The sequence below is a fragment of the Cyclopterus lumpus genome, chromosome 19 (genome assembly GCF_009769545.1).
Source record: "Cyclopterus lumpus isolate fCycLum1 chromosome 19, fCycLum1.pri, whole genome shotgun sequence".
Classification (NCBI taxonomy): Eukaryota; Metazoa; Chordata; class Actinopteri; order Perciformes; family Cyclopteridae; genus Cyclopterus; species Cyclopterus lumpus.
Genome location: NC_046984.1, coordinates 8,369,054 through 8,490,949, shown reverse-complemented (window position 1 = coordinate 8,490,949; position 121,896 = coordinate 8,369,054). Strand labels below are relative to the sequence as shown.

At 42.4% G+C, this 121,896-nt stretch overlaps 8 protein-coding genes across 11 annotated transcripts; 2 read left to right on the top strand and 6 right to left on the bottom strand.

Moving 5' to 3' along the window:
* Positions 1-3,876: 3,876 nt before the first annotated feature.
* metrn (meteorin, glial cell differentiation regulator) lies at positions 3,877-9,277 on the top strand. The gene is made up of 4 exons (XM_034558895.1): positions 3,877-4,185; positions 4,943-5,376; positions 6,809-6,868; positions 7,494-9,277. Exons 1-4 carry the CDS (start codon positions 4,079-4,081, stop codon positions 7,805-7,807), a joined length of 915 nt encoding a protein of 304 aa, XP_034414786.1. The 5' UTR covers positions 3,877-4,078; the 3' UTR covers positions 7,808-9,277.
* A 9,895-nt stretch (positions 9,278-19,172) lies between these two features.
* On the bottom strand, positions 19,173-24,347 carry ccdc78 (coiled-coil domain containing 78). The gene is given in 16 exon segments (XM_034559244.1): positions 19,173-19,235; positions 19,237-19,259; positions 19,759-19,814; positions 19,896-19,996; positions 20,139-20,205; positions 20,298-20,341; positions 21,030-21,204; positions 21,553-21,749; positions 21,839-21,964; positions 22,104-22,182; positions 22,449-22,537; positions 22,627-22,677; positions 23,184-23,540; positions 23,765-23,851; positions 23,930-24,061; positions 24,276-24,347. Coding segments are annotated over 16 exon segments (1,719 nt in total).
* Positions 24,348-25,054: 707 nt separating this feature from the next.
* Positions 25,055-47,027, bottom strand: ift140 (intraflagellar transport 140 homolog (Chlamydomonas)). The gene is given in 39 exon segments (XM_034559405.1): positions 25,055-26,136; positions 26,259-26,400; positions 26,514-26,680; positions 26,932-27,054; positions 27,056-27,133; positions 27,135-27,146; positions 27,340-27,543; positions 27,646-27,689; positions 27,692-27,733; positions 27,736-27,781; positions 27,783-27,827; positions 27,996-28,124; positions 28,319-28,462; positions 28,647-28,779; positions 28,902-28,997; positions 29,100-29,125; positions 29,128-29,244; positions 29,246-29,293; positions 29,780-29,920; positions 29,923-29,955; positions 33,270-33,273; positions 41,122-41,360; positions 41,942-42,073; positions 42,243-42,378; positions 42,486-42,607; positions 42,757-42,874; positions 42,982-43,109; positions 43,304-43,395; positions 43,542-43,614; positions 44,040-44,243; positions 44,401-44,543; positions 44,759-44,865; positions 44,941-45,032; positions 45,110-45,285; positions 45,577-45,707; positions 45,844-45,965; positions 46,206-46,427; positions 46,570-46,730; positions 46,919-47,027. Coding segments are annotated over 39 exon segments (4,365 nt in total). The 5' UTR covers positions 46,932-47,027; the 3' UTR covers positions 25,055-25,956.
* A 1,110-nt stretch (positions 47,028-48,137) lies between these two features.
* telo2 (TEL2, telomere maintenance 2, homolog (S. cerevisiae)) lies at positions 48,138-55,271 on the bottom strand. Of its 3 annotated transcripts, none has more exons than XM_034558475.1 (22): positions 55,086-55,271; positions 54,888-54,960; positions 54,279-54,650; positions 53,918-54,195; positions 53,739-53,807; positions 53,035-53,182; positions 52,823-52,925; positions 52,676-52,744; positions 52,439-52,580; positions 52,137-52,273; positions 51,967-52,052; positions 51,316-51,414; positions 51,158-51,246; positions 50,977-51,068; positions 50,671-50,787; positions 50,466-50,537; positions 50,184-50,354; positions 50,002-50,093; positions 49,802-49,901; positions 49,488-49,552; positions 49,132-49,247; positions 48,138-48,500 (listed from the first exon to the last, which is right to left on the bottom strand). In XM_034558475.1, the coding sequence occupies exons 3-22, from the start codon at positions 54,617-54,619 to the stop codon at positions 48,379-48,381; spliced, it is 2,508 nt and encodes an 835-aa protein (XP_034414366.1). In that variant the 5' UTR covers positions 54,620-54,650; positions 54,888-54,960; positions 55,086-55,271; the 3' UTR covers positions 48,138-48,378. The 3 variants fall into 3 exon arrangements, with proteins under 3 accessions (XP_034414366.1, XP_034414367.1, XP_034414365.1); XM_034558476.1 differs by having other exon boundaries at positions 54,937-54,960; XM_034558474.1 differs by lacking the exon at positions 54,888-54,960.
* A 4,091-nt stretch (positions 55,272-59,362) lies between these two features.
* On the bottom strand, positions 59,363-84,893 carry rab11fip3 (RAB11 family interacting protein 3 (class II)). The gene is made up of 13 exons (XM_034558426.1): positions 81,890-84,893; positions 76,058-76,151; positions 71,659-71,735; positions 68,802-68,974; positions 65,358-65,558; positions 62,227-62,262; positions 62,026-62,119; positions 61,614-61,858; positions 61,061-61,142; positions 60,808-60,945; positions 60,476-60,631; positions 60,230-60,370; positions 59,363-60,085 (listed from the first exon to the last, which is right to left on the bottom strand). Exons 1-13 carry the CDS (start codon positions 83,540-83,542, stop codon positions 59,972-59,974), a joined length of 3,204 nt encoding a protein of 1,067 aa, XP_034414317.1. The 5' UTR covers positions 83,543-84,893; the 3' UTR covers positions 59,363-59,971.
* Positions 84,894-85,562: 669 nt separating this feature from the next.
* decr2 (2,4-dienoyl CoA reductase 2, peroxisomal) lies at positions 85,563-89,976 on the bottom strand. 2 transcript variants are annotated; one of them, XM_034558649.1, is made up of 10 exons: positions 89,783-89,976; positions 89,412-89,513; positions 89,251-89,319; positions 88,316-88,367; positions 88,077-88,212; positions 87,549-87,673; positions 87,157-87,250; positions 86,975-87,079; positions 86,163-86,351; positions 85,563-85,920 (listed from the first exon to the last, which is right to left on the bottom strand). In XM_034558649.1, exons 2-10 carry the CDS (start codon positions 89,510-89,512, stop codon positions 85,886-85,888), a joined length of 906 nt encoding a protein of 301 aa, XP_034414540.1. In that variant the 5' UTR covers position 89,513; positions 89,783-89,976; the 3' UTR covers positions 85,563-85,885. The 2 variants fall into 2 exon arrangements, with proteins under 2 accessions (XP_034414540.1, XP_034414541.1); XM_034558650.1 differs by having other exon boundaries at positions 85,571-85,920; positions 86,099-86,351; positions 89,783-89,966.
* Positions 89,977-91,666: 1,690 nt separating this feature from the next.
* LOC117748560 (retinol dehydrogenase 13-like) lies at positions 91,667-95,439 on the bottom strand. The gene is made up of 7 exons (XM_034558437.1): positions 95,263-95,439; positions 93,726-93,844; positions 93,451-93,606; positions 93,244-93,348; positions 92,871-93,083; positions 92,638-92,739; positions 91,667-92,096 (listed from the first exon to the last, which is right to left on the bottom strand). The coding sequence occupies exons 1-7, from the start codon at positions 95,325-95,327 to the stop codon at positions 91,774-91,776; spliced, it is 1,083 nt and encodes a 360-aa protein (XP_034414328.1). The 5' UTR covers positions 95,328-95,439; the 3' UTR covers positions 91,667-91,773.
* A 2,841-nt stretch (positions 95,440-98,280) lies between these two features.
* si:ch211-183d21.3 (serine/threonine-protein kinase SBK1) lies at positions 98,281-107,265 on the top strand. Its single transcript, XM_034559064.1, has 4 exons — positions 98,281-98,363; positions 104,847-105,088; positions 105,746-105,948; positions 106,441-107,265. The coding sequence occupies exons 1-4, from the start codon at positions 98,326-98,328 to the stop codon at positions 107,263-107,265; spliced, it is 1,308 nt and encodes a 435-aa protein (XP_034414955.1). The 5' UTR covers positions 98,281-98,325.
* The last annotated feature ends 14,631 nt before the right edge of the window (positions 107,266-121,896 follow it).

Here is a 121,896-nt window from a genome sequence, read left to right as displayed (position 1 = left end):
TAAATATCAGCACAAGTTTTTCCGAGCTCCTCCTCGCATCGGTTCCTCTCACTGCCTCTGACCGCCATTCGACTCGCAGACCAGGACTCCCTTACCTGCAAAGAGAGGTGGGAAAACGTCAACTCCACCGATCTCACCGACTCATCACAACACAGAACTCCATTGATAAAATAGCCTCTTTCCAACAACTAAATATGTCACTATTTAATCTCACTAACAGCTAAATTAGAAAAAGGATTTGGATTTGCTGTACAAAATATGCATATTTTATCATTTTACAAAAGCATTTCAGGTTACAGCTGCCCTTTATTTTGTAAATAATATGAAAAGGGAATAACAGTCGTCACAGGGACAAAATCTGCATACTTTTTACAACATGTTGTGCACAGAAAGAATCCAAGTATGTAGGTTTCAGCTTGATAATAAATACACTCATCCAGCAAGTGTATGTTTAAATATGTGACTCTGGCAGAATATTTTGGACATTACGGTTCTCCTCATTTAACCCAAACCACAATTTAAAATATAACTGCATATGATACCCTGATTCCTCACTTAAACATTATTTCCCATGACAAACCTTTCACCAGGCACAACACGAGACACGGCACATGTTCTGCCTCTCTGAACGTAGGCTGATTGTCAGAGTATCCTGACAAGGTCTTAGATCTCATTACCAGCAGATATATGACTCTGTGCAGGAAAACAAACAGCAGCGATGTCAGTTCAAGCGGATTAGCACCGAGGTGCCATGGGAAGCTGCTGAAAAGTCTGGGAACGAGGACATCTCAACTTCTCAACTCAGATCAGGTCGTCGTATTGGTGATTCAGCTCCGGCGTTGACAGCATGCCGCTGCTGCACCACACTTTGGGAACAGTAGACCCTCCTCTCTGGTGCGGCACATGTCATATAAAGATGTGTCGTCTCTTTTTATGACAATAGACCAACACTGTGGGAGGCGTTGATCCTGCTCGAGGGTTTGGTTTCTAGACGTCAGCCATGTTGAACTTTTGTTGTGTTACGGAGACAAAAGTGTGAAATTCAAAAGAGGGAACCAAGTAAAAATTCTAATTATCACAATAATTCTACTAGTTTGCGAAAAGCTATTCCTTGGGGTTTCTTATGCAACTTATAATCTGTACATTTCTGACTCCTAACACTGAATCAAACACATCATGAATCCTCTTCAAAACCCCCCAAAAAAGCACATTCAATATTTCTGGATTGCTCTTTCACACACATTATCCTGTGTATAGAATACATAGCCATTTTTAAAAGAGCCTCTATGTCTGAGACAGTGGGAACAGACAGCGAGACTAAAGTTACACACAATGTCATGGTCCCGTAAATGCCAGTGACACCACACTGTCACCAAATCCTCCCCGTGCTTGCAGGCACACACAGATAAGAGGAATACTGTATACCAGGTAAATAGACACAGCACTAACAGGTGCATGCAAACTCTCGTATGCGTACAGCACCGCTGTTTGAAGACGCTCTCATTTGCAGGCCAGTGAGAACACAGTGGACACGGAGAGCGAAAACTCTGCGAGAATCTGGTTCACTGGTTCTAGTATGAGGACCAGCAGAATGTGATTAATTAGAGTGAAAGGTGGCATTGTTCTGGATCCAGAATGGAGACAGCCAGGTCTGATGGTTCACACGCACTCAGATGGCCTCGAGATAGATACTCGTGACAGGGCCAGGTCGAGCTGTTTCCCCCTGTTTGTGCGCCATCATCTTCTAATCCAACTCTCTGCTAGAGGAAGTGCATTATGGTACTTTGAGATGAAGATGTTACATGCATTGCTTTCCTCTGTGTGTATGCGCTACTGCATGTTTGAATAAAAATGTTCACGTACTTTTTGGTCTAATTCTCCATCCCATACACCGTAATATCTGGTGATGAAAACTCTCAGTAACTAGGGATTACATCCCACATTGTAATCAAACAGTTGATAACCACATCAAATGAGTATGTTTGAACTGTAAGATCCTTATGTGCCTATGAGAGCGTTATTCACACGCGCCACATGAAAGCGTTGAGTATAATCCCGGCTGGATAAGACAGTAGTTCAGGTCACACCAGGGTCACGAAGCGTGTGTGTGCTATTGTTTTAAGGACACGTGTAGGAATGCATGCATGTTTGACAAAGTGTGTAAATCTGACCGTCTGCGTTTGAATACACTGTGCACACGTGGATGCTAAGACGTTTGTGACGTCCATAACTAAGTTTAGGCACTAATGCATTCATTTTTCTTTGACTGCCCCCCCCCCCCCCCCTCCCCCCCTCCCCCCCTCCCCCCTGTCGCTCTGCACTTTAAACTCTGCTGATTTGAAATGCCCTGCAGAACACAAAGCTCCGTCCTGCTGCAGACAATAAAGCAGCTGGATTTCTGCACATGCGCTATTGTGTTGGTCTGAGGCCTTGTCATAACTCCATCAGAGGGACCTAGACTTTCATCACGCACACACACACACACACACACACACACACACACACACACACACACACATGCAATAACACACACACGTGCATAGAAAGTCACTGGCTCGGGGAGATGGATGGCAGTGTTAACACAAAAGAATATTTGATTTGGTTATAAATACCGCAACATGAAAGAAAAGCCCAGCGGGATAAAAGGCAGAGGGCACGACAACCAGCGGAGGCAAAACCTTCATCATCATCACCATCATAGATGGTGTGTCTGAAAATCAGGTTAGCGTTTCTGAGCTGTGACCAGTGCTCTCGGCCTCCTCCTTTGCATTTGATTTCCATCTCACGAGGGTAATATATTTTCAAACATTTCAGAAGTCTTTGAAATGACCAGTGTCGTTGGAATGAAGCACTTCACGGATCAAATCCATGAAAAGCTTTATTATAAGTTCAGTGAATTTAGGATGTCTAAAAAGTAAGCAATTCATTATTTATTATAAGGATTACAACAAGGACTTTCTTTGTGTTCATCTAAGTCTAATGACCCTGACTTGATGTGGATGCATGAAAACTAAGATTTCTATGCATCATAAAGCCTTTTATGGTGTATTCCATGACATGACACAAATCTGCAGAGGAACAGAAAGCTTCTCCGAGCTCACCTGAAACATTAGTCTAATCCATGTGTACGATGTTTTCACATCATATAAGTTTGTATGCCAATTGTGGTCCAATATGCAACACAACTGTGATATGGAAACTCAAAGCCTTCAGTGGACATGCACTGAAAATGGACTTAACAGAAGTAGGAGACTTCTTGTGTCCAGTAGTTAAACTTTTGTATTTTGAATTTAGTTCATTAAACTTATATAAATAAAAATATATATCGGGCAGAAATGATTATTCAACACGGAGTAGTTTTATTTAAAAAATATATTTATTCACAAAACATATCTGGAGGGGATCTATAACTAATAATGATGATAATTATAATCTTAATAACCATATAACATTAATAATATCGATAGAGTCCTTTTTTCAAGTTGCAAAGCGTTTCACATGAGGCAACAAATCAACAAATTATAAAATAGTTAAATATTATAATGAAACGGATCAAACCAAGTGATGTGAAATAAAAACAAATTGAATAAAAACCGAAAAAACGCAACGTTTTTGTTAATTCACTCATGTTAGGTAATTAGTATTTTCTATGCAGACTTGCCAAACACAATAGTGAATTGAAACTTGGTTTACCCATGCATACTGTTACTTATTCTGCAGGTCAGACGTCCCTCCCACCCCCACCCCCCCCTAACCCCGCCCCTGTGTGAGTGGTTTAAAGTTTCACTGCTCGGACTCTGATTGGTCCGCGAAGTTTTTCCGAGGGGGAATAACTCCAAAGCTCTGCGTCCCCCTGACTGTCAGCATCCCGGAGAATTGAGAGGAGAGAGTAGAAAGTTTAGCAGTATTCTCTTATCTTACACATCAGGGTAAGAGGATACTAAACTATGGAGGTTATCAGAGACAGAGTCAGATTTGTTTTATAGAGGGTTTTATTCGCATAGGTTTAGGCTTTTTGGAACTATCTTTTTCTAACGTTTTCTCTCTTTTTAAAAATTTGCATCACCCACTGTTGAAAATGGCTTGTTTCTTGGTTTGGATTAACGCAATTTGGATTGTACTTTTTGCCATGTTTGACGCGGCTTGTTCAAGCTATTCTGAAGACCAGTGCAGCTGGAGAGGCAGGCAAGTGTTTTTTATATATATATATATATATATATATATATATATATATATATATATATATATATATATATATATATATATATATATATATATATATATATATGAATGTGTGCACTTTCTGCATTTGGTTGAATTCAAAGAAATGGTTCAGAAATGCCGCTCCGAGATGCTACAGGTGTCTCTCCGGTAAAGGACCATGTTTGACATGTTGAGACTTGCCATCGGGACGCAGTGAGATGGTTCTAATGCTCTGCGCCTCCGGGCTGTCTGCAGGAGGCATGGGGGGTCCAGACAGACAGGAGACTGGAGGATTAATTCTGAAACTTGGGAGAGAGAAAACAACATGTGATGCATGCAGTTGTTGAATAGTAGTTACATTGAAGCTGTATTGTTAAAAGACCTGCAGAGGACTTTGAGTTCTTACAGTGTGGCCCTTAAAATGCCATGACTGGCCCCTGTTACCACAGGCTGTCAGTAGGTGGTGCCTTCTCTTGAGTAGTAGCCTCTGTCTTGATTTGCAAACGTTCTACCTAATTATTATCCTCTTTTTTAAGTCATCTTCTATTTCTAAGCATTTGTTTTAAATGCGCTTGGTTTGAGTTGCCTGTTTGCATGGCTCACATGTAAACCAGCTCAGTCCATCCTGCAGTTAGTTGTGCAGGAATGTGTCCACCGATGATGCTGAAGTTAGGGACTCTTGCCTGTGAAAATAATAAGTGAACCTTTATATAACCTTGTTTTTTTCCCCTTCTTACAGTGGTTTATCCCAGCAGCAGGGCAGCGTGGAGCAGATCTCCCTCCACTGCTCTGAGGGCACACTGGACTGGCTGTATCCCAAAGGGGCCCTGCGCCTCACCCTGTCACCCCGCCTGCCCTCTGTGGCGGTGGGACCCGGCGGCAGCAGCTCGGGCCTCATCACGGCCTGCGTCAAGCCTTCTGAGCACTTCCACGGAGCCCAGCTCTACCTGGAGCGAGACGGCGTCCTCGAGCTCCTGATAGGGGACCGTCTGGAGTCCTCTCCCCCACCGAGGGTTCGCTGCTTCAGTCGCCTGCCTGGCGAAAAGGTGGCTCTCTTCCTTCAAGCGACACCTCATCAGGACATCAGCAGGAGGATCGCCTCCTTTCGATACGAGCTGAGAGGGGACTGGACCGCTCGCCTGTCACTCGACTCCAACCCCATCAGCAGTGAAGGTGAGTCAGTGAGGCATGAGTCAGCCATGTTGGTTTGAGTGCGGCTACTTGAGGTCAAATGAGGAGCCGCTATTAAATGTGTTGGCTTTAATGTGTCATTCCTAGTTCATGAATTAGGGAACAAAGGGAGTAAAGAAGAACTTTTGGTGTTATTTCTCAGCATGAGAAACAAATCTCTTAAAAAACCACCAAACTGTGGTCAAAGTTATTTTCCTTCCTTCCAGAAAGGTTTGGTGGGATGCAATGTTTCAACCCAGTAATGATATTCCACTCTATAAAACCCTCCCCTTAGATGATTCATAATGCATTACAGGTCTCTGTGGGCTGGTTGGGCTTTCCACAGCCCATGCAGAGTGCAGCGAGGGAGGAAGTGGCCAAACTTTCCCCAGAGGCGTGCTGGTTTGGAGTAGGAGAAGGGGAGCCGTGGAGTGGGGAGGAGGGGGACAAAAGCACAGTATGTGGGGCTTTCTCCAGAGTCCAGAGCCCTTTGAATGGGTGCCGCATGAGTATTCTGGGATTACTGCCGTCGCCTAGGCGACAGGGAGGCCTCTGCCCAGCTGAGATGCTCCTCTCTTTTGTTGAGCTGCCTCTCTGTAGGGAGACTTGTCTGTAGGAGTATACTCCCCCCTCAACATCTCTCTCCCTCCCACACACACAGACACACACACACACACACACTGATTAGGCGAAGGGGGTTTGCTGTGGACTAGAGAGGAAGGAATCTCATTTATCAAGTGGTTTTCACTAAGGAGGAGAATGTGTGGGGTGGGCAAGGGGCCTCTGAAGAACCACAAGGAGAACTTTAAAAAATGCCAGGACTTTTCTTTCTCTCTACCCAAAGTTCATTCCATGCAGACAGACAGAGCTTGGCTGGTTTGGTTTGATTTTTTTTTTGTGGCCATCTCCAAATCCTGTTACAAATTTGAGTAAGGTGCACCACTTTTCTTTTTTTCTTTTCAGTTTTCAAGAAAAGTTGTTGCAGAAAGCAAAGTATTTTGTGGAAAGTGTGAATCTGCTCCAATAAAAAAATCTTTGAAGTCCACCCCCACTTCTTCTCCTTGGCCCCCGTCTAGCAGGCTTTGATGAGGTGTGACTGTAGACACCCTGAAAGGATTTAAGGGGGGAAGTTTCATCTGGCCTTTAAATCGTCTGCGGTAGAAGAGCCTTGTACCTTAAAGCTCCACTGGTCCTCTTCTGCCAACTGTAAAAGTAGCAGCTGTTAAAACCTAGTGGTTGGTCTCTCCTCGGTCGCTCGTCTTTGCAAAGAGTTTTAGGTCTGGATTCACATCTCACATTCCTGTGCATGTGAACTGGAAATAGAGTCTTTGATTTCCAGAATCTGAGTATATGTATTAGCAGTCTTCTAGCAGTTTACAGTGCTATGTGAGGTCACCAACTGACTCCCTCTTTCCTCCACTTGTTGTCTCTCCAGAGGCCTGCAGACCCTGCAACAACACTGAGATTCTGATGGCTGTTTGCACCAGTGACTTTGGTAAGTTACCTGATCCAACAAGTTGCTAATAATATTTTTTTTTTAAACAGAAAACCCAGGAATGAAATCTTATTGTCACTCAGAAATCCACCCCTCTAATACAGCCCAGATTAACAAATTAAACCAGACCCCAAAAATAGTCCTGGCAGCAAAGCCATAAGGCATAAGGATTTCTTGTCAGGATCTATAAATGTGTCAAATCGGTTCAAAGGCAGAGCGCTGCGGTGCCTCCAAATTCTCTCCTCTCAAAAGTGCAAAGGTTAGAGGTGAAACAGCAGCTCTCTGCAACCCCCAACACGCACACACAAACCCCTACTGGAGGCACTGTAATGGACTAATCCTGACATCACCCCCCAAGAGAAGGAGCAGTGGACTAATCTGCGGGCCTCTGATTGAGCTGTAATGGCACCGAGGAGAAGTTCAGCTGGCAACAAAAGTCAGAGGGATTAGTGAGCAGGCGTGGGCCTTCATACGGCTTTTAACATCAGTTGGCGGTCAACAAAGAATCCCCCAACTCGCTACAATAGGACAACGTGCAACATCACAAAAATACAGCGAAACACGTTCTATGTTGACAAAAACACATTTTGAAGATATTAACCTGAATGTCCTGTTTTTCCCACAGTTGTGCGAGGTAACATCCGATCAGTGGTGGAAGACGATAACCTAAGAGCAGCGGTGATCAAGGTCAGCGCCACCCGGGTGTTTCGTCAGAAGTACGCCCTGTTTACTGGCAACAGTCGCCTGAGCAGACGGGGGGAGGTCAGGACTCTGCTGCAGTGTGGCGTCAAGCCGGGGCCCGGCAGCTTTCTCTTCACTGGTCGGGTCCACTTTGGGGAGGCCTGGTTGGGCTGCGCGCCCCGCTACAAGGACTTCCAGCAGGCTTACACTATAGCCAAAGCAGCCCAGCAGATACCCTGTGAACTGCCCGTTGACTGAGTTAGAAAACTCGGCAGCAGCTCGTCTACTACCACTCAGAGGGGAGGCCGCACTCAGCCCTGTTCCATGTTTTGGAAGAAGCCATGGTGTCCCAACTGGTGGCCGATGCAGCCATGGCGCCACCAACGACTTCCCAAAGGCCTGAGGAGTGAAATGGACTTTTCCCAACACCATTTCAGTGCAATATGCAGTCACCGGGTCCGAAAGAACCTGGTGAAGTTGTGACATGAGGGACATGGTTTAAATGAAGAAAATAAGCATTTGGCATTAGACAGTTTTGACACTCAGGGATGCCATTATGCAGGTTCAGAGAAAATCTATTGAAAAGCTTTCCTTTCGGGATAAATTAAGTCAAGTCATTAATTGTGGCCTATTAAGAGTCCCTGCTTTGAAACTCAGGAACAGTTCTCTAGAAAGCTTACTGCCTTGGTATCCCAGTGAGGAAAGAACTAAGGCACCTATTTGTTCAGTGAATGTCAGCTCATGGGAAAGTATTTTTTTGCTGGCTACCCCTGTACTGAGCTCATCCTCAGTGTTACTATTATTAAAGAGATTATTAACAAAAAGTCCTTACAAAATGAAATGTAAAAAAAAAAATTATATATATTTGCACTGATAACGGAAAGGGAATGATCTGGAAAGTGTGATGCTGCAAGCACTGGAAACCAAATAAAAAGCAACTATATGTAGCATAGCGGAGCAATTAAGAATTATAATATATGTACAGATAACGTGAGCACGTACAGTAGTGACACAACGCCGAGGCTCCCTGAGCAGCTCAAACTAGTGCTGAGAGCACTTTCATATGCGAGCCAACTCTGAGATTTTGCTTCTGTTCGGAGACGCAGGTTTTCAGGAGGCCTGTATTACAGTTCATTTGAGTAGCCATGCAATATTTCTGCAAAACGGAACTAATTGGACTGCATTTTATTTAACAAAAATAATTATCCGAAAATATGTTGGAGTGGAATTGCAGCAGTGTTGCCAAAGTGGTTATAAATTGTATTGCTTCCAAGTCACTCTCTGCTCTCTGCTGATGTCGTCACATATTATCACACAAGATATTCAACTGTGTATCATCACTAAAACTGTCAACAACAGTCATTTATAACATCAGTCCAGTGCTGTTATGAGATATAACAAGGGGGATATGGATAACACTGGACAATGGCTCGCTCAAGAGAAACACAAATATATACATTCAGTGTTAAAATGATTCATATTTAATGTGCACTATATCAACAAGGGGAGGTGTTCATACCAAGTATAAGTATATCTTAAATGTATACGCTGACATTTTTGCCATTTATTTTGTATGTACATTTATGTTAATAACAATGGGAATGTAAATATGTTGATAAGAAATTCTAGAAACCACAGCATAAAAAGAAGTCTGTATAAAAAAAGCATTGTATTGTGGATTATATTTGTGTTTGTCTGTGTTATTAAAATATACTGTGAGAAAACACTCATGCATTGAAGTCTTTCTGTAAGTCTTTCTCATATATATTCACTTTGAACTCATTCTTTGGGCCTTTCATGCTCCACAAACATTATGCAGCTGGATCATTAATTTGTCAGTACTCTAACCCTTTCACCTAACACATCAATACAGTTTAACCTACACCATAGTATTTGGCTCCAAAGGTTTCTAGCATGGCAAATCTTTCTCAGACATAAGTCACTTCAAGTATCCATGAATCAGAACTCTGAAAGCTCAGAACAAACAGCAAGCCTGAGAGAGTGAGAGGCCCAAAAGGCGGAGAGATTTAAGGAGTGTTCGGGACACTGAGGGCGTTTGGACGGGGAAGGAGGTAGAAAACAGCGTTTGGAATTCTGTTGTCCTCGGTCTCCCGTTTTCAGGATTCAGGAAGCAATAAATTGCCATTAAAGGGAGCGGCGTGGCAGACTCGGCTGAGCTGAGGTGCCACACAGTCGCTCGCTTCATCCTGACCGCATGTGTGCGAGGACACAATAAAACCACATCTCCGTTCCACTTCACTGAAGACATGTGCCTTCAGCTTGGAGCAATAGTTTGTTTCCTACCTCAACTTGGATTTGATCTACAGCATCGCAGACCACCGCTGTTACACATGTTCTGCTCTCACGGGCGAGGAGCTGCATGGTAGATAATACAGAAACGCCCATATTGCTGATCCTCTGATACATTCACCACCTGTTTCTCCTCAAAATGTCTGCATCAACATGTACATGCACACACCTCAGTAAAATCTCAGAATCACTGCACGCAGTAAATCCGCTTAGCAAAAGAGAAGCTTGGGAATTTACACGGTGTCTAGGTTATATGGGAAAAGAATTCACAAAAGCTCGACATGCCTTCCATGTCTGGTGAACTATCTCCCATAGAAACCCGAACACTGGTTTGCCACCGCATCAGTAGTTCATGTGAGGGAACCTCCAACCTCTCCAACTATTTACTGCCTCAGTGCTCCTTTAAAACATCCCAGTGCTGGGGGCCCCGGCAAACACACACACACACACACACACACACACACACACACACACACACACACACACACACACACACACACACACACTCACACACACACGCACACACACACACACCTCCACCCCCCTCCCCTCCAGTACATCTGAGGTTAGTGCTGCAGGGCTGATAAGCCAAAACAAAGAGCACTCAAATTATACTCCAACCACCAATACATCATATGACGTTTTGACAAAGCTCAACTTCCTGCATTGTTATCACTTCTTTGTGACCCCAGTTTGAACCCCCAAAACTGTCATTATAATGTCATTGTGGCCACAATGACACAGTGGCACAGTTTTGTTTTGCTATTTTAATTACCACTGTTTGTATGCACAGTGCACAATACAAATACATCTTGGGAACAGAAAAATACAGAAGTTCTTCCTCAAAACCCTGAAATGTATTTCTGCAGTATTTACGTCTCACATCTCCATTATTATATTGCACACCATTGATGATTGCACACACCCCTTTAGTGTTTATTTTTGTTTGTGGGCTGCAGAGACACAATGCACCTTCCTCCCCCGTCCACCCCACTCTTCTCTTTATTCTGTCCAGATGTGTTGTTGAGATGTGTTGTTGAGCTATGGACATGGCAAAGCGGGAAGCACTCAAGAAAGGGGAATCCAAAGCAATGGGAGTGAGAGTGGCAGGGTGTGGACTTCCGTGAGCCCCTGGGGGAGTTTGAGGGAAGTGGCCGGAGACAAAGCTCCAGAGATGAGAGCACAGACAGGGGCAAAGTGCTCCTGGACACTCCCTCGTAGTCCAGCACCAAAAACACCCCACCCAGCACACAAGTCCTGTTTGCAGCAGAAACTATATACAAAGGGTCCACGAATGAGAACTGCAAACAGACCTGCCAATACTGTGATATTGGACGACGTGCGTTTTGTATTTGCAATATGTTCAGGTGTTTGATGCGTTTTTCCACAATATTGAATATCTTAACCCTGGAAACAGCATTAGGTATCACCAGTTATTCCATAGTTATAGTGGAATTAAGTATTTTCAAATTTCACTGCTGTTTATAAGGTCAAGAATCTCGTGAAAGGGTGTTTCGTTCTCCTCAGTTATTTTAGCTTAAACAGATACAATTGACACAGTTTCTGTCTGCAGAATTACAATTTTCACTAAGGAACAACAGTCAATTTGCTTCTGTTTTCTATACAAAAAATGTATATCCTCTGACATTGTTAAAGTAATCTCATCTTCATTCCTGTCCTGTAGCCTGATCTCTCTCACTACATAACCTCCGTAACATTGCAAAAATCAGGCACATCCTGTCTCAAAGCAATGCAGAAAAATGTGTTCATGCATTTGTTACTTCTAGACTAGATTACTGCAATTCCTTATGATCAGACTGCTTTCATAAGTCTCTTAAATCTCTCCAGTTAATCCAGAATGCTGCAGCTTGTGTACTAACAAAAACAAAAAAAAGAAATCACATTACTCCTGTATTAGCTGCTCTGCACTGGCTCCCTGTAAAATCAAGAATCACATTTTTTAATTATTCTCCTCACCTACAAAGCCTTGATTGGTGATGCACCATCATATCTTAAGGAGCTTGTAGTACCATATTGCCCGACTAGAGAATGCGGGGCTACTCGTGGTTCCTATAGAGTCATAGGATGGGAGCCAGAGCCTTCAGTTATCAAGCTCCTCTTTTATGGAACCAGCTTCCACTTTCAGTCTGGGAGGCAGACACAGTCACCTCATTTAAGAATAGACTTAAGACTTTCCTCTTTGATAGCGCCTATAGTTATGCTGCTATAGGCCTCGACTGCCGGGGTTCTTCCTCCTCTTCTCCCTCTTCTTCTGTATATATTCATGACTAACTTTGCTTCTTCCCCAGAGTCTGTGTGCTTTCTCGCCTCGGTTTCCATGGCTCGTGGTTATACCATGGACCCTGGTCGTGCCTGACACCCACTGCTACTATCATTATTATAACTCAAATTTCTATGACTGATATTATTATTGCTTTTATTGTCATTATTAGTCTTTGATATCCACTGCTGCTGTTATTAGTTGTCATTTTTTTCCAGCTTACTATTCTCATATGAATCATTTACATCATATGCATTGAATGTGTTGTAACGCTGTTGTGTTGTTCTGTACACATGATGTCTATTGCTTTCTGTCCATCCTGGGAGAGGGATCCCTCCTCTGTTTCTCTCCCTCCAGGTCACTTACTTTTTTTTTTCTTCACTAGGGGAGTTTTGTTGTTCCAATGTCAGGGTCCTGGGGCCGAGGATGTTGTATGTGTACAGATTATAAAGCCTTCTGAGGCACATTTGTGATTTGTGATTTTGTCCTGTACAAAATTAATTTCATTTAATTAAATAACAAAGCTTCTCACACTTGTCCTTCACCTGGATCTCTCTCTAATGTCTTTTCATGACTTCATCGTCTAATCTTTCCCACAGCTTGTCCACAGCTGCTGTTTTGGATTCAAAACAGGGGATGTCACACACATGAAGTACATCTTCCACATAAACTAAATTAGTAAGTAGTGATGAATAAACAGCTGTGGATTTCATTAGGCATTACTTTCCACACGAACAAATAACGTTGCCATCCTGGTAATCCAACCCATAGCAACCCAACATTAGGCCGAGTTGTCTTTCCACCTGTGACTCAGTGGCTGTGCGTCCTCAGCACCAGCTGAAAATGAGCCTGAAGTCCATGACCACACTTTGGCATCACAGATTCCCAGCTGATAATTTCCTGTTCCCATGACACCCTCGCACAGCTGGGAGGGATGATTCCCAAATGGAAACTGTGACTATTCCCGTCTGAGAACACGCTAACTTGCTAAAACCACGTCTTGTCATCAGGCCAGCAAGGCTGCGACTGCTGCCCCAAAACAAAGAGTTTAATGGCAGAACTCTTCACGTGCAACCATTTCTATAAGTCACAGACTCATATTAGTCTTTCTGCAATGAGCAATTAGCAAAAGTGATGAGTAGCCTCTAGTCACAGAGCCGGGGGAGGACAGCAGAGAATAACGTGGCCGGCTTTAAAGTTGAGTGGGCAGTTTGGCTGGGTTGAGAGGTCAAGGCAGAATAGAGAACAAGTGTAGAGTAGTGCAAGAGCATGTTTATCTGGCCATGTTATCCCTCTGAAGTACTGAAGGGAGGAGAGCGGAGAGCCCCCTTTGTTCCTCGAGAGCCTGCAGATGGCTGTAATCCCTTCCAAAAAATGCTCACTGAAAATCAATCATGACAGGGTGGACATGGTGTATGAGTGTGGAGGCGGGCGACACTTTTCTCAGGGAGGGGGTCCCGCAAAGAGAGTTGGGCCCAACAAGCGTCTTTGGCGCTTTCCCGCCAAAAAAAAGTATTGTAAGGAAAGTCTGAGGGGATGAATTGCGACCCCCTCCAATGAAGGCCCGCTTGCTACCCCTCCGTTTGAGCTGAATACAGCTGCCGTCACCTCACCGTATCTTGGTGCTGACATCGCCTGCAGGGGGTACAACCACAAAAACCTCTAAACACTGACATCATACTCGAATAAGGCTACTTAGAGACATTTACTGAGGCAGGATTAGGGGAAACATGCTCACACAGGAGAACATAGATGGATAGACAGATAGATGTGAACCACTGTAGTTCAACATGTTGGCTGATTTGTCCATTGGCTGAACACAAAAGTACAGCCACTGAATGTCATTAGTTTCGTAGGTATTTTGGGTTAAATTAAAGTACTAGACAAATATAAATTTTGATCTGATTATGGCTAGATTTTTCCATCCAATAGCTGTAAAAACAAGTCATTAAAAAGCAAAAATATGAACCCCATGATGATTCTATCAGAAAAGTCACCCAAGTCCATAGGATTCACCCCCAGGGGACTATAAATATCAGTACAAAATGTCATCCATCCAATACTTGTTGAGACATTTCAGTCTGCACCAAAGGGGTTGGAGTGACATATACAGTATTTCACCAACACCTGTTCTACAATGTGATCCTTTCCCGAGGGCAACATAGATTCGCCTACTTTTCCTCCTGAGCTGAAATCCTCATCTATAAACTATATTTTGTCTCACTTTCTCATGCTACCGACGTCAGCCATCTAGATACCCGAGACTGAAAGTCTGCTCACTGCAAGGAAGCACACCTGTTTTTGGAAGGGCTCTCCAACCCTGCCAATTAACCACAAGGATTATGGTTTTCCGACAAAACCTGTCTGATTGTCTACACAGAGCGGAGAAACCTCCACGGCAGATCAGTTCAGTTCTTCTCCTCCTACCTGCCAACCACCTCTGTGTTTCTCAAATCCTGCTAGACCGCCTCCCTTTTTGCACTCATTTGTTGGTTATCTTGCTCCACAGAGAAGTAATCTTGGGTTACCGACTCAGGGATATATTCCACTGTGCCTATTGTTCAAATTGTTTATGGAAAGAGGTAGGCAGGAACGAAACTGCCACTCACATTGGTTTTGTTATGTTACTAGTATCTCCTTCCATTTTTCTTCTGCAAAACACGGCTTCAAGGCAAGATTTGTCAACAGACACGTCTGTGTTGTGAAATATGTGATTATATTGCATAGCGCTCACTTTATGGCACTTGTGCAGATGATAATTTGTTTATATTAAAGAAAAAATAAATCACGTGATGAAGATATTGTGTTATATGATCAACTGGAACATATTACTGGAATGTATATTAGATTTCTATTTCTTTCCGGTTTCTCTCAAGCCTCTAACCTCTACATAAATGAATGATTTCCTACATTTCCCAGAATTCAGCTGAATCGCCAGAGAAAAGCAGTGATGCTATTGCTTATCATCAAAGATAAGGAAATGGGCAGATGCGAAAGATACCCAACTAACTCATCAATAATGATCCAAATCCTTTCCCCAACATGTGTTAAACATTGTATTTGATGTATTTCAGGCAGCTGTTGATGGAAACATTTTCATTTAGCTCAAAGAAAGTAACTACTTCAAAACTGCTCTGGAAATGTCGTAAAGCCGACCACCCCCTAAATAAAAAATTCCAATGTTATTTCTACGGCCGAGTGCATATTCATGAGCACGAGTTACTCTCTCTCAAAGCCCAAAACCAAAAAAGTAAGTAGCAAACTTAAAAGTCTGGATCTGCTCCATTTACAAAGAATGGGAGTAATTTTATAGACCAACAGAATGTTTGTTTTCTTTTTTATTCCCAAATGAGTTTTCTCAGTAGTGGAACAGAAAATGTATACACTTATATACATTCCCTTGTCATCTGGAACAGCTTTCCCAATAATTAATACTTGATGACATCAATCATTTGAGGTTCAGCGCTAGCTTTTTTAATTGGGAAACAGTTTACTAATATTTTTGGACCACCTTTGACCATCAGATCAACGTGTATGAATTTAGAAAATGAGCATAGTTACCGTTTCAAATAATATCATGCTCTCTGTGTTCGGTGATTACAGAATAGGACACTTGGAAGCTACTCTCAGAGCAGTTATTGTTTTTCTTCTTTAAGAGGGTCAGTTCACCACACTTACAAAATCATCTTGCAGATAGTTTTGGTTTAAACCTGCAATAACTGATTTTTTGGCTACTTGTGAGCTGTAACCACTTTTGCATTTTGGGTGAACTGAACTTTAACCAGCGTGAGTGTGTTTAAAGTTGCTTTTTCCTTTTAACATTCTTGAAAAAGAACCTTGAAGAAACACACGACTCCGACCGTACAACACGCCGGTGCAGTGCCACGGCTGCTGAGAGCACTTGATCTTGTCGGATGGAGTGAAAAGAAAAAGAAACACAGAGACTTGTGAAGCCATTTATGCACCAGACGTGCTGACAGTCAGGCGGCATGTTTATATTCCAACAAAGTGCACTCACACATTGTGCATCAGCCCAGCCGCTGTGGGCTGTCTGATGTGTCAGAAGCTCCTGAGCCTTTCTCTCCCTTCGCTCTACGCTCATTCCAAGGGAACATGTGCGCTGGAATTCTCCCCCAATTAAGACAGGGATTAGCCAGGTCCGCTGTGGGAACCAGCAGAGTGTGGGAAAACAGAGGGTCTGTCCCTCTCTCCTTCCCTCACTGACACTCAGCCTCATTCTCACTCGCTCTCGCTCATCAAGCTGCCTCCCTCCCCTGTCTTTCTCACCCTTACTGTAATTCTTCCTCCTCCATTTTCTCACCCTATATCCCGTCTTTCCTAAACTTTCTCATTGAATACCTTCCAATTTGTCATTTTACAGCTCCCCTCTGTTTAAGCCCAACTTCCACAAATATGTGTTCCTATTGTTTCCATTCTCATCTTTATAATCATATTATTTTTTCATTACATTTTTTATCCTCTTTCTTAGCCACCCAGAATCTCCATAGCTTTCAGTCCTGATTCTTCAAGGTTTTCTGAAGTGCCGGGTTCTTCTGTGCTTCCCTCTCCTGCCCCTTCCCTCCTCCTCCCTCCTCCCTCCTCACTCCTCCCTCCTCCCTCCTAATGCCTCTCTAGCCTTCATACTGAAAGCTTGTCTGGGAGAGAGCTGGGGACTCTTGCATGAATAGTCTGAGACTGTCAGACTGAAAGAGGGGGTCGAAAAGACAGCTCATCAGAAGAAGAAGAAAAAGACAGGTGTATTAGAAGACATCAATGACATAGTTTATGTTGGCATTTCTTTTGCATTTGCTCATTAATATCAACATAAAAATCGTAGTGAACTAATCCTATTATTGGTAAAGTGCATGTACAATCGGCAGCAACCTGAAAAACAATCATAAATCTCATCAGTATCATGGGAGAATTCAGGAAACAATCCATACTGTTTGAATGAGCATGAACTAAAACATCCATGGGAACATCCTGGTTGGAGTTCATGCTCAACTTTGCACCGCCACTACATTTCTTTCTCATGATCTTGCAACGCTCTCCCACTACCTCAACATTCCTCCTACTCATTGTCACCTTTTCTTCCTCATTCCCACTCTGCCTCTACTTTCCTTGCGTTCCCATAAATCCTTTCCCCGTGCACTCCTCCACACAAGGCTTGTCCGTTCCAATTATGGCCGGGCCGTCCAGCCCCCCGGCTCACACACACTGCACACACAGCCCGCTCTCATTAAGCCTGTATCAATTAGGCATTAACCTCCTAAAACAAAGGGCCTCTTGACGAGCGGCCCATCGCAGGCCATGTGAGGTACTTCCTCTGCATTGCTCCACCCTGCTTCCCATCCGCAGAACCGCACATTCATCCAACCTCTTTCCCACTGTGCTGCGCACAAAACAAAATCTGGGCCCAAAGTGTCTTCAACAAAACAGAAGAGAGAAAGTGAATAATTAAACATCAAACACTTGATTCGGTCAGGGTCTTCGACTAAACCAGAATGCTAATGTTATATGTATTTCTGTATAAAAAAAACTCAACAAGCTAACTAAACAAAAGTATCGTTGTCGGTGGTCTCATGTGGTTCTGAAAATGTACAAATATCATGCATGATTTTTTATATTTTACTGGACTATGTTATCAGACAAGACTAACACTGTATTGTGCAGATTAAGGTTTTACATTCCTAAATGAAAAACATCAAACTTAAGTTTGAAAAAGTCACATAGCTATTTTATTTCACATTACAAAAAGAGTCCTCCATTTTTGGTAAAGCTGAATTACAGGCATAGCAATTAGACAATTACAGTTTTAGCCGTGTCTTTCTTGTTTTTTGCCAATAAAAAATTCTGAAACTGTTCAGCAGCATATCAGTGGTTGAGATGTTACGCTGGATAATCTGTGGACACACACACAGACTCTCAAGGCCAAAACAATACCAGCTCTGCTGTTGGTAAATGCAGTTGTTTTGGGTTTCCACAAAACCAATTTAATCTGATCTAATCGTTTATCCCTTATTGTATCATAATAGTGGCCACACACAGTGGTTGATAAAAAGTTGTTCACCGTCTAAAAATTAAATTTTTTCCCAAATGCTCCAGGCTGGGAAGACAATGTGGCACTTTGCCTCGGGGGCCAGCTGTGGTGCACCAGACTTCCTACTCTACTCAATGCTTTTACAACGTCACAGTTTCCACTATTTATCTACTACTTTTCTCGATTTTTGTTTACTCAGTGTAAACTTTATTTATACACAGTTGCAGAAGCTCCTGCAGGCACATCATCTCTCTGCGTTTGTTGGTGAAGCAGCAAAGAACAACCTGGTTTCGATTTTCCCACAGATCTGCCGGTAAGACGAGTGGTCCCCCAGCACCCAGTACTTTGGCACAGTGACTATGTTGGCACTGACCCAAGCTGAACACCCCCCACCCCCTTTCCCAGGGCCCTGGGAGTGTAATACATTACTAACAAAATCCCACTTCCCATTCCTCTCAAACTTTCACACCCATGCTCCCTCCCTCCCATGGCTGGCAAGCCCCCTGAAAGGGGATTGGGGTGACATGCGTATGACTTTTTTCTGTCTCCTCAACTTTTCACATCATTCCCCTGACTATTGCAGCTTCACGTTTCAAAAAAAAATCTTGTTTCAACATTAAACTCAACGTACTTTTTAATCAAAACCTTTCCAGTTTTTTTTCTCCAAAAAGAATTAGTTATGCCAGCTCTGGCACTATGGCAGGAAACCCGGCTACCAAAACACACCAGAAAAAAATGCAGACCCTTTCACTGTTAGAGGGATTTAAAGGGAATAAATAACTATTCATACCAACACTAAGGTTATAAATATGAACCCTCATTCTTGAAAAAAGCCTGCCTTGTTTGCACTAGAGTTCCCAGCACGGCATTGAGGGAAAGTATTCACGGGTGCGTATGTGTCTGGGTAACATGTAATGACATTATTCTCACCAGGGTGACCCCTCATTGTCACCACGCTTTCTTCTCTCGAGCTCGTGAAATTGACATAAGCTTTACAAACATTCCAGGCATTTTTTTCTCAAGGCCGGATTTCTTTGGGGGCCTTTCATTGAGAAAGCCACCAGTATGAGCAGCACCACCTAGTGATGGTGTAAATGCACACCATACATATGTTCTCTGGTCAAAACATGTTTCTAATTAGTATCCCCTTTAAAAGAAATTTGAAATGAAACTAGCTTTCAATCCCTGGGTTGTGTTTGATTTCACTGAAATAAATGTTTAAAACTACATTTTCATGTTTCGTTGTCAGAATTTTAAGTACGAGGTTTAACTTAAAAATGCTGCAATTTGATATTAACTTGCAATGTATTACATTACATTACATTACATGTCATTTAGCAGACGCTTTTATCCAAAGCGACTTACAATCATGTTACATTCATACACTGTAGACACAGCTACAGAGAACAATTCAGGGTTAAGTGTCTTGCTCAAGGACACATCGACTAGGGCGGGGATTGAACCACCGACCCCCTGATTGAAAGACGGACCTGCTAACCACTGACCAACAGTCGCCCAATGTATGACTGGAGTTCAGAATTCGTGGACATTTTTCTTAATGGAGTGAAGAATGTGCACTTTGTGAGCGCCCGGCCTCCTCTCTCTGAAAGAGACGCGTGATCTTCTCTTGATACCTGCAGCGAGGAGTGAAGCTCAACGTCACGCTATTTAGAAAGTGGACAACGTAGGATTTACAAATCCAGTGACTTCCTCACCTGCCCAGGTGGTTGTCAACAAAGTCCTGCAACTCCCACACCTGCGCCTCTGCAACTGTTGCCCTGGTGAGGAGAAGGGCGCGCTCCTTCTCAAAGACCACCTTTTTTGAAGAAACGAAATTAAATCATCTTCATCGAAGAAAATTGTTTACTTGTTTTTGAGTGAGGTTATACCATTTTTATGTTTTTTTAGGGATGTAAGTTGATAATCCAAAGTTGAAGTAACAAGAGAGTTTTGTTTACCAGTGTTGAGTCTGTGATCTCCCTCAGCTGTTTCTTCATGTCTGACCAGGATTCCTTGCATGCCGGCCTGATAAAGATACATTTTTTCATAACCTTTTATGACACAATTCCACAGCTGACCCCATTAGTCATTTGGTGAAATGCATAAATGACACTCACTCCTGACGGCTTAAATTCTTCATGGACATTTTGATGACAGCCCCCTGCAACGTAAAAATGTCCGGGTGAAGGCCTTGAATCACTATAAATACAGAAATGTATGTAAAATAATGAGGGAATATTTAGGAAGATTTGAAGTGTATAAACACAATCTGAGCAGCAATATGTTGCTCCTAAAAAGTGAACAACTGTTGTGTTTATTATGCATATGTGAAGGTCAAGCTTTCATTCAATCAAATAGCTCAGTAATTAACACGATATGTCTTGTTTAAAAAGGTCAAAACAACTTCTGGCTTTACGGGAAGTCACGCACTTCAGATATTTGTTGACCAGGTGCCGATACTTCGAGTCACTGCTCTTCGATGCAAATTAGCAGATTTCCACAAAAGACCAATATTTTCTTTGAAAACACATTTAAATAGATATTTACTGCTGACACTGCTGCAACAGTCCTCATGATAACCACAGAGGTATGATTGAATAGCAACTCATCCATCAGCTCTGCTACATGATCTGCAGTCCACCTCTGCAGCAGTAAAGCTTTTTGTTGTCACAGGACACAGTCTTTGATGTCATTTTGTCCAGATCCCCACCACCAAACAAATGGTGTTTGACTTCATAAGAGAAGAATGGACACAAAGAAGAATCCCCACAGATCAAATACAGGCATACGCCAGACAAAACAAAAGCAGAACAGCTCACTTCAAAGCAGCCATCTTTCTTTTGTGCAACCTGCTTCCTGGCCGCCTGCAGCTGACACTCCAGCCTCGCTTTGTCCTGGCGAAGGTGATGGAGCTCCTTCTCAGGTTCATCTCTGAGCTCAGTGGGCTCCAGGCTGAAGCTGGATTCGGGGGGTCCGGGGTCAAGGCCGCACTCCATTTGGGCTAAGATCTGGTCCCTCTGAACCCTAAAGATCACAGTGGATCAAAGTGGCCGTTTCCTCATTATGGATTAGCTTGGAATTTGCCTCCTGATGTGTTTTTTTTGGGATTCAATCATTTTCTTCTTTACTTTTTTTCATATAAAAAGGAAAAAAGAATCTTCCTCAGGCCCCTAAATTAGATAATTAGACAAATGAAAATCACTCGCTTGTTCACAACTGTCATGAGGGGTCCCGAGTTCACACGGCTTTGTATAAAGGATAGCAAGTTTCAGCAGCATGTTTTTTTTGAATAAGTGTAAACATGGAAATCAGGACATAAAAAGACCACATATCCATGTCTACACATACAGCAACGCACACAGGAAGTCTCACCTGTATGCAATAAGAAGAGCTTCATGGGTCTTGGTGAGCTTCTGAAGTCTCTTCTTATATGAGCGAGCAGCGTAGGCGAGCTGTTGCTCCCTGACCCTGTAGGAGGAACGGACATCCTGGAGCATGCTGTCCACGTGTGCCCTCGTCTCAGAAGCCTCCGAACAGCTTTCACCTTCTCCAAGTCCATCAATGTACTCCTAAACCAAAGACAAGCAGATGGATGTTGTGTTTAGACATTGTGCCGCGTTACTCTGTAGACGCGGCTTGCGTGAGCGCTGCAACTTACGGCTAAGTCCCGTAAATAGCACACCAGCCTTGCACGGTATTCCTCATTCAGCTCTTTGACTTGAAGCTGCAGCTTTGAGTTCTCTTCTTCTACCTCCTTCACTTGGCTCTGAGAGCACATCAGGGCCTAGGATATAAATAAAGACCGGTGGGATTTAACACATTTTCACCAAAGGAACATTAATTCAGAGGTTGCAAAACAGTGATGACATCTACAATCATTGAAGGATGTTCTGTAAATCAGTATGGGATCTGTTAATGCTCACCGCACTCTGCTCAGATAGTTCCTGCTGGCGGTTATGGATGGCTCTCTTGTTCTCTTGATGCTCTTCAGCCATTGCCACCCTGATAACCAAACACAGGCTCAGCAACAGGAGACTATAGCGACCAAAATCCACAGAGAACCACATCACAGGATCGATGCAAAGAGACCACATCACACAGCCAATAAAGCCACGGTTTAGAACTGAAATCAAAGAAGGCACCAAAGAGCAGATGTGGATGAACACTGGGCCGTATACTTCCTGAGATGAGTTTGTCTGTTTGATAATGATGTTTCATCACAATCAAGCTTGTGCATGAGTTAATGGCAAACACTCGCCGGCCCTCACACTTTCTCCTCCAGTTTTCTCTGCTGCTCCTCGTAGCTGCTCTTCATTTTCTCCAGCATGTCTTTGATCTCATCTTGGTTTCCAAGTAGCTTTGTGAGAGCATATGAACCAATGGTAAGTTTACTGATGCCCATGAAACATGTGTGTTGGGCACTGCTCCAAAGACTAAAATACTTACAGTTTTTTCCATAGTTTTTTGCTCTTTGTCCAACGCTGCCAGATCCTCAAGCTGTATACACAATGTTACGCAATTGGAATAACAATTTAACATAACAATTTAACATAACATATTAAAAATTAAAAACAGAAACAGTGACAAGTATACTATTTAAAATTGAAGATTTAGTTAAACCCAAAATGAAAATATCAAAAGAAACGTGTTTTATAAATATGGTCTTTTCTTGCCTTCAAAAAACCAGCAATTATATAGGAGATTTGTGTCTTGCTTATCGAACAGTACAGTAAAACATGATAAAAAAAAACAATGCTTACGTTGGAGCCGAAAAACATTTTTATTTTTGGGATAACTGAGATGGGCCGAAAAATTAATTGTGTTTGGTTTTCCAAAAAACAGATTAGTTTCAATAATGCCACATTTTGATTTTGCTGTGGGCAACTCCAACAAAAGCCCTAAAAAAATCCAGAAACTATATATAAACTGATTTGAACCTAAACTCAAAAGTCCCTTTGGCCCGTTCCTATTCGCTTTTCCTCTGCGTGTTGAAGACGAATCACCTTGACTCTGTTGCGTGACATGCGGCCGATCAAGACCCGCACCCTGTCCAGCTCCCCGTGCAGGTCCTGGGTGCTTGTCTTCACACTCTGCTGCTGCTCCTCCAGCCGCCTTCGGAGGGCGTCCTGGGCCTGGGCCAGTGTCAGCAGCTCAGTGCTCAGCTTCTCACTCTGGGCCAGCTCCTCCTCGTGGGCCTCGGCCAGAGCTAGGTAGTTCTTCTTCAGTGCGGCGTGCTCCTCCGTCAGGTCTTGGCCGCTCTTTTCTCCCATTTTCAGAAGAGCCTCAGCAGACTGGAGTTCCCTGAATAAGCGGTCTCGTTTCATCTCGAGCTGTGTTAGAACACTGGCTTGGTTCAATATCTAAGAAGAGGGAATAGAAAAGAAAAGTGCAGACCGCCTCAGTGAGTCAGGGTCACACTGTACGCATGTATGGAGTTAACCCGTAAAACTCTATTTGAACCCAGAGAAAACGCTGCCCCAAAACCCTTTTAGGCCTATTACATCTTCTCATCCTAAAGCTTCACTGATGAAACAAAAGATACATTCCACCCACTTTGTTTCCCCCACTATCACTTAAAGCAAACCTTGTTTTTCAGCTCAAACGTCTCTTCTTCAAACTGCTCTCTCATCTTGTTGGTCTGGATTTTCTCCTCCACAAGCTCCTTAGATAGCTGAAAGTTCAGACGGATGATTGACAGATACATTGAACGTGAAGTTCATATGTGCTTCACATAGCTCATGGACTCTACCTTGAGCTTCCCCTCTTCACTCTGGACCAGCCGGCAGGACAGATCTGTGTTGGAGCCGGCCAGGTGGCCCAGTCTGCTCTCCAGGTAGCCCACTTTGGTGGAAAGGCGTTCATTTTGTTCACGCAGCTGCAACTGCAGTGAGGTGAACACACACCTTTCTACGATGACATGACAAGGGCATATTATCCGCTTTCAGCATCTCTCATTGGCCCCATTGTAGCGCTGAGTTTGTGGCCTTTGTTCATCTCCACCATTAAGCAAGCTTACTTTAGAAACTAAGGTCACAGAGCCCAATCTAGCCTTTTCTTTCCGGAGTGATATAAAGACTGAGCAGTCATTTACTCACATTTTCTTCGGCCGGAGCTTGAAGTTGCTCCTGAAGGTCATTTGAAGTTTTGTGGTGGTCCTGTGTGTCCATCTATATTCACTGTCAACCGTTGCTTTAAGTAACAGACGCACTGTATCCACCAACAATGTTGCCATGGCTCCTCAACACAGAAAAAAAAGAAAACGCGTCGACAGTTTTTTTTGCATACTTTATTTTAATCAATAGCACCAAAACTGCCAGTCGAAATGTCAAGAGAGAAAAAATGCTTCTCCCCTGTTGTATCACAAACAAATTAAACTGTATGGGAACTTCTCACAGCTACATTAACTTATTGCTTGTATGATTTTGCCGTTTACTGTTTCAGCCTGAAAAACATGAAGCCAGCCAGTTTGAGCCATGACCACTTTTGGCTTCAGAGGCCAGGTGTTGGTAAATGTCATTGATAGCAGCGCCATCTTGTGGCTACAGTTGAAAAACGACAGGTTGATTGTCCAATATGTCACTCACACATCACTGCGTCAATTTAATGAGATGTTTCAATAAAGGGCATTCATTGTCTGACCTCGCAGTGACAGGCATAAATGCTAGGAGAACCAGGAGAGCCTTTTCAACTTGGCACTTTAGGAAAAGCACAGGTGAGAATAATAAAAGAGCCATCATTAGTGTTATTATTATTAACACCTGTGCTTTTGACAAGTCAGAATGTGACAATCTGCATGGTCGGTTACAGTTCAATACAAACGTATGAATATGAATACCACCACTGATATAAAACCTTTTTAGGCCATAGAGTGCAATTTAATTAGAAAAATGTTTTATTATAGTACCTTTTGAATATATAGGAACAATTGTAACTTCAAACATATTAATTCACACGTGTGACGTAAACTCTCACAAGTTATCAAAAATAGCTGATAAACGCTTTACAAAGCTCTGCATTTTGACACTGAGGGGATACTTGATACATTAATTGAATACAACATACATTTCTCTAAATGCATTGTAACCACATAGTCCAATCTATGACACACAGCACATTTCAGAGCCAAACTTAGAAACTAAATTCAGCCCAAAGGCGATAATCTGTTTTCATCAACTCTGCAGCAGTAACATTAATCCAGGATCCAGATCACACAGGTTAAGGATTACTTGTGTTAAAAAATGTTTTAAATAGTGTGAAGATTCAGTGGAATTTCGTTGCGTGCATCTGAATTCACTGCCTCTGCATTTAATGGGAAGATTGTTCAAATCTATGTGAACATGACCATTGATATATCAAAAGCTCTACAATTAAAGCCTCCAGTGTTGATTCCTTCACTTCGTCCTCAGTCACACTGGAAACTTTGATGTATTGCAGGTCAAATATAGTTCTTTGAGGTAGGAGACGTCATCTTGTGTCAACTGTCTGAATGAGTGTGGAAGATTTTTGAAATAACCTCATGAGGTCTGGGTGTAGCGTTCTCTCCCCGCATCTCTTCTCTCGTTGCTCCGCGGCACTCGTCCGCGGCGCAACGACGATGAACACACCAGTTACTGCTAATGGGTTTTTGGTAAGTCTGACGCCAACTGCACAGTCGTTCCCGGTCTGAGAAAGTGCAGACGCTGGTTTGAAAATATGAATTCTTCATCCATATAAAGAATCAAAATATATATGAAAATATATTATATTGTTTTACAAAAAACTAATCCTCAGTGAGACTTAGGATACAGTTAAGTCCTCCTCCACTTCATCCTCCTCCTTCACATTGCGCCTGCTGTCACCACGATCCATGGACACACCCATTTCTTTTTGCAGTGACTGAAGGCTGGCCTGGCTAACATAGTACCTGACGTTCTGGATGGCAGAAGCTTCTGGAGGCTCCTCCAGCTTACGGTAGGCCTGGAGAAGAAAGATGGGAAGGAGAGCCGTAAATATGGAGACATCAACTTACAATCAATATGATTTGACATTTAAAACTATCTCTGACAGAATGCAGATATAAGAGCAAAAATGACAGTCACCACTTGGAAGTTGCCTTGCTGACAGTGGTGCTCCACCAGAAAACCAAATGCATCTCCAATCCTGACAGCAGGGTCCAACTCCGGCTCCTCCAGCAAGGATTCACATAACCGCACCGCCTCACCAGGATCCTCCGTGTACAAGCTGCAGACAAAAGCTCACAGTCAGACAATCAACAATACCTCACACAAGAAAATGAAAACAAAGGGTTGCTCTTGAAGAGACAAAAGAGAACCGATATGTCGTTATATTCTTACCGGCGGGCGTGGACAAACATCTTGATCAGCGTTACTCTATGCTGCAGGTCAGCTAGCTTTACTTCCTGTTGTCCAGTGGAAGTGTCCTTTGCTTTGGAGAGGCACTTGAACGCCTCAGTCAAAGCATCTAGAGCTTTTTCATAGTTCTGGTAATCATCAATCTCCACCTTAACAATGGTAAACATTGTTATTTGAAAATAATGTATTTTGTCTAGATTATTCTCTATTAAAGTTGCAACTATTGTAAGTTACATATCACCAGAAGTTTTAACATTAATTAAAATAACATGTATCCTACAGGTGTGATTTTAGACCACAGCTCTAATTTAAAAGATTTATTCCAAAATGCATATAGTCAATTTATAACCAGACCCATAAGTACCAATAATAGAAATCATTGCATCCTTTAATTAGTTACCTGTGCACAGGCTTCATAGAAGCCAGCCAGCAGGTCTGGTGCCCGGCCTTTAGTGTAGAAACCAATGATTGTCTTCAAGATCTCTGGATTTTTGCGCCAGTCCAGAGACTGGAGGTAGTTGGCGGGCCATGATGAAAAGCTCCTTCTGACGACAAACACTGGCGAAGAAGACTATCTTCTCTGTGTCGCCAGACTTGAGGAGTTGCCCTCATGGCCTGTTTAAAAAAAATAATACATTAAATCATTAAGGTTTAACATCGCATATTAACTGGCATGTGCATGTATTTGGGGTCTGTATTGCTGATGCCACGTGACATCATGGCCAGATGGAGATTGTCCTCTCACACAGATACCAGTAAGATGGTCTAAGCTTGCAGAGGATGTTTACTACACACACCACAGTCTTACCTTCAGCTTGTTGCCCGCCTGTGTGTATTTCTTAGTGGCCAGGTGGTAATTGCCCTGACGCATGCAGCAGTCCGCTATCCTCTCCAGCAGCTCCTTTCGGGCATCTTCAGACAAGTCTTTTGAATCAGTTACAATCATTCTCTCTGCCAGCTCCTCTGTGATGGTCAAGCTCTGGGTCACACACAACTCCAGGGCTTCGTGGTACTTTGTTCACGTACATACACAAATGAAAGAGGGATACATATAGTATGTGCTCTAAGAACTGAAATGTCCACGTATGGGTGATGATGTGCCAAAAACAGTCACCTTCTTGGCTGCTACCAGTAACTCCACTGCCTTTTCATACTGGAGTGAGTGATGAAGAAGTCGGAGCAGCGTGCCAGCAAGGCTGGTCAGAGTGCTCGTTCAGATCCTCAGCGATCAATTGAAGTGCAGAGAACTGGCTGGGTGGCGAAGGCCAACTCCAGAGCTTTGGAGACGTAACCAGCCTGCAGCGGAGAAATCAGCAGAAAATAAATAACGGCTGTAATAAATAGTTGACCCTGTTTTTTTTCCACCCATCAACATTTTTCTGTTGAAATATATGTCACAGTACTGCCCCCTTGTGGACTGATCTAGAATGCATCATTCAGAAAAAGCAGGTGTTTGTGAGGGACCTTGTGATAGAGTGCGACAGCTCGGTCCATGTGGGTGCCTTTCTCCTCGTAGTAGCAGGCAGCCTCCATCATGTCCTCTGCGTTACTAAGCAGAGCCAGGTTCATCAGCTGGTCATCCAGACCGGTCTCCTGTTAGCACACGATACACACATGTCAACAACTCACGAGAGTAAGACTAAAGCAACAACAATGAAAGAATACAAACAGAAAATATAGAATGTGGAGCATTTCCGCCACTGAATTTCATGATAAATGAAAGTCTGGATTCATCCATGACTGTATTTTGGGACTTCTAATTAAGAACGGGCAGAGCAGTGCTTTACCTTACAAAGTCGTATGGCGTTGTTGTAGGCCTGGGCTCGTGTGTAGAAGTGGACGGCCTGTTTGATGTCATCATGGCCCTCATAGTGTCTAGCCAAGTGGTATGACGCTGCTCTGTCACCTGTGTCATTGGCTATCTCTGATGCCTGGTACAGCAAATAAATACATTCTCACATTTATGGACAGCTCACTATATCAGTATTAATATTAACAAAGCTCCTATTTTATATTATATAATAAGCTGTGCAACACCCAAAATTACTTAAATGTCGTTCTTTCCAACAAATTACGATAAATGTTACATGACACCCGTAATACAAACCGAGTCACCTTCTGAATGTTCCCCATGTAGCAGTGGACTCGAACCAGAGAGAGGTAATCTTGAGCACTTTCATAGAAACACAGCGCTGAATCCATGTCTGACTGGCTCTCCAGGTACTGGGCCCACCACTTATAGATGTTCCTAGATAGATAAGATGATGACGATGATGATAAAATGTAACTTAGTATCTGCGTACTGTAAGAAAATGGTGTACGCTCTTCAGGTGATAAAGTATTTACCGCCAAGAGAAGCTCTGGACTTACTTGTCTTTCATTTTGTTAACGTAGATCTCTAAAGATGGCGTGTCATCCTGGAGCATTCTGGGCACTTCCACCCTGTGTGTGTCTGATTTCTCATAACTGTAACAACAAGGCTTACAATCACACTTTTAATAACTTAACTACTCAAATGAAAAACTAGTGTATCATTGACATGAAACAACAACGGATGTTCTGTCTTACTATGCGAGGGCCAGTGTCTTGTCGCCCCATAGGACTCCAGGTATTTGGCATAATTGTAATAGGTGGTGCGCAGATGGATGCGATCGTGGTTCTCTGCTGTTTCCAAAGCTTGCTGCCATTGGCTAGACGCCTGGTAGAAATAGTTTCAGCAGGTCATAGCGTTGACAGCACTTGATACAACTTTCTGCATCTTCCTATTGGAGGACAGGAAAAGATGATGGAAAGATAAATGCCTTTGGTTCGGAAAGTCCCGTGTTCTTTGTGTGGCGCACTGCTTCGACCTAAAAAGAGGACATCATATTTGGACCCAAAGGATGTGGCATTATGTTAGACTACAGCTTTGGGGATTTTTCTACAAAAAGAAAAAATATCCTTTGGATGGACTTTCTATTTGTATTACCTTACATTTTCACTATTGCATTGTCTATCTTGCCCCTTCTTGTATGTATTTATGTATGTTGTAAAAATTAAAGAGTGGACAGAAGGATTGGCTGAATAAAAGAAAGAGTAGTACATTACTAAATATACATTTTATTTCTTTATACAACCTATTTTCAATTTCAAAAGCTGTAAAATTAAAGAATAAATTAAATCTGCCTTGTCTTTGGGGTACATGTGGCAGAGCCGATCTATCAGCCTGATGTCTCGTTGGTCATTTACACTCGACTTGAGTATCTTACCAGCATTCCGAGCTGAATTGCCAACATCGCCACTTGGGCTTCTGGCTCGGGCTCAATCTCCGCCTCCTTCAGTGCTTTTGCTGCCCTCGCATTTCCCATATTCCCAAGGCACACGCGTGCCACATCCAGCTGGCGGGTTTTTCACCACACATCCGTGCCATGTTTTCCCAAACCGCCTTTAACTACAGAGACAAGAGAAATGGCTTGGTTGCAAGGGTAATGTGTTCTCACTGCATTGGTATTGTATTATTCATGTGTGAAAACAGTTACAGTTTATAATTGAAGTTATAAACCCTGAGTATGCATGTATATCTCGTGACAAAGCTGTCCAAAATATGTATATACCCTTTGTTCTCACTGGCCAGACCTCTAGTACTGTAGTATTATTTCAACTTATATCAGGATCACAAGAAATGTCCACACAAACACTTCTAAAAGCATAGATAAACAAGAATGTGTGCAGGACTTCAACACAAAGCAAGAGGCATGCTTTTCTACTTCTGTATTTCCTTGTTTTTCCTTTTGTCTTGCTGACGTAAATCAGCCCCTCTACCCCCTTTGCTTTTGCTTCTATTCCAGAATTGAGATTCCACAGCCATCTGGTCTCTATTTGCGTCCACCTCCCTCCTCCTCGCTTTAGCTGATACAGATGTGGGCTGTATATTAAAGTTAGGCAACAGGAAATACCCCAAATCTTTAGGGGCCCTGCTATAAGCGGGGAAACGGAGGGAATGGAGTGTCACTGTTAGACAAAATCTTTCTCTATATGGTCAAATGAAATATGAGATACTTGGACTAATAGAGCTGGCTGCACACAGGGCGGCCAAGATCTAGAGAGACAGAAAAGGAAGACAAGAGAAGGAACAGGGTCCACATTTGGCCCCTCTTCCCATCCTCTTTCCCTCTCAGGAAACACATCCTGTTGCTGGCTGACTGCGCCGGCCAATATGTTTGTTGCACACGAGAGAGAGAACGCCCCCTGGGCTCCAGACAAAAGAATACACAACAGTGACGTCTAAGAGGGGGTCTTTTGGACATTCTCTCACACAAACACACTGATACACACACACACACACACACACACACACACACATTAAAAGTGATCATGAAGGAGGGAACTGTCTGTTTAAAGCTCGGTACAGTGGCAAAGTGATTGTCTTGGATTATGACGAACAGAAACTCCCCCACATCTCAACTCCTCAAGCATTTGCAGAGAATCAGTGAGCGAGGGGAGAGAGGGAAAGACAGCAAGAAGCAGAAGGAGAAGGGTTGAAGGACTTCTGGTTCCAGTGAGGCAGTGTGGGATTTTCTAGTTGAGAGACAGTCTTGGTTAAGCCACAGTAAAGCCACTGGCGAGTCAGCTCCGAGCAACAGTTAGAATATTATCTTTTTTGCATTTGTACTCTTCTGAAGGCATTGTGAAGTGCTGAAGGACAGAAATCGACTGCCTACACAGAGTATCCAGCTGCACGCGCAGAAGTCAGACCGGTGCAATAAGCAACACACTGTAGAAGGAAAAGGAGACGATAACATAGGAAGGGGAAAAAAGAGAGAAAATCAAGCAAGGAGCAAGATCTAAGAGTCAAGCTGCAGCCAGCCGGAGCCAGTGGAATGGACCAAGGTGCCAGTTGGATTAATCCCAGCGTTCCCGCAGTACTGTCTGAGGAGGGCTGAGGATCTGCTGCAACAACAACCAAGTCCTGAATGAGGATGAATGGAGATGTTCTTTAGCTAAGCCTCAAGACAACACTCTTGCCAATCCCACCTCTGTGTGAGCTGGGACAACACTCGCTAACAGCTGGAGGAGGAGGAGGAGGTGGTGGTGGTGGTGGTGGTGGTGGTGGTGTGGCGGAGGAGGTGGAGAGGAGCCAGGGGGCCTCAGGGCACTGCTCGTGCTACTGCCCCAGAGGAGAGGCAAGGAAGCGGGCAGGACACTGCCGAGGATCAGGGGTCGTTGGGTGGAACACGAGGGAGGGGGAGAGGTGGCGGTCGTCCGGCCGCCGCATGGCCGTGGCAGAGGCTAGTGGCGGCAGCGGTGGCAGTAGCCCTGCTGTCCCTGGTCCTTAATAATGTTGCAGCCTTCACCCCCAGCTGGGTCCTGCAGGCCTTTGGAGGACGGACGCAAGAGGAGTGTGGGACTATGGAGGATGTGTCCCACGAGTGGGGAAAGGGGCCGTGATGATCTCCAGGCCGGGAGAAGGGGGCAGGGGACACAGAGGCAGTGCGAAGGCCTGGGATGGGGGCTCTGATTATGCCGGCTACCAAGAATCCCGCAGCACGGTCAGACGTAAGTTTTGACAGTACTTTTTTAATTAAAGTGCACATATAACAATGTTATGTATGCCTGCTTTCTCAAAAAAGAAAGATATAGCAAACTTCAAAGTGTCCCATCTCTTTTCTCATCAGAGCCTAGAAGTAACAGTTCTTCTGCAGTTCTTCAATAACTCTCTGGCCGGTGTCAGATCATAGTCGAAATAGATTTTCAGGAGTTTCTGATCAGCCAGAGATGATTAACTATATGTCAAAACCAAATCACTCAACTCACTGGATTAACAATTATAGTCAACTATAAAAAATAAACAATTCAAGCACTTTGCTTTCGGTCAATGGCAGTCTGATGTATTAGTGTAAACACTGGCACGTGGCAGCCAGCCAATCATGTATAGTATGTTATTCATTTTAAAGCCAATTGCATCTTTTTGATGGGTAATCATGTTGCTGACATGTATAAACGCTATCTTGAAGAGATTTCAGGCTGAGCCAGTGTTGTGTGCTGCTTTACTAAATTAAACTCCATGAGAATTTTCCATTCAAGAAACATTTTGGGAAACAGTGACAGTCCAGTGGCCAACTTGAATCATTGCAACGTCACCATGCTACAGACGTATACTGTATTACAACATAAAGATCAAGACCTCTGATTTAGACCAAACCTAACTTTGTCATGCATGTACAATTAATACAGTTAGATCACAGAGCAGGAAAAATGACACTGCTTTTTTTTTCCTTCTGGTCCCTCAAGTGCAATTTGACATGATGCGGGCATGTAACCTGATGGCTACGGTGGCCTTGACTGCCGGTCAGCTGATCTTCCTTCTAGGCCTGATGGAGCTTGCCCTTCATCACACAGGAGTCCCAGTGGTGGGAGGAGGCCATTGCTGCACTCTTCCAGCTAGCCAGTGAGTACCAGCATTTCTACAACCGTGTCTGTTTTGCATCAGCAGGAACAACAAGCCTCAGAAAAGCATGCCTGATGTCAATTCTAAGTCTTCTTCTGTCTAACAAACTATTCACGTAACGTAACAAAGAAAGAGAGAAATCAAGATGCTGCAGGGCAAGGTTCAATTGCTTTCTGGTAGAGTGCCAAAGAGAGGGATAAAAGCACAGGAGGAGCTAGACTGGCTGACTAGAGATCAGGCTCTAGGGCCAAATACTCATTGTTAAAGCGTTCAGATGAAAGCAAAACGGCCCCCACACCTCTTGCCTCGACTTTACTCAGTACAAAATAAACCTGGATTTTTGGGAATGTTTACTTAAGTCCAAATTCATGATCCAAAGTAGATGATATGGGGAAAAAGAAGTATAAATGAACTAAATAAAACAACTGACCAGCCAAACAAAGTGAGATAATAGATAGGTGGGAAAACTAGGAAACCAGAAAACAGAAAGGGGGGGTATCCTCAGGATTAATTAGCATGCAAAATAACTTTAATGCAGTTATGGCAATAAACCCCCTCCTCCACACCCAGTACCCATCCATCATCCCACTGTGCCACATCAACATCTGGTTGGTATGGCCTGTACCAGTGCCCCTGGTGAGGAAGTGTGTTGTGTGCAGTGGTCGCTCAGCCTGTTGGTATCTTTATGGCAGAGCGGCATGAAGGGGGTCTGGGTCTAAATTTAGTCCTAGTCCCAGAGTCCATGGGCCAGAGCTGCAGTGAGCCAGGGAGCGACTGTCGGGCGCCAGGATATCCCTGCTCAGGACGAGGAAATGTCTGTGACTACCTGTTATGCAAACCCCAGAGCTGAAGAAGGAAAACGAGGGGAGGGGGAACGGACGGGAAAGACAGTTTCAACAGGGACTGTGTGTTTGTGTGTGTTCTGGCAGGAGGGATTGTGTGCATGCAGGTCTGTGTGTGTGGTGCGATTGTGTGTTTATAGTGTGTTTTGTTAGAGAAATGTCCTGTGGTACACACAACAGCAGGGTGGGAATGGCCTCTGTCAAGATAAGCTGGCCTGGCTTTTATGTCTGTGTTTACAAAATGTCCTCGAGCAGCGGCAAATAAAGAATCTCCTCATTATCGTTAAGCGTCTTCGGCACTCATGGCAGCAGGGAGGAGGGCTTTTATCTGAAGACCTTGGCAAGAGGATTGAGACCCACCCAGCATTACACTATTAGACAAGACCACCGGCCAAATCTCAGGGACCAGTGATCTCACCAAAGCTTGATTAACAAAGACAATGGCAAAATAAACCAATCATTTTCACATTTTTAGCTGTTGTGATAATATGACATGTGATTCCCTGTGAGACTCTCTGCAAACGTTGGCGTTAGTAACAATAGGGACAAAGTCTATAAAGCAATACACAGCGCACACCTATTTCCCTGACATCTAAAAATAGTAATGCTCTCTGGAAAAACTGCATGTTCCAATTTTACTGTTACCATATATGGCCAACAAGGCTGCTGAGTCAAATGATGACATGTATTTTGGCAAATGGGATGCGTCAGACCAAAATCAGAATATTCAAGAGTATAACTGAGTTTACCAGATGAAAATGACATAAGGCAATATGTGGACAATGGAAGTGGAATGAGGGGAAATGAGTCTTATATTTTTTTGTTTCTGTGCTTGTCATTATGGTTTCTCTATATATTTAACTTTGATATCATTTGGGAGTTTTGATCAATTAAAACCTTTTCTACCCAAGGGCCTTTTACAAGCTTTTTTCAGGACTTTCAACCATGTCAGTCTTCATCAGCAGATGGCACAGATTTGTCTCAGGTCAAGACTGACCTACCAAGGGGAAGATTAATTTGAGTATAATTCTGAAATGATTAGTGAATTATTCAATTAAGTCAATCGACAAAATGATAATTTAACTATTTGGATAACCGATGAGGCTACAGTCACACTACTGGCTCCGAGGGTAAACCAAAGCATTGGACAATTACATGTTACCATGGTGATTATGCTCGATGAGTTATCACACATCCTAAATGCCGCTATCAAATTGCATGACAATTAATCCCATAGATTCCAAGACACATCTCCCAAAAAAAGATCAACCCCATGGTGGTGCTCGATGAAAAGTCGATCACAAAAGTCATCGCAATTAATTCTTTGGACACCACGGATAACCGTACCACATGTCATGGAAATCTATCCCACAGTTATATTGGATATTATTTGTGGTGGACACAACAAACATCTCTAGAGACGACACAAGCATAATTCATATCACACAGATGCTGTTTTATTCGTCTTAACATAAACTGAATATTTTGGGGGTTGTTCGGACAAAAGAAATATGACCTTAGACTTTAGGAAATTAAATAGACAAATATGTTACTATTTAAACAATGACTCGATTGATAGAGAAAATAATTGTCCGCTACATCAATAATTAGTTAAGAAAGTTAATATAGTCGATCCTTTGCAAAATATCCAAGTAAAGGACAGTTTCTTTTTTACCGTTTAGTCAATTAAGTAATTAATACTGCATTCCTACTTTAGACCCCCCCGAAGTCAGTGAATGGGCTTCAGCTCTGTATGAATGGAGATATTTTTACCAATCACTCTCTTTCTAAGGAATGTTTTCGTTTTCAGACGTGCCAAAGTTCTCAGCTATTGCAAGCATACTGTGGAATAACAATATCCAGTCCCATTCAGCGGTTTTGGCAGGCTGAAAGCCCATATTGTTCATTTCACTCTGGAATGTATTTTCTGAATGGACACAGCTCTAACATGTCAAAGGTCATGGCAGCAGGTCAAGTCCCTCTGAGACGCACATTATCATTTCTTTTGATTTTAAGGAATTGCAACTGTGGGGCACATTTTAGATATTTTTCAATCTGGAGTCAAACCTTTCCCAGAAACGTGTGGGTCAAGAGATTTGTGATTATAAAGGAGTGATAAAGGTTTGAGCAAGACCTCCATGCAGGCTAATGCCTTTAATAAAGTATGTGCCTTTAGGAATAAACCAAGACACGGTTATCTGGATGGAAAGCAAACCAGATAAATGTAATTTAACTTAAGATAAGACTTTCTCTGTGACAGATAGACAAATGTCCAGAAAATATATCAACCTCGAAGCTTAGGGTGTGGCGAGGAGGGAAGGAAGGAAGGATGGAAAGAGGAAGAAGGGGAAGGAAGTCTGAAAGATAAGTCTCTGCCAAAAAAATAGGTTCACACAGCGCACTAGGGCTGGCACCTGGACAGGAGATTATTCATTTACTTGGAAAAGGAGCCAAACGGGTTGAACATGGACTGATTGAGCAAACAGTCGCATTCTTATGTGTACACGCGGTGCTCGACGAGCAATGATACACAGACACAATTATCCATATCCTCACTTAAAACAATGACAGCCACTGTAGACGGAGAGAAATAAATACAAATGATCTCCCCTCCCCCTTGTGCCGCTGATTCTTTCAGGAAAACTGACTGATTTATATCCTAAAGCACCAACATCCATATTTCCACTGATTATTTTTGGTGCCTATATTTATTACAATGTGGACGGTGCATGTTTTCAGACAGGCATTATTGTTGAACTATTGGATCTTGGCTCCGGACCATACCTGGATGCAGTAAATAAGGGATTGACTGAGGGATATTTGAACAGCATTGATTGTTATGGGCTTTCATACACACTTCTAAAGAAGGAGAAGAGGTGTGTGCAGTGAATAACTTTCCACTTTCCACAGATAACGCAGATAACACAAAGTAAAGATCAGAGAAACGGCATGGAATTGAAGGCTGTGGCTTTTTGCCTTTGCATGCAAAGTTCTTCACTGCGTGACTCAAAGACATCAGGAGATAAAACATCTCAAAGGCTTTTCCGCACATATATTCATGCTCTGATATTTTGAAACCATTGAGAACTTTTGATCTCGAGATCTCAGAAGTTCTTCCTACGAGGAAACAGATTTCCACATTCAAAGGCCCCACACAGAGCCCCCGCTGAACTGTACAAGGCTACAGGAATGCAGGTCGACATTCGAGCATGTGGAGGTTCAAAAAGACACGTTGGGGCCACCATCCACACACTGTAGTCAAATAAAAGAAAGCATTCATTTTCTCCTTGATCATTTTCTTTTCTGTGGCCAAACTGCATTTTCCTGACTGAAGCCTTTTCTCTCGATGCTCCTGTACAGGTTTCGTGCTGGTGATTGGACTTGTGACCTTCTACAGGATCGGGCCCTACACACACCTGTCCTACTCCTGCTACTTAGACATAGCTGCTTGCCTGCTGGCCACGATGGCTGCGGCCATGCTCATCTGGAACATTTTACATCGCCGCGATGACTGCCTTGCACCTCGAGTTATAATCATCAGCCGCTCACTGGCCTCCCCTTTCCATCCACGCCTAGACAACGACTACGTGGAGTCGCCTTGTTGACTACATAATCCAAGCAAATGGGAAGTAATAGACTACAATGACGAGACTGTGCTCTCCACTTCTCCTGTTTTACTCAGCTAGGAGCCTCCGGTGTGACCCTCAAGAAAAGAGGGCATTCCTGTGGCTTGCCCTCTTGTACTGCAATTGTAAAACTCTATATTTCACAACTTTTCCCACCATAAGCAATGATATCAGAATAGTAGTATAAAAAAGTAACAAATTGATGTATAAAATCAACCCTAACCTACCAAACATATTCGAAACTGTATAATGATTTGTGTATTCATGCTTGGGTGAGCACATTTGTGGCTAAATATGAAATTTGGACGAGGAATGTCTTAAATGAAACAAACTGCTTATGAAAAGATCAAGCTGGAACTTGACCTGTTTTCCTATATGTGCACTTATTAAATGGCCTCCTGCATAATTATGAATTGGAAATTATGAAAGCTGTTGAAAATGTAATACCAGAATACCTCATATTTGTTTTCATCATTTTAAAGCGTATTAGTGTAATACACATTATTATTATTAACGACATGTGTTGCAAGTAAGTAAGTAAAATAACAAGATTAACGCAAAAGAGCCTGTCAAACATTTTGAGTGGGCGTACCCAAATCAGTGGCAATATTTAATTTGAAAACAGCCAATGAGTGGTGCTATTTTGTTTTTGGATACTTAGTATTTTATTTAGGTATTTTTACAGTTTGACAATAAATACATCCTTTGAAAGTCAGGAAGGATAAAGGAAATCAAACATGCATCTGGCCAAGAAAATTAAATATAAAGAAAATGAGTGGTGCTATTTTGATTAAATAAACAAGAACCTACGGAAATGAGGGAATACACTTACTCTCTCTGAATGCATCATTATCACATTCATATTCTTACGATTGAAGAATGGAAGATATAAAAACACAAGTTAACTGCCAATTAATGTATGGAAGTGATTTGGATTTTTTTTTTGTGGACTGCATTTTTAAATGAAATACAGATTTCAAAATGCAATTGTTACGATGCCTTCCATACAAAACCCTGCTCGCTTGTGGTACATACTGTATACTAAAATTAATATAATATATTGGTATAAAGGATAATGCAATCATTCGTAGTAGTATTATTGTGACCATATCATACTTCTGCAAAGACCTTCAGGCTAACAGTGGTTCAAACATAGGAGCACATTAAACTAATAATATAACATATAAATGTAATACATTTATTGCTCAACATTCATACAGTGGTGGTGGTTGTTCTTGTTGCTGCTGTTTCAGTGTCCAACACCACACCCGACAAATGGACAACACAGAACGTCATTCATTTGAAAATGTTAAATGACATAGAACATATAATTGTTTAACTTTTAGGAACATAATTGTATCTGTGATATTCTTAACTCAAGGTTCACGTACTAACTTTCTTTCTGGAGCTTTTGACCATATATTATGGCATTATTCAGCAACTAGTGTTATCATGTGACCCGAGTACAGTCCTATGTACAGAACTTATGTCAGATGATAACAAGTGGTGTATATATATATATATTCGCTCTAAGAGGACCATGAGATATGAATGAAAGGTCAATAAAAGGCTACAGTAGTAAGTGAGCTAGGTCAAGAATGAACCTCCCTCAAGATTAGTTCATTTTGAACTGTCATATCATCTATAGCACAGTATAGTACAAGACACAGTGCTGCACATATTGTATATTGCTGTAGGTGTTGTGTGTTATTGCTATTGCACACTAATACACTCTTATCTAGTCTCTTATCAGTGAGTGCGCTGGTAGAATCATTTTAAATTACAATACCATCATTCTCAAACCTGACGGGTGGAAGATGATAAAAACTGCTCCTACTATGAAGATAAATATAGACATCTACATTTTGTACAATTCCAATTCTAGTGTTTGCTTCATGTAACGGAAATACCTTCTCAGAAGAATGACTGAATGGTTTTATGCAGTGAGTTACATTTCCTATGACAAATGGCAGAAACTGAGAGCATGAGGGTCACATGTACCTCAGCCAATTATGATGATCTATCATCTATCAGTCTCCGCTTCACCCCTGAACACTTCCTTGGGTGTTTTTGTTCCCGATGGAAAGGGGGAGTTTTGCTTTTAAATAGCTAATGCAGTGGCAAAAAGACAGTATGAGCAGGCTTGCATTCGTGTCGCAGATAACCCTGTAGCATGTCACCTGAAGTCAAGGACAACATGAATGAGAGGAAGTAGCCCAGTCTGGACAGAATAAAGACATTACAACCTATCTGACATGCTGCTTTGGGAGGCAGGATGAATGTCATGCTGAGAGTGAATTATTACTTTTATATTTGATTCACAAATGGATGAGGCTGAGTAAAGCCCCATGTATGAGAGGAAATAAGCCGGACTCCTGGATCGCGAGCCAGTCTCTGACTCAAGTCAATTCAGAAATCTGCACCATCGAGACAAGTACCAGAAGGTCCAGGTTTAGGCTGCAGGAAATGCATATTCCTGTGGCTGGAGATATGCGGGAATCGAACACAATGCTGACCTTTTTTTTCCTTTCTTTTTTTTTTTTAAAGAAGCAGCAGTAAAAATAGCCATCAATGAGGAACTTAGTAAAGCTGTCATCGTGCCTATTAAACTCTCTGGAATATCCGGCCAGTGTGATATGCTATTTTCCCATTTGTTTGTTTTTACGTTATTTGTGTTATATTTGTGTGTGCCAAAGCAACACTACAGCAGCATTCAGAGAGAGTGCCCTGAATCACGTATTCTGCTAAAGATAATATCAAATCTGTTCTGAAATCACATACGTTTCCCCAACACACACAGGAACAGACACGCACATCCTTCTAGTGACCTGATTCAATGTTTGCTAGAATGGAAAGGGCACTCCTTTTGGACCAAGCTGGCAATGGGGACCTAATGTGTGTGTGTGTGGGTCTGTATGTGTGTGTGTGTGTGTGTGTGTGTGTGTGTGTGTTTAGAAAAGTACATCCCCTCTGAACACACCCGCACAGTAACAGAAACAGTCGCATAGCCTATATACACATTTCAAGAGTTCCTTCCCCTAAGCACAGACACAGAACAAGTCCTTAATCATGTCCTGTGTTTAAAATATAATTCCATGTTCTTACATCATCAAATAAAAGTTATTCTCTGGTGGATGTGATTTGATTATAGCATCCCGATATGATACACTGCCGGGTTTAGTTTGATAAAATGTGGAATTCTGCATATACGGTATTTAAAATGTGCACACTTCTCCAAAGACAAATACTGTGGTATTTCTTTTCACACACCTAACGAGTGCCTGCTTTGTTTGTATGACATAGGGATAAGACAACGCTTTAAAGAAAATAACTAAATAGATAACCTAGATCACTTGTGAGACTTAGAGGAAGTATATCAAAATGAAGGTTACAAAACTGTTGTGGTAGTTTTTCCTCCGTGTTGACTTCTACAGTCAAAGGTGTTGAATGACATGAGGGGTTTGGAAAAGCCAACAATGATACATTCTCAATGTAAGTCTAAAGCGATTCCTTATTTAGCAAACTATTGTAGCGCATTCTGAGAAGAGTCAAGGTTATGGCAACAATGCTACTTCTGTGGCCTTTGCTGAAGCCTTTGAACTAAAGCCCCGGTGGAAAGGGCTACTGGGAGAAGTTATTACAGCCATCGTACAAAAGCATGCCATCCTGCACGTCTCCTCTCTTTGATGCCTTACCTCTTGATGAGCTTGATAGATTTGAAGGCTTCGTCCATATTGCCGATGGTCAGGTAAAAGCTGAAGTTGAGCATGGCGTCGCGAGTTGCCTTCTCACAGTTCTCCAGGCCCACAAAGTCTCTGAGAGCTCGCCTGGACACCATATGGGGGAACTGGGCAGCAGAACCGCTTGATGGCTGGTTCTGCTGTGGAGGTGCTGGTGTTGGGGCTGAAATCACTGCTGGATCGCTCTCACCAGGCTGAGGAAGGGTACGCACCAGGCGGGAAGACATGGTGTTAAGATTTGGTAAACATGCAGTTCAAAGACAGTAAATAAATGTAGCACATTGTGAGGTGGGATTATGATTAGTAATACAACATTCAATGGGGAAACCAAACCACAACAAAGCATCACAGAACAAATCTACTCATCAAGACATGGTGGATGGGAACTGGACACAGCATAGTGACATCTAGAGTTTTCAGGGATGCACTTGTGCTGCTGATCTTGGAGAGCCAGAACTTAAATGTTGGCATAAATGCAGCACAAAGCATATACAACCACAGTTGATGGGAGTCAAGTATACGTAAGCTTTCTGTAAGGGACAGACACTTACTTCTGGTCGAAAGACACCCCCTCTCCGAAATAATAGCTTGGGGTGTGTAAGACCAAACACACAGTGTGAGTTTGACATTAGAATAGTGATGGTGCAAACAAAAACACAGGGACTATGTTGAAGAATACTGAAGATTTGAAACAACAACTTTCCAGATACCGCATGAGAACCCAATCCAATGAAGAGGCAACGCACGAGCAGAGCAGAGTGTTCTCGTTCCTCACCTTGCAGCTGAAATAATAGTAGGGCACGTCCAGAGCGAGGAGCGCCTGCAGGCCTGAAGGTTTAGGGTAGCAGTCCTGTAGGAGGAGCCCATGCTCCTGCGTACAGAAGAGTGTCACTACCAACACGTCAGTCTGAGCAGAAGGAAGGCAAGACAGTGTCAAAAAAACTTTTAATTGACTGTGCATTTATTAAAATCGTCATCAATCATCTAAGAATTGCACAAACATAAGCCTTTTGGCATATATTGTTTTGCTCCGAGAGCTGCACAGGACTACCTCAATGTTAAGGAGCAGTCTTTACCGTATCCAAGAAACTAGTTGATGAGGATTCAGAACTGATCGGCACAGTCTCACAAACAAAAAGACGAGGTTCACTCTCATCCCAGAAGTGAGATACAGGGCAGCGACCAGGGAGCTCTGTCCCCTGAAACTGCTGCCTGGAACACAGCACATGTACGGTCATGTACGGTGTTTGTTAGACAACCAGGAGGAGAAAACTCTACACGGGAAGAATCCAAATACAGTCAAAAGCAACATCAGCTACCTTTCACTTTCCTCTGACTGTGAGATACCGCTGGACGGTCTGCCAACAAAGAAGTCAAAGTGTGCCACAGTGTCCATCTCAACGTCATAAAAGTACACTTTGTGATCTGGGCGCCCATTAACCTAAGAGGAAGAGTTATAAACAGTTCAGTTCAGGGAAATATTCACGTGAAACGGTCACATTTTAAGATCCTGAAATATTGAATAAAAGTATTGGCTCTCAAAAGAACATATAAAAAGGAAAAGATGACTGCTGTTTGTTTGCCATTCACCTGAGTGATTAGGATGCTGACTTGGCTGCCGTTGGCGTTACACTGACTGACTTCAGGGCTCCCCAGATTAGCAATCTGGTCAGCCAGGTTCTTCGCACTGCAGTGAGCTTTGGCATCTCTATAAAAGACAGACAGTAAGACTGGCATTGTTGGACAAAAAAGTAGTCGGATAATAGTAATCTTTTAAACTGAAGTGATACCAACACCCTTATTAACATTCTATACCTTCGTGAGAGGTCAAATACTCTGATGTGTGCTGTGTCTGTGCCGATCACCAGGTAAGACTGACACACACTAAGTAGTACAGGATTGCCCTCTGCCTTGGAAAAGGTCAGCAGTTGCTTCACGGTGCCCTAAAGAAGAGAGGAAAAAAGATGATTAAATAATTAAACTATTTATAGTGATAAACACCACTTGCCCGTGTGTTAGACTCATTTAAAATAAGTTCAAATTCAGGAGTAAAACAACAACATTTATAAAATGTTCAAGCATTTGTCCCATCTCTGTGTTTAGTGAATATTGTATAGTAGGTTTTGGGACAACAGACCTGTGGCGTACGAATCTGAACCCTGTTAGGTTCCACCGTGTAGAGGTTCTCACCATGTACGGCTACGACATGGGAGTCACAAGGAAACGATCCTGGGCAACCAGAAAGTTTAGAAAAATGAAGGAGAAATGCAGAAGTTTACAAATTGTGGATGAAGTACACACTAATCAGTGCAGTTTCTAACAAGTCCCGTCTTTAAAATGTTGTTTGGTCTGTTCAGTAGGCTTCAGTCTTGTACCTGTATTGCGAAGAGTTGTCCCTGAGAGCTCATACACAGTGACCTGCTTGCCACTCCAGACTGTCACTGAATCCTGTTGGTATGACAACACACATCCAGTTAAAATGATTTATATTACAAATCTGTACTTGTCTTCATGAGAAAAAAGGCGATCATTGTCTTTTTTTAAAGGTTCCAATGTGTTGCATCTAGCGGTGACGTTACAGATTGTGAAACTTTAAACTAGGGTGGCCAATGCAAAAACACAAAAGGCCCTAACTGGAGCCAGTGGTTGGTTTATCCGTTTCTAGGCTAATGTAAAAATAGCTATGTAAAGATTACCCGCTCTGTATGTAGATATATATGTCTCGTTCGAAATGTAACAAAAAAACAACTATTTTTATTTTCAGGTGAGTATGCGCTAAAGAAAACATACATGTATTATAATATGATATTCCATTTTTGCCAATAGATCCCAAGAAATGCTACACACTGGTCCCTTTAGCTACAGAGACTTACCTTAGTAACACAAACTCCTTTGATATGCATGTCAGACTGCAGAGCAAGGTGCACTCCTGTGGTGAACAGAGTGACACTGAGCTGGGTTGGGGTGAGCTGCACTGCTGCCACCTGCTGGCTGAAATGGGCTGACATCACATGCTCACACAGAATCCGCACTGTGTTCGAATTGTTGGCCGCCAGCAGATTCAGGCTCGAGCCCCACTGAAAGGGAAGGTCTGAGTGAACTTTTCCAGCGGAATATTATATATATATATATATATACAGTATTGACAATAATGACATTTCATCTTTATTTCAAATAACTTATTTGTATGCGCTGATAGCACATTTAGTAAAAACATGCTAGTCCAGACAGTACCTGTAGCTGAATGACATTTCCCTCTATTTCTGTGGGTGTCTGTAGCTTCCACTGGGCCTTGGTATCACCTCTGTTGCCGTCTGGCTGCACCACCATCTTCCACATTGCTATGCGGCCATGGCTGGTACCAGCTGCCAAGATTGCTGGGGTGGCCAACAACATAATACAAAAACAATGAGTATTGTATGAGTTGTAATGTGTATTGAAGTAATCGTGGGGATTGATTATGTGTTATCAGTCAACTCAAGTTTTGTGAGGACATAAAACATTGTGAAACTATCATATCCACAGGAATGTGAAGAAAACAAACAGCACTGTATATAGCGTTAGCACAAAGGGATGAAATTTTATCTTTTACCTTTTGCTGCACAATATGCAACACAGTTGATCACCTCTCCTCTCTCAAAGCCCAGAGTCTCGTTGAGGGGCAACACATAGTTATCGTCTCCGTCCAGGTCCCACAGCCTAAGAAATTACAGATATTCAAGTTCAAAGTTGGAATGTAACGTATGAGTGCAGAAACAATATGTGTACACTGACCTGATAACCTGTTCTCCGGTTGCTGTGATAAGGAGGCCGTTCTCTGTCCAGACAATGTCTACATTCTGCCCAGTCTTGCTGCTCAACTTCACCTATCATGAAAAAACATGTTCACAAAAGAAACTGATCTGAAGGAAAAAATGTTTAATCTTTGATCATTTTTTTATACCTTCATAAATTCCTGGGCTCCTCCCTCTGGTCCAAGAGTGTACTGTGACAACATCAGGGTCTCTGTGACCACAGCAAGTACCTCTCTTTTCTCAAGATAGAGCAGTTTCTTGATGGCGCCCTCCACACTGAGAAGTGTGCTGGTCTTACACTGCTCATCCACACTGTGGACCTTACCTATAAACAAGGTAAAGATGTAAAAAGTAAGATTGCCTCAAAGCATTATCGTATTTTACATTAATCTGATGGGATTTTAGTTCAATACCAATAAAGATCTCAAAGATAATATGAGCTGTCTCGTAGAAAGATAATTGGTGAAAATAATTGATCACCAATAGAGATTGTAAAAGTCATGAGCAACACAACATGGCTTTGAGTAAACATATTCACTGTGGTACAATAATACTTTACGACATCAATATACTTAAAATGCTGCACACAACAAAGAAAACAAAAACAAACTCTCACCATCTGCAGTGCTGACGTAGAATGCAAGTCCCTCCTGTGGGCCCATCTTGAGAGGTGCTCCCTTCCAGCTGAACATGTCCAGAGCACTCTCATCTCCACTAACTGAAGCCCGGGCTAGCATTGCCACATCGCTGTAACATGAGTTAGGTTCTACTATTATTATGCAGCATTCAGACCAAGAGGGCCTAGTGATATCACAACATTTTCAATATTATCTCACTGGCAAAAAGTATAACTAACTCTGAGCATTGCATCCTGTTTACTTACTCCCCAGGCGAGGCCGGTCTGAAGATGCAGCAAGTTAGAGGTTTGTTGTACTCATGCTTCACAAGATGGTTTCCTTGAAGTCTCCCTCTAGCATCCATCTTCCAGACTGCTAGTGCTCCAGTCTGTCATTAAATAATTACACCATATTTATGTGGTTCTATAGGAACAAATGTAAAAATGTTTTCAGATTGCATTTGGCACGCTAATTATGCCATTGGTAATCCAACCGTGGTCACAGTATTCTCAAAAGAATGCACTTTATCATGTATGGAAATCCAGCCCAGAAGGTCATGAGTGCATCAGTATGTTGATATGACATGTACAGTATATATGTCTGTGTACAGTCACTGCATTACACTCACCTGATCGCCAGTTACTAAGCGGCTGCCAGAGCTACTCCACTCCAGCAGTGTGATGCAGGCTGCATGTGTGCTGGGAAGGACTGTTTGATCTCCAGAGGGGTGTGTAAGCAGCACTACCTCTCCATTCTCCCAGCCGAGTGCCAACACAGGCTTTATGGGATGCCAGCGCAGCACTGTGGGCTGGTGAGGTTGTTCTAAATGGCAGCTATGCACATACTCTCCCTGCATACGGACAGGGATAAAGTATACAAACGTTGTCAGGTATGCTGTAATTGAGAATATTCACAGACAGTGAATATTAGTGGATACAACAGAGTGTTTTTTCTTTCTGTGTCAGTGATCACCAGGAAAGTCCAGTGTTTACCTGCTGCAGGTAGAGGTCTACATTGCCAGTGGTGGGGCTGCTTGAGGCCACAGCCAGTACAGGAAGAGCTGAGTGCCAGGTCAACTGAGAGGGCACATTGCTGCTTTCAGGGGCCTCAATACGGTGGTCAAAATACACCGCCATGTCCCCACTGCTCCTGTCTGAATAAGAAAGAAAAAAACAGGGGGTTGGAGCTGGGTGGAACCTTCAATATGGTTCGTCAGGTTGTATTGTATTGGACTTGTTTTTATTTGTTGTGCAGCGTAATGTCCAGTTACATCGCTGTCTGGCTATTTCGTGAATAAAATACTCTAACTTAACTTAATCACTAGTTCAGTCTTGAACGTACCCTTAAATAGCATCCATTAATTTCACTGTATATGTTACGTCAGCGGTCACGTTAGTTGACTTAGCTAGCATTAGTTAGATCACTAATGAGTACATATACACAACCTACACTTCATTCACCAAAACAGATTACTTACAGATTACTATCAGCTACAATTCACGTTAGTGCTATCATGCGACTCATGATTAAGTTAGTTAGCTATAGCTGCTAACAGGAGCTAAGCTAGGTAAGCTAGCCAAAGTTAGCATTCATTGCTAGCTCTCGCTGCTGTAGAAGTGTCCCGGTCCGTTACATTATCTTAAGACCAACCTCAATGTCGCCTTCTTCAGGTAACTCTCAGTTTGTTTGTTTGTATCTCGAAAGAACTTAAACCATCGACCTTTACTTCTGCTGTTGTTGTGTAGCCTCCAGTGTGAGTGAAAAGCGTCTCCCCCAGTTGCCCCTGACAACCCTGAAGCCGGGACAGGAGGAGGAGTTCCGGAAGACAACGAACAAACCCGAGTGTCAGTTTCACCAAAACCATCTCATCAGCTGATGTTATCCCCAGTTTCTTGACAGATCATTTAAATGGATTTGAATAAATAAATGAAATGAAACTCACAGTGTTTAATCTAAAAGCATGTTCAGGGGAACTATTGATATTCAGAGTAGTAATTTGTTGTATTCAACTTGATAACAGGCAAATTGATAACACACAGATGGCTGGGTTTGATGTAATGTCTTTCCTTGTTGGTATTAAGATGTAGCTGTAGTTTTGTAGTGAACAACCTAACCTTATATATTACCTAATAGTATGTCCTGACCTACTCTCAGCCTTATTCACTTAAATACAAATAAACAGGGAGGGATAGCATAAAGAAATACATTTTTAAAATATGTATTGAGGGGCAAATCAATGGAGATCTTCCTTCTAAATATGCCACAGTAATTAAGTCAAGGTCATTACAAATACATCTATTAACTTTATATTTCAAAACGTTCCATTGTTTGTGAGCATAGAGATGAACACGTTTAATTTATGTATATATATATTGTGAATCCGTTTATGCACGTGAATATTCACAGGATGTCCTTTGCAAGCAAACAAACACACAGATGTGCCAGAACAGGAAATAGTTTGAAAAGGATATCCTTACAAAAAAAATGGCATTCCATTCTACAGTCCATCAATATTGTATTCGGTTCATACATGATACACAATATGTCCAACAATACAGTGTTGAAATGTTTGTGTGTGCATGATTTATTTATTTGTAGAAAAACATTCACAAACATGTGCAAAGACGCGTCTCCTTTTCCGCTGGTGGAGACTGTGTGTTCCAGGATATGAAAATATCCAGAACATCACTTCCATCGACCTCAAACCTCCTGGTTCTTTGAGGACAAGATGGAGGTAAGGCGAGGACCGACCCACACCGGAGACACGTTCAGTATTTCATCGTTCATTGTTGATGCTTGGATCATGACTCCATGCTCAGTGCTTGTTGACCTTGTAGCTGTTTCTTGAGGCTCTTATCCAGCAGTACCAAACTCTGTATAGCCAGATTTCGGCAATCTGCATCAGGGTCTTCTTCAGCCACATCTGTGGACATTAACAACACAAACAATGACTATAAGCAGCTTTAGCAGTGGTGACACGAACGTCTCCATCTCTCAGTAGAATTACAAAAGCAAAAGCAATCCAATGCACATAATTCTGGCCTTTTCCTTTTCTTTGCACCTTTTCTTTGAAAAGGTGTCCTCTGTCATTCCACTCACTGCAATGTGAAACTACTTTGATCCTCAGAGGGACAAAGAAACATCCATCTGTTGCTGAGCCCGTCACGTCATGCCCATAGTACAGGACATCCTTGTTACTCATCTACTTCCCATAAATGCTCAGTCCAGCTGTGCATGTGTGTGTGGACTGTGTGTGTTTGTGTGTCACTAACGGGACATCCCTGACAGAATTACATTATGCAGGTGCAGCCTCGGACCTTACTGCATTTACGAGAATCGTGTGTTTTTCGGGTTAATCTATTATTAGTAACACATAAACAATTTATTGCTTAAATAATGTGTACGTTCTAAATAAAATATATTCTGTATGTGTGAAAAGGTGACCCGGTAATAATAGAACTGGAACAAATGCTTTGCCTGACTTTGACCTCTTGAGGATAGATTGGAAGAAGAAGAGGAACCTTTATTTTCATCGGCAACATTTTTTCTTTTACCTGCTAGCCAAGTTCTGGTCTCAAACAGCTGATCACTGAGGTCCACCAGCAGGTTTTCACTGGGCATGCTCAGAAACACAGAGCAAACCGCGAAGAGGACGCCTCGTCTCACCATCCTTTCACAGACAGAATTTATGTTACAGCTCGGACAGAAATAAGATCACAAATTATTCTGTTTGCCCCGACCTTCCAGTCTCGAGTTATTTTTGTCTGACTGTTTTAATTCTCCAATATCCATAGAAAAAATTACATGTTGCTCAGATAAGGCTACAGCTATGCAGTTACCTGATTAATGTTGAGCCTGGTTAGTGTTTCATCAATTAACTGTATAAAAAACAGATACGCAACATACTTACTGGTCAACATGATAGCGCACCGCCCACACAAAGTCCAGTAAAGCACAACCCATCTGTGCAGCTATCTACAACAAAAAGAGTCATAGGAATCTCATCTTGTGTTCCAATATAAATTTGCTTAATGTGACATTGTGATGATTTGTCCCACAGCATCCAACTATTCTACCCGCCATGAGTCCCATCATTGATTTTGTCTTTTATAATACAAGATATGTATTGAATGACCGCATCAAGGTGACACAGTGACAATTTTAGTAAAATTATATTAATAAAAAAACTCTACATTGTGATCATGGACAGATGGAGAAGATTACCGGTGCATTGACTGCTAGATGCATGAAGAGGCCCAAGGTGTGGATCAACCTGCCCAGTACGAGATGGTCACCACCCAACAGGTCAAAAGTCACTTGAGGCCTAGCAGAAAGGTATCACATTCCAGTTTGAAAATGTTCAATTGTACACAAAAAACTAGGAATGTTGAGCTCTGAAAGCTGTAAAGAGGAGCATTACTTACTTGTCATAATTGCTGAGCAGAGGAAAAAAGAAGTGTCCAGCAACAGGGGCGTAACGGTTCGGGGTGGCCTGAGCTGGAGGTTGTGTGGCACCCTATGCACAAAAGAAATGTTGGTAGAGATAAGAAGAAGACCTTCACTCAAATATTAAGAGAGGAAGAAGAAGAAAATCGTGGGTAACCACCTTCCTGAGGCGTTTTGTCTTGCTTTGAATCCGCTTCTCTACGACTTCTCGCCACTCAACGGGGTTGTCACCAGGATACGGAGTCAAATCAGTGCCGGCAGCAATACCCACAGATGGGTTTCTCTTTCCAATGATCGGCTTATAGAGCTCCTGCGCTGCTAGAGTAAGGACCTAAAAAAGCAAAACAAGAGCAGCCTCATGATTACACTAAAAGAGTTAAAATCCATCACTGAGTATATTTAGTGAAGCCGCTATGAAAAGTGGAGAAGCTGTTGTCTTCACCTCCAAGATATCGAGTCGCTGGCGAAGACTGTAGTTCAAGGAGTAAAACTCTGTGGTCAAAAACTGAGTCACCTATCATGGAAAGAAAGAGAGACAATTTACTGAGATACCAAATGCTTAAAAATGTCAATAAAGCGGTATGGTTATGAAGATACATTTTGATTTGAAAAGGTAAACCATGTAGAAACTAAGGGGATGATCATACAGAGATACAGTCTGTGACAATGAGCGCCACCATGGTCGCCTGTCTGAGACTCGGGAAGCCCTTTATGCTGTATTTATCCTCCATGTGAAGTATCACTTTGGTCAGCTGGACACTGACCTGAACAAACAAACAAACAAACAAACAAACAAACATGAACTGTAGTGTGAAAAGTGATCTGTAAGTAAAAAATATAAAAATTACACCCTCTGTCACTGAATTGGTTTTATGATAAATGGACCAGAACATTTTGTAATTAGAAGTGTAATTTTAGAAATAAATAAATCTGAAGCACTGGACATTTCATACCTCTCGGGTTGCAAAGACGTTCTTCCTCACCAAACCCTCAGCGACTCTCAAACTGAGCTCCACACGCAGCGGGTCCTCAGAGGAAATTAAGGCTGGTCGGGTCATTAGATAAAAAATATTAGAGCTGGAGATTGCGGCACAGAATTTAAATAGAAAGTGATCGGTAACCGGGTAGCCATACTTTCCAAGCAGTCTCGTAGGTAGCGGGGTGGGGATGCTTTACTTATTTCCTGATCGCCAGACATATCATACGGAGTGAGCTCATCGTCGCTGCACAAGTGAAAGACTTGGAGTTAACAAAACACTTTGCACAAATAGAGAAGAGCTAATAATACGTACCTGTCCAGGTCAGAGTCTGGAGCAGTTCTTGACTTATTTTGAGATGATGCATTCTGAATGGATGGAGTTGTTTCACTGGTCTCTTGAGGAGAGTCGACTCTGTAGACAACAGACCTTATCTTTAATACAAATATATATTGTGATTAAGTTTTATGGAACTCGGCCGACTGTTCAAACATAGTCGCTAAGTCATTTGAATATTGGCTGCCAAGATCATATACAGTGTGTCCTTGGGTTCGTTTTCTCCATTGCTCTGTTAAAACGCTATAAAACAAGCAGCTCATAGTTCCTATTATTCTTTTAATTTACCATAAAATATAAGTTACAAAAATCAAGCCAAAAATATATTTTTAGCTGTGCATATTGCCCACAAACTATGGAAATAGGGATAATAATGCTCTGTACGTCATAACAGTTCATGACTGTTCCTTAGAATTCAAAGATACTATCAGTTTAAAAAAAATATTAAAACAATACTTTTTGAATATTAAAACAATACTTCTAGAATCCTAAACGTAAGCACGTAAGTGTAACAAACAATGGGGAGCATGAATGAGAGTGGACTTTTTGTTTTCATCCGCTCATAGATATGTCAAACAGGCCAACCTCACAAATCTTGACATAAGCGTTAGCGAGATGTAGAGAACTCACCCGTTCACGTCCTCAGCCTCGGGTTCATCGCCAGTCATGGGAGTCATCAGAGAAAGCAGCTCCTGAGTTTCCTCGTCCTGATCGTACTACGACACAACACAATACAAACTCAGACACAGGCCAATGAGGCTCACTAGCGTTGCATCTTGCGATCAGCACACGGACTGTACCTCAAACTTGAGCTTGGTTTTATTGAGATCCATACGAGAGCTCAAGCACTCTCCCACCACCATGCCCATCCGCCTGATGCGCACCACACTGCTGTCTAGATGGCTCTGCATGCCGCCCAGCATACACTGAAGTAACTCTGAGAGCGGAGGCACAACAGAGAGAGGAGCGCGACAAGCTACTGTATTATCCCTGAATATGAGCATATGATATATAGAGTGTGTGATACAAAGGATGTGGTCACTTCTATTTGGGCTGTTGGCTTCCCAGAGTGAATTGAGGCGTCAAACACTGTTATTTGTACCTGAGCGTAGCTCCTGCAGCTCGGAGTCTTTCAGCAGACTAACACTCAGCAGTAAGGCCTTGCTGACATACAGCTGCTGCTCGAGAGGTGTGTGCTTCACTGCACTGGGGTTAGCCCAGGTCTGGGACACAGACTGTAACACCTGACAAAACACACACACACACGTCAAAATCAAAATCATCTATATATATATATAATGTGATATCATGTAGCTGCTGAACATCCAAATGCACTCACCTGGATGAGCAGTGGCCTTCGCTCCGTGTCTGCTGCAAGGTAACCCAGGACAATTCTCAAGACTTGAGTCTGGGGAAAAAAGAACACATGCTTCATACATTTAGCAGATTATATGATTTACTGTCAGGCTGCAAGGTATTTTCTTACCTCATACTTGTACTGCAGTAACAGCAGCTTATGAGTGATGACAAACTGGGCCTTTTTATTTGTCAACACTAAATTCCCAATGATCCTGCCCAAGGCATCGGATCTGGAAAAGAGGCGAGACGCTGGTGTCATGAAAGGCAGATAGAAAACCGATGGCTAGAGGCCATATGAACAGCGAGCAGTTTAAATAGTTGTTTCCGTCTCCGCCTTACCCGCTGACGGCCTGCACCAGCCCAGTGAGCACACTCTCCATCCATCGCTGTGGAACGTTCTGCAGCAGCTTCCAGCAAACTCTCTGCCACACCATGTCTGAGAGCGTGCACACAGACAGCCGCGGAGCCATCACTGCCAGCACCAAACCTGTAGATAGAAAATAAAAATGTTAGAGGAGGATCAACGTTATTGTGCCACTCAGGGTCCATTCATGTTCTATGGAGATGAAAGTGAAAGGTGAATTAAACTTAATGGATGACAGTTGTGTCTATCACACCTAGTCAAGATTGTTGAGAGCAATTCAAAGCTTCTCATTTCTTTAACTTTATTTGATATTTGACTATACCTGCTGTGAGTAATGATCGCAATGCTTATTTATCCCATTAACCAATTCAAGTAAAACCATAAAGCTCAAGGTGACATCTACTACAAACCAAAGATATTAAATATAATAATACAATAATAATATAAAACAAGACAAAAGCAAAAACATTTGAGAATCATTAACCTGTAACTGTTTAAAACGTTTGCTCGATAAATAACTCAAACAGTTAAGTTATCAAAATGGTTGGCAATTAATTTCTAATCAATGAATTGTATAAGAAAAGGTATGCTTTAATAATTGGACTTGTTGGTAAAATGTTTTCTAGAGTTAGAAAACTAAGAGTTCGATAACTGTTTGGTAAGTTTCCACTAGACTCACCACTATGGCCCTGGATACAGACTTTTCCAAGTGTCTGAGCCACAAAGGTCAAAGAGCAGTCTGTACCATCTGTTAAATATACAAATCAGACAAATAGACGGGATGAGAAATTATCTTTTTGATATCACAACAGTAAATATTTCACAATAATTTGACATTATTAAAAGATGTTTCCTCGCCTTTGAGTGCTTGACAGGTCCGCTCCAGGGCAGTGAGCATCTCTGTGGCCAGTCGTGGGTAGTACTGCTGAGGAAGAAAAAGAGGCTTGTTTTTCAGATGTAACCTGTTGGCGGTGACGTCCGGCAGCGCCACAATACGTCCTAGCAGTGTCTCTCGGAGCTGGGGGGAATCAGAGGGACCCGTCTCCAGACAGTAGGACCACAGCAGGTCAGCGAGTCGACCACTTAGAAGGAACTTCTCAGTGATGCTGACAAAGTGGTCCAGATGTGTGCTGGCTCTGCGATAGGAAGATAATAACAGAGTAATTATAGAATAGACGACGATGAACTCGCCCCACATCCTCTATCCAACACCACCCACCTTAGCTCTCCTATTCCTTCCATCAGCACCAGCAGCGCCTGCTCTGGAGGGCCTTTGAGGAACAAGCCATCCCATAACTCTGTTTGCTGGGCGATTGTGAGGCCGGCCAGCCAGTCAGCCTGGATGTTGCTCACAAGAAACTGAAGGGTACGGGTGAAGTGAGCTCGCCTGAACTCTGCCCGCTGAACTGAGGTGGTTCTACTCTCTGGTCCTTCATCCAAGTAGAAGTGAAGTGTCTGAAGGGCAGCGACAATGTCTTTGGTGTCTGTGGATGTAGCGAGGGTCCGGAAACACTGGCCCACTGCCAGGCGAACCTCAGTATTTGGGGCGAGGGACTCCATCTTGGAAATGGTAACTTTCTTGCTTTACTTTCTAAACAAAGACATTAAAAGGACATCTCACACCGAGACAACAGAAACGTTCATAAAAAAAAGTCTGTAGATAAATATAGAGTGCTTTTCACAATTTTGAGTTATAATGAAGGATGAAGCTACAGGATGCATCAGAATATCACACCACGACCTTTTGAATGTAAAGACTTTATTTACTCATAACAGAATAAACCTCGTTCATTGTCTTTAGGTGACCCCCCCCCCCCTTTAATGTTACCTCAATAGCTTTTTGAGCGTTAGGTAGATAATTGTCTTCAACCAAGTACCGTTAAGGCTTCAAAGTACAGCAGCTGCCATGAAGATGGAAACACACACATATCTAATGTTAACTACCTTTACTATGACTAATGACATGTAATGTAATGTACTAGAGTGCAATAAGTGAACCTCAAGGAGTTAAGGTTAGCTAACTTACAACTCTTAGCCGGTCAAAACTGATACGCATCTGGACAAGCAAAAAAAATCATATGTCTGACATGACTTATAGTCACTGTTGTATATAATTTTTTTTTCGAGGTGGGATTTTCAGTTCCTACTGTCAGTTAACGTTTTAACGTGAACATCCCGCCGCGGCGCTTCGCTTGGCTCTCTGTGTGCTCCGTCAAAATACGTTCGTGTTGAGCAAGAAGGCGAGCGACGGTTCCGGGGACCGACTGGTGAGGCATTCAAGAAGCCAATGGTTTTTGTAACAATTCTGGATGCTCGTTATGTCCTAATCATTTATCACGTTATACAACAATTAACTAATGAACTAATCGGTCGACTACTCAATTAATACATGTCAATGTCTTATTATATACCGATTACTGGGGGGGGGGGGGGGGGGGGGGGGACTAAATACTAATAATTAAGCTTTTCATGAGTCGAGTAAGACAAAACATCATAACTATATAAATCTGAGTTATTGCACACACTATATTCACTGGCACAGCAGCAGCTAGCATGGTTACTATGAGGGGAGTCTTTCGACCTGTATTCTGACAGTTGAAGGAGTTAATAGTGGTGATAACTGGTGTTGGTATTGACAAGATTGTGTTCATTCCGTTAACAAAAAGTGCAAAGTGTGGTTGCAGTACATAGCCACAATCTGCAGGTGGGGCTGGTAGATTGGATGCAGAGAGACCAATATCAGGTACCTGGTGACATTTTTATGGAGCTTACACATTAATGGGTATTTAGAGAGTGAAATTAATTAAACTTTGTCAAATAATAATGTTTGGAATACATACACACCTGTGGCTTGATCTAATACTTATTAGAATCACCTTTGATGACTTACCATCTGAGCTGAAAACATGTGATGACATTTGTTAACATATTCCGTCAAATTACAATATGTATGGTAAAATCAAACCTATATTGTGCTGCCAGAATCTATACAGTAAATGCAAACACATAGTACAATGTAAAAAACAAGAAACAAATGAAGCAACCAAACACCGGATCGTTTTATACCATTTATTTTTCTAATCTTACTTTCACTGCCTTACCTTTAAATTGTTCTCTTTTTACAATGACTGAAATTATATTTCCCTAATAACAGGATTAGATCATTTCGGGATATTCAAAAAATAATATACAGCTGTAACCAATACTGTTATAATGTATACATGTATCTTTGAAAATAGGAATAAATTTAACTTTTACAATTTCTCTTTTTTCAACAATATTCTCTTTTTATCTTCCCATGTCAACATAATGAATGGCGATGCATGCACTACTCCAGTAGTGATGTGTGTGCCTTGAGCAAACCTTCTTTGGACACTGGAAGTGAGCATGAGAGACGGAGAAAAGGTTCACAAAAATGACAATTCATATTTACAGTTTAGGTTTTTTTATAATTATAATTTAATAAACTGACAGTCACGTGGTGAGTGCTTTCCCCAGGGCTCATTGTCAGGTTAGTTTCGAGGCAAAGTTTGAGACACAGAGGCACAGTGTTTGACTAGCAGAAGGGTTTTTGTTTCCTTTCAAGGCAAGCTCAGAGTCTGTGGATTCATAAGAACAGGAGGAAGTTATCAAGAGATCACGAACCCTGATAGCTAAAATGATCAGTTAAAGTTGGAGCCTCTGTCTTTGGTCATTTTGAAAGCAGGAGTTAAAATGGATAAATTTGGTGGTTAAAGTGCAGTCACCTTCAGCTCTGCAAAAAGGTCACATTTGCTCAGCTCTGTGGTCTCAATGTGTAGTTATTCTGTTCCGCCAAACTATCTGCCGAATGCACAAAAATATGAAGTCGGGAGCGAATCAAGAGAAGTAAAGCCTGCTGTGTTCAAGTGTCACCCCATTTCCTGTTTGTAATGCCAAAAGGATTCATTACTATAAAGACTGAAGAATGAAATCTGTTGGGCAAAACCTTCGGTCACACTAAAAGACCGGAAGCTGAACTCAGCAAAGTGTTGGTGTGAGGTCTAAGGTGTCGCGTGTTGACATTGTGAGGCCTCACAACTTCACTAACATAAACTATGCATATGATATGTCAGTCAAAACATAGGTCAAACGACTGAATCAGAGCTAAATAATAAAAATATGTGTTTTCATGCAGGACCTGACTCCAGCTGGGAAGACAACAGGAGAAACTGCAGACTCGGCCATCCGTCTAAAATCACAACCCTGAGGAGGTCACAGCAACGCCAGCGTTATGGAAGAGTGCCACGATCTCAACAAACGACCACTCTGAGCAGGTCACATTCAAGCTGTTCAAAACAATGGCGAGTCACCAAAGACTTTGAACATTTCTTTGAATTCAATAAACCATCCCCAAAAATGAATTTGCCGTGAATTAAAATCTCCCCTCGTGAAATTCAAAAGATGTACAAAGATATATTCAGCGGAACGGATCGCACCGAGTGCGCGTCGTCGTTTGTGGCGAATGATGAATAAATATCTGTATGTGATTTCAAAACATGAGGAAAAAAAAGAAAAACAACAGATACTGTACACGCTACATGCTAGAGAAGAATACAGGCAGCTGTCTCTCAGCATAAGACAAGTAGAAGAAATGTTATTTTCTTCCGACTATAAAAATACCTAGAATCTAGAATGAGTGTAGAAAAAACTTTACATGTACAAGTCATTTACATCCAAGGCCATTTTTTTTTTTTTTTTTTTTTATACATGGAGTGGCAGGTGAAGAAGAGCAGTGACATAGATGTGAACAGGGTGAAAAATAGGAATTATTCTTAGCATATTGATGCAGAATGCCATGCTGTTGGATGAAAACAACCTCCCCGACTTCCCTTCAACTAGAAATCCGTCAAGATGTCCGGTAGGTATATCTTATGCCCGGTTTCTGAGTCCAGAGTCCAAAAGTGATGGCTGTACGGTACCGATAAGCACGGCATCAGTCCAACGTCAGTCCGTACATCTTTGAAGAAGATTGTTGCTTCAGCAGAGGAAGTGAAGAGCAGACTTGTGTCATCTGTCCTCCACCAATGTCCATTTTCTCGCCAAGCAATTATTGCCTCTATTCTGCCACATCTCTTCAGTAATATATATATATCTGGTCTGGAAAACAATAAAACTGGCCAATAGCCAGAAAAAAAAAAGCTCATCGAACTGCTGATGGCTGATAATACAATATGTAACTGAAAATATAACTCATCTTAAGACATGGCTGCAAAATGTAGTTTGTCATATTCGTGAATATTTCCCTATTCAATAAGACATTAAAATTAGTGTGATGCATTTTCTTTGAGTGTGAGTGGGATGTCGCCCACAGCAGTCCCCACTTTGCTGGTATGTCAGTGGCAACAAATCCCCGTCACTATCAGACTGACTTCAAAATCATCCTCGTTTTTTGATTTGATCCCTTCACAATAAACGTTTTTTTTCTATCAACAAAACAATAATGAAATCAAATCAAAACTTAGTGCAAAGTACAACCATTTGATTATTCACATACAACTTGTTGAATATCAGTATTTTTCAGTCTCAACAACATTTTTACAGACAATAAATCACTTGTGCAGTGCAAAAAAAAAAAAAGGTTGGTTACCTGGATAAGCTTGCTCCCCATTACTTTCACTCAACAAGAGAACACTGGAGTCAGATGGGCTGGACTACAAAACACAATCACTACAATTCCCAGAATCCCTTATCAGTTTCCCTTCATGCTTAATTCAAGTGTTGGTATGAGCAAGTTATATGTTGTCAGTTAGAGCATCCCGTCTACACTTAGTGAGATCAGCTTGCTGTATTTAATATGTTTTGCCAGGGAGTGATGGGAAATGTAGTCTTTTTTTCCACTTGAGGTAATCCAGCCCACCTGAGCCCCGGGACCCTGTTTCATTGTAAAACAAAAGATTAGATGAAACTAATTATAAACCACCCAGTTTCTTCATTTGAGACATTGAAGCTTATATTACTCTCGTTTTCAAACCTTCTTAGCTACACTGCGCAAAAATAAACAAAACGGAATTGTCAAACACCTCACGCAGACAGACAGACAGACAGACAGACAGACAGACACACACACACACACACAAAACCATCCGGGAATTTCTCGCCAACGACCCCGAGAAACGTCCCTTACTTGGGTTCGCTGGAAAGACAGTTGAACTTGGTTAAACAAACAATCTGTTTGAGGATTGTGAGGCAGCACTGCAAGCTTTAAAACACATTGAAAAGAGGAAACTGACGCTCCGCTCCCGCCCAGCGCTTCATACGGTTTTCCCACTTTTGAATAAAACCCAATTCAGCCTGATTCAGGAGCTCACAGCCCACATACCTCCACCATCCCAGTTAACGCTTCTCAGACTGTATGGCATGCATAATCAATGAATACTCGGATCACCTTTCATTTAAGGCTTTTCGGTACTGTAGAACTGTCTGATTGTGTTTTTTTTAGCTCAATCAAAAATTGACACTTTGTTTTTTTGGGAAAGGGACAGGAAGATTTTTTTTTTTTTTTTTTTTTTTACCGTTTATGATACTGACCTCTTGCACACATTAATACATTCAGACGCTCACCAAGGGAGACTCAGGTCCCTCAAGCCAAATACATGGAGGTCACCAGAACCCAAGTGTATTCATGAGGGTTGACACATACACTCACAAATAAGCAGACCCAAGGGATATCTAACTGAAAATTGCTTATTTGTACTGACAGCCATGGACTTTTTCAAAATGAGAAATCCTTCTTTTGGGGAGGGGAAGCTGGATGAGTTGAGTGCGTTGTTGATGTTGTTGTTTTTCCTACCAAAAGGATTTTCACATCCTCTCCTGGTAGTTGTCTTTTAGCCAAGTCTCGGATATGTTTAACAGCCGGAGGTGTCACTGGGCCATCTGGCTGCGCAGCATCTATTTGACCTCCAGGATGCAGGGGTTGCACTCCATGATGGCCACGATGATCTTGTCAATGTAGTCCTGGAGTCTGTAGTTGATCTCCTCCTGTTTGTGGACAGCCTCCATCAACTAGAAACAGAGGAACAGAACAGACAGTGGAGTAAAAAGTGATAACAGAGTCACGGGACAACCCCTGCTTGAATTCAAATAGAAGGTGAATCCACAAGGAATATGATTCACAAATTCGTTCACTTTTTTTTTTTAAAAACCTACCTCCACGCGAGACACATTGCTGATCTCAGCTGCCAGGGAGTCGGAGAAGGAGGCCGACATCAAGTTCTTGGCTCCCTGGATGCTCAGGTTGATGATCTGTCCGTTTAACTCGTCGTTCTGCTCTTTCAGGCTGCGGTTGTCCTGGAGGGTTAAAGTCAAATGTAACGCATCACAAAAACGGTACAGGCCTGATCCTTTGTCCATTTCTAACCAGTCTGGTTAAGAGTGATAGAATGTGCGCGCTACCTGTTTGAGTCGTTTGATCTCTTGCTCCAGCTCGGCTTCGCGGGTTCGTGTCTGATATTCCTGGAGCCCCGCGCCAGGTGTGCGCCCTCTCTTTGCTTCAGCCTCCAGCTTGTAGAGCTGTAGGTGCTCGAGCTGTTTACGCAAGTCCTCAATGAGCTGTGGCGAAATAAACACCAGTTAGTTAAGTTATTGGGAATCTTCTAACGTAAGGTTCCTCATAATATCTAGTAACATTTAACACGTGACAATGATATTGTCAAAGTTGACGCTGCGTTGTTGTATTTTGTACACAGAGTACTGTTTATTTTGTATATAGAGAAACCAGTCCCCACCTCCTGAGTGCACTCTTTTTCTTTCTGGCTCTGGTGGCGCTCATGGCTCAGCTTGTCAGCCATCTTCCTGCGGGACTCCATCTCCTCCTGCAACCTGTCAGACATGGCCTCTGTCTCATCCTGCAGCTTCCTCTTCTCCTGGATGATAAAAAAACAAAAAACAAAAGGTAGCATTGAGAGGAGTGTTAAGACTGGTAATAAATGGAACAACGAAGGCAAAACCAACCAATAGATCGGATATTGTTGCTCTCACCTCCTCTAGTCTCTCGATGTTTGCTCGAAGACAAGGAACACATGACCTCAGCTCACTGTTCTCCTCATCCAGCTGCTGCAGCCTGAGAAACAGACACAGATCCACATCAGAAAACTACATCACAGCCACAAAGTGACAACCGACACTGCTTGTTGAGAGTAAACAATGCTCTATCACAGGGAAACAGCTTCAATTCAGTGGCAGATTAGTGCCAGAGGGTGGCAGTGTAGAGCCACTGGCGTCACAATGACCACAATGAGTTGTTTTAAACAATAGACAACAAAAAGTACAAACTTCTCAGGGTATTGAACACTGTTGTAAATATCCAGTTAAATTAATCACAACGTATCAAACACATCTAAATAGCTGGTGGCAATTGTTTATTTTTAATACACACAGGTACGTCCCTGTGTTTAATCAAGCAAGTGGCATGTGCAGACTTTATACAGGAAAAAACAAACAATCTGTTAATAAATAGTAAATAATCTCCAGTAAATAAATATATTTAGCCAATGATATTCTAAACACGACCAGCCTGTTCTTGTCTGCTCACCTGGCCTGCAGGTTTTCCAGCTCCAGCCCCCTCTCCCTCTCCAGCTTGATCAGGGCCTCCTTGTGACGACGGGTCTCTTGCTGCAGTTGCTCGTCAGCCTGGAGCTCCGTCTCCTTCAGCTGCTCCTCCAAGGCATTGGCTCGGTGCACCAGGTGAAGGTTCTCCTGGCGGAGCCGCGTATGCTGCTCCCCAGATGACTCCGACTCCTTTTCCAGCTCCGCCACTCGACGCTCAAGGAGGAGCACCTGGGAACAGGGCATGTTTTTCATCAAAATGTATTGTAAGAGTACTCTACTATAATGCATTAACAATATTAATCTATCTGTTTAACTGCCATTTTGAAATGCTTCCTTCTTCCTGTGGCAGGTCACAAGTATGAATAACTGAAAAGATTCATCAGTTCAGCTCTCACCTTGTCTGTGATGTCGTTGTCAGCGAGCTCCAGGATGTCCCGCGTCAAGTCGCTCATGGTGTCCAGAGTCATCGAGCTGTTCTGGAGGAGATGTCTGCACATGGAGAGGAAAAAAACATCAATCCCTTGGCGCCAGTTCACATTTGGACAATCATAGCAGAAATATAAACATACTGAAACCAGAGTAACTGTTTGGCTTACCGTGCTACTTTCTTGCTGGACAGCCTTTTGCCAGCACTGGATGGGGAGACAAAACAACAGGAAAAATGGTCAGGAAGAGAAAAGGGATAGAGGAAAGAGACACCATCTCCTGGTATTCGTCCTATCCAACCCCCGTCCCTCTTTCTGCTGGCAGAGGGGCCGAATATCATTGTTTTTTTTACTGACAAATCACTGGAGTTTTGTTGAAACTTAAGCCACAAGATAATCACACATCACAACAATCTCACACAAACACAGCAATGTGTATTAACAGAGTCTGACAAGTGCTGATTGAGGATACGTGTTGACCTACCTGTGACAGTATTACAGAAACTTTAAACCTTTTAGATTTTTATAAATTCCTGAAAGGGAATTCTGAAGCTCAGAATCATGCAAATTCAGTTGCTGAACACATAGGAATAGGATTTCAGTATAACTATGTTTCTGTAATAGAGCTACTGGTCAGTAATCCTGGATCAGCAAGTCTCTTCCGATAAAAGCAGTCAGAAAAGCTTTACTTCACGAACGAATGAAGCATGGGCGAAATGACAACGAGAGCAGAAAATACTGGACATAACTCACCTGTGATACCTGGGGTATTATTTCAATTTATTACGCTTATTTTCAGATGAGCTTGAGCGACAAACCATACTTTGTACAGATGGCAACAATGAAAAGGAACTTGCTACCGCCATCTAAAAAGTGCATGGTAGCCACTGAAATACCTTCACGGAGTTTTCCAATCAATAAATACTAAATGAGAAATATTAACACACTGCAACTCACACACAGAAAGAGAGGATTGGGAACAGTTGACTCAAAACACACCCATGAAATAAACCACAATGAATGTGTGAGAGTAACACACACCATGCCGGTACAACACACCATGCACACATGATGAGAACATGCATGGTACTGCATCTAATCTGCACTGCAAACACGTTCACACAGCTTATCGCCCAAGTGGGTTGTGAATGACGCGTTACCTAGTCATCTCTAGGAAATTGAGGCGTGTGGAGAGGTCCTCCAGACGACTTATTTGTTTGTGACACTGGCTACAGAAAAAGTCCAGCGCCTCCTCCCTGAGGAAGCTCTGAAAGCGGTCAGGGAGAGGAGCAGGTGCACTGGAAAGAGGAAACAGGGAGGAAGAGGAGGAGGAAGTGGTGAGTGACGGACAAGAAGGAGTGCACTGAGGTGGGACAGGTACACCTCTGGGGTTGCAGGAGGTGTTAGTGAGTTTGAAAGAGTAAAGTGGGAGGAATACAGCAGGAGGGAGGCGTGAGAGAGACTGCAGTGTGGCTTTGTGAGGAGACGTAACATTCACGGAGAAAGAATCCGTTGATCTCTCTTTAGAGCCGATGGGATTTTCTTTCCCTGCTGCCAAACATTGTTGTCTATTCATTCCTACACCAACTTTGCTGTGAGATTAGAGAACCCACAGAATGGTCGCAGTTAAGTAACAATAAATCAAAACCACATAAGTTCTCCAGTAAATAAATGGACCTGATCATTGCATTGTTTGGAGTCTGTACCCTCTCCTCACGTCACCTATATCAGCTGTTGTTCATTAAGGGAGCGAGTCGGGTCTAAATTATGCAACACTCTGGCACAGGTTCCTGTTTATGTAGGCAGAAACATGGTGTGGCAGACTTTGAGTGAGAGTCCCTTGATGGTCATATGATGACGTTGTCCTGAAACATTTACAGCGTGAAGGATGAGATAGTTAACTAAGGCTTAGAGCGCTGTGTGTTTCTGAAGAACAGACTGAGAGGCTCCCCAGCAGTGTGTACGTGTAGTGATATGTAGATACATATGGGGGTGTGTGTAGGCAGCACTGCTACATGCACCAACAATGAGCGTGATTGGCCCAAAACACAGTGACGCATTCAGTCTGAGTGGGTGAAGTTTGTGGGATGTAGCAATATTTGTTTTTGGTATGATTTATTTTGGCCTAACCACCCCCAACTTGTATGGCGTGTAATCTTTCACATAACGCATGTGACTCACTAACTGAATTTCATTGATTTATTATTTGTGGTTCTCAACTATCATTTAAGGGTATTCATAAATCGACCTATACTTGTATTTTCTACATCCTTTTTTACTTTGATGTATCCCCCAAAAAATATATCAAACAGATTCCAAAAATAACAAAATAGTTTGTACCTCTTATATTCCCGTACCGTCAATGGGCCACAAAAACAGGGCAGTTAGTGGTTAAGAGCTTCCTGGCAGGGCAAATCACAGAAATATCAACCAAATGGGAATTACGCATTATCCGGCTTTTGGTCTCTGACAGAGGAGGAGGTGGGAGGAAAAAGAGGACTGTGAAAAGCCTCCAAAACAAATGAGTAGTGCCATAGAGAAATGTGTACGCTCGTGTAGACATTTGGCTGTATCTTCATGTTTGTCGAACAAGTCACAAGTCAGTTAAAAGTCTACCTGTGTCTGTACGACTGCAGACCAGAGGCAAAGATTGTCACTCCGTGCAACTAAAAATCCACCTTCTGTCAGTCCCAGAAGGCTTGGCAACAGGCGGCAGCCTTAAGACTTAACTTCGTGAGTGCAAAATTTACTCAGACGACTCAGGATCACACAAGGGCAAATGAAAGGAGGCACAGTTTTAGAGCAGGATTTAGCCCAATATCCACATTTCCAAAAACTTCGCAACAGTGAGATTAAGACTGGTGGAGTGAACTTTGTATACACCTCATTTATATTCGCCCTTCAAGAAAAGGAGGCAGATAAGGGTGGAAAGGGCGTCTCCAGATAGCTCTTATCATCGTTTGACCTCAGTGTCTTTGTTGAAAGAGAAACATTTTGTCTGAAGAACGTAAATAGGGGCATTAAAACCTGGACAGCACAGCTGAGAATGTATCACTGTCACGCCTCTTGTCAGGAGGGGTTGATAAAAAAGAAAGTCTGGTGAAAGTTAGAATGCTATTTCACATCGTTTAAATAATATTCAGACACAATTACTTCAAGCAACATTAGCGTTCAACATGTGTGTTTGTCAGAGGTACTCTGGTTTTGTATATTAGATTGTGGCTTTACTTATTGCATGTAATGATTGACTGAACAAAAAAAACATACTCATACTTAGTTGTGTCAGGAAAACAAGCTCATACCTGGGAGAGAGCAGTAAGGAGCCATTGGTTTGCTCAGGCGGCTGCACGAGAGGGGATTTGCCCTCCCGCTCGGTCCCCTCCACGCTGCTCTCCAGTAGCAACTCTGAGGTGTTACTTTCCCCAAAGTCCTCAAAGTGCTCCTCCTCTCCACCGATGACCGTCACCAGCGAGTGGTTATGTAGCTCAGAATTCAGGGAAAACCTGAGGGTCACATGAGAATGGATTCATGTTAGTGTGTGTGTGTGTGTGTGTGTGTGTGTGTGTGTGTGTGTGTGTGTGTGTGTGTGTGTGTGTGTGTGTGTGTGTGTATACAACAACAGAGTAGAGGGAAATATAAAAATGGAGGTCTGACTGGGTATAAACAGCCACATAACCATCCATTTACAAAACCACAATGTCAGCCAAACCAAACAAGGCAACATCGTTTTGACTTCATTCAAAAGGAAATAGACATGTAATGGTACTTGGCTGCAATACCGTCTGTATAACAAGTTGTTGGTGATTTGGACCCAGAAGCCTGGAAATGACTCGGGCCTGCTGTAAATATCAAACACGTACAATTAATCTTTCCCCCACGAAGAGCGCAACTGGTCAAGTTCGACGATCACTTGTCTTCAAAAGGTAATCTGTTAATTCACATTAATCCCAAAGTCTGCTTTGGCTGAAACAAAATGCGTTGTGCCTCGCTGTAATGGACACATGTGAGAGGAACATAATGGTAGTTTGATGTGGGTCAAGAGTAAAAGATGTTCTTCACTATGACTTTTGGAATTGGTTTTACATTTATTTTACACAACTGAACCGAACTCTACAAGGTGGATCAAGTCGCTGCTGCAAAGATTCTGTAAATAAAGTCTTTGATACTCATTTTACAGGAAAGCTGTTGTCCAACAGGACATGCTCCATGTCTGAGGCGCACACACACAGGACGAGGATGTCCAAATCAGCAGAAAAACGTGCCTCCTCAGCACACGAGGACAAAACCCATTTTGCTTGTTTACAAGACAAATGACATTCATCGGTCCAACTCAAAGCTGAAGTGTGAAAACCTAAAATAATTTACTGGTACACCATTTTAAAAAAGCAGTCAGGCTGTAAACGCCTACTTGTCATCATCTTCGGTCTCTATTAAAAACAGACAACAATGCAGTCTCAGCTGCAGAAATGTCCTGTGCAAACATTAAGCTCAACTGGTTAAATAAACAACCAATGTTGGAGTCACTTACCCTTTACTCAGGCTCTTACTACTTGGTCCCATATTGAGGTCCCTCACACAGAGGGACGGCGAAGAGAGAGAACGCATCTTTGAACGCCCTCCACTGCCCTGGCGTGAAAGCCGTGGAGCAGCTGGAGTCACAACACCAGACAACCAGAGTGGAATTCTGAAGTTTCACAGGTTACACCGATTTAAAACCAACCCCCAACGCTCCAGTTTGAACAAAAGGTTCTGCTTTTGAAAAAACGGCAAAGTCTGTGGTTCTAACGAGCTGCCAATCAGTGCCACATGACTGGTGTTGCATCGGCTGTGCCACCCAAAAGACCTGAGGCTGTACAAGAAAGGGTGGACTGCGAGTGGGTTAATCAGATTTGAGGCTAAGCGACAGCCAACAGACAGTCCTGCTGACCGTCCAAGGGCCAAATGTGTGTGGGGACATGGGTAGGACAGAGGAGGGTGGGGGAGGCTAATCCTGTTAGGTTCTTAATCCCCAGTCCAGTGCATATACTCCTACCCTGAATATGGCTCAAGTTAGCTGGGCTAACACATGGCAAAATATCAGTTTACTTATTTACCTTTTTGTTGCATTTACTCATAGTCAACATGGAAAATCTGTCAGTAGCTAATTTGTTTGTGATTTGGAAATCCCCTTAAAAAGGTTTGGGCATAAGAAACATGCCCATACTTTTCATAAACGCTCATCTCCATAAACAGGGAGGTGAGTTAGTGATGAGTCTCCAAATAACTGGTAAATGGAATATAAAGGTCACAGAGGGTTGTTGTTGTTCCCGTCAGCGGTGGATCTAGCAGGGCAACGGCATGAATAAGTGGAGGGGAGAGAATGAGATAAGTCCCAAAAAAAGAAGAAAAAAAAGGTGAAAAAAAAGAGCTAACTCAACATTTCCTGGAATTCAAGGCTCAATCATGGAATAGGAAGTCCCAGCACATCCCTGTCAGGCAGCCCACTCCAAGCCGTCACAGAGCCGGACAGATGGGTCACAGCGTCAGCAGATAAGGCCTCAGTTCTCTGCACTTCCTCCCTTGTGTTTGTCCATAGTACTTTATCAACAAGAACATGCATGCACAGGCATAAAGACTCCATCTACACTTGTCCTAGACAATAAGAGAGGACGGTTTAAATTCAAACCAAGATCAAGTTGCAAAATTCTTTAACCCAACAAATTAGAAAAATGCGATTGATCTGCACCCTAAAATAAATAAATAGAATCTCCAACTCATCCAACTCGCCATATGCATATAAGACTACATTCACATTACAAGCCTTCACAATCAATTCTGATTTATTGCTCAGATCAGATTTTTGTTTTTGTTTGGCTGTTCACATTATTTTCCAATTGTGGCCAATATCAGTCTCCAGTAGTGAACAGGTCACGATTAAAGAATCGACCCACGTGCACAAAAGACAACAACAACAACAACATCACACGCAGCACGCTGAAAACATGGAGGCCCCTGAAGTCAGCGTTTGCAGTGGACGCCAGTAGATTTATGAGCAGATGATGACGAGGATGAGGAGAAATACATTATGGCTTTTTGGAGCAATGGCTTCTACTTCTGTGTGGATGTGTTATTGTGGATGCAGCGTCAGAGCCAGGAGTGATTGTGATGAACGTGATGAGTCATTAGACTGGGACTCCTGCCGGTGCACAATTGTGACGACCCAGTCCCATGAATTCCAATATGACTGTTCAAATTGAGATTGCATTGCAAAAAATCAAACAGACCCACATTAGATTTAGGACTACATATGAAAGTCAGAATCATTTTTAAAAAAATTTAAAAAAAGGAATATAAGGTAAAATTTATTTGAGGAATTACTTTTGCCAAAACATTTTCAAAGGACTTGTGACACAGACAGCTGTGTGTCAGTAGGGGAAACTAATCACATCAGCTCATTTGCAAAAGATTCAGAATGCAGTCGTAGTCAGTCAAGAGCATATAGCCTTTTCTATTTTGACTGCTTGGGCAGTGCTGGTGTAGATGGGGCTTGAATAACTGGGGACCAGTTCAAAGTGTATTATATTAACCTGCACTTAACATTATAAGAAAAAAGTGAAATACTCCGACTCCAGTCTAAAGCCAAACGTAAACCCATGAACATAAGAGAAATTAAAACCGACTAATAGGAATCCAGGAACTATAAGCATATTGGCCAAACTTTACTTTGTGCATTGGGATATTGTGCACATTGCGAAATTTATACCGACCTATTTTCGCCATCTTCAGGGTCGTGCAGTGTGGCTTCAATGCCGCTGTCTGTCTCCACCTCCTCGTGCATCTCGGGGGGTACGAGGGCCCCCGTGTCCTCGTCGGTGAAGGTCTCACACTCACTGTAAGTGCTCTCGGAGCCCAGGTACGCACTGTCTGTCACCTCATTTTGCTGCAGTAACAAAAACAGAATGAAGAACAAAACACATTACAGTTTGCCCACCTAGCAGTAAGCAGACTAATATACTGATCTGAATAGTTCACCAAGGAGACCACAGGTCATGAACATAATGTCCATACTGTATTTTCTGATGAAAATAATAAGATGGCTGGAGAAAACCTCGCTCCGCTAAAGCAATACTGCTTGAACGATCAAGTCGAGCCCATCAAGCGCTTCCCATCGCTGTAATGATAAAACTATGCATTGTGATCACTGCTGGCTCTGGCTCTAAAAAGGCAGAAGGTGTATTTCAAATCAAGATAGTTTATTTATTAATGTGAAGCAAAAAGGCAGCGAGCCCACCTGCAGGTTGATCAAACAGTGTGAAAAAAAAACAAGCAGCCATTTCAAAGATGGTCTATTGCGAATTTAGGTCTAGCCAGTAGTCACCGATGGCAATCACGCCAACGACCAAACAATAAACAGACTTCAGAGGCAGTCTGCTGGGATTCAGATGGCTGTTCCAAGCAAAACTGGCCGCATCGACACCTCGAAGCAACAAATACACAAAACCCATGCATGCCAAAAGAGAACATCTGAATCTATTAGCAACTAGAAGCACATTATCAGAAATCAGAGCTGTGAAGCAGTGTGAAGGCAAGACAGGCGAGTCATGTTGGAGAGCGTAACGTACCATTATAAACACAGCGTCAAGAGGAGAAACAGGGCCCAGAGGGCTACCCACCATGCCCAGAACCATTCTCTCTGTCCCCGTCTCACTGACAGGACGTCCAGCCTGCCATGAGAGCTAATAACTACAAACGCCTGCTGACCTTCACTTGAACAGAGAGTGAGAGAGTACATTTGAAAAAAAAAAAAAAAGAAGAAAAAAAAGAAAAATACTGTGACACCACGTTCAGCGCCACTGGGTGGTCAGAGGGGAGGAGACAGAGACAAAGTCCAAAGAGTAGCAGAAGTCAGCTGTAATGCTCATTCGAACAGCCTTCTCCCTGGCAGGCTCGCGTTAAAACGCCACACGATCAGCCGAATGACTATTTCATCTTTCCTGGCTCCTGGGAGCTTCCCTTTCCTGGCCCAGTGTGACCGTTTAAATCATTAAGCCACACTCTTCATGTTGCAGACTGCCCAGTGAATGAGGGCTATACTTCACAACAACCAGAGTTATAACTGTCCGACTGTGTGCCAGTAGAAAACTAACACGCTCGTCAAGCTATATAACGCTCTGACAGGCAGAGGCGGTGCATAACCCATATTACTGTTCAGGATTACGGTTGTTGTATGGTTCCATTTAAGAATCCAAATGTGAGATGGAAATGTGAAATTTAGCAACGACAGAAAATATTTAGGAAAGGAAAAGCGGGGAGGACCGGGCGTTGCTTTTCTCTTATGCCAGGCCCGAGCCGAACAGCCGTACCTTGCCTGTTATGAAAGCAAACAGGGCTAGAACAGCACAGCCATTGAGAGAGAGGAACCCTTTTCTGCCAGAAACTCGGGGGGGAAAACAAGGCCTGGGACACAGGTGTGGCGTCTACTTCAAACATAAACACAAACTTCCCCAAAACTCCACTTATTGGTTGCATTAAACAGCAACGAAACTTTAACTGGACCTTACACATTGTTAGTGGCCATTTTCATTCCAATTTGTAACACTGGAATAAAATATAAGGAGTTTATCGAATGAACATATATAACTATGCATAACATTGACAATTAGACCTCAATTGAAAAAACTAACCCTGATAGACGCATCATTGGGGAACTATTATAAACACAGGAGAGGAAGCTCTATTTCTCAGTTTACTATTTGGAACACATCATTTAACATTTAGTGTAACTCAAATGATCTTAATTCCACCATAAACTTGGTGATACTCTTTCCATTTTAATAGATGAAACTACTTTTAACACAGCCTTCATTGTGTTCTGGAGCCTTGGAGTAGTCATTAAATACAATGAGACTGTACAATACTTTAGGCACTGTGTGAGTGTCTCTTATATTCAATTTAATAAGCTCAACAAAATATCCACAAGGATGCAATGTTTGTTCTAGTATTTCAGACAAACGCCTGATTCAAATCATGAAATCATCAACTCATGAAGCCCATGAAGTGGATTGAAGTGGAGGGAACTCATGTGTACTCTTCACTATGGTACACAGTCCTGCACTTCTAACCCAATCCAAGAGAGGGAGCTGATACTGTGCAATGTATAACTACTAAAACAACAGTTGTAGCCCTGCAATGCTCAAAGTGCACACAATAGCAGAAACATTTCAATTTTGTGGAGCACAGCAACAATGATGGTTAAATATACAAGTTCTGTGCAAAAGAGGAAACAGGAATCCCAGATATGTTCACCACAACTGTAAAAACACGAGTCTACTCTGGCACATTCTAGCTAATTCAATATTTGTCAAAGAATATTCGAAAGCCTCGGCAGCCAGATGCTATTTAGTGTCAGCCAAACCAGGGTGTTCAGCCTGTGGAACATTCACAGAGTGGTAATGATAGCCCTGTAAGCCACTCAGAGAGTTACAGTGGGAAGAGTGAGAGTGCACAGGGAGGTCAGCATGTGTCCTTCACACTGTGCAGCTGTGTGCACCAATGGGAACATAATGCACAACTGGACCACATAAACCACTAGAGAGAGGCTAAGCCTCTTGTGCAGCGCCTCACCTCATCGTACTCCTCGGGACAGCCCACAGCTCCATCGCCTGGACTGTAGTTTACACTGTAGACCTGTGGCTCCGGACCTGTACATATGAGAGGAAGAAGGCGGGTTTAATGTGTGCAGAATAAACAGATAAAATCAAACAGAAAAGGAGACTCAACAAACACAAGACTGGTGTCTGTAGTACCAAAGACCAATGTGCAAACGAACAGCCATTATGAAGAAAGAAGCGGTCACAGCCGATTACGGATGGAGTTGATCAAATGTACCATGCTACTCCCGATAGACTGCAAATCCACTGTTACTGTGATTCATTTACTTCTTTATAAAACATTTGACAAAAAGAAATTGTCAAATGTCAACCAGTTCACAATAAAATTTCCAGGAGTACACAAAATGATAATGAGACAGCGATCGTGGATATTGCTTTTGTTCATGCCTCACTCTCTGGTTTAAAGTATTAAAATGTTCATCTAAATGTCTGCAAAGATCTATGAAGTGACCAAGGCAACTCCACATCTCTTCATCCTTCAGCGACTGTAGGCCTTTGAATTTAATCTCAGAATGACCTAACACATCTCATACAGTATACTACTAATATACTGTGTAATCTAATTGCATTATCACAAATGTTTTACACATCAATCTAATAATAGATTACAATGTGTTTGTGTATTATAACTTTCGAATCTAAATTAACACAAGGTTACGCTTAATCATGAAATGAGGATATTTTATCTGAAAACAAAATAAAATACAGTCTCTCCGTTTCTATTTGTTTTGCAAAGGGATAACTAACTCCACTCGTAACAGGTTGATAGTAAATATCTGTATTTGACAAACTGATATTTCTGCCTGTAAATGTGTTTGCTCAAGTACGCAATCAGCACATTTTAGAGTGCGAGTCCTAACGGCCCTACTCTGGCATATTTACAGTCAGCAAACTAAGCCGGATGTGACCGTAAACATTATGCAACTTTTACACTCGTGTTTCAAGGGCTGTAGAATGTCATGTAATAGGTGTACGGGCAAAATAAAACAATAGAAAGGACAAGAATCAACCCATATCTATTTAAAATGTGTCAATACAGGCCTCTGTTGAGAGCACCTGACCAGACAAGCGATGTAACCTGAGGCAGACAAGGTGGAGCCACTGTGGCTCCTGTATCTAGTAAACAGAGCTGTGGCTCGCACCCTGCTGAGAGAAGAGAAAACAAACAGTGTTCTCAAAGGCTGCCAGGAGACCCAATGGGTTTTGTGCCCCCTTGTCTTATGTAACCCGTTGCTCTTCGAGACTCATACACATTGCAGGCTGTTAAAGGGAAATTAGTCTGCACTGAATGGAAATCTGGTTTCTGTTTGACCACACCTGCAGTCTTTTGGCGTAGAGTCAAGATATTTTCTAAACCAACTTTTGTTGCTCCAGACATGCCGCAGCCACAGCAGGGGGCAAGGCATTTCCATGACCTGCGGGCCTGTCTTTATTGTGGTGCCGAAAAACTAATTGAAAAGAAGGTGAAGTGCAATTAAGTTTATATTTAAACTTAATTGCACTTGGTTGGTGGCTGGAAGAGCAGGTTTTTGCCCTCTGATTACAGCATAGGTGGTGAAGAAACAGTGGTGGTGAATAAACAGGTCAAATAAACTGTAAAAAGAAAGAAAAGAAAAAAGCATAGTGGAATTCTGTCAGCATCGTGTGAGTGACCTGGGAAGTTGCAGGTCTGTTCTTCACACACTAATGGGAAACTGTCTCCGAGAAAAAACACAGAATAACAGAAAAGGCGGGACAGCGAGTGACGGGAAGATGATCCCCGGCCGGACGCTGACCCATGATTCATAGTTACACGATATGCAAGTTCGCCAAACAAGCTGCCAAAACAAACCAAAACAACTTTAAGGACACATGACCACAATTCATACATGACAGAGACCGTTGTCTACCGTCTATTTAGGCCAAGTTTTCAGATTGTCTATGTTTTTGTAGATCTATAAGCACAGCTTGTGTTTTGTCAATATATGCCAAAACAGGCAGTTCTGTGTAATCCGACTAAACAACACAGCATTGCAACCCGTGACAAGGGTGAAACGGAGAGGCCAGGGCACAGAGAGAGGACAGTAAATTATTTAGGTGAATAGGACTCTCTGCCCGAACCCCATCTCTTTGCCACTCCCGCTCTGAAACCTCGCCAATGAGCCCATGTGTCTGTGTATCTCATGCTTTCCAGTGCATGACTTATTAATGGAAAGAGTAACCGGAGCTGTGCAACCAAGAAAGAGTGGGAATAGTGCTCCCAATCAATAGGCCGGGTGGATTGAGGGAAGCGGTGCACACTATTGCGGTGACGTCACCACGACCTGTGCATTGTGTCAACACGCCTGTGCTGTCAACTGCGGATGGGACCGAAACTCTTTGTAATGATGTCCCTATGGGGTGCCGAATCCATCAGGTACACTTCACTAACGGTTACGATCACTGAGCGTAGCTGAACTTTAAAGTCAAGTTAAGAGTTAGCTATGATTATGTTTACTGCTGAGGTGACCTGGAGACATAACTGGCAAGATAGGCTCATGTAATGTTTCCATTTTAGGGGGGAAATACAGTATACGAGTCCTTATAACATACAGCATTTTTTGTAAAGCTTGTAAAGTGGAACAGTCGGGCAGTAAAGTGGTTAAAGACAGAATAACAGCAGTTTGAGTCCAGTTAGAAAGAATTTGGGTCAGTCTTCTGCCTTTCCTTTCAAAATCCCTCACGTCAGCGGAGCGATGGATGTGAACATACTGTGTTCAATATTTGGCGCCATGGGGAATGCAGAGATGAAGCCAGATGCTGGAGACTAAATGTAGGTGCAAGAGTTTGCTGCTGAGGTTGTTGTTGTTGTTGTTGTTGTTGTTGTTGTTGTTTTACAGCAGAATTGTGTAATCAGCAGGTTAGTCAAAAAATCTATATATAAAATAATAAATATATTTAGTACAGTGTTTCCCCTAGGTGTATAGCTTCAGGGGGGGGGGACCGACGGACCAACATTACATTACATGTCATTTAGCTGACGCTTTATCCAAAGCGACTTACAATAAGTGCATTAAACCATGAGTCCAAACTCAGAACAACAAGAATCAAGCAAGTACAATTTCTTCAATAAAGTTAAACAACAAAGTGCTTTCAGTAAGAGACATTTAAGTGCTACTAAAGTGCTATTACGGCGCTACCTTCCCCATTCAAGGTAGTCAAAAAAGATGTGTTTTTAGTTTGCAATGAAAGATGTAGAGACTTTCTGCTGTCCTGATGTCAATGGGGAGCTCGTTCCACCAATGAGGAGCCAGCACAGCAAACAGTCGTGACTTTGTTGAGTGTTTCTCGTAGTGACGGAGCTACAAGCCGATTGGCAGAAGCCGAGCGAAGTGAACGAGCTGGGGTGTGAGGTTAGACCATGTCCTGGGTGTGAGGTTAGACCATGTCCTGGGTGTGAGGTTAGACCATGTCCTGGATGTAGACCAGACCTGATCTGTTCGCAGCACGGTACGCAAGTACCAATGTTTTGAAGCGGATGCGGGCGGCCACCGGTAACCAGTGAAGGTTGCGGAGGAGCGGAGTAGTGTGGGTAAATTTTGGGAGGTTAAAGACCAGTCGAGCAGCTGCATTCTGGATGAGCTGTAGAGGTCGAATGGCATTAGCAGGTAGACCTGCCAGGAGGGAGTTGCAATAGTCCAGCCGTGAGATGACCAGAACCTGGACCAGAACCTGTGCCGCCTTCTGAGTGAGAAGAGGTCGTATTCTCCTGATGTTGTACAGCATGTAGCTACAGGAGTGTGTTGTTGTGGTAATGTTGGCAGTCAGGGAGAGTTGACTGTCGAGTGTCACTCCGAGGTTCCTGGCAGTCGGGGTCGGAGCCAAAACTGAGTTGTTGAAGGTAATAGTTAGGTCGTGGGTGAGAGAGACTTTTCCGGGAAGGAAAAGTAGTTCAGTCTTGTCAGGGTTAATTTTCAGGTGGTGTGCGGACATCCACTGAGAGATGTCAGTCAGACAGGCAGAGATTCGTGCTGCTACCTGTGTTTCAGATTGGGGAAACGACCAACCAACACAAACACTTAAAGGAAACGTGGTGTTAATTTCTTGCAATGACAACCACAAAGTGTGCACGTTTTGTCACTGCAGTGTATTTTTCTTGGCTTTTGGAAGAACATTTTCAGAAACGTCTGGCCCATTTATTGAGATCCACAATAGGCTGCAGGTAGGTTTCACAAATCATTAAATATAGAACGCCCAGAGTCTTAACAGGCCTATTGAGTCAATAAAAAGGGAACACAAGTTCGACTGGGAAAACAAAGTAACACATGTCACTTACTACATGACATGGCAGGCCTTGAATAGAGGAGTGTTAAAAAGTACATCTCATGACTTACCTCCATTGCTGATGGCAGAGATTCCTCGGTGGAAGTCTTCAAAGCTGATCACTCCCAGACCACTGGGATCCAAAAACTTGGTCAGATCCTTTACCTGAAACACAAAAGCAACACAAGGTTCAAAACTTGAATTTCACCACGGCAACAAAAGAAAATCCCTCTTCCAAAAACTATCTTTTGTTCTGCCTAGATGCTTCAAGATTATGTCATAAATTGTGTAAGAAGGGGGGGACTACTTTACTGTAATGTTTACATACCAACTTTAATGGAAAAACACATTCAGTCAATAATTGAGCTGAACATAACCGACGTAGAACTCTTTCTTATGGTCATTTCACTGTCATGAGGGTCAATAAAAACAACTTCTGACCTCCTGAAGAAAATCATCTTTTGCAATCACAAGTGTTTCTGGCTTTATTGGATTCAGGGCAATCGTGAGTTTAAAAGTGTGCAAAGGCCACAGCTTTTATTCCCTTTGCGTATGACAAATTTTAAAAAAGAAGAAAGAAAAATGTTCTTGAAGGTTTTACAGTTGCAGACAACTTGTTATCACCAGGGACACTTTAAGGTAATAAATAAACAATGGCTTGTAGAATCATTCTGACATAGGACGTTACATTAATCTTACATCATTTTATAATCTTAAACCCACATTTATTTAAATGCATGCATGCATGTGTATATAAATGAAGCAATATTGCCTTTCATGCACAGAAACGTTGCTGCACTCAACTGTTGGATGGGTTACATGAGTTCATCTACATACTGTATATTGCTATAGTCAGTAACCTGGCAACAGGCGGACGTGCACTTCAGTAACTACAGGACATCGGAGCATAAAAAACAACAACAAGGCACCTTAGATCAACATTTCCTTCACCTGTACAACTTCCTTGGCACATTGCTCCATTCAATGCTTACTATTACTTATCTGGTTCCCAAAGACCTGACCTGGGTAATAAATATGCGCCTGCAGAGTTATTGATGGCGCCGAGCGACCCCGATCCATTTACATAATTAATAGACTAGGTCAAATGTCATCGTTCAGGCTCCTTCCCAGCATTACACTAACCTATCATTACGGTCAATTTTAAGGCGTGCAGTCCCTGACAGAATGAGATGGGAAGGAGCCCGAGAGTTTGTCGAGCGAGGTTTCTGTGGTTTCAGCTCACTTTATTCCTCGAGAAAGCAAGCGCACAAAGTGAACATGGTCGTTTCACCGAGACTTCCATTCTGTGTGTGGCTTCTGTCTTCAACACTTTTTTTTAATATCAGTTACACATAAAAACAAGATGATCTGCTTGGCAATGCTGAGCTGTGACTCAGGAGGCTCAGAAGGCTGAAACTCCTAATAAACTGACTAACAAATGCTGTGGCTTATGATCGGGCTTTGGTGAATTACGCCCGGCTGTACTTAGAAGAAAGGAGGGGAGTGGCTGATCTAACGGAGCGGTGGCTCACGCTGCAACGATCACTTTAGCATGTGGCTGCAGGGCTCATCCAACTGCCATCGCTGATGTGCTCAACCTTTCCATACAGTAGAAGTGTTTTAACTTGTGAAACTTGACTTGCGCTTGGCTGAGGTCAGTGGTGGGCGTTAGAATACAGCTTTTAGTTTTCCGTTTCTCAATGGAGCATCACCGCTCGCAGAAAATAATGTTGTTCCATAAAGTTGTTCAGAAGGTGATAGAGAGATGAATCACGAGTGTCTGAGGTCCTGATGACTGGTTTACATAACTTGAAATATTGAACCATACTTGAACCAGTGAATTATTATTAGTTATTGCGTGTGCAGTAAGTAGGCCAGTATACTATAGTAACATAGGATTTAACATGCTGGATGAACCACTGTAAGAGGCATCTACGATGTGGAAGCAATCCATGGCCTACATCAGACTTGTTAAGCCTGTTCAGCAGTGCCAGGCCCCTCAGGCCTTGCGAGCAGAGCCTGTTTTTCTATTCCTAGGTCTAACCTCAAAACTAGAGGTGAGTGTGAATTCAATCCGGTTGTATTTTGGCCCCGAGACCCTGAAGAAGCCTCACCACAGCTGTTTAACTACCCACCCCCCCCCTCCCATTTTTCCTTAAATGAATTGAATGTTGTTGTTGCACTATATTATCAATCCATTGTCTCTTGATTGTTGTTACTATGTATATTTGTCTGACTGCCTCTATGATTTTCTTGTATGCTTCTCGCAACATGCTATATGATTACAGAGTTTACTGGCATGAAGTTTTGGCAAGCTAAAAATGTACTTCTTAAAACAATTGTATTTGTACTTTGTGGATCAGTCTCAATTTAAATACCTCATATTTGTTTGTCACTTTGACTTTTGTTGTTTTGAAAAAATGCACTACACCGTGTTATATAGATAATGTATTATGGAATAATGTGCATTGTTACAGCTAACAAGCACAGCCCTGAGAGTGTGAAGGCAGATACAAACTAAACTCAAAGGCAACTATGTCAACTCTGGTGCTTAGCGGGGCTGTGAAGGCACTCTGCGGTTTTTCAGTTTCCTCTATTTGTGTCTAATCAGTGCCGCGGCACGCCTGACTGCCTCCACACAGACTGCTGTTGTGCATAACCGCGTGGAGAAGAATACCCTTTGGTGAGAGTTTTTCCTGGAGGGGATTTCACGATAGTTCTGAAACAAAACTCTGATAACCATGATCATAAGCCTAGTGGGTTGGCAGTAGATGCTAAAAAAAAAAAAAAGCAGAATGATCTTAGGATATAAAACATTAAACACACATACACACAAAAGTGAACTCAAGAGAGGGGACGTTTCAGGCCATGGGACATTCCATTGTGGATTAGAGGGGCAGTACATAAAAGCAGCGGGTGATGGGGAGGGAGGCTGGTTGGGAGTGTAGACTGACAAGAGAGACACGACCACAATGCAGTTCAATATGGCTTTTGTGCCGAATTAGGGTCAAAACCAGTGAGCGAAACCAATGTGCGATGGTCAGAATGATCTTTTCAATGAGAGAATTCGAAGATTTGGCACATGCCTGCGGGACATTTCCCGTTTGAGGACAATGTCTTTCTTTCCTGACACTAAAACTACAGCAAATCAGATGGTTTCATGACACTGACTTGACATCTACCGGCTTTAAATCAAACCACAATGACGCACGTGTGTGTATTATGCACTTGGTCACTACCATAGTAATTCTGGAGAAAACATTTGCATGCTTAGCATACAAGCACCAGCCAAACACACATGCAAATACCTCATGAACCTTCCTGCTGTGTCTGACAGGCTGCGAGCATATTTGGAAAGTGGTGCACAATAATACACATGCAAGGCCTGCTCCTAGCCCTCAACTAAACTATGACAATGTAAATATAAATGCAAAATATTTCTGAAGAATGCCTCTTTTAGACCGGTTTGTGCTAGAAAGAACTCCCTGTAACACCCTGAGTGTAACCATTAACATTTACATCCCCACTGGCACTTTACTATTCTTATTGTTTTAAAGTGTTATTTATGGGTGTTCTTATGAACTAGTATAACCTATTTCCTTGTGGTTTTCTCAACCACACTGCTAAAATACTTATTTTACCACCAAGGTCCACAGTATATTTCTCTAATCTGCAGGCGGGGAAGTTATTCAAACCACTTTTACCTCCAGAGGACTGAACTACAAGGATATATCAGGGAAAAGCTTATTCAAATATGAGAAGCACACATGTATTGCAAACTGAGACGAGAAGAGTGAACCATTTGCTACCTAAGCAAAGAAACAATCAGTAATCTGACTTTGGCTGCATGTCGGCCTTGTTGGATCAGACCTGACTTTCCCACTGGTCCTGGAGTTCAGATAATGAATGCCAAATCCACGGAAAGGTTACATGCATTATATAACATTCCACAAATTCTGAAGATAAGTCTGTCTCCTGCATGCTTACTTATTGTAAATGAGACAAGCAAACATGCCAAAGCCTCCGTCTCTCTCTGATCACGAAAGAAGGGAAATCTGTGAGGAGATTCCTGCAAGAGCACAACATATCTCTTGCAAACCAGATATTCGATAGCAAGAAAAATAAAAAGCCACACAGGTAATCAATCTGCACAATCTGGTTAGCAGTCCGCGGAAGAACCTTGAAAAAACAAAGATCCAAAGGAAAGTGCTGGAATCTGTATAGTTGGGAGGTTTAGCAGGAGAAACCCAACCGTATGGAGTAACAGTAAGATAGATCACACCCATGAAATAAAATCAACTCCCAGTGTCATGTAAATGTCTCACCTTTAGCACTGCCAAGCAAAACAACAAGTGGAAATGATGTATATTAAACTAACATGACAAAAGCTATGCTCCTCTATCCCTAAAACCAGGACATGGGCAGTCGGTGGACGGCACCCAAACCATGGACTCCCTCTGACTCAGGAAAATACATTTTACTCCTAATCCTTCACAATTCCCTGCCTGGGGAGCCACAGATACCTACGGCTAGACACAGGACGGGTCAGGGGCACCAGAGGCGCTTTGAACTGGGAGAGAAGGGATTAAAAAGCATTAGTGAGCCAGCGTCCCACTCTGTGTGTGTGGAGTACCAACAACTAAACATCCTCACCCAAAGGCCTTGTTCAAAGTACATTAAAAAGAGTTTAAATGAAGCTGGTTAATGTATTCTTTAAATAAATATGTTGCCTGAATGAGCCCTGTGTCTAGAAATCAATGTATAAAAACAAAAAGGGACACATTTTCCAATGGATTATCAATACTGCAAGTGGCACTAGATTAGTGTTCTTGTGTCATGAAGAAATAGAGATCAATAAATGAGTTTATAAAGATATTTCATACATGTTCATCAGGGCATACTTGACAGTTCGGTTTACTTTTGGTTAGGTGACATCATTGTTTGTCTTTGGCTGTTTGCAAATGGTGTGATCACTTGCTGAAGCTCAATCTGATTCTAGTAAACAGGCATACAGACGAGCCCGTCTGACAGGAAAAGAAACTGACGCCATTTTTACTCTGAGTAAAACAGTTTAGTTAATAACTTTGCATAGATTAAATAATGACCCATTTTAATGAAGCAAACAGCCTCTCTTCCCTTTTGCTGCTGATACAAAGAAATGCTGATTAACTAAGTAAGACTATCAATTATAATGTAATCAATTCAAGTCATTTCGTAACATCTAATAATGTATTACATTTGAATTTGAGGAGTTGTTAGCGTTTCAAGTAACGGTGAAACTATTTCACGAAAGGGCCCTGAGCGACACATGGGGGAGGGTCATGGCTGGAGTGATTTCTCCAGAGAGTATCCCCAAACTGCAGGATATGCAAATGAGACAATGAGTGTTTTTCTTTTGACACATGGAGGAGTGTGGCCAGAGAGAATTCATTACAGCCAATATGCTTGACAGTCTTATCTGGATGAAAACCCGCTGACCAACTAATCCATGCATGACTTTAATAATATGCAGGAGCATTAGCCAAATGGATAACATTGAATGTTAGGAGCTGCTTTGTTGTCTGTTACTCTCTGCAACATAATATCGATGGAGCTCATTAAAACATTTAAACTCTTTCGTAACAACATACTGTACAAAAAAAAAAAGTGACTTGCAAATAGATTAAGATCCTAAACAACTTGAAAAGCTGATAGCAAAGGGACATCGCCCAGATGGATTTCACTTCATTGAATTAAGCAGGCTTTTTGCAAGAAGCTATCTGGGGTTCAGCAGAAAAATCTATTATAAATCATTTATGTGTATGGAGCTTTGTAGGGTTTTACACAGAGCGTCACTCAGCATGCATTACCCAGTAGCAGCTAGCTCAAAACAAGGACATCAACAGAAAATTAAGGCATCTCACCTGATCGGCCCCATAGGCGGCAGCAAACTCCATAAACTCCTCAATACGGACAAAGCCATCTCCATCTTGGTCTAAAGCATCGAACACAGCTTTTAGTGGGGAGACATCTTCCTCCCTCGTATTCACAGCTGGGACCATTGGCAGTGAGTCATCTACCACCATCTTAGAGAGAGAAATGGTCTCCACAGTTTGCTCACTAGTCCATCCAGCCTCAGGAGACGTGTGTAAATCCTGAACTGAGAAATCAAAAGAAGCCACTTGATGGCAATCTGTTCCTCCGAGTTGGTTGCTGTCTGTCAACCTCTCCTCTTCCCTCTGTTCGGCTGCTGGGTCGGGAACACGTCCATTCTGGACACCCGTCCGGGGTTTCACGTCCCAAGTTTCCTCGTCATGGACCTCGTACGCAGTCAAGCACAGATCCAACGCCATTGTCAGATTCCCTTGATTTTTGGCTTCAGAACAAATATTGTCCTCCATCAAATCTGTGGACTCATTTGCCACAAAGCAAGTCTCAGTGGGGAAATCACCCTCCTGGATGAAGACATCTTCAGCCAGAGGCACCGTCAGTGATGAAGGTTCAGCTGATGAAGGTTCAGCTGACAAACGCAGAGCAAATGAGTCATCCTCACCTTGTTGCTCCGAACTCACACTTCTATTTACAGTAGCTCCTGCATGTTCCACCCCCGACTCCTCTGTTGATGAATCTAACGGCACAGATCTAGTTGCAGTATCTGCACAGATAAATGCGGGAGGACTGGCAGGACGCAGACTCAGACTGCTGTCACAATCTGGAACCTCTAAATCCAACAAAGGCACAGATCCTTTGAAACGCTCCGGTGGTTTGTGGACTTTGTTTGGTGGGAGGCAGTTCTCAGGTAAACCTTGCAGGGTAGAGCTCCAAGTTAGAGGCAGATCAGTCACTTGATCATGGAATAAACCTTTGTCTCTGGTTTCAAGTGACAAAGTCTCCCTGCCTGCGCCCTCCCCCTCCTCCTCTTGTGACAGGTCTACCAGCTCCTCACTGACACCCTGTGGGTTCAACTCACCTGAGGAGTCCGGGGGGAGACAAGAGAGTCCATTTGAGAGGAGGTCTACCAACAAAAATGGATCCCCCGTGTTGGTATCGGAATGCCTGTCTGAAATCTTCGATGGAGAGACCGGTAGACTGAGACTTATTAACTCAGCCTGACTACTGAGGGCACGTGAGGTCTCCAGAGGGCCCTCCTGCGTCAGACTCAGTTCCTCATGGGCAGAGCTTTTTCCAACCACAGCAGTGAGTTTGGGAGAAAATAGCCATGACAAAGTGCAGTCACTCAATTCATCAGGTCGCTTTTCTGTGAAGGACTCAATATGAGAAGTAGCATGAAGAGGAGCTTTGGAATCATTGAACTGATCTCCTTCAAACTGCAAACCAGAGATATTTATTAGGTTGTCCAACTCTACTGGTTTGTCCGGGTGAATGTTTTCTTTATCACTTTGTTGTAATGTCTGATCCTGGTCGTCGTTTCTGAAATCCAAACCTGTCTGGCCACCTTTGTTTTGACAAAGCTCGTCTCTATTGTCTGAATCCAGTGGGTGAAATGCGAGAGGAAACGCATGTTCTGACTCCCACTGTGTGTGCCCCAAAGGGCCCGACAGGACTGTCTGTTCCATTTATATGCGTGTCGGCTGTTCCACTTCACAAACTTCACAAAGCTGGTGTATTATCTCACTGCTGTCGTCGAGATCCACTTCTTCAACTTCAATGCCATGTTCTTAAACGGCATTGCACACCTCCAATGAAATATCGTAATGAATGTGTGGGGATTCCTACAATCATCGTCTAACGTTACCTCTGACATTTAAAATAAATAATAGTATAACGTTGAAGGGATCACATTAGTTTTAAGAAGGTAACGTTAGGTGGGTTTAGAAACAATATCAGTCGGGCAACGGATTAACAAACAGTGTTTGTTGTTTTAACTTCAGTAGCTGACATCTTGGCAACAATGTGACCTGAACTCAAAGTTCATTCTAATGTCTTGACCTACTATGCGCCTCTGGTCCGTCATGGCAGACCCACGTCTGGTTGTTGCTTCAGCATGCTTCACTTCGGCCCGAGAGCTGACAAGTCACCGCAACAAAGTCTCAGCAATAAACCGACAAAGGCGACCGCGTGCATCACTTCTGGTGAGCCAATTTAACGAAACGCAAACGAGCTCGTTAAAACGCCCGGTGTGTTGTCAACATGAGCTCTCTCTCTCTCTCTCTCTCTCTCTCTCTCTCTCTCTCTCTCTCTCTCTCTCTCTCTCTCTCTCTCTCTCTCTCTCTCTCTCTCTCTCTCTCTCTCTCTCTCTCTACCAGATTATCCAATAGTATCCATCGCAGGATAATTTACCGAAGAGCCGAAAAGCAGCGAGGAAAACGACGTTGCCAGACCCTCACGCCTCAATAAAACCTCGAGCTATACGACGTTACAGCTCTCATCACAACACCGACGGTGACTTCATGGTAGCAGCCGACGTTAACTCCTCCCCCCGAGCATCTCACTTCCTCTGAGCCAGAGGAGCTGCTAACTGACTTAGCTCGCCGAAATTAGCCTATTAGCTAGCTAACGCGCGATCCTGTCCGGCTAAATGCGACCAAAGGAGGAGCCGCGGTGTTCCGCAGTTTGACGTGTCATCACGGAAACGGTCTCCTCCGCGATAGTCCGAGATTATGTCTTCATTTCGATGGCCGTTTTTTTTCTTCTCTTCCCAGCGGCGGAAATCCACCTGTGTGCCACTAGACAGGCCAGACGAGTGACGAGCCGAAAACCGTCCGCTCCTCTTCAAATGCCTCTGTTATCCCCGTACCAAAGACACATCAGTCACGGCGTCCCTCGTCGAGGCCAGCGGGGAAACTAAAGGGGGATGAAATGAGACCAAAAAGCTCCATCGTTTGTCAGTTAGTCCTCCTAATGTTGATTACAGACAGCGAAAGCTCTCGCATCAGCATCAGCAGTGTCCCATCCTCCTCCTCCTCCTCCAGCCGCATACACAGCGCTGACGTTTCACGCAAGCGTACAAAATACCCCGCATTATCGGGCTTCATAGCAGCTACCAAATGGTCTTAATATTGAGGATGCATTCAAAAACAATGTCCTGCACTCATGTAGACACATTTTTAAGTAAGCAGCTCTTCACACAGGTTAAAGTTCAGGGATCAGCGAGAGGTTTGGGGTGTCTTTGCTCAATGACATTTCAGCATGGTAGATGTTTACATTTCTGGAAGCATTGCTATTCAACAGTTTATATAACAATAAAACACACATATTAACAGATATGAAATAGTTGGATTTATTATTTTTGAGAAAATAGTGACTGTTGAATGGTTGCAATTGTAATGTTTTGGTGCCCCCATCTGACCGACAGAGGGATTCTTTTCTCCTCTGCAATTGCTGCATCTCATTTTGGTGATATAATCCCCCAGAACGCAGTCTAATCAACATAAGCATATGTCATTATTGTGAAACAGTAATGTGTATTTTCCTCCAACCCCACTAATTCAATCTACTGGATTTGGATTACAAACAGTCTGCTCCTCTCTACAGGTACAATTCAAGAACAATGCATCCTTCTGCCAGCCGAACAGCAACCAGAGGACAAGACAAAGAAATGTGTATGTACGTGAAAAAAACAAAATGTCATAGTAAACTGTAATTATACACGATTTTATTAATAACTGAGAGGTACTGAGAAATCACATTAAATGGTATGAGATTAACATCATTATACATGAAATGCATGGTGACAATACACAGCAGTGTAATAGGTGAAACATCCCCAAATTCTTCTGTAAATTGATCCATTGCTAAGATTGTAAACACATAATACAGTAAGTATACAGTACGTTAGTGTTTAACTCCTCCTGCCACTTAGTAATACACTCTGGAAGCAACAGTGGGTGAGATAAACCACAAATACTGTACATGTAGCATAATCAGATGGCCTAAATTACTTTACTTAGTTTCAGTATTTATTTGTCTATTTTCTTTTCAGATGACCAATAACCTGAAAGAAAATAAGAGAGACAAGTGAATTAATATAGGTCATACTGTTTTCCTGTTATTTATACAATATATTTGACATTTCCTCTCTAAATCAGAAACAACACAATGCACAGCACAAACACATTCTCAGTCATATTGTCTCTCGACATGGACCTCAAGCTGCTCCTCCTCCTACACACCTGGGCCAGGAGGAGGACAAAAGAACCCCTGTTCAGAGTTTAGCAGATTTAGAGGAGGCTATACCCAACAGCATGGAGACGTCGTTGGCTGAGGTCAGCCACGATCCGCCGTCCGCCACCAGGATGGCTCCAGTCACATAGGAGGAGGCTCGGCTGGCCAAGAAGAGAGTGCAGTGGGCCATCTCTGTCTTGTTGCCGGCTCGCTGCAGAGGAATGGACTGGAACGCACCAACAGCCTCCCCTGTGGGACCACCTGAGGCATTAAGAGGAAAAAGAAAATCCATGCTGTTAGTTGTTTTTAGGCGGACCCTGACAGGCCTGTCTAATAACAGCATGTAAGACAAGTTTCATCAGCTCCACCCGTCATGTTCCAAACATGTCCTTATGGATGGAACATAACCATATGTTATTTAACACTATTAATTAAAGAAAAGTGATTATTTTCGCCCCATACGTTTCAACTCGCATGTCATCATCAGTCCTACAACTACCACTTTGAGAGGTAGCTGGACATCTCAAGTTAGCATGTACTCATTACTTTTTTATTAACAGTTAAACTATTAGCTAACAATTGAAACTTCCCTTTCCTTGGCACGTTTGTTCATTGCTATTTTTTATAATTGAGTTCAGAGTAAAGAGCATACATAATGATATAATAGTATTATAAAAGCCAATTGTATGACTTTGGTATTATCAGCCGATAACAATAGCCCAAAAGGATAAGTTTCTGGACAACCTCACATCTGTTTCTGAGGGTTGTGCATTTGATTGTTTCTTACTGGAAAGAGATCAAAACGTTGTTTGTAATAAAAGATTGCTTGTTAAGTGTATAATCTATAAATTAGCCACTTTGTCAATATGTTGTTGAATCTTTACCGAGTCTGCGGAAGCCCTCCGTGCCAGAGACAGGACCTGGAGCCACAGTATTCACTCTCACCCCACTGGGCCCCCACTCCACAGCCAGGTGCTTGGTCATGGCATCTGGGGACAGCAGAGGCAACACTGAGTCACCGATTCTAATTTTGATATAATTGCAATAACCGTAAGAATGCTCTTACCATTTGCAGCCTTAGCAGAGCCAGCATGCACCTGGAGGCCCTGTCCCCTGTATCCAAGAGTTGCAGAGATGTTTACTATGTTGCCACCATGAGCCTGCATACAAAAGTGATGGCAGACTCAGAATCAATGCAATGGGTACATCATCAAATCTGCTTCAGAGTGCAGCGACAAAGTATTCAGTAATCTTTGATCTTTACTGGCCTCTTACGGTGACCAGAGAGAATTGCAGAGAGTGAATATTATTGAAAATGATTGATCAATTACCTAGTTGTGTTCTGTAAGATACAGTATTATTATCATTTCAGCGCAATGAGGTAATTAAAAAAAAAGTATAGCTCCCTCACATGGAACTGAGACATATTGTGTCATGCAGACAGGAAGTGTACTGTACCTGGAACCACTTCTCATAAACCACCTTGCTGGTGTTGAATGTGCCCATAGTGTCGATCTCCATTACAGTCTTGAAGGCATTGAAGGAGAGTGAGGTAGCCGGGCAGAGGAAATTTCCAGCAGCATCTGTCAACAACAGCCACTGTGACATTAACCAAAGTCATTAAAGCTATAAATGCATGAATGATGTTGTACATGTTCAGAACATGTTATATAATGACGTAACAGTTTGTAGATGGGACTAGGGTGCAAAGATAAAGACAGATACAGAATCAGGAAAGTTGATGATTAAACTAAAACATGTTCACACTTGACCTTGTGTTCAAAGTGCACTTGCGCATATTCACCCTAGAGACACTTAAAAAAAATGTGTTTGCACGTATGTTGACAGGATGCATTGTAAACACAACAAAGAGTGTGAGGGGGAGAGACTGTGTGCGGGATACCACAAACACAGGGGTCATTAGCAATATATATATATATATTATTATTAGGAACTTATTAGGCTTGTTACTAAGAGGTTACATACTGTTAATGAGGATGTCTATGCGTCCCAATTCTTTCAGCGTCTCGTCCACAGCAGCTGCGATGCTCTCAGGCCGCCTCACGTCTAGACACAAAGGGAGGCAGCGGCGTCCTGATGCTGCAGACAGCTTCTTAGCTGCCTAGGCAGACACACAATAATTTTACATTAAGGCCAATACATTATCTATTTACAGTGTGAGGTATATCATTTAGGGTTGTGTAAATTATGTTCAGAAGAATCACCTCTTTGAGCTTGTCCAAGTTCCTGCTTGCAATCACTGTGTCGCAGCCATGCCTGAAAGAAAAGAAAGAAATATACCAAATGGTAATGGTGAATGGACTTCCGACCACTCATCATTCACCCACATTCATACACTGACGGCAGAGGCTACCATGCAAGGTGCTGCCGGCTCATCAGGACTATCGTATCATTCATACCCATTTATACACCACAGACACTGCTTGCGGGACCAATTTTGGAGTTAAGTGTCTTGCCCAAGGACACACCGACATGGACTAGCGGAGCGGGGGATAGAACCGTCCGATCCTCTGATTGAAGGACGACCCCTGCTCTACCACTGATTCGCCGAAATAACAATACTAATGACCAAACACTGTATTGTGTTGATTAGAACATGAATACTTTCATAAATAAGGCTGATAAGGAGACAGGGGGAGTAAAACCAGTGGGATAGAGGGTGAAGGACAGGAGGCAGTGATTGCAAGGTCAAAAATGTGATGAGATCCCACAGACACACACAACATGTGAGATGAGTTAAATGTTCAAGTCAAGAGCAGTGGCTTTGGGTTTAATCTGACTGTTGGCCAACTAGACAGATGCAATAACAATGTGTGTTGCTGATTTTGATAAAAGATCATCCATTTCTGCCACATGAGTCCATTATTAAACCATTTACACTAGCAAAATGATGGAAGTCTGACTGTCAGATAACAAAACCAGAAGGTTTAAAGTACACCTCCTATCTCGCTCACACATTCGACTGTTTTAGAGTAATAGTAATTACATAATGGTGTAAGAGCATTGATTTTACATACATGTATTGTGTATACTATACATGCAGCAATAATGTCTGTGAGTATAAGGAGTAAAATTTGATTACATGCAGTACGATATTACTGCAAGATGTGGGCATGTTTTGGAGAAACAATCCTCTCACCTCATGAAGATTTCAGCTATCCGGAGTCCAATGCCAGATCCACCACCTGTAATAAAAGCAACCTGATCTCTGAAAAATAAAAGTGCAAACCCTCAAAAGGTCACTTAATCACAGTGGCAAGAGCATCAACAAAGTGGATTTCAGCGTGTTTCCATACGTACTTTAGTAAGTCTGGACTGTAGATGTGTGTGTATGACGTCAGGCAGTCGTCTGTGCCAACATCTTCGGGCAGCAGCTCTCCTTTTCTCTGCGGCTCCGCCATGCTGATAAATAGTGCATGTTAACCATCACAATGCAGTCAATGACTGGTCTGTAACGTTACATGCAGACGTTGCACTAAACAACACAAACACCGTATAGCTCTCTGCAGGAGTTTAGTGAAGCTAATGACTGTTATGAGCTGTGTCAGTCTTTTCACGTGAAGCATGTGTGTGCATCCCCTAATAAGTCTCCCGCTGCGTACCAACAGCCTTTGACTGGCAGGCTCGCGCTGTGGAGTTCAGTTGACGATAGCGAGCTACTGTCACGTTACCTTCTGAGAAAAGCTAGTTGTCGCTCTGACGGAAGTACCGTCCAGCTCCTCTGAGGGGAAACACGACGTCCACACGAAGCCCCAAACAGACTCGGACAAGACACCTCACATGTACGCCTCACGCGTTACTTGAGTCTTTACACTCGGAACTATTTGTACTTTGGACGCTAACTTTTTCGCCGTCCTTTAGCTATGCATTATGGGCAATGAAGTCAGGTCGAGGTGCGTTCAAGAACGCAAATATCTTACATCCTTAACTTATTCTCGTTTATTTAATAAATAATGTATTATTATAGGAAGTATATGCATACATCTGGGTTTTAAAAAACTGTGAACACTGGACTTTAGAGGTCAGGATTGATTTGATTCATGCCATAAAGAGAAACTATATCGGCAGCATCTTGCGCCAGGTTCTGGAAGGTCTTTGACAATCTGGAGAGCAAAGGAGAACCCGGTGATTCTGTTGCTCATCTACAATAATAGCATCCTCTAGGATGGCACCGGCGAGACTTCACTGGTAAACCAACACTGGAATAAACGATCCCTGGTTTACAGTTTCAGGCCTGATGCTGATCTGTGTGCATTAGTCTGAGAGTGGCTCTTATTGATCGGTACTGTGGGATTTACTGTTGGAAAAGCCCTGCGCAATGGATCCCTCAAATACTATTGGGATGGATATTCGTCTTAACACTGAGAGGTCTGAGTATCAGAATTGCAAGATGAGTGCTTTGGTAACTTGATTTGTTTTTCAAGAGGCAGGCGTAAACAGCAATAGCATAACAGTAGAATAACAGATATTGTTATGCTAAAGCTTTTTACACCACATAAAAGTCTATCAGGGTGGGTTTACCTCAATGACCTTCCAGTGTTGACCTTTTTCAAAGCATACCCATATATTTTGGATGTGTTTGTCTATCTTATTATTATTAGCTTGCATTAATCTAGTATAATATAGTATGCAAGTTTGTGCATTCCGACTGATTTGCAGGACTGAATTACCATGCAACATTAATACAAATCAGATTGAGTTGTTAAGCAAATAATGTTTCTATGTTGGATTACCAAACTGACTTTCTTACCAGGAAACTAAATCAAAGGCTTCCAAGATAAAGAAAAACATCACAAACTTGAAACAAATCGGAATAAGCAGTTATGTACACATGATCTGTCGAAAAAGTTAAAGAAATGTTACTCGTCTGTAATTTGACAGCCAGATGGCGCTATTTGTCTTTTCTACTTGAATATATATATTAAATAAACACATATGGTTAAAATGACTGAAACTTGATAGTCGTGTTTTATGGTGGAGATTTTAAATGTTCAATGGCTTCTTGGGTCATCCTCCTTTCCTTTCTGTTTCTTTTTTTTCAACAAGATCTCCAAGTTTCTCCAACCCACCTACTGTATACAACGCTCTATTTTTTAAAATCCTTGTAAGCACTGTACAACTTTGTAAGCACATTCTTGATATGATGAAGACACTTGCAAATGACAAGGTAGTACACAATGTAAATCATACTTTGGTGTTTTCATTTTTACCTCTTTGCTTACGTAAGTAATAAACACGTATTAAACATGTTTATTTCGTATGTAAAGAAGTAAAAATGAAACCAATTATATCATTTTCCAATGTCTTTGAAGGAATTCAAATAACTTTAAGTATGATTAAATAACTTAATTACTGGTAAATGCTTAATCCTTTTTTTAACAGTAGCACAAGTAGAGAAGAGTCATAAAGTCAACAAAACAAACTCAACAGACTCTAATGTGAGGCTACATCTGCACTAATACGTTTCCGTAGTTACGCAGCCATATTTTTGTTTTGTCAAAGGGTGTTTGTTGAGCATGTTTTAAAGAAAATATCCTGGTGCAGGAACATCAAGGCATGTACAAAAGACCGTCTTTATTCAGATAACCAGACTAATTGACAGTTAATTGTTTCATGAGCCAGACACAGCTCAAGCAATAAAGGTCCATTATCCCCCGCCGGCCTACAGCCCCACAGCATTGACAGCTGGTTCTGGGCTCTGTCCTCGTCTCTGCTCTTGAACAGTCTGTGGAGCTTTGCTCTGGACTTCTGTTGGTGGGTTTGACTTGTCGGATTGTGCTTTCTCCTCCAGACCCACCAGCCTGCTGCTGACCTCCCACAGCTGGCGAGCTGCCTCCTCATCCAGGGCTTGGGGCGCCGGTTCCTTTTCTGTCATCACATCATAGTACCTTCCCGTCACCCCTTCCATCTCCTCGGACACTGCCAGGTAGACGCTGGGCTGGGCCCCCAGATCTGGGCTCTTTACCAACATGGAGAAAAAGGGACCTGGAGGGGGGTTGGTGGAGACCACAGGTTTGCCGGTTAAAACTCAGCATGAATACCATGTTTTACCTATCTTTTAGATCTTATCCTTTATTAGATTTATTGATCAATGCCAAGTAACAATCACAGAACTAACTGGATTCATGTTGTTGTCCGTGATATATGACATACACATACGCATACATGAATGTGCAACAATTATGTTTATATCCGTCTCACGTTGCACTGTGGATTTTATTATTCTTTAAATGATCTCAATAACAAACACTGTTTGCATGCATTTAAAAAAAAGTGCATTCACTGATGTCCAGAAAAAGTAAAGAGAACGTGTATCAGCAACAATATTGGTTACACCTACAGGCGTGTCGCAGGAGATTTTATTAGGGTTGCCAAATCAATTTGCAGAATTTCTTCATCTGCAGTACACTTTAGAGCCACGTGACGGAGGCTGAATGCTCGTATTTTTCTGATAGTTATAGCCTACTTAATTAAAACATTTAATCAAATATGAATGGCCAACTTATGTTTTAATGATGATACTCACTGAGCACAGAGCTGGAGAACTGTGATTGGTGCAGACCCGTGTGCCTCCCGAGCTCTGTGGCAACAACGCCTGGGTGCGTAGCATTCACTGTGACTCCTGTGCCTGTTACACACACACACACACACACACACAGCATTGTTTAAAAATACATATCCAATGGCCAATTGCAAACAAGAACAGAGGCCGTACTCCCTCCCACACATGCCCACATATGCATCCGCCCATAGACTTGCCTTGTAATCGCTTGGCGAGCTCTCTGGTGAACAGAACATTGGCAAGCTTGCTCTGACAGTACGCCTGCTTGGTATCAAACTTTTTCTTCTCCCAGTTCAAGTCCACAAAGTCAATCTTTCCAACAATGTGGGCGAGTGAGGTCAAGTTGATCACTCTGCTGGGGGCAGACTCTTTCAATTTATCCAGCAGAAGATTTGTCAACAAGAAGTGGCCTTGAGGAAGACAGAAACGATCAGGAACAGGTAGGGATGGAGAGAGCTTTGTTAGAATTAAAATATACTTTTGATACATTTTCTCACAGAAAGTGTAGAGAAACAGACACCACCCTCTGCCTTTGTTTGTTTGTTTTGTTTGTTCAGTTAAAGTCAGTACCTAAGTGGTTAACTCCAAACTGCATGTCAAAGCCATCTTCTGTCTTCCCTGCTGGACATCTCATGACTCCAGCATTGTTTATGAGTACATCCACACGCTGCTCCTCTACAAGACAATGAACTTATTATTTAAGAAGCTGTTACCGAGTTGGCTTCACTTCAACAACCGAACACATAACTGGAGAAGTGAAATGCTTTGTTTTCTCACCTTGTTTCATTCTCTCTGCAAACTCTCGAATGGATTTCACGGAGGCCAGGTCGAGGTGACACGCGTACACGTGAGGATTCAGGGTCTTCCCCCTTATTTCCTTTGCAGCCTCCTCGCACTTCTCCATGTCCCGACATCCCATAATGATCCGACCCCCTGAAGATGACGAAATGTGGGAAAGGAGTGTGTCATTGTCATCAAAAGAACCACTGAAGATTTTATATAGTGTGTTTTTTTTGTGCACCAAATCAAAGTTATAAATATTTTCTCCACACCTCTCTTGGCCAGTTCTCGGGCGGTCTCCTTCCCGATGCCTGTGTTGGCTCCTGTTACAACCACAGTCTTTCCCCTAATGGTAGCCTTACTGGGACACCGGCCTCCAGTCACATGGTTCCTATGAGAATAATTAAAGTGCAGTGCCATCTTATTCAAGCACACCTCCTAGTTCAGCATCACAACCAGGAATCGTGGATTTCTCTCCAACTGCAAAAAATGTCTCATTTCTGGCTCTCTTTTGCTTGGGTCCCACTGAACCTGGACATTTCATATCTCGTTGAATAGGAAAAGGGGACAACTGCAACACAGCGCCATAACTTCAAGGGCCCAAAAAAAAGCTCAAGGATTACTATGTGAATTGGTTTGTGCAACTTTTAAAAAAATAAAAAAAGTATAATCATAATAATATATATTATTGATGTATAATTAAACTGATGTAATAGGGTCTTAGTTAGGTGGAGCTATTTAAGAACTTCATTATTTCAGTTTTGTGTTTATATCTCGCATATATGTAATGTGTTATCCAACTGACACCCAGCAATCTCAGGGATATCTAAGAACCCAGAACAGCATTACTGTACAAATTGCACAGAGCGGGAGACGAATGGGGGCCAAACAATGTTTTGACCAACGCCCACACCCTCCACATTAATCCTGCCGTGACTCCAGTGACACAAAATAGGGATTTTTAGTTTTTGCTCTCGTCTTAGTCTGAACGTTTTGGATCTGAATTGACTTGAAATCAACTCTTCACATGTTCCGTTTTGCTTCCTGTATGTTTGTGCAGCATGTCCTCTTCCCAGGTTACATAATGATAATAATAATAATAATAATAATAATAATAATAATAATAATAGTGTACACTTTATTGATCCCACAGCAGTGGGGAAATTCTCCTCTGCATTTAACCCATCCTTAGTTATTAAGAAGCAGTGGGCTGCAGTGAAGCGCCCGGGGAGCAACTGGGGGTTCAGTGTCTTGCTCAAGGACACTTCGACATGCAATGGGGGGAGAGGAGGCTGTGTGGCTCAGGCTCAAGCTGTTTGGCGACACCTGGAAGCTGCATGACATCCTTCTGGATCCATCTATTTCACACATGTTCACCGATGTATCCTTTTGTCACATGGACTGTTCAGACACATTGTTAAACAAACAAAAAATGTCCTTAAGTTCTCACTAGCCTCATTAACTGTGAATGGGCGAACACAATGTCATAAGCACCGTTACAAGCTATTCAACACAATACTATCACCCTGTTATAAATGCTGCGTTTGTGAAGCATATCCATCTGTACAGCTGAGCCAAGGAGCTTGTACTGTGGGGTTGTTGTGCTGGCTTGTCTACAGTCAGTCAGTAGTTAAGTGCTGTCCTCACTAAGGGGAAGAAGCTAAAGACCAACGTTACTTAGGTAATAACTTGACACAAACATGACATTAAGGCATAACGCTAACAGTCATATGTAAAAGCAGCTAATGTGACACATACAGTGAAACATACACAGTTACATCATGATACAGTGGCCTTAGAACTACTCACTTCAGTAAAGCAGCAGCTCCGAGCACTGTTCCAAAAACAGAGACTGGTAGAATATATTTGCTCATGCCTTCCGAGTAATGCGGGCGGCATTTATAGACCCGAAAACTGGTTCCAACACCGTTTACACAATTTGGTGTGACAATATACTCTCGTGCCACAAGGTTAAGCGCGCATGTTTTTAGCGTCATCAAACGATCGTAAAGCCCAATGGTATTGTGGGAAATGAAGTACAAAATGTAGTGTACGTCCAAAACAAGCAGTACACGACTTTTTAAAAAACAGTGTTTTTGCAACATTGTTGCATGCAATTTGTAAATAGCATAGTGTTTTTATATCTATAAAACGAATTGTGTGTGTTTTTTGTTACTCTTTCAAAAACATATTTACTATTCATTCTGGCCTTTTACTTCTGAAGTGCATGGGAGTGAGTTCAAAGTGTTGCTAACTCAGGCAATCACTGCAAAGTTAAACCAAGGTAATCTTTCCATCGCATTTACATTTGTCCTTGCCGTCACATATTGGAAATACAAATGTCATGAGAACAAAATAAAATTGCGGGATTATGGCAGGATTTTGAGTCATTAGAGAAGGTAATGACTGTATGATTCAGGGGGATGTGGTTGTAAATAACTTTTTTTTTTCCTTCTGTTTTGGGGATTGTGAAAAACGATGTGAAATGACTTTGCTGTTCTATCTTTTGAGAGCCCGGTGAGACTGAAGGAGAGAAAGAGGCAGGGGGAAGAGAGAACTATGAGACAGAGAGGGTCTGCTCGCTGCTGTGGAGGGTCACACTAATGCCTGGAGGTGTGAGGGCTATCTGTGTATGCAGCATCCTTTTGGATTCAATACTTCCACATGTTCTCTAAAGTAAAACAAAATATCTCTTCTTTATTTTTAGATTTTTTTCTGCAACACATTTTTCAAAGAAATGTTTTTAATGTAAATGCTCATCTAAGACACTCAACTTCCCTCACACTTTTCCTGATGATGAAATCTCCTATGACAATGGTATACTCTCATACATATTAATTCTGGTTTGCGGAGTGTCCTGACAGTTTAAGGCATATACTTTCATGGTTTTAAATGAGCATGATCATTTAATGTTGTCTTCACAGGAAGAAGAACACAACGTTTCTCTTGTTTCTTCCTGACTGTTGTAGATATAACCCTGTTCTAAAAACAGACCATGTAAGAGACCATATAGCTTGAGGCCCTGTGTTAATATCCCTCCACTATGACAATGCAGTTTCTAGAGCAGCTAGGACACAAAGTAAACTGTTCATGAAGAAAGATTTGAGAACAGTGAAAAAACAAGGCCACCCCCTTGCAACAAGACTTGGAGAACTTGAGGTGACATATAAAAAGTCAAAACTAGGACGTGAGTCTGGTTCCCTGAAAAAAGGAGAGAGGAGGAGAAGCAGGAGCAGCCCTGCTCTATTTGTTCACAGCTCAGAGGTGTGTGTCCCTGGTTGGTTCTGGCCCTCGGTGCTCTCTGCTGTCAGCTCACGTGTGCTTTGACCTTCAATGTGATTTATGACAGCTCGGTTTCCAAGATGACCCCAAGGAAACTCTTAGCCTCGCTGCCTGTTGGCCTAACTCTTCTGTGCGAGACACCTGAATGTCTCAAAGAGTCGCTGAAGATGCAGCTATTCAACATCTGCCCAACTAAAACACGTTCTCAACGGCTTCATCCTGTCGCTCCCCCTGATCCGGACTGCTTGAAAACAGTTTATCTTTCACTCTTCTCAGCATGAGCCTTGAGCATTGAAAAGATCCAGGAGAGGACCTGCATCTTTTCAATGTAAATCTGGCCTGGGAGAATGGAAAAAAGCAGAAAAAAAGTATATGCATTGATGTGAAATCAATAACTGATAGCAGAAAAAAAGAAGTTGCTCCTATAAACATAAAGACATTTAAGGGTATGAGGGGAGATCAAGATAAGTACAATATGTATCTCTGGATCATGAGCAGAAGCCATCAACACATCTGATCGGTGGTATTTGATGATGATGCATTAAGGTTATCCCTGATGCTGTTTTCTCAGTCCAATCTGTTCTGCTTGGCAAACATGTCTGTCAGGAGCCTGTTGTTAAACATGTACAGTAAAGGGGAGCTGCCAGGGCACTGAATTAATTGAAAGTCTTGCCTCACTGTTACCTAATAATGACAGTTGGCAAAGGCACCGCGTGAAGAACTTGAGGCCATAAGCTGTTGAATTATGCAAGAGAGGAGCAGCTTGTTGTTCATTCAAAGCATGAATCAAAAGGAAAATCTCATGGACGCATTGGGGTTGGACGGTTGGATTGGTGCGTCCAGGCGCTAGGACCCGGGACACGTGAGACTATTAGTTTGCCAGAGGGTGGAGACGGCGAACAATGAGGGAGCTGACTGGTAGGACCAGCAGAGGAGCAAGATCTGAGACCAAGCTCCCCTCCACACACCCAGAGTCCCGCTGGGCCGACGGACTAAGCAGACTGACCGGCAGACAGTGAGAGCAAGACGCTGAGTTGAGAGAGAGTGGGGACATGAAGATTGGTCCATTCACGCTGCAGAGAGCAGAGGTTTAATGAGCCCCCTGCGTGGATGTGAGTGAATGGGATCGCTTCTGTGTGTGTGTGTGCGTGTGTGTGTGTGTGTGGTGCTGAACTGGGTCATGCGGACCACTGGTGGAGCGAAAGATAAACACGCACCCTCCTCCCGCTGCTTGGCAGGTTGAGATGGTGGGCGCTCAGAGGAGGGATCCCAGCCTGTGTCCTCATCTCAGCCTCCACCATCAGATGATGCTTTGAATTATTCCGCCTCCGAAGAAAGTCACTAAGTGAAGAGCCTTCTTTAGGAGGACCGGGATCTTCTTGGGCGGGCAGCAGGCGCAGCACCACGACGAGATCTCGCCGGAGCTTTTTCATCTGTGAAACTGCACGCCCTTCGAGGTTTTTAATGGACCTGCACGTGCGCCTAACACCTGATTGATAACTTTCAACGGAGGAGACCCATCGATCGGTTTCTTGCAGACTTCTGCGGACCAGAGCGGACCGGAGCGCAGCAGCTCTGCTCCCCGGGCGGATGCAGGACCATGGAGGAGAGAGACAGGTCGCCAGCAGGTGAGTGACGGATCTAGATGCACCCTGGGGCGCCTGCAACCGAAAGCCAACGATAAAGATGGAAAAATGATTGCCTTTTTTTTAATATTCATAACAAAAAAATAGAGTTCAAATTTGTATTTGTGGATTTTAATTGTTTTCACGCGTTATTGTGAGTAACTTTGTGTTGTCTGAACTTTGACTCATTCTCATGGACAATATTCATATATGAATAATATATTCGCCTACTGCCCGCTGTAGAGTATTACAAAAATAAAAAAAAATGTCACCAGTAATACAGCACTAGATGCATTAACCACAAGGATTAACTCCAACTCGAGTTAATGCTTAAGCTGCGTCTATATGTGTATCCTCGCCCACATTCCTCGTGAAACTTTTGGGATTCGGTCTAGATGGACACGAGGGCATCCGGGTGAATCCACTTGTAATGACCCTTTTATACTATGGACAGCGCGGACAGGTTATATCTCATCGTTAAGGCCGTCTAATGCATTTAAATGAGCAGCTAGAGCAGAGCCTGTAAAAGCAAAGCCTGGAAGTAATGGACTCTAAATGAAGGGCAGCTAATAGACATGGATTTGATTTGGTCACAAACATTGTGTGACTGAAAAGCAGTAGTAACGGCTAATGGCTTTAAAGGAATAGTTCATCCTAAAGTCAAGTCAAATTCGGAGTCAAAGTTGCTTTACCAGGAGCAGGTGTTTGTATTATTGCCCAAAACACTGTAAACACTGTACATTTATACAGAGAGAACCCGTTCAAACATCAGCTATTATATTAGTGTTCGGTTCCAAATGAATCAATCATAACAATTAATTTACATAATGGGGAAACTGATGCACTTTCCAAATACAAAAACATCATATTAAAGAGCAGATATAAGTGTGGGGTCTTAAATAAAAGTCAATGAAAGTCAAAATCAAAAATCTTTCTTTAAATTATCCTTCTCTAATTATTTGAAAACATCCTGGGTGTCATCCCAAACATCACCTGCAGAACTAATAGGGTGTCTGCCACTACAGACAACAAATAAAAGGACTGCAATCTTACGGCTTAAACAGATCCCGGACCAGTAGCTGGCACATACACACCAGCTAAAGCCATGACTGCACCTCACATATAGCCACGAAGCGAAGAGAAAGGCACACACACAGTTTTACAATACTGGCAAAATGGTGTTAAAACATCTTACCAACATTTAAATGAGTTCAATAGAAGGAACTCAGACTCAGAAGACACTGCTATAGGAAAACATGGTGGCTCAGAGAACAGACATTATAAAAACATTGCCAATTAGGAAATATAGAGGACATTTCTTCTGAGGTCTGTGCCTTGCTGAATTAAAGAAACACATCACATAATATCTGCTTTAATATCTGCCACATCCTAACCAGGAATTATTAGTGAGAAAACAGTGTTTGTTTTATGTACATTATGCTCTTGTTTTTAATTGTCTTGTACATTCTACCCTTTTGTAAGCAATGACTTATAGTCATGCAATTAAAGCATGGATGGATTTCAATTTGGGAGAGAGAAAGAGAGAGAGAGAGGTTAATTGCAGCCTCAGCGATCACCATTAGTCCATTGATCCTGGCTAGAGGCTCTTGTATGTGAGCAGGATCACAAATGGCCATATACTGTTAGTTTGCTTTGAAGTGGAGGGCGAATTGGTTGAAAAAAAAGGAGCAGTGTCCTCCTTAGCGATGCTCTTACATCATTTAGTCCAACCCCTCCTTTTAGACCACATTTTTAGAGCTCATAATAGAGTCACATTTCTCCATGTATTTGGCATCAAAGGAACAGTCTACAGCATGTGGTACAAAGGGAGGGATGCTTCAATTCAGTCTCCCTTCACCCAATCGTGCTGTCTCTCTCTCTTGTCACATGAAGCCTCCCTATTGGAACTTGAGGCTATTGGATTGTCAGAGAGTGTGGGGAAGGTACATTATTCCACTATTGCAGTGACATTTCACTGTGAAAAGATGTTCTACAGTACATGATTATGATCCCAGATGCTCTCAAGTTTCTACAATATTGATTTATTCTGCATTGGCTTTTTTGGGGGGGTTTATCAATGTGCCTTTTTTTGGGGTCACTGCACGGTCCTAGAGCCAAGTGTCCTTCACCTCCCATAGCTCACGTCCACTCCCCGCCATTCTTTGGATCCCTTTAACCTTGGGTTATCCCTTTCCAGGCTTCAGTTCATCCCAGCAGGGGGCCAATGGCCGGCGGTGTTTCTGCCAGAAGGCAGCGGTGCATGGGATGTGTGGCATACAGTGGCGAGAGAGAGAGCGGTGATTGGAAGGAGAGTAGAGGCGAGACAAGTCAGGGACGGGTTACACAGCACTCGGTCCCAGCAGGGATTCTCCGTATGAACAGCCGGGCCGAACTGAGAGCAAGCGATTTGTCAAAGTGAGTGTCCGTGGCCCAGGCCGCCAGTTCACCTATCACAGCCCAGCGGGAGGTTTCTTCTGCCGCGGTACGACGGAGACACTAAACCCACCTGCTCACCAGCTCTGATGTTCTGTGTAAGGAAGGTGATTCAGTTTTTTAAGCCTGAGTAAGGAACATAGTGTCCTGACAGCAACACAAGAAAGACCATTTGGTTTTTGATCAAATGACAGATTGTTTTGGATCACAGTCATTTGGTTTTATTCTATACACACTGAGGCAACGGCGAGAGGGTCAGACGGACACATCTGTGTGTACATGCATGCAGTTGTTTTCTCTCAGTCAATGGTAGAAACCACATCAGTCACAACGTATTTCACTCACTGCTTTCGCTTTGGCCCAGAGGCAAGGCACATTGGGCATTTTGACAGTAAATTGGACACAGGAGATCAGTCTTCACCCATAATGACTCTTCTGCCAAGAGCAAAGCCACTTGTCCATTAGTAATGGAGAGAGGTGGCAACGTGAAGCAGGCTCTGCAGTCTATTTATTTATTTCATTAGTCCCTTGTTTACATTTTCTAGAATAGACAAGAGAGAACTAGGAGAGGAGGATGGAAGGAAGGAAGGCAAACACTGTGTGTAAAGCTGCTGATATATGTTTTGTGTACAATGAAAGACATGTTTTAAAGATAAAGATTCGACTTCAACTGTAATGGCCAATGTTTTAGTGTTTCCGCATATATTGGATAAGGATTTCTTAAAGTTACTACAGTTAATCTCTAGAGGAACACATCGCTCCATTGTTTAAGACAACGTTGAACATACTTAAATATGCAAAACAAGCTAAGAGTCAGTATTTAGGCACAGCGGTGCTGAGCGAAATGCTAAACACCGAAGGATTGGACAAATGTGAGTTTTGGCCCGATGATGGCGCCCGATATAAGGTTACGCTATTAACAGTTCATCTAGAAAACATGATTGTGTGTACCATATGTCATGGCAGTCCATCCAACGAAATATTTTAGTTTGGATCAAATAGGTGGACAGATTGACCAAGCAGTATAGCAGCATCGTCATCATGGCTAAAAATAGAGCTTATCTCTGACAGTTGAAACTTGTGCCACCTGAAGTCACACGTGTAACCCTCAGAATTCAGAGGCTATATCACAACCCCGGGCTGTCAAGAGACAGTCTGTGAAAAGAGAGACGGCTGTCAGCTGCATCACATGATAAATCTCTGTTCTCATCTCCGGCTAGGTGTTTATAGAAGAAAAGGTCAACTGCTTCCTCAGCCACACCAGGTGTTATAACAACCTGGTTTTCAAGAGGGTTATACTGCAAACGCACTCAGCACTGTTTGAGTAGTTGCTAAATGGAATGAGATTACCAATCTGTATTTGAGGGTAAATTAGTGGCAGGAAAACAGATCATTGCTGCTGAGCGAAACTTCACTTCTTTAGGAATTTGGAAAAACAGGATTGTTTTCAGGCTGTCCTTGTTTTTTTGAGTTTATTTACTGAGATTTTCAAACAGTGCTCAAACACTCAAATGTCAGAGGATCTTTCATCACAATTAAAACCATTGATGTTTCCGGGTCTAACCCGAACAACATCAAAGAATACAGGAATAAGGGAGCAGCCCAGGGATCTGTTTGCAAAAGGGACACAGATGATTGACAGCGAGTGGGACTGGCTCACAAAAGACATTTAAATGTGCCTCAAGCCAAATCCTCATCTGCATGTCGAGCGTGTTGCTGTTGGCTTGTCTTTAGCCGCGAGGGAGGACAAAACCGGAGCAGAGGGCAGCGTGGGAGATCAGTGGGGTGTGCGGCTGTGGTCGAGCACGAACGCTGAGTCGTGGGGAAGCTCACAGCTGCTGCCTCTCAGAGGTTGGAGCACAAAAGGCCTTTGAGTGTCACTATGCGACTGATACACCGGACCTCCCTGCCCTACTCACAAACATTCACACACAATAATCTCCCAGAGACCATATAGCTTTATCACCCCACCTCCAGGGCACGACACTGCAGTTTCTGGTTCACGTTTACAGCATCATCGCAGCTGCGGGGAGCACCGTCTCCCAACCACTCATCACATTTTAGAACTCTTAATTCAGTTCTGCAAAGGAAATGAGCGCAAAGCGTCCTGCACTGCTGGGTGGGGGGAGGGGGGGCTTGCTTGTGTCTTTGTGGAAGCCGAGTAATGTGATTAAGATCTATGCTGCACATTCTGCCCGTGGAGCTGACTGGAAGAAGTGCCAGTACACAAGCGCTCCCTTCACTCTGCTTTGTTGCCACTGATAACGCCTATGGGGCTACGCGGGGTGGGTTGTCACAGGAAGTGTGCTTCCAGTCCGTCTGTCTGTCCTGTTTAAATGTTTAATTGCCAAACCTGGACCACACAGACCGATCTGGATAATCATCAACTTTTGTGTTGACTCGCTGAAGGCTATACAGTGGGCACGCTCAGATTGAGTAGGCTGCAATATTCATAGTCTCTTATATAAGCATCTCATGATAAAATCAAGAAGCAAGTGTTATTTACAGAAATACATAAGCAGGGCACTTTCTATTTGCAGTTTTCTTCTTCGGCAAAGAGTGATGAGCTAAGAACACTAGGCTGCAAATGGCCGCATCCTATTTTAGTTTTCGCTGTAATAAGCTATATTTATCACTCTCTTCCCACACCTTCAGAACAAAACCTCCTGTGCCATGTTCTCATCAACTGTACATTTGCTACACTGTGCATTAATTCATGCCCTCCCCCACAACATGCACCTGTCAGTCAACACAGACACATTTGTGATACTCTCTTTAAACCAGTGGTGCTGAACAACTGGCTGCAGGGAGACAAGAACAAAGTGCAAAGCAGTTGTCTTTGAATGATGGATGAAAAAGGCCATCAGCAAAATTGTTTGTGCTGATTTGATGCCCATTAGTAGGCCTGTGTGTGTGTGCGTGCTGTGCATGATTGGATGATTACATTTGATTTTGTGTGTATGGAAGGGGGGTTGAAGAGAGACAATGGGTACGATCATTAGTGTGATCCACTTCATTTCCTCAAAAGGTCCATTTTGTACAGTTTGCTTAATAGTTTTATTGTTTGCTCAATCACTGTGACAGAAGCTGACCTGCACAGTCACTCATCTCTGATCTTTAATTTGTTGTCAGTTGGTACATTTGGTGTGCAGGTGTATTTTCCCTCCTGGGATCAGTTTGACCTATTTCAAACTTGTCACTTCTATAAGTCAGCATAACTTTTCTTTTTTTAGCTTTATAAATTTGACTGAAATACGTATTGTAGAGCAACCGCTGTGCAAACCAAATGTATTTATTAGCAACCGCTTTCCTCACGGCACAACTGACTGTATCTAATGATAGAAAATACATATGTCTACCTCAGAGTGGTCACAGATGATCTACGCCGTAGATCATCACGGTACACAAGCTGGTAAGGCATGCCGTAGATTCTACGGCATGCCTTACCAGCTTGTGTACCGTGGCGCTGTCAGCTCTCTCCATTTGTTTCCATTTGTTTGTCCTTCTACCTGGTCATATTGATTTCCCCATAGCTGTCTGCCTGTAAGTGCTGTCTGAGACCAGCCATATCTGAAAGCTGGCCAGAGTGATCTAGAGGGACAGCAGGGAGTCCAACACATTTACTGAAAGCACTTCCTATGATGATGCCTTCCCTGAATTGATTGTATGGAAATGAAGGTCTGTTAAAGCCTTCCTGATTTAACCACCCTTTGGAACACAATGTGCAGACAAGAATATAGAATATACAAATGTGTGCCAACTAATACAAAAATATTTGAGAGCATTCTGTCATAAACACATTCAGGCATAACATTTATAACACCTGGCATCGCTTTTTTTTTTTTTTTTTTTACCATTGTCACATTTTGTTCAGCAAATGAAATGACTCCTATATATACAAAATAATAACATAAAATAATGATCAAATACGCCACTAAAAACCATAAATCAAATACATATTCCTACATTAATCTGCACCATTATCTAATATGGTGTGCCATCATCATAGCCGATGAAAACCTGACTCTATAGTGTTCTTTCCTCTTCATTTAGTCTGCCCCACAGTGTCAAGGCGAGCCTGTCCCTTTCTCCATCTGGGCCGGGACGGGTGGGCAGTGGCGGGGGCTCCCCTACATCCAAGATGGGCTACTGCGGAGGGGTGCCGGTGGAGGACATGCAGGCCCTGGCCATCACCTCTCTGTCGGCAGCAGATGTAGCCAAACAATATGAGCACATCCGTGAGCTGGGGAAGGGCACATACGGCAAGGTGGACCTGGTGGCACACCGGACACAGGGTGAGTTGGTTGAGATCTTCACCCTTGTATTACTGTGTCTTGAGCGTTAACCATCTATTAAAGCATAAATACAAAAAAAGACATTTTGGACAGCAGATTGTTCTGATCTTCATGCTGTGCCAGCTTTTCTCAAAGCTGAATATAACCAGCTAATCAGCATGTTAGAAAGTCTCAAGGCCCAGTGCTGAGACATTAATTCCGGCAGTTCCGGGTTTGTTAAGATTTGTTAGGTCAACTGTTTAACCCTTGTTTTAAGAAATCTAAGGTTATAGAGCTGGCGCAGTCTGAAGGCGGGATAACGAAGCGCTGTGAAGTATTGCAGAGGAAGCTGAGAGGGCGGCAGAGATTTAAAATGCTGCATGCGCTCCAAAGAGCCTCTGTATTTCTGCAGCTGTGATCCTGAACAGCTGGTTGTATGTGTGTAATGGAGATACATTTAATTCAATGTAGCAGCTGTCATTAAAACAGGGTTTGGTAGTTGGAAACCTCTCCACTCCCTTTTAGGTGACACTTCTAAATTCACTTTAGGTGGTTTGGATAACACTTGTAGTGTTTTGGATATTACAAATGTTGCAAATAGTTGTTTGATATATCGGTTTGATACACCAGCGCTTAATTTTGTCCGTCTACATGTTTGTATCTGAATCTTTGTTTTAGGCACCAAAATGGCACTCAAGTTTGTCACCAAGAACAAGACTAAGCTCAGGAGTTTCCTGCGGGAGTACAGTCTAACAGGCTCACTTAGCTGCAGCCCTTTTATTATCAAAGTCCTGGACGTACTCTTTGAGACAGAGGACAGCTATGTGTTTGGACAAGAATATGCTCCCGCCGGGGACCTTTTCGACATCATCCCCCCACAGGTAAAGCAATCATTCTTCCGTGCACCAATCCCCATCCTCACTCAGCCAGCGCTGCTCCAATCAGCCCCCATGTTCAAACAAGGCAGTTTTAACAAGTTCTCCTGGGATTGTAGTCTGGTCCTTGTCCCGGTTTTCTCTCGGCGCAGAACTCTCACTTCACTTTAGTGCTATTCCATTTGATGCGATGGGCGCTTGACTTCAAGGTTCTTCTAAAGATTCATTAAAAATGATTGCAAAGGAACTCAAAACTTAACTCAACTCTTTTGTTTCAGTTATTTTCTTTTTGGGGCGCATCTCTTTTAAGCCTGTTCTTTCAAGCCACCACTCAATATGACCATCACCTACTCTTTTCAACTGTACTGTAACCTACTCACTACAAAGCATTTTTTCTGGTATCACCTCTCATAGTCTCACCTCCTACACAATGTACTGTATATATTAGACTAAATCTCTATATTTCTGGCTTTGTTCCCAACACTTTCTCCTTCTCAGGTGGGTCTGCCAGAGGAAATGGTCAAACGCTGCATGCAGCAACTGGGCCTGGCTCTGGACTTTATGCACAGTAAAAACCTGGTGCATCGCGACGTCAAGCCTGAGAATGTGCTCCTATTTGACCGTGAGTGCCGGCGCATCAAACTGGCTGACTTTGGTATGACCAGACGCGTGGGATCCCGCGTGAAACGGGTGAGTGGCACTATCCCCTATACAGCGCCAGAGGTGTGCCGCGCTAGCCGTGCTGAGGGTTTCCTTGTGACCACCAGTCTGGATGTTTGGGCATTTGGCGTTCTGATCTTCTGTATGCTGACAGGCAATTTCCCATGGGAGGCAGCGTTAGCGGCCGATGCCTTCTATGAGGAGTTTCGACGCTGGCAGAAAGCAGGGTGCCCTGTGGGGACTTACCCCTCTCAGTGGCGCCGCTTCACTGATGACGCCTTGCGCATGTTTCAGCGGCTGCTCTCCCCCGAGCCGGAAAAACGCTGCGGAGTCAAGGACGTCTTCTGCTTTGTCAAGTATGAGCTGGTCAGCGAGCTCCGTCGCCGAGCCTCTTGCCGAGCCAAGAGAGGCGAGAGGTCAAGCTCGGGAGTGTGCACTGGCAGTTGCACTTCCTCCGCGTCCTCCACTTCGTCACGTTCCTCGCACAGACACCCTGAGCCCTCCACCCCTCCAGGAACATCCTGCCTGCGCCCGGCACCACTCAAACGCAGTGTCCTGTCCGACCCGCTATCTCCCAGAGAGGACTCTGGACACCAGTCTCCAGGCCGAGACAAGAACAAAAGCCAGATGGTAATGGCAACTGCCATAGAAATCTGTGTGTGACCACGCTAGCGTTAGCAGTGGAGACTTGATGGCTTTTCACAGTAATAAAAGCTGTAAAGAGGTGTTAATGACTACCACAGAGACTTCACTGAAGAAGAGGTAGCCTACTTTAACCATGAAAGAGAAGCTCAGGATCACATCCCTAGCTGTGGAAATGGACACCATCACTTGGACAGCTTCTCACTGGCACACGCCGTTTCGGTTTTGATTTGTGACCAAAGACTGCTTCCAAAGCTGAGAAGCTGTTTCAGAGCCCCATGATGTTGCTCCTCTCAGCAGCTCATCCTGCCATCCAGACATGTGTGTGTTCTGCCCATACACTGTGGTGGTGCTAACAATTCTATAATTAGATACTTTTCTCACTCATCACTTTCTGTTATGTCTCTTCACCGGTGTTTATTTATCTCAGAGTATAGGCTCCGGGGAGGCCAAAACATTATCTGATCTGGTGATGCCGATCAGTGTGAGGCCAGTGATCCGAGGGCAATCTACGCAACCTGCCATGTCTCAGACTTCCTGCCAACTTCCAATGCATCAAATTTGTCTTTTTCAAGAGAAAGTGTTATAAAGAGAAAACTAAGAATAGAAACCTTTTATGTAGCAGTTTGTATGAGATGTCTTCTTCGTGTAGGTGACTTCGAGACAGAGATAGGCATCACCTCAGGACACTTCAGTGGGTCACTTCCTGTTTTATTATTAATATATTATTCTATTGACTGGCTGAAACACTCATCTGTCACTTTTGAACTGCTTTCAATGAGTCTTACAAAATAGAATACAGGGATTGTACATTTCATTTCATCAGTGAAAAAAAGATGGTAAACAACAAACAAAGAAGAGGTGTAGAAATATCTTTTTATTGTTTCTTTTCTACCTGCCTCGTGTGTTTGGATGTGTACGCGTGTGTTTCAAATCCTAAAGCACAAGATTTTTGTAAAGGAGGAGAGCTCTACGACGCTATATTGTAAACAATTTGATATTTCTAGCAGTGCACCATATTATCAGGTAGTTCAACTATGTAGCGGTACTCATTTTTCTATGACAGGGAAAGGGGATTTAGGGTGTTACAGTTTCTGTCGGGGCAATGCATTGTATGTAGCAAAAAGTTATGACATAATGTATAGTATATCACAACAAATTAAATATATATAAATATGATCAAGAGCCTTGCACAATGTATAACATGGTAGCAGCAGCAGTTCTTTTATTCTTTTAGGGTTTATTGTCTGAATTGAAGTGTTCTTGAACCAGGTATAACACACACATTGATGAATAGACACCATTAATTTCTGCATTTTCCTGTCACTATCATGAGCAACAACCATTTCCTGTGTAAAAATGAATCGTGCTTCCTGACTCTTAATAAGTAGAGCTTATTCTTCTTATTCCATCCAGTCTTCATTCAATCAGCAAGCGGCTGCTTTGCAGGTCAACACCTTCGCAAATGAATTTGCCATCGTCACAAAAGGTGTTCCAATATTTGATTTTCAACATGCAACATTAACACACTTTTCAGAATATTTTGTTGCTCCCTGTATGCTGACCTTTAATTTAATCAGCCTCTTTCTCTGGGAAATCCATCCAAATCCATCCCTTGAATAGCGGAGCCCAGGTGTTTGTCGTCTGTAGGGATGACCTCTGTCAGCTATAGATGTTCTGCGAGCTGATGACAGACCCTGACCAGCGTTCTGCTTCAGCTTCCAAAGAGATACTGATAATTACAAAAGCATCTAAAAAGCAGATTACGTTCAATGTGAATGCTTCAATGCGTGCTCATTACCATCATTGTCCGTGTTTGTGTGTGTGCGTGAATGTGTGCTTGTCTTCTCTTGCCTAATTTCTCCACTCCTCCCATGACAGCCCATCAGCTCTGTCGCCATAGTGACAGTGCCAGTGGTCCCCTGGTTCGCCTCCTGTCCTCTTCTTGAAAATCAAGTCTAATTGAGCTCAAATGAAACAACTGGTCACCGGCCCCCTCTCCCACTCACCCACAGTCCCTCATGACAGTTGCTTAGCTTATTATAGTGGATGACACATTTCTGCAGTTACACATTTTCCTGTATTTTATGAGCCAGTGTACAGACATAGGTCTTTATCCAGTATCAGGCATAATCTAAGCTGTTGATGGTCCCTATCATTTTCTTTGTCTCTTTCCATTCTTACTCTTGATTCTGAAAAGGTTTCTGATTGAGGCTGAAGACTCGTCAAAGGGATGTATTGTATGCTAAGATGTTGGCTGCCTCATAGGATCTGTCAAAAGGTAATCAATCAGTATATTGTGGTGGAATATCAATCAGCCATGCTACATGTTGCTATTCGGTAGAATCTACATAGTGGAAAAAGGCAGGAATTAGATGGACAGTGTGTTAAAGGTTACATGAAGTGAAGCAACTCAATGTAATGCAAGTCCACATAGCGCAACTCAACATAACTTGATGCAACTTAAAGTAACTTAATAAATCTAACATTACATCACATGACGCAACATCATAACGCAATGTGTTTTGCTGTTTCTCATGGACTGTTATGACAGGAATTGTCGAGTTTATTGATGAAGTGTCCAATTATATCAAGTTTTGCTGAAGCGAACAGCCTTCCGTTTACCCAGATTATTCTGATCCAGTGATCAATTAACTGTTTTCTGCCAGCAAGTGTTGTTGTAGAATCTAATGTAAATACTGTATGTACTGTGTCTTTAACAAAATAAAAAAGGATTAAACAAAGTATTCATATTTTGAAATGAATTGATGCACCACATCTAATGACTCCGGGGTATTTCTGTGGGTATTTAGAAATACTGTGGTGGTATTTTCTTCTGCCAGTGTAGGCAAAGCTTATTCAGTCCAGCTTTGTATGGTCCCCAGACTCCATATTAGATGAAGGTCAGCTTGAATCACATGTGATTTCCCGAGGCTTTGGTCTGGTTCGCCAGCGAGCCCCAGACGATATTAATATGTCGACTTCCTTCTGAAAGCCCAATTAACACATCTGTAGATAGGAGTTATCTGCAACCCTCAAAGAGCAAATGAGTTCAAGGGCGGTTAGAATATGGCACAGAAGACGAGACCAGCGATCAGCCCTCCACCCCATACTCTGATGTTGTGTCAGAGAGGAACAGTTTGCTCAAGTTGTTATCAGACTGACTTACGACAGTGGCGGTAAGCTGTGGTGTATCTGCCACTGAGAAAAACTAATCAGTTCAGACAATGCAAGAGAAAGAAAAAGGTCAACCATGACACACAGGGCTTGTGTAGTGAGTGGAAGCTTGTCCTTTGTGATAGCCTTTTCTCTGCCCTTAAAGGGCTACAGCAGTCTAGTGTCAGTGTAAGAATTCTAATTGTGTTAGCTCAAACGCACATCTGAGAAGATGGAAAATGATGAAAAATGGAGGCCTTTAGTGGAGGCTACAGTTGTTTTTAAAGGGTGAGGTCACCCAAATCATCAACAATACATTTGTATTGTTGTATCCCTTGGGACATCTGATATTTGCTGGTGAAAGCATACTCGATAGCAACTCTTCTTTCCAGAGTCTTATTTCTCAGGACAATTTAGAGACATATAGTTATATTTTATCTGCTATACTAACAGGGTTAAGAAGGAAAATGTGTTTAGTTTTCTCTTCCAAATGGGTGGAAATTATCTCATAAAGGTTCATTTAGCTGCAGATTTCAAAAGACCATCAGCTAAACCAAATTGGTTCCCAGGACTGGAGGAATCTGGACGTTAAGCCTTTACTAGGTGGCCCAAGAGCATGGACGGCTAAGAAAGTGATCTCCGTGGATGCAGTGTTAAATCCTCTTCAGTCATGGTCTCTCAACAATGGCTAATGTCGGTAACATGAGGTGACTGTGTGACGGGCCGAGAGACCATTCACTGTCCAGACTCGTGTCACCATGATCTCTATAATGTATTGCTTGTACAAATATTACAACATTTCAAGTAAGTGTCAGCCTCGCCCAGAAAAACAATGTTATCTCATCATAAAATGTTTGACAGAAAGAAGAGGCTATCAAATCCTTGTTGATTCGCCTGAGTGTATAAATCAAAGGGAACTCTAAGAAAAAAAATAGATAATTCAGGTGTTCTTGCAGCACGAGCTCCATGTGTACCTGAATTATTGAACATTTGAAAGAAAATCTTAATAAAACAAATTCATAAAAAAAAGTCTATGCAGCTTTTGACCTTGTCCAGCTCTGTACACGTAGCTCACCATCTCCAACTTCTTTTAGGCAATGCTTGAAATACTGTCTTTTCCAAAGCTCTTTTACACGTGACGATAAGGAAGATGTGTAAACAGAGGCATGTAATTACTGAACATTTCTGTCTTGCTGGTGAACAATAAAAAGATGCAGCTGCTGTGTGCTTCACATACACCACCTAATGTGGTTGGCTGCAATGGAAATTCAGCTGTGTCCGTGAGCAAAGCATTCTTCTAGAGGCCTAATGCCTAGTAAACAAAGAACGCTATTTTTATGTTTTCTAAGCTGCATTCTGCAGAGTAATGCTATTTTCCGCTAATTTCAACACCACAGGGAACATACTGTACAGTATTAAACCTCCTTCGTCACTTCAGCTTCCTGCCTCTGCACCTCCAGATGAATCACTCTGAAACCTTCGAACGCACCATGAACTATTCTTCTGTCCCCGATGTATTTTGCAAAACAGCTGCAGGCGTGATGCTGGAAACGCAGCCGAAGATTTGAAAGGAACTCGCATAGTGAAGGTGATCTCAGAGTAGACTGTGAAGGGATGTTCCCCGCTCCCTCAGATGTAGAGTCTTGCATCATGCGAAATATAGTGTCTGATCTCAGCTTGAGAGCTGAGAAAGAGAAAGGAAAAGAGAGGCGAAGAATGACAGGACGTTATGTGTCTAGTGGGACAAACGTGTTTGTGTCTGTCTGTTAGCGAGAGAGTCACACAAGGACATAGAGAGTGTACACCAAATATTCCAAACAGTGGAATGTGCCCTTTTTTTAGGTTGCTGAAATCTTGTATATCATCAGAAACTCTTTGTTGTGTGTGTGCTGCCTGAGGTATGACACTCAATTTTGTCAGTGCCATACATAAACTCTCAGACAGTGTGTGGTCATCTGCCAACATTGCTATAGCAACTGAGAAAAATCTCATAGAAGAGCTATCTTGTTTTAGAAACCGGCACTGTACTCCTATGAGCACTTACTGAGTGTTTGATTGTGTATTTCTGTTGTGCAGAAACATTTTGTTCTTTACGTTAGAGTGGGTGTTCTGTCTCCAGCACGGATGGCTCATTAAATTGGAGGTTTGGCTCTATTTTCATCATATTTTCCCTCAAAACCCAACTGGCAAACTCTGCAAAGGCAAGTATCCAACACTATACAGTGATGTATGTGCATATTCCACACTGCAAGTCAAATGCATCCTCCAAGCATGTTTAATTTAATAATTACAATGATATTTTAAAACATCTAGATAACCACAGAGCCCATTGCCACATGTAATTGGCCTTGACTCCTAGTGAGTGATACACAATGCATCTAATGACCCTTTGACCTTCCCTCTATCACCACTTTGACTGACAGATTTCAATCAAATTTGCTGTGGATATTCGTGGTCCATAGAGTATGAATCATAGTCCTCTAGTTCCACAATACAATATGTAAAGAAAAGTCAAAATCGTTTTACGGATAACATTCATACTCTCCCAAAAGCTAAAACCTTTGCATCTTCAATCATCATCTATGAACTTTCCTCTTGTGCCACCCTCAGGCCAAACATTTAATTAAACATACAACATTTTAATTTAATATACAAAATATAATGTTATTAGGATAGGGGTTATTAGCATTTCAGATGCACTCTGCACGCCTACTGCTGTGTATTTATAGGGATCTTGAAATAAGCACAATATAAAAACATAAAAAACACATCTGAATAGCAAGTGTTTGTGTGAGCCCAGAGACAAAACATTGCAAGGTATAAAGGTCATTTTAAGAGGCTGCTACGCTTAGTTAAAATGTCACGTTTTATGCTTCAATGTTTTACTGCTTGAATTCAGAAGTAACATTTGTATTCCATCAATCTTCTTGAAATATTTCTTTCAACATTTTAGCTTGTATGCTGAAAATATTGACAAATTAAATTGACACAAGAAAATGATGTCAGATCTTCTCAAAGGTATTGAATGTCTACGGGAGTTTTGTTTCCTTAAATAGGCCAATGGTACGTTTTCTATATCATTTCTTCAAATCAAATTGGGTTTTTTCAACAAGGGAGAAGGCAAACTCCATAGCTCATCTTGGAGGTCAGTGTTGGTGACATTGAGACCGACATGCCGAAACACAACATAATAATTAATCACAACCCAAAACTATTTTTTTTTCTTTATTGCCTGTTAACACCATAACTCCCTTTTGGATTGAGCTCGAACAATAGCATCATCCGCATGTCATTGCCACCTTGTAAATTGCAAAGACCCCTGGGAATCTGCTCAAGCGCTTCTCATAATCAGTGTCGTTACTTTCAATTATCTGCTAATGAGTTTCCGTAACAAGTGGGGAAACAAGAGCTGCAGCTGTGACAGAAGAATTACGGCTCGCGGCTCGGCAGAGATGATTCATGTCCACCGCCATTCCCTGTTAGCGGGAAAGCAAACCGCCACCTCCGGCTGGGCGTCGGGAATGATTTCCTGCACGGTCTTGACTGGATGATTTAAATGGCTTCTTATTTGGCAAAGACAAGCTGAGGTTAATCATTTCCCCTGATTACAAACGGACCTGAGCAAGATTTATTTTTCTGTAAGGAAGCCAACGCTTGAGCTGCCCACCTCAATGTGACATTTAACGACAAACCATAGGAAACACTTCCATCAGTGCTTTTGTTGGCAGCCCTGTTCAGTGACTCCCCTCCAGTCAGTCTCTCAATTAGTGTGAGGAAAGAAGACACCTGTTGGGATATGGATTTTGTATTGTTGATTAAATAGCCTGTTGGCCAGGATTGTCCCCCTTTGTGAGGTCCCCTCAATGCATGCTGTGGTTAAAGAGCACTGAAAAGCTGTGAGGCTGTAAATGCACCTGTGGACTGTTCCACTCCGCCTTCAGACTTGAAGGCCTTTTTATTATCAAAACACTGGAAGTCTGACTCTAAAACAATAATATTGAACTGCAAAAGATTTCTCTCATTTGTTAAAACATTATGATTAACCCAAAGGTGCCTCGTGTTTACCGCCTTTGACCTTGAGCAAGTATTCAAACCATTTTTTTTTTCATGGAAAGGGAGAAACCTGACTTGATTTTGAGAGTATTTTCCTCATAATTCAGGTTGAATCTATATGTTAACACATCAGCCGTCTTCTGGACCTCAGTGTTTGTGTTGTCTGAAGGGCCGACAGTGAATCAAAGGATGAAGCGGCAGTGATCGGGGTGGACAAAGGAAGTCAGCCTTCACTGCGCAAACACATTTATCCGTCTGGCCTATTTTTTCTCGCCCCGTGTCACATAACTGCTACAGTATATCCTGTCCCTGCATGTTTTTAGAACATGAGTGTCTGGTTGATGAAGCTTGCTGCCCTGCTGCTGACAGCTAATGAAGAATCCTCTGCGTTGACGTCACACACTAGACTTACTCACCTTACGACCCACCGCACCACCATCAGCCATGGAGGAGTGCGCACCAGAGACGCTCTCTGGGAATACGGCCTCCATACACTCTGCCATCTGCAATGGAGCATTCAGCCAGCGGTGAGCCAGCACTGCATGCTCTCACTGGCAGCTCCAGTGTGACATACTTATGGAAGGAGATTAGAGCCAGGAGAAATGGAACTGGAATTTCATATATTTTAATAAGTCACGCTCACATCGAGTGCTTAAATTAAAAAAAAATGTTTAGTTATTTTTACGAGGCAGAGCTTGTAATTAAAAAGCAGCAGCCTGAAGTCCACTTATTTCAGATTCACTTTTATCATGTTCAAGCTCTTATGATACATAGTGGTGATATTGTAGTAACTGTGTACATTTACTAAAGTACTGTACATTATTACGATTTTGAGGTTATTGAGAGTAACTATTTGATTTATTTTACAGAATTTCAAAAAAGCATATTTCTCAAAATGCTCCTGTGTTCCCTTTTAGATGTTATAGGCACTCTTTTCATTGACAGTAAACAACCATAGTACGAAGTTAAAAATGACATATTATTATTATTTAAGTTCTTCGGAAGTATCCTCGAGAATATGTCAAATCTTTAGCAACCAACTAAGATACAATAGCCGACAAACACTGGTTACATTTTATGGGTTCGTAATTTCTGTCCTCAATTGGAAAACTTCCAGTTTATTAGAATATACCTTTTGATCTGCGCACAGAAGTTGAGGTGAACATGCTAATTGACATTTATATACAATCAACATATGAAGAAGAACGTTTCCAATAAAAATGAGTGAATATTCACTTGGGTGTTTCAGGTAAATTAATCTAGAAATCAAGAACTGCACATGAAGCCAATGCAACTAAGTTCTAAATGAAATACCAGAAATGTCACTAATGATCTTTCTTCTTTCCTCTTCCATAAATCATTGTACAACCCTCCAGATTTGTCTTGTAACCCTTTGGAGGGGGACTTTCACTTAATTGTATTGGAGTATTTATATAATGGTATTGGAACTTTTACTGAAGTGAAACATCTAAATATTTTCCACCCCACTTTATGGGTTTAACCTCATCCACAATGAGTATTCAACCTTTATATTCAACATGTTACAGCTGTTATCAGCTTAACTGTATGCAGTACACTGTATAAAGTGGAGGCAGATTCATATATGTAGCTGGAAATAGAAAATCATGTTTATGTGTTGCAGGTCGAGGCCTGAGTAAGTCATACTGCACACCCCTGTGAATGAACTCTGAATCTCTTGTCAGAACCTGAGGTTCCAGTGTTATTTCTGCAAAGACAAAGCTTGATTGGACCTGACAACACACGCTGCTGGTTTCCAAGAGGTGATTAAAACAAGTCCCATGCAGTCTGAAGTGGTTGCTTTGCATCTGGCGTAAACACGCCCGCCCATGTTGCCGGGGTAATCTCAATTTATCACCCCGTTGGGTAACAGGATATGACTGGATGCTTGTTGTTTGTCATTAAACGGCAGCAGGGAGAAGCTTTTATGAAGCAAACAGCAATCCCTCCCGAGACAACCATCCAATCTTCGTAAAATGCATAACACATCATGAAAAAAGATGAGCTGCATTGGAAAAGCAGCAGCTTGAAGGATTTGTTATTTGACTGTGTTGCTGACTATCTGAGACTTCTATGTTAATGAAAGAAGGAATTGACTTCACGATCTTGTCAAAGCAGGAGAAGAAAGACACAATAGCTAGGCAGTATATCTCATTAACTGCAGTAACAGTCAAAGTACGAGGTGGCGACTACCTCATTAATTATCTCATTGTATATAATGCAATTTAGACAGCTCTGCTGGCTCTTCATTGTTAACGCATCATTAAAGCAAGCCGAGGGTCAGCTCCTCTGCAGTATTGCTTGGCTGATGAGGTCACCCGACAGTTGAGGGTCAAACTGATATCAGAGCACAGACCTTAAAAGCTGTATTTGTCAAAACTGTAAGTGTTTTGGGGGTAACCAGAGAAACTCACTGCTTTTCACCAAGAGACAGACTTTAATAATATAAAAATGCTCCTTACCCCTCTCATATCTGTTATATTCAGTAACGCAATTTCTCGTCCTTTTCTTCATTGTTAGCAAGAACGGTCTCAGTCTTCGCGCTTGATTCTGAGTGAAATAAATCATTACATTTGTTTATCAACACAGTGAAATAATACGTATTAAAGAAAAATTGCAGCCAGTTATTTACTTCTCTTATACTAACAGATTCTAAAATAACATATCGCTGTCTGAGCAGTGGACTGTTTAAAAAAGAAAAAAGGGTGAGTGGGTAAATCTATAAATGGAATCAAATAAATTAAACTACCTGCCTCATTGAGTGAACCGGCGACTCCCACAAGCTGCTATCTTGACAGTTGTAAGTGGCAACAGCAGCCAGGTTATTGTTTATGTTCACAATGATCATTTTGGGGGAGTGGCTTTGGAGGGAGGCCTGAAGGGAAAGACTGTCAGTGCTGGTGATTTCGCAACGTTCTCGCTAGATTTAGTGATTTTTGGATTAAGTGCTGCTAGCTACTTGCATTGGATAAGAGTTGGCAACACTGGGCTGGGATTTTTGGTGGTATAATTATTTTTAATCTAGTTTATGCCTACTGGTATCTCAAGATTACTAACTGTAGCTTTAAGTCTTAAATCTTAAATCTTGGCTTCAGAACAAAAGGAAGAAAAAGAAGAAGAAGAAGAAGAAGAAGAAGAAGAAGAAGAAGAAGAAGAAGAAGAAGAAGAAGAAGAAGAAGAAGAAGAAGAAGAAGAAGAAGAAGTGAATTACAGTTGTTGATGTTCAATGAACACTATCAATGTCTGCATTCTTTGTGGAATTAAGCATTACCATATGGGTTGAGACACAAATATTGAAATATATAGTGACATTGCGTGACAATGTATAGTGACAGGTATATATAAATTATTGTTGGCACTACAACTGTAACTTGTTTGATTATGTGTCAATACTTAATGACTTATTTGAGTTCAGGGAAAGAAGAGTCTGATGTTGTCCTCGCTGTGATGTATCAGCATTGAGCACATCAGAAGCCCAAGAAGAGGAGGAGATATTAATAGACTTCATCTTTACAAGGAAGGTATTTTAACCATTTAAACTCAGGCACTAATGGTCTCCATCTTTCTTCTTTCCTCTTCCATAAATCATTTTACAACCCTCCAGATTTGTCTTGTAACCCTTTGGAGGGGAGCTTTCACTTAATTGTATTGGAGTATTTATATAATGGTATTGGTACTTTTACTGAAGTGAAAAATCTGAATATTTCCCACCCCAGTTTATGGGTTTAACCTCATCTGAAATGAGTATTCAACCTTTATATTCAACATGTTACAGCTTTTATCAGCTTATCGGTATATACATAGGCAGTATATATAGTGTGATAACCTCAGTCAAACATTCTGAACTGATCAAGGTCAGGCTGGGTTTAAAACATTGTCTTCTCATATATATATATATATATATATATATATATATATATATATATATATATATATATATATGTGTGTGAATTGTGTGCAGGTGTTACTTATAACATTTTCTTAAGATCTTAAATGACAACTTGTGAAATGTGACATTGTCTGCAAATGATGTATTATATATTATGTAATTTCCAGCTATACTTTTCCTGTAATGTTGTAGGATAATGAGAATCATGGCCTTCACCTATTGATTACGTAAGTACCACTGGGCTGAAATCACATGACAGTTACATCAGAAAAATCATCTCCGCCCACAGAAATCAGAGCAACCTGAACCTAAGAATAAACTCAGGCAACACAATAGAAATAGAAGCATTAAAAGTACCTGATTGATGACCCGTAATGTCCTCTCTATCGGGATCAGGTGTTCAAGATACAATCACAATATGTTCTGGGTTTTTGGTTTAAGCTGGTTACGCAACACACTCAGTGGTTGATTACATTGTGTCACCTTACGTAAGCGTTTCTTGAAAGCTGGGTTGCGGATGCCGTACAGTCGCAGGCAACGGGAAAAGAGTTTAAATTGTAATCGTTCTTAAAGTTCTTTGGCCTGTCTGACTGAACCGGCTGAGTCTTGGCGAGGTTGGCCCAAATCAAAACAGATGCAGGGGAGCAATTTGGAAGTTAAAAGCACAACGGTCAATGCATTTCAAGCAAGTGAATGTTGTGTGACTCCAAGATACAAAGTGTAGTTTTGGAGTAAAATGGATCAACATGCTGGCGACTAACACACACACACACGCACACACACACACACACACACACACACACACACACACTGCTGCCAATAAACAGCTTTAAAGTTGAGGTTGCCTAGCAGCGAACAAAATGTAGCTGAAGGTTCCTCTATCTGAGCCTTTCTCAGCGAGCCCTCAGTGCAGCTGAGAGCATCATGATTTGGATAAATTACTGCGATGAATGGAATCAGAATTCGACAGTGAGCCTGTTCCTTTTTGTTCTGCACAAATCTATTCCTTTCATTGTCGCCGTAATAATCCAGAGAGCGTTTTCTACTGCGATTAGGGCGCTTCGGTGATATCACTCTTATCATAATCACAGAAAATAAAAACCCGTATATGATGGTTGCAAGGGTTTATTAAGTGGAGAAGGAACAAAAAGTTTGCTGGGCTACTAAAGAGTCTGCATAAAACACATTTTCAGCCCTTTTGAGATTAATTTAGGTTTTTTATTTAATGCAACTACTCGGGCAGTGAAATCATGCTCACGATTACAAACCTACACTGTGCTTACCACGTGAATTTATTTGCATTTTGCATTTTCTTCTCATATAAATATGGGCTTTCAAAGAGAAAGAAGACTACAGGAAGTAAGCAGCAAGAAGGTATGCATGACGGTTTTATTCCCAGCTGTCACTCTTAAATGGTGTGATACACAGTATATATTGACAAGTATAGTGGCATGCATAGCTTTTGTACTTGACTGATTAGCCCGGGACAGTTGGCACACTTCAGAAATATGCTAATTTTGTTTTTATGCCGTCCTGATGAGTCGGCTACACTCAAGCACCGCCGCGCTTTGTACCGTGCTTCAATCATCCTCATCATCATCAGCTAAATCTTTTGAATAAGTTAGCGCTCACATCACCAAGAGGAAACAACAGCTTGGCACACAAACAGCCTTATTGTTTAGAAGTATTTCAGGCAGTAGCTCATTTACAGGTTCTGGTTCATTTCAGTATTAAGAAATTCAGTGTGGTTCTGTATCTCAGCTGTTTCTGGTGAATATAAGGAGGATGATATATAGTGTATGTAGTAATAAAGTGAAGATAACAGGTCACAGAAGTAGGTGGAGAGAAATGCACCTCTAGGTTAGCACAAGGAATTGTGCTTTCTCTCACATAAAACTAAATGGTGCAACGAGGTGAGAGATTGCATTGTACAATTAACAATGTATACATGTTGGATATTTTATAGGCCACACAATCCAGCACTTTACACCCTTGTTGTTCAAATATGACTATTTTTACGGCAATAAAATATCTATTTTTAGTTTATTCCTTGCATTCATATCTGCATGTCGGGAATTCAAAGAGAAAACGTAATTGAAAATGTAACTATATAATTATATAGTGAGGGAATCCTGCTAAAAGCTAACTGGCAGATGACAAATGTCCTTAGTTTAAGTAAATATCACATGGTGGAAAACACCCACGCACACCCACACACACACAAACACATATATACACACACACCCACACACAAACACACACACATACACACACAAGGGCACTACGCAACTGTTCTCAAACATTATTATCAGCTACACATCTTTATCCTATCAGTGTGTTGTCATTCATTCACACTGGTTGAGCTTTAAATGCCGTTTCCAATGAAAGGATTTAAATGTAATTGACGTAAATATGCGTATCGTGGAAATCGATTTATCAGTAGATTTTCTTGGGCACGCTGCGCTCTCTCTAACAAGGAGGTGTCACTTGTAACCAATTTTAGGGCTGGTTAAAGTGGCCGTCTATATTTCTAACAACAAGGTATCAAATGACAACCACAAGGTGTTGGTCGTATTAACCTTCAGAGAAGTATCACCTGAACTTGCAGCTCCTCTTGGCTTCACTGAGCTTTATAGAGAATTTCTGCCAATGGTTTCGTTGTCCAACCCACAACTTTACTATTTTTAGTGGAACATTTAATGTCAACTACCTTCAATGTCAACTACCTGCTCAGACAAACACTGTTACTGGTAAACATAGTGGAGCATTGAGCAGCTAAACAGACAGTTATTTATGTCTTGGTGGAGACAAAAACTAGAGCTGAGAAAGGGATAATCATATCATCAGATGGCCATAAACACAACTTCAAATGAATGACAAAGGTACTCCGTGACAACTGGATGCTTAAATAAGCAAACGTTTGCTTAGAAGTTCACCACATCAACTTAAAACGTGATTATATGTGTTGTGTTTGCAAATGGCCCCCCCGAAAAAATGGTTATTGCAGGTTTGAAAAGGGGAGCAATGCTCAATAAGAACACAAAAACCACAGAACTTTACATTTTTATATATTTCGACAAATGGTGAAATCCATGCGTGCAGAGCTCAAAAACGTTCCGTATGCAGGAGATTGCTATTCGGCTCATGTGATCCGGCTGTATTCAAGTGTAACTCTGCTGATACATAAGCTTGTAGCTGTTATGTGGACACAGTGCAATGCACAGTGTTGTGGCAATGTGCAACTAAACACTCTCGGGTAATGGTTAAATAATTTGTTGAGTTTATTTTGGTTTCAGGTGAGTTTATTTTCAAACTCCACTCTGGAGGGATTTGAAGATGAAAACAAGGGGGAGCTTTGAATCCAAAGTGGATCCCCCTCCAGCCTCTTTCGCAACATCACTTCAATTTGAAACACTTGCTTGGTGTAGTAAATTGGCATTTGCTTCGCGCAAACAATCATTCATCAATCTGTCCCCTCTCACATTCCCCCTCTTCATCTGTCTCCCTCAGTCACCTCCCATTCCACTCCCATTTCC

Coding starts and splice junctions, on each gene's coding strand:
- rab11fip3 (XM_034558426.1), bottom strand. CDS start 83,542: ATGGAACAGACAGTCCTGTCGGGCCCTTTGGGGCACACACAGTGGGAG. Junction 61,859..62,025: donor ACAACGACATCACAGACAAG/GTGAGAGCTGAA, acceptor CCCTGTTCCCAG/GTGCTCCTCCTTGAGCGTCG. Junction 60,946..61,060: donor ACATCGAGAGACTAGAGGAG/GTGAGAGCAACA, acceptor TTTATCATCCAG/GAGAAGAGGAAGCTGCAGGA.
- si:ch211-183d21.3 (XM_034559064.1), top strand. CDS start 98,326: ATGCAGGACCATGGAGGAGAGAGACAGGTCGCCAGCAG. Junction 105,089..105,745: donor GGTGGCACACCGGACACAGG/GTGAGTTGGTTG, acceptor TCTTTGTTTTAG/GCACCAAAATGGCACTCAAG. Junction 105,949..106,440: donor TCGACATCATCCCCCCACAG/GTAAAGCAATCA, acceptor TCTCCTTCTCAG/GTGGGTCTGCCAGAGGAAAT.
- telo2 (XM_034558475.1), bottom strand. CDS start 54,619: ATGGAGTCCCTCGCCCCAAATACTGAGGTTCGCCTGGCAGTGGGCCAG. Junction 51,069..51,157: donor CCTACGAGACTGCTTGGAAA/GTATGGCTACCC, acceptor TGACCCGACCAG/CCTTAATTTCCTCTGAGGAC. Junction 50,094..50,183: donor AGACAAAACGCCTCAGGAAG/GTGGTTACCCAC, acceptor TTTTGTGCATAG/GGTGCCACACAACCTCCAGC.
- metrn (XM_034558895.1), top strand. CDS start 4,079: ATGGCTTGTTTCTTGGTTTGGATTAACGCAATTTGGATTGTACTTTTT. Junction 4,186..4,942: donor CAGTGCAGCTGGAGAGGCAG/GCAAGTGTTTTT, acceptor CCCTTCTTACAG/TGGTTTATCCCAGCAGCAGG. Junction 6,869..7,493: donor TGTTTGCACCAGTGACTTTG/GTAAGTTACCTG, acceptor TTTTTCCCACAG/TTGTGCGAGGTAACATCCGA.
- LOC117748560 (XM_034558437.1), bottom strand. CDS start 95,327: ATGAGCAAATATATTCTACCAGTCTCTGTTTTTGGAACAGTGCTCGGA. Junction 93,607..93,725: donor CCGAGAACTGGCCAAGAGAG/GTGTGGAGAAAA, acceptor CGTCATCTTCAG/GGGGTCGGATCATTATGGGA. Junction 93,349..93,450: donor TGCAGAGAGAATGAAACAAG/GTGAGAAAACAA, acceptor ATTGTCTTGTAG/AGGAGCAGCGTGTGGATGTA.
- decr2 (XM_034558649.1), bottom strand. CDS start 89,512: ATGGCGGAGCCGCAGAGAAAAGGAGAGCTGCTGCCCGAAGATGTTGGC. Junction 88,368..89,250: donor ATAGCTGAAATCTTCATGAG/GTGAGAGGATTG, acceptor CTTTTCTTTCAG/GCATGGCTGCGACACAGTGA. Junction 87,080..87,156: donor CTCTGCTAAGGCTGCAAATG/GTAAGAGCATTC, acceptor TGCTGTCCCCAG/ATGCCATGACCAAGCACCTG.